This window comes from Tachyglossus aculeatus, chromosome 7 (genome assembly GCF_015852505.1).
Source record: "Tachyglossus aculeatus isolate mTacAcu1 chromosome 7, mTacAcu1.pri, whole genome shotgun sequence".
NCBI lineage: Eukaryota > Metazoa > Chordata > Mammalia > Monotremata > Tachyglossidae > Tachyglossus > Tachyglossus aculeatus.
The window spans coordinates 32,288,027-32,430,116 of record NC_052072.1 but is presented as its reverse complement, the minus strand read 5'-3'; the positions used below and the strand labels follow the sequence as shown (position 1 = coordinate 32,430,116).

The 142,090-nt window shown below is 40.6% G+C and overlaps 3 protein-coding genes across 5 annotated transcripts; all 3 read right to left on the bottom strand.

The window, feature by feature from the left end:
* Window positions 1–15,165: 15,165 nt before the first annotated feature.
* TSHB (thyroid stimulating hormone subunit beta) lies at window positions 15,166–16,325 on the bottom strand. Its single transcript, XM_038748716.1, has 2 exons — window positions 16,164–16,325; window positions 15,166–15,441 (listed from the first exon to the last, which is right to left on the bottom strand). Exons 1-2 carry the CDS (start codon window positions 16,323–16,325, stop codon window positions 15,214–15,216), a joined length of 390 nt encoding a protein of 129 aa, XP_038604644.1. The 3' UTR covers window positions 15,166–15,213.
* Window positions 16,326–43,871: 27,546 nt separating this feature from the next.
* Window positions 43,872–105,679, bottom strand: SYCP1 (synaptonemal complex protein 1). Its single transcript, XM_038748780.1, has 30 exons — window positions 105,590–105,679; window positions 103,592–103,690; window positions 101,283–101,367; window positions 101,123–101,166; window positions 99,361–99,522; window positions 97,965–98,032; window positions 94,515–94,588; window positions 92,780–92,838; window positions 91,189–91,258; window positions 87,696–87,769; window positions 86,800–86,908; window positions 85,784–85,878; window positions 85,456–85,640; window positions 83,847–83,914; window positions 78,342–78,403; window positions 75,688–75,792; window positions 71,562–71,665; window positions 70,527–70,644; window positions 69,150–69,220; window positions 65,180–65,258; window positions 61,835–61,897; window positions 60,583–60,699; window positions 59,440–59,550; window positions 57,194–57,286; window positions 55,057–55,131; window positions 50,985–51,044; window positions 49,500–49,679; window positions 47,462–47,608; window positions 44,700–44,786; window positions 43,872–44,607 (listed from the first exon to the last, which is right to left on the bottom strand). The coding sequence occupies exons 1-30, from the start codon at window positions 105,677–105,679 to the stop codon at window positions 44,464–44,466; spliced, it is 2,898 nt and encodes a 965-aa protein (XP_038604708.1). The 3' UTR covers window positions 43,872–44,463.
* Window positions 105,680–106,641: 962 nt separating this feature from the next.
* On the bottom strand, window positions 106,642–130,741 carry LOC119930382 (bile acid receptor-like). Of its 3 annotated transcripts, none has more exons than XM_038748673.1 (11): window positions 130,491–130,741; window positions 125,421–125,548; window positions 120,216–120,578; window positions 117,739–117,879; window positions 115,424–115,563; window positions 115,224–115,328; window positions 115,006–115,105; window positions 112,494–112,622; window positions 110,776–110,895; window positions 110,490–110,603; window positions 106,642–107,748 (listed from the first exon to the last, which is right to left on the bottom strand). In XM_038748673.1, the coding sequence occupies exons 2-11, from the start codon at window positions 125,509–125,511 to the stop codon at window positions 107,510–107,512; spliced, it is 1,542 nt and encodes a 513-aa protein (XP_038604601.1). In that variant the 5' UTR covers window positions 125,512–125,548; window positions 130,491–130,741; the 3' UTR covers window positions 106,642–107,509. The 3 variants fall into 3 exon arrangements, with proteins under 3 accessions (XP_038604601.1, XP_038604602.1, XP_038604600.1); XM_038748674.1 differs by having other exon boundaries at window positions 130,542–130,741; XM_038748672.1 differs by lacking the exon at window positions 130,491–130,741 and adding an exon at window positions 128,403–128,483.
* Window positions 130,742–142,090: the final 11,349 nt, after the last annotated feature.

Below are 142,090 nucleotides of genomic sequence, written 5' to 3'. Positions count from 1 at the left end.
ATTCATTAAGCACCTGGGTACAGAACACTCTACTAAGTGCTTGAGAGAATACACTGCCTTCACGAAGCTTACAATCTAGCACGAGAGACAGACACTAAAATAGATAGGAGGAACTATTTGCATATAAAGAGATGTGCCAGAGCATTGGGGAGGGGACATCCAGGTCCTTCGGTGGGAAAAGATAAGTTGGAAAAGTTATGGAAGGTAGACAGGCCCTGGGCTGATGCCCCCGCCAGGCTCTGTGCCCTCTGGTGCTCAGGCTCCAGGGTTGGGTTAGGGTCTGGACGCCAGTTCCCTGCTCTCCCGCTCTACCATGTTTGTGTTTGCAACCCACCAGGCTCTGGCTTCCTCCATCCCTTACCCAACCTTTCCTGCTGCCCTGGAGAGGTGGAAGGAAAGGGGGCTCATAGCGGGAAAATCAGTGCTTCTGTGATGCCATAAGTAGACTTAACAGACCAAACTGTGCCAAGATGCTTTCATTTCCTGGGGTAGTGAGAAAGGAGCGATGTTGGCAAGGGACTTGAATGGTTGGTCCCTGGTTCCCGTAGTTGCAGCCATGGCCAATCCCCCATCCAGGGGCCCAAGTAGGAGACCCCAGCCAGGGCTGCCCAAATGCCAGGCAAGGCAGTAGGCAAGCGGCAAGGGCCGGGCGTTGGGGTAGAATGTGTCCAGGCACAGGGTCCAGAAACTGGTGAGGGCAGCTGCCAGGGGAGTCCGACAAGCTTTTCCTTGGGTGGGAGAAGGCAGTTGCAGAGCCCCGAAGCAGCTCCGCTCCACACCAACTTCAAGCTGACCTATCCCAACTGCCAGTTTCCTCTCCAACCCTCACCTGAAAACACCAATAGACCACTCCCTGCCCTGGGCAGGGCCATATCTAGGCTTCCTGCTTTCCCCTCAGCAGGGCCAAGTCCTTCTTCTCAGCTCTTGCTCCCTTCAACCTGGCCCAGCAGCTTGGTTTCGAGTGGCCAGGATCTCCTTCCTGAGCCACGCATCAGCTTCTCAGCACCCACCACTTCCCAGCCCCTCTGCCCTGCTCCTTTACTACCTCACCCACCCAGGATCTTGCAGTACCTCCATTTTTTGGTCTTTTTTTTGAACAAACTTTGTGGCAGAATAGTTTTTATTTAGGGAGGGAGGATCACTGAAAAATGGAATGAATATGGCTGCCACGTATGTGCAACTTCAGAGGGGAAGAAGGGTGATACCACACACGTGCAGCAGCCATCTTTTCCTGGTTTGGTTTGGGGCACAATCTTACTGATGTCGTAAGGCATAGCCATTTTGAATGTGTCAGGAAACACACTGCCACCCATGGAGGCCCTCAAGGCTCAGTTCTGGGCCCCCTTCTCTTCTCCCTCGGGGAGTTAATTTGCTCTTATGTTCTCAACTATGACCTCTGTGCCAATGACTCCCAAATCTACTCCAGCCCCAACCTCTCTCTTCTTCAATTTTGCATTTCCCGTGACTAAAGGATAACTTTACTTAGATGTCCTGCCAATACCTCAAACCGAACATATCCAAAACTGAACTCCTCATCTTCCCACCCAGACCCTCTCCTCTCCCCAGCTCTCCCATCACTGTTGACAATACCATCATCCTATCTGCCTCACAGTCCTACAACCTTGGTGTCATTCCTCTCACTGACCTAGAATTCCCTCCCCTATCATATCAGACACACCACTACTCTCCCCATCTTCGAAGCCTTACTAAAATCATAACTCCACCAATATGCCTTCCTGACTAATCCCTCAACTCTCTAATCAATTAATCAATTGTATTTATTGAGTGCTTCCTGTGTGCAGAACACTCTACTAAGCGCTTGGGAGAGTACAACACAACATATGCATTCCCTGCCCACTACAAACTTCCCCAGTTTATTTGTTTTCCTCTCTGCATTACTTGTAAACTTGAATGATACTTTGATAGTCACTTTTATATTCACCCCCACCTCCAACCCCACATCATCTATGTACCTATCTTTATATTTTATTTTTATATTAATACTTTATACTCTGCCACTTCCCTTATTTGTAACTTCTTTTAATGTCTGTCTCCCCCTCTAAACTGTAAGCTCCTTGTTAGTAGGGATCATATCAACCCATTCCACTATATTGTACCGTTGCAAGTGCTTAGTAAGTGCTCAATAAATAACTGTTGATTTTTGATTATTCTTGACTCATCTTTCTCATTTAACCCAAATATTCAGTCTGTCATTAAATTCTGTCGATTCTATCTTCAGACATCTCTAGAATCCTCCACTTCCTCTCCATCGACACCACCGCCACGATCCGGCCTCAACTACTGCATCAGCCTCCTTGTTGACCTCCCTGTCTCCTTCCAGCCTCTCCCTTCACTCTGCTGCCTGGATGATTTTTCCGATACATCGTTTTGTGCGCATTTGCCCACTCCTCAAAAACCTCCAGTGGTTGCCTACCTATCACCACATCAAGTGGAAACTCCTCCTCTTTAAAGCTTTAAGGCACTCAATCAGTTCTCTTCCTGCTATCTAACCTCCATCCTCTCCCACTATGACCCACTTCCCTCCTTTTACACCAGCCTACTAGTTGTGCATCCATCTTGTCTCTTTCGCCTTCGCCACCTTGCTCCCCCCATCCCTCCTACCTGGAATTCCCCTTAATGACTTCCATACCTTTTCTATATGTTTGTTTTTTTGCTGCTGCTGCTTTTAATGTCCAGGGATATGAGCTATGTGGAGAACAGCATTGTTGTGCTGCTGCTGTATAGTTGTCAACACCTCTATGCATCCGTCAATTTGAGTTTAGACCCAAAGATTTCCCTCCTTTCGAATGTAAGCTCACTGTGGATGGGAAACATGTCCACCAACTCTTTTTTATTGGACTCTCCCAAGAGCTTAGTACAGTACTCTGTACACACAGAGCACTCAATAAATACTACTGATTGCTTTAGAGCAATAGAGACCTATGTAGACTCAATCACTCTTGGTGGAATACTTTTTAAATTAATTTAAATTCCATACATACTGTATTGGAAATACATGTTTGTAGCTAGGTTGAATACTACTGAAAACTCCCAGTGTGATTTCCCAGAACTTCACAGGCACTCACTGTTATTTATGGTACTCATGTTCATGCATCTGTCATTTTCAATAATAACAATAATAGTGGTGTTTTGTAAAGTGCTTAATGTGTCAAGCACTGTTCTAACTGCTAGGATAGATAGAAGATCATCGAGTCAGACACAGTCCCTGTCCCACACTGGGCTCACAGTCTAAGCAGTGTTAGCCATTGTGCTTTTTTAATCCCTTTTTAAAAGTAGTTGTATTGTCTTTGTCAATGTTATGAATCTTGGGAATCCATTAATGCAGTTTACATGATTTTCTGTGGATAATTATTCTTCATTTAGCACTTTCATTTAATATCCTTTCTTTCTGGAACCCCATAAATTTTTCAGAGTTTTTCAATAAAGAGAAAGTAACAGGATGAAATAGCTGAATAATAGAGATGTGTATAAATGCATGTGGTAATTGAAAAAATTGACATGGTGCCTGGTTTACAAGCTGAGGGGGGCAGAGGTGACGGGCACAGGTGGAAAGATTGAAATGATAATAATAGCGATGACAAAGACAACAGTAAAAACCAGGAGAACAAAACGCTTCAAGGAATGGTTCTTAGGCTTCTCATCGCCCAGGTGGGTCACCCCCACACAGCTCGGCAATCACCTGCCACAGCTTTCCTGGCTTTCTAAAAACTCAGACACTTGGGGTGCAGCCGGGCCCGATCAATCAATCAATCGTATTTATTGAGCGCTTCCTGTGTGCAGAGCACTATACTAAGCGCTTGGGAAGTACAAGTTGGCAACATATAGAGACACCCCTCCAAAGGGCTCAGATCTAACGACTGCCAGGGTGGTGGGAAGTGTGGAGGAAGGGGCAGGCAGCACCATCACCAGCTCCGTGCGTTTTTGGCCTTTAGATCAGAAAATAGTATTCCCACACCTTGCTTTTGGGGAGGGATGATGTGCACAGCAAAATCATCTTCCTGGTCATCTCTCAACCAAAACAGCTCCCAGTGTTGGTTCAGGCCCGTGCCCCTGCCCCATCACTCTTATACATCCCTCCCTCTGCCCATCCGCCAAGCTAGCTCTCTTCCTCCCTTCAAGGCCCTACTGAGAGCTCACCTCCTCCAGGAGGCCTTCCCAGACTGAGCCCCTTCCTTCCTCTCCCCCTCGTCCCCCTCTCCATCCCCCCATCTTACCTCCTTCCCTTCCCCACAACACCTGTATATATGTATATATGTTTGTACACATTTATTACTCTATTTTCCTTGTACATATCTATTCTATTTATTTTATTTTGTTAGTATGTTTGGTTTTGTTCTCTATCTCCCCCTTTTAGACTGGGAGCCCACTGTTGGGTAGGGACTGTCTCTATATGTTGCCAAATTGTACTTCCCAAGCGCTTAGTACAGTGCTCTGCACACAGTAAGCACTCAATAAATATGAGTGATTGATTGATTGATTACTAAGGAAGGGGTTGGAATTGCTGGGCTTTCTGCTTCAAAAACGCACTTGGGCAACTGTTTTCCTGCCACCTGCCAAACATTTCTGCGGCCCCCTCACTCGAAACAGGGAAGATTGTGAGGAAATCTGTTGTCCTTGTAGCAAATTTTCCCTTTCGCCCTTAATTCCTTCTCCAGTCCGTGGGAGAGGTGTCCAAATAATGGCTGAGGCCTCGAGCCTGTAACTCTGCCTAAGTCCACGAGTCCACAGGCACCTGCCAGTCTGGACCCTGTTTCCCCTCCCCTGCAAAATGCAAGAAACAAAAAACACTGCACGTTTCCTAGTGGATAGAGCATGGGCTTGGGAGTCAGAAGGACCTGGGTTCTAAATCTGGCTCCTCCACTTGTCTGCTGTGTGACTTTGGGCAAGTCACTTCACTTCTCGGTCCTTCAGTTCCCTCATCTGTAAAATGGGGATTAAGACTGAGTCTTAAGTGGAACATGAACTGCGTCTAACACGATTATCTTGTATAATAATAATAATGATAATTGTGGTATTTGTTAAGTGCATACTAAGTGCCAGGCAGCGCGGCTCAGTGGAAAGAGCCTGGACTTGGGAGTCAGAGGTCATGGGTTCAAATCCCAGCTCCGCCACTTGTCAGTTGTGTGATTTTGGACAAGCCACTTAATCAATCAATCGTATTTATTGAGCGCTTACTGTGTGCAGAGCACTGTACTAAACGCTTGGGAAGTACAAGTTGGCAACATATAGAGACAGTCCCTACCCAACAGTGGGCTTACTTAACTTCTCTGAGCCTCAGTTCCGTGATCTGTAAAATGGCGATTAAGACTCTGAGCCCCACGTGGGACAACCTGATCACCTTGTATCCTCCCCAGCGCTTAGAACAGTGCTTTGCACATAGTAAGCACTTAACAAATTCCATCATCATTATTATTATTACTGTATTAAGTACTGGAGTGGATACAAGCAAATCAGACACAGTCCCTGTCCCACTTGGGGCTCACAATCACAATCCCCATTTTAAAGATGAGGTCACTGAGGCACCAAGAAGTGAAGGGTCTTGCCCAAGGTCATGCAGCGGACAAGTGGCGGAACCGGGATTAGAACCCAGGCCCTTCTGACTCCCAGGCCTGTATACTATCTTGCATTCATCCCAGCACTTAGAACAGTGCCTGGAACATAATAAGTGCATAACAAATACCATTATTATTATTATTGTTTTACTTTTTCACTATAGTAACTGGCTACATGGACTTTGGGCATGACCGCTGACCGCAGCACAAATTCCACTGTCCACAGAATTGTTTTGTATCAGAGTTTCCATCACCAACCCCTCCTTATGTCTGAGATGCTGGCTATTCAGGGGTTTGGGTTTGCCTTTCCTTAGCCGCTGGGCCTTTTATTGGTGGAAACATTGGCCAACGCTGCCTGGGGCGGGCACTGTTTGAAAGGATGTTTACAATGGAAAAATCAATTTTTAAGCCAACTCCTCTCAGTGCAAATGTACATTTTGTACCAACATAATGTTAGCTGGGATTGTCCCCTATGTCACGAGTCATTAGTTCTGCCTCAGCGCCTGCCCTTGGAATCCTGATTGTAGAAGGTCCACCCAATTAGCCCCCACTTCCTTCCTATCAGATTTTTCCAGACACTGAGCCCTGGCGCTTACCTCTGCTGCTCTGAATGTGCTCAACCCTTTTCAGCCATTCCTTAGAACTACAATTAAAGACACTAACAACAAAGCTAAGAAACAGCCCACTTCTGCCTAAGCCATTAAGAACCACATTGAGTCTGCTTTATTTTCTCAAACCAACATCGGTTTTGCTCCTTGCAGATCCACCCACTGCCAGTTGCGAGGAAAATATTCCGACAAACTTCAGACTATGGAAATGTTGGTTTCTTTTACCTAGGACTGATTTTACTGCCTGCTGTTTACTTGGAGGAGTCAGTTTTGTACTGGCATTAGAGAAGGAAGTGCTGCCGAGTCAGGAATTCTTGGAATCACTGTTGCTAAACAGGTTATTAGGCTAGGGAGCTGTGGACATAGATTTCCTCCCAGTCTCCTCAAATAGTTTGGGTTTTCCTCTGTCCAGCAAGAATATGTCTTCATGAGATGCGCATGTCTTGGGAAATGTTCAGAAGCAAGTAGAGTCTTTACCCCAAAAGTTCATATGTTAGACTCTGAATGGTATCAATGCCTGAGCTACAGAAGAGCTATATTAAAGGGACCTGAGACATGAAATAAAACTTGTCAGCAGGGCCATGAATCGCTAGTCTGGCCTCCCAAACTACCCCATAAACTCATTCCACCTCATTAAGGCAGAGTATTTGGGGATTTTCCACCCCTCCTCTCCCCCCTCCCCATCTCTGCCCCTTTTCTCAGGCCAGAATATAGGCAAACTGGCAACGGGGTGAAAAGAAGAGCATGGGGCTACCAGCAACCATAGGGAGCAACTATCAATCGTGAAGACTCTCAGATCAATCAGAAGGCTTATTGGCAGAGGTATAGATCCCAAGGGCACAGGAGGTGGAGTTATTGAGAGCCCATTCTGTGGGCCCTCCCTCCCCACATCCGCCAAGCTAGCTGTCTTCCTCCCTTCAAGGCCCTACTGAGAGCTCACCTCCTCCAGGAGGCCTTCCCAGACTGAGCCCCCTCCTTCCTCTCCCCCTCCTCCCCATCCCCTCCACCTTACCTCCTTCCCTTCCCCACAGCACCTGTATATATGTATATATGTTTGTACGTATTTATTACTCTATTTTACTTGTACATATTTATTCTATTTTATTCTGTTAATATGTTTTGTTCTTTGTCTCCCCCTTCTAGACTGTGAGCCCACTGTTGGGTAGGGACCATCTCTATATGTTGCCAACTTGTACTTCCCAAGTGCTTAGTACACTGCTCTGCACACAGTAAGCGCTCAATAAATATGATTGAATGAATGAATGGGGCAGAGAGGGGAAGAAATTTAAAGATGGATTCTCCGATCATCTACCTCCTCTGCCCCTTGAACAAGTGGATCTGCATCAACGTCATTGCCCTTGGGCACTGCATCCTCTAGAGTGGAAGCACCTGGTGGGCAGCAAACATGTCTACCGACTCTGTTGTACTGTACTCTGCCAAGCATTTAGTCCTGTGCTCTACATGCAGCTCTCAGAAAATACCTTTGATTGATCAGTTGATTGACTGATCTAAGGAAAACCCTGATGGCCGGACAAAGGATGCTGCTAAATTTGAGTCTAGATTTACTTTAGTGCAAACAAATTCCCTGCTTAGTGGGACAGTCAGGCATTACATTTTCTCATTCTGCCAACCACTAGAAAACTGCCAGGATAAGCAGAATTCCTATTTGGGGATTTATGGTCCTAGAAAGGGGAGTTTAGCAGAATAGTGGAGCTGAGCCAATGCAAAAGCAGTAGTGCAGTTCCCATTATCTAATCTTGGCTTTGTCTTTATCCCTCTGGACACTCTTTCTCAGTCTCTTTTGCCAGCTCCTCCTCTGCCTCTCTCCAGATTCAGTTCTGGATCCCCTAATATTTTCCATCTACAACTGCTCCCTTGGGGAACTCATTCACTGAATGAATGGATTCACTCCCATGACTTCAACTACCATCGCTACATGGATGATTCCCCAAACTATCTCTCCAGCTCAGACTTCTCTGCAGTCTCACATTTCCTCCTGCCTTCAGGACATTTCTACGTGGATTGTCCCACTGACACCTCAGATTTAACATGGCCAAAACAGAATGTACATCTTTACTATAGACAACACCACCATCCTCCCTGTCTCAAGTCCAAAACCTTAGCATTATCTTCAATTCATCTCTCTCATTCAATCCTGATATTCAGCGTGTTACCAAATCCCGTCAGTTCTAATTTCATAACATCTCTAAAATCTGCCCTTTCCTCTCCATCCAAACTGCTGCCACACTGATTTAAGCACTATCTTACCCCACCTTGACTACTGCATCAGCCTCCTTGCTCTGATCTCCCTGCCTCCTGTCTTTCACCATTCCAGTCAATGCTTCACTCTGCTGCCCAGATCATTTTTCTGAAGAAACATTCAGTCCTCAACTCCCCACTACTCAAAATCCAACTGATGCTTATCCATCTCCACATCAAATAGAAGCTGTTTACCATCAGCTTTAAGGCACTCGATCAGCTCTTCCCCTCCTATCTCTCTTTGCCTATCTCCAACCAAGACCCACCCTCCACACTTCACTCTTATATTGCCAACCTACTCGCTGTACTTTGACCTCATCTGTCTCACCACTGACTCCTTGCCCCCTATCCTCCCTCTGGTCTGGAACTCATCAATCGTATTTATTGAGCACTTACTGTGTGCAGAGCACTATACTAAGCGCTTGGGAAGTACAAGTTGGCAACATATAGAGACAGTCCCTACCCAACAGTGGGCTCACAGTCTAAAAGGGGGAGACAGAGAACAAAACCAAACATACTAACAAAATAAAATAAATAGAATAGATATGTACAAGTAAAATAAATAGAGTAACAAATATGTACAAACATATATACATATATACAGGTGCTGTGGGGAAGGGAAGGAGGTAAGATGAGGGGGATGGAGAGGGGGACGAGGGGGAGAGGAAGGAAGGGGCTCAGTCTGGGAAGGCTTCCTGGAGTAGGTGAGCTCTCAGTAGGGCCTTGAAGGGAGGAATCACGTCTTAAAGACCACCACTCTCTCCACTTTCAAAGCCCTACTAAAATCACATCTCCTCCAAGGAGGCTTCCCTGATTGAGCCCTTATTTCCCCTATTCTCCCTCCTTTCGGCATTGCCTATGCACTACAGTCTATATCCTTTAAGCACTTGAAAGTCACCCTGTCCCTTCCCTCTTAACACTTAAGTACTTTTCCTTATCTTCTATTTCCCCCATCTGTAATTTATTTTAATGTCTTCCACCCTCTCTAGACTGCAAACTCCTTGTGAGCCAGAATCATGTCTAAGAAATCTGTTGTAGAGAATCAGCATGGCTTAGTTGGCAAAATCATGAGCATGGGAGTCAGAGGTTGTGGGTTCTACTCCCAGATCCTCCACTTATCAGCTGTGGGACTTTGGGCAAGTCAAAACTTCTCTGTGCCTCAGTTACCTCATCTAGAATGGGGATTAAGGCTGTGAGCCCCACATGGGACACCCTGATTACCTTGTATCTACTCCAGTGCTTGGATCAGTGCTTGGCATATAATGAGCACTTAACAAATACCATTATAATTATTATTACTCTCCCAAGTGCTTTGTACAGGCTCTGCACACATTAAATTCTCCATAAATATCACTGAATGATTGGTTGATTGATTGACTCCCTGATGTTCCCAATGCTTTTTCCCATTTTTGCTGACAGTAGACTAGGGCTGCCTGAGGGAGGGAGCGAGGAACGGAGGAAGGAAGGAATAAGTATTGTCAACCCCATTATACACATGGGAAAACTGAGGCAGAAAGAAATGAATGACTTATCTGATGTCACGTAATCACTGGCAGAGCTGGCCACAAGAGCTCATGCCTCTTAACCCTGGTTCCAGGCTGGGGAGAAGCCTGGATAGTGGGGGCTGAAATTTTTGGGTTCCAGGATCCAGCTAATGGCCCCACTATTTCAGGCGGAGGAGAAGCCCTGCCCATTGCCACACTAGGCCAGTGGCTTAATGACTGTTGCTGAGCCTGGCCCTTAGCTAGGTCTCTAGGTCAGGTCACATGTTAGCAAGAAGAAGAGGGTCCCGATCCTCTTCTCTCCCCAGAAAGCGCCATACTGCTGGGAAGGGCCCGACGGAAAGGTATTCCTCTAACTCTTCCCTTTAGCACATCTTCAGTTGTATTTATTGAGTGCTTACTGTGTGTGGAGCATTGTACTACGTGCTTGGGAAGGGACAATAGAGCATTAAACAGACACATTCCCTGCCCACAGTGAGCTTACAGCCTAGACTAACCCTGGGGCTCCAAGAGGGTATGCCAGCCTTTCTGGGGAAGAGTCGATTCTGAGGCTGAGAGGGGCAAGGAGACCCTCTTGTTTTGTTCCTCTAATCCCATCTCCTTTTCCTGGGATGGCCAAGCAGGCTGCAGAAGCTGACTTGGCTTCTGTGCCAGAGTGTCCTGCTGGGAGGAGAAGGAGAGTGAACCCCACCATTGGAGGAGACAAAGATGATCACCCTGCCCCCATCCAGTAGCTTCGGTGGAATTGGCACATGCAACTGTGAAGAACCAAGAAACAAAAGGTGAATTTCAAACACTCTGCGGGCACCACTGCCCAGAAACGGCGTTGAATATTAACAGAAGGTTGAGATTAGAACTTGGACTTGTGCTCCCTCGCACTCCCCCCAAAGTCCTCTCATGGCAGGTGTCAGTCTTTAATGAAACCAGAAACCAAAATCGTCTAGGAGCTTTCATCTATGTCAGGCTGCGGAAGAAAATGCCTAGTATAATTTGGCGCTGAAAGGATTTAGGCTTCCACGTGTAAAATGATCATTGCCTCTTTACTGAGCTTTGGAAACTGACCTTTCAGAATATAACTTTCATAGGTTAGGCTGTCCACCAAATTAATTAATTAGAAAAATATGGTCGAGTATGATTGTGTACTGGATATTGGCAGACTTGGGGAGGGATTATTTTAAAAATACATGTCTGGAGAAGATAAAAAGTAACCAAAGCGATCAGTGGGTGGAGCAGATTCCAGATGAGACTAGACTAAAAATACTAACGCTCTTCAGTCTGGAAAGATGGAGGCTGAGAAGAGACATGATTCAAGATGGCAAAATCATGAAGGGTGTGTGGGCTGAACATGGGATTGTTGCGTACCAGATCCCAAAAGACTAGGACTGTGGGGCACTCATTGAAGTTTGAAGGTCGTTGCTTTCAAAGAAATGAAAGGGAAAGCATTTAATCTCCGTGTGGTAAATATTTGTTCCCACAGGAAACATTGCTGACCAAAATCATCAATAACTTTAAGAAAGGCCTGGAAAATTCCTGGAAAAGAGGTCCATATTGGATTATTAGTGTATCAACATCACTACTGAAATAATTTGTTGAGCACTACTGTGTGCAGAATAATAATAATAATAACGGCATATATTAAGCACTTCCTGTGTGTCAAGCTCTATTCTAAGCACTGGGGTAGATGTAATATAATCAGGTTGGACACAGTTCCTGTCCCACATGGGGCTCACAGTCTTAATCCCCTTTTCACAGATGAGGTAACTGAGGCACAGAGAAGTTAAGTGACTTGCCCAAGGTCACCCAGCAGACAAATGGCAGAGCCAGGATTAGAACCCAGGTGCTTTTGACTCACAGGCCCGTGTTCTAGCCACGAGGTTATGTTGCTTCTCATAACATTGCAGAACACTGTAATGGTTTCTGGGGGAAAATCCAAAAGAAGTGAAATACACCATTCCTGCCCTCATCTTTTTTTTAATCATATTTGTTAAGCGCTTACTATGTGCCAGGAACAGTACCAAGCTTTGGGGTAGATAAAAGATAATTGTGTTGGATACAGTCCCTGTTCCACCTAGGGCTCACAGTCTTAACCCACATTTTACAGATGAGGTAACTGAGGCACAGAGAAGTGAAATCACTTGCCCAAGATCACACAACAGACAAAAGACAGAGCTGGGATTAGAACCCAGGACCTTCTGACACCCAGGTCCTTCTGCCTGCCAGGTCTGTGTTCTATCCATTGAGCCACACTGCTTCTCATGGTATTCATAATTTAATGAGACACTATAGAAATAAATTGATGACTATAACATGAATAAGAGAACTATGTCTCAATAACTGACACAAGTGAATAATTTGAAAAAAAGATGCGATGAGTATAGAGGTAGAGAAGGAGTTGGACAGCCAGGATTAGGGGGGAATAAATTAAGAAATGCCTTCTGGAAGAAGTGAATTTTAAAGAAGCTTTTAAACGAGATGAGGAGTGTGGTTTGGTCAAGTGAGGGGGGAGGAATTTAAGGCACCGGGAAAAGCTGGAGTAAATAGAGGAGAGGGGAGAGCAAGGAACAGTTAAGGGATTTGTTCGAGAGGAGCAAACAGCAAGACTTGGAGTGTAACAGTAGAAAGGAGATAAACAAGGAGCCAACTGAAAGCATTAAAACCAATCATACCATCATCCTCCACATGAAACAGAAGCTCCCGGCCAGCTTCTTGTAGACAACTACAAGGCTCTCCCCCAGCTCTCTCCTTACATATCTGTTTTCCTCACCCAGGCCTCCTCCAGCTCTTGCCTTATATATCTGCATTCTTCAATTAGGGCTCTCTCCATGTTCTCTCCTTACATATCTGTTTTGCTCACCCAGGGCTCTCCCCCAGCTCTTTCCTTTCTCATCTGCTTTCTTCACCCAGGGCTCTCCCCCAGCTGTCTCCTATATATCTATTATCTTGGGCACGGAATATATATATGAACTCTGTTATATTGTACTCTCCCAAATAGTACAGTGCTCTGCACATGCTAAGCACTCAATAAGGTAATTCACTCAGGGCTCTCCCCCAGCTCTTTATATATGTTTTCCTCACCTGCCCCAGTTTGCACTCTTCACTCCTCCTAAAATACTGTGGTGATCTGTTAAACTGGAAATCTATGTTGGTGTTCTTGTGGGTCAGAAAATTCAGAATGGGTATATAAAGTGAGCAGTATATTATACAATAACCTCTAGTTTGCATTTATTTAAGAAAAAATGTTTTTTTTTTCCAATGGTGCCCTTTATTTGACAGCAGCTCAGTAATCTTTCACCATCATTGTTTACACTCTACTATTTGGTTGTTGAGGGCTTGTAAAATTCTACCACCTAACATAATGATTTTTCTGGTCTATCTTTCCCATAATTGGTGCACGGGGAAGGGGATAAATGGAATCAACGTTTTGTCCTACTTGCCGGGCATCAATTGTTTCGGGGAAAATAGGCAAGTAAGTAATTTTAAGGCTGTGGGCATAAATCATGCCGCTTGAACCTTTCATAACATCTAAATGAAAATAGACAGACCGCTGTACTAGATGCTTGGGAAAACTCAACCAAAGTAGAAGATATGGTCCCTGGCCTCAAGGAACTTGCATTCTCAGCATTTACTGAGCCCAATTCTGTGATACTTCCCTCTAGGAGTTTACACTCAAATGAGATAAGGTAGACACATGTAGATAGTATACATAATAATTAGGGTATTTGTTAAGGATTTACTATGTGCCACCCACTGTACTGAGCACTGGGGTGGATGCAAGCAAATCGGGTTGGACATTGTTCCCATCCCACATGGGGCTCCTAGTCTCAATCTCCATTTTACCGCTGAAGTAACTGTGGCCCAAAGAAATGAAGTGACTTGACCAAGGTCATACAGCAGACAAGTGGTGGAGTTGGGATTAGAACCTGTTACCCTCTGAATCCCACGCCCATGCCCTATCCACTACACCATACTGTTTCTCTTGCAGTGTAAGCAAGGCCAAGCCAACTACTTTTATTATACTCCCCCAAGTAGCTAATATAGTAGTCTGCAATGTTTGGTGTTTTTAAAAATACAAATGAATGCATGAAAGAAAAGCAATGAACTTAAGTTTCCTGATGTCCTGGGAGACCTCTGAGAATCACCCGAGTCTATGCCAAAGAACCTCTTGAATTTCGCTTGGATTTTTCAATACTCAATTTAATTATCTCCACCTTGGATTATTGCAACTTCCTATGCAATGGTCTCCCTGTCCGTAGGCCTTCTCCCCTGGACAGTACTAAGTTCTGTGGGTTGAGGCACCTTGTCCTTGCCCACTGAAAAGACATCATTCCTTTCTTCAGAACACAGAAATGCCCCTTAGTGTCATAAGTTTGTTTCCAGCCTCTCTTGCTTCTGTTGAACCAACCGTTTTTATGAGGTATAATAGTAATAATAATGATGGTATTTGTTAAGCACTTACTCTGCGCCAAGCACTGTCCTAAGCGCTGTGATACATACAAGGTTATCAGATTGTCCCATGTGGGGCTCACAGTCTTAATCCCCATTTTACAGATGAGGTAACTGAGGCACAGAGAAGTTAAGTGACTTCCCCAAGTCACACAGCAGATAAGTGGCGGAGTCGGGATTAGAACTCATGACCTCTGACTCCCAACTTCTTTCCACTAAGCCACGCTGCTTCTCACAAGGCACAGGTACGTTGCACAGGTATGTGCAACTCTGGCAAATATCGTGGAAAAACCCCCAAAATTTAGGAATGTTCTGAGTTAATTCCAAGCTAATCAGGTTGTAGACTGTGTCCCACATGAGGCTCTCAGTCTTGATCCCCAATTTACAGATAACGTAACTGAGGCACAGAGAAAGTTAGATGACTTGCCCAGGGTCACACAGCAAAAATGTGGCAGAACCAGGATTAGAACCCAGGCCCTCCAACTCTCAGGCCCATGCTCTTAACACTTGAGCATGCTGCTCCCCTCCTAACACTTAAATTTTGCTTCCTTACCTGCTCTGTGTTGCCTTCCAACAAGCTGTAGGGAAATATTCCTTCCTCGATGCGACCCCTAACTATTTCTAAGGAGAGAATAACATCCCGAATATTTTCATGCATTTTTCTGGTGAAACAATATACAGATGATGCAAACAGATGTTATGAAATCTACTGTAATTTTATTCACTTTATACTCTAGGAATGCAAAATGCAGTGAAGTGACTATTTAAACATGGGTTGTGAATTCCATTTCTATTTCATTCAGCCAGAAAAATCCCCTCAGTGGAGGGCTAATGTAATTTGCTACAATAGTTTGCCTGGTTAGCCTCTTGTACACAGTCACTGTGGTCGGTATTGCATTTGCCGCACTTGCAGCTCAAAGCCATAGGATACGAATAATAAGCGGCTACATCCTGTGGGCAGCCTGGAATCTCCACTGTCTTGTAAATGAGATCATCATATGTACACACACGCTGCGAGAGAGCATACTTGGGAAGAAATATTTTGCCATTGGGGTCCTAAAAAGAAAAAAGAAAGGTTTTAGACAGTGTGTGGATAGGATTTCAAAGAGCTTCGTTTAAATCTCTGATTATAGGTTTTTCAGAATATTTCAGAATACAATGTACCCCGTATGCAAGTGCCACAGAAAGGGAAGATTAAGAAATATTTCTCTAGCCATCCACACTAACATGGCTCAGTGGAAAGAGCACGGGCTTGGGAGTCAGAGGTCATGGGTTCTAATCCCAGCTCCGCCACTTGTCTGCTGTGTGACTTTGGGCAAGTCACTTAACTTCTCTGGGCCTCAGTTACCTCATCTGTAAAATGGGGATTAAGACTGGAGCCCCATGTGGGACAACCTGATTACCTTGTATCCTCCCCCCTGTGCTTAGAGCAGTGCTTGGCACATAGTAAGCGCTTAACAAAAGCCATCATTATTAATAAGTTGGTAGAACACTGAAATCGTCAGCATCTCATGCACCATGTTTAAAATCTCTCTCCAAATATATAAAATGTACATGCATGTAAACCATATGTACAGGAACTTTCAAGGAGCCAACCACTGTTAGATTTAGATGCTTAAATTCTAATTTCTCTTGGGCTTTCCTGCAGAATGGAATGGATTGGTGAACATCTGCTGGTTTCGGAAATGTGGTACATGTGTCTATAAAAATCAGAAAATATTGTTTTCTTATTTTATTTAATGTATAGCCTATAAATAATAAACTTTAAGCTACTGTACCCGTGTTATACAGTATCCAGCGCAGATGGTCGTGTTGACAGCCAGGCAGTATGAACACTCGCTCTTTTCTATATACATAGTATATTCAGTTGGAACACAGAAAGACATTGTCTGCCCAAATGTAAGGCCAAAGAGTAGAGACATCAAGAAGAGAGGAGTCATGCTAAACCCAAAAACAAAATTAAAGAACCCATTACATATGCCCTTCTTCTACATTCAGAGAAACCCACTGGAATGTTACAATGTTGCTAAAACAATTAGTATTGATACTAAACAAGGAACATATTTATTTTACTGTTGAAATCCTGAGAAAAATTCCAGTTTTCAGGAGGAGGGTGAAGTTGGGGAGAAGAAAAACTTGTGCTTTATCAAATTCTAAATGAAGTAGCCCCAAAAGAGGCAACTTCGTTTTCAGGATTGAAAAGATTCTTTAAAGGTAAATAGTAGAAACAATTGTGCTATGGAAGAAGTCTATCTTCAAAAAACAGACACCTATAGGTTGTTTTAGTTTTAGTGCATTATGTAGGTGGTTATATATGCCGGCAACCTGATTTAGCGGGAGAAACTATTCTGTAGAGTAAAACTCATTTCTTAGTCAACATTCATTTTCAGGATCTGGATGATGTTTATGACATATTTATTTTGGTTCTCATGGTAAGAAACAATAATCCACGTTCAGATTTCTAGATGTAAGTTGATCCCTGAAAAGATTAGAATGATTTTTTTTTCTTCCAAATACTGTTTACTTACCAAGCTGCATTTGAATTTTACTTTCCTCCCAAGTTCTGAGTACTGGACAAAAGATGCTATCCTTGGTGAGATACTAGCACTGATGATGGTAATATCTTAATCTATCTTGGAAAGCAGTGTTGGAAATGTCCACTCAATTGCAATTACTTAAACTTTTTCAAGTTATCAAAAATCAAACCCAAAGGTTTTACCCATTACTCTACAGTGGTTTCAGAGCCTGTGATGATAGAATGTGAAACTATGCACTTATACTTCTGTAGTCGTTCTGGTTCTGCTTGGAGCTGGTTAAGGAGAGTGGAGGCTGTACATATTCCTCACAATATGCTGTATCCCTGCCCTCCTACTCACTCATTGTACTCACTGCCCCGGTGGAAAGACGACTTCCCAGCCTCCTGTCTCTCCCCACTCCAATCCATACTTCACTCTGCTTCCTGGATCATTTTACTACAAAAAACATTCAGTCCATGTTTTCCCACTCCTCAAGAACCTCCAGTGGTTGCCCATCCACCTCTGCAAGCAAAAACTCCTCGCCACCAGCTTTAAAGCAATCAATCACCTTACCCCCTCCTACCTCACCTCACTACTCTCTTACTACCACTCAACCCACACACTTCACTCCTCGAATGCCAACCTTCTCAGAGTACCTCAATCTCATCTATCTCGCTGCAGATCTCTCACCCACATCCTGTCCCTAGCCTGGAACACCCTCCTTCCTCAATCAACTGTATTTATTGAACACTTACTATGTGCAGAGCACTGTACTAATTGCTTGAGCACTGATATCCGACAATTCCTCTCCCCACATTTGAAAGCACGTCTTCTCCAAGAGGCCTTCCCTGACTAAGCCCTCTTTTCTTTTTCTTCAACTCCCTTCTACGTTGTCCTTTCTCCCTTCATTCATTCCCCTCCCTACCTCACAGCACTAATGCACATATCTGTAATTTATTTATTTATATTAATGTCTGCCTCCCTCGCTGGACTGTAAGCTCGTTGTGTGCCGGGAATGTGTCTGTTATATTGTACTCTCCCAAGTGCTTGGAGAAGCAGCGTGGCTCAGTGGAAAGAGCACGGACTTTGGAGTCAGAGGTCATGGGTTCAAATCCCAGCTCCACCAATTGTCAGCTGTGTGACCTTGGGCAAGTCACTTTGCTTCTCTGGGCCTCAGTTACCTCATCTGTAAAATGGGGATTAAGACTGTGAGCCCCCCATAGGACAACCTGATCATCTTGTAACCTCCCCCGTGCTTAGAACAGTGCTTTGCACATAGTAAGCACTTAATAAATGCCATAAAAAAGTGCTTAGTACAGTGCTCTGCAGACAGTAAGTTCTCAAGAAATACAGTTGGCTGATTGCCTTTCCAATGGGAGAGTCCAAGTGGGGCTGCACAAGCTACCATCACTGTAATCAGTTCCTTTGAGCAGAATTACATAGACTCCTGGGGCTGGAAGGGACAATTCATCCGTTCCAGGTAGCTCTCGGGGAGGAGTGGAAGAGTACGGACAGAACAGGAGCAGGCTCAGATACCGCTTTTCCCACTGCTCTGAGAAGTCTGATTCCACTTCTCACAGAGCTCTTTAGCCTCCGATTCCACTACTCTGGGCTCCTTTGAATGCAGCAATGCTTTGGTCCCCAAGCAGAGGCAAGGTAAATAGGGGGAAGGGCAAGAGGACTTAGAAATGGTAGCACAGGCAGCTCTAGAAGCAGTGAAAGAATCCTCTGATTAGGGGGACAGAAAGCAACCAAGCTGCAGTTAGGGCTGGGGTTACACACAGAGGGCTTGGCAAACTTCCTCTAGCACAAACTTCCTCTAGCTGGGAAGCGCCAATTCATTCATTCATTCAATCGTATATATTAAGCGCTTACTGTGTGCAGAGCACTGTACTAAGCACTTGGGAAGTACAAGTTTGCAACATATAGAGACAGTCCCTACCCAACAACGGGCTCACAGTCTAGAAGGGGGAAACAGACGACAAAACAAAACATATAAACCAAATAAAATAGAATAAATATGTACAAGTAAAATAAATAAATAGAGTAATAAATATGTACAAACATATATACGTATATACAGGTGCTGTGGGGAGGGGAAGGAGGTAAGGCGGGGGGGGTGGGGAGGGGGAGGCCAATGTCCTGTCTAAGCCCTGCCCCACCTTCCCTCCAGATGGAACTGCCCTAAATCAGTCACATGTTTGCTCTTCCAAATTTCCTTACGATCCCTCAGAGATCATGGTTCCTGTTCTGAGAAACAAGGATGAAGATTTGAGCGGTTGAGAGTGAACGAAGGGGTTGCGTGGTTCAGGCGTGGCAGCTTGGATGCTGTCTCACTGGCCTGCCATTCTGGGAGATGCTGCCTTGCCTCTACAATTTGTCCTTGTCACCACTGTCCTGAAGCCCTAATTTCTCTCTTCTGTCTGAATCTGTCTTTGGCCTCCACCACTTGCAGCCCCAGTCAGCCGATTATTTCAATGTAATATGCAATGTACATATAATCTTTTTAACCATTTTTGCTGGAGTAACACAGCTCTGAAGTCTGACGCTGGCAATGTTAAATTGTAAATAGCGTGGCTTAGTGGATAGAGCATGAGCCTGGGACTCAGAAAGACCTGCGTTCTCATTCCTCCTCTGCCACTTGTCTGCTGTGTGACCTTGGGCAAATCACTTCACTTCTCTGTGCCTCAATTACCTCATCTGTTAAATGGGGATTAGGAGTGTGAGCCCTAGGTGGGACAGGAACTGTGTCCAACCTGATTAACTTGTATCTACTCCAGTGCTTAGAACAGTGCTTGGCACATAGTAAGTACTTAACAAGTACCATAATAATAACAATAATTATTATTATTCAAGCTAGATTCACTGTGGGTAGGAATGTGTCTCTTTGTTGTACTGTACTCTCCCAAGCACTTAGTATAGTGCTTTGCACACAGAAAGCACTCAATAAATATGATTGAATGGATAAGCTGACTTCTTTCACCTCCCCACAACTCCCTCTGCACAGCCTCCCTTCCAACCTTGACTACCTACGGCATGCCAAGAGTCAGACTTTTTTTTGGTGGAGGGACGATGAGACATGTGTAGTTGTAAGAGGACTTAGAGGCTTGAAGGATGAAAAAAATCGCCACCTGCTCTGTTTTTTTTTAAATGGTATTTGTTAAGCAGTTACTATGTGCCAGGCACTGCACTAAACGCTGGGCTTAGTTAATCAGGTTGGACACAGTCCAAGCCCGACATGGGGCTCAAAATCTCAATACTCATTCATTCAATCATATTTATTGAGTGCTTACTCTGTGCAGAGCACTGTACTAAGGCACAGAGAAGTTAAATGGTTTGCCCAGGGTCACACAGCAGACAAATGATGGAGTCAGGATTATAACCCAGGTCCTCCTGAATCCCAGGCCTGTGCTCTATCCATTAGGCCACGCTACTTCTTCTCTGCTTAGTTGCATTTAGCCTAGTGGCAAGAGCACTATTCAAGAATTAGAAGGTGGAAAGTAGACTGTAAACTCCTTGAGGACAGGGATCGTGTCAACCAACTCTTACTCTCCCAAGTTCCTGGTACAGTGCTCTGCACACACTAAGTGCTCAGCTCACAGTAAGTGCTCAATAATTACCACTGATCGATTGATTTACAAATCTTCTACCAATGTAGTTAAAGTTTTTTTTTTCCTTTCTGGGCCTCCACTTTCCCACCAATAAACTAGGGCACCAACTCCTTCTCCTTCCTGGAATCCCAGGAATGTGAAGACTGTAAGCTCCCCCTCCAGACTGTAACCTTGTGAGCATCTACCTCTTCTGTTGTATTGTACTCTCCCAAGTGCTTAGTACAGTGCTCTGCACACAGTTGGAGCTCAATAAATCCCAATGATCGATTGATGGATGGATGAATGAGGAAAATGCTCATGAAACACTTGGAGCTCTTCAGAAGCCCAAAACAAATTCTAGGGGTGATTAACTACACTATTGAATCTACCAACTCTGGCTTTAGACCTTTCTGCTTCCAGTTAACTCAAAATGCTCTTCTTAAACCTCTACTTTTGGTACCAACATGAGAATCTCTTCTTCAGCTTACTTTCCACAAATTTAGCCTTGCCTCCCACTACTCTGCCCCACCTCTACTTTTGCTTTACATCTTGCTTCCTCCATTCTACCTGAACCAACCTCTTTCCTACCTCCTTCGGTTCTTCTTGTCAATGTTTTCTTCCTTGTTCCCTCTATTTAGAACAATGTCTCTTCCCTATTTAATGCTGCCTGGCTCCTTTCTTTCAAATCCCTCTAAAACCCCAAATGGGTAATGCCTGAGGCGATGTCATGAAGTGAACTGGATATAATGAAAGGGAAGCTTTCCTATTACAGAGTCCTCTGTGGGAAGATAGCCGCCGATAAACTGGACACTCAAAAGATGACTGTAAGTGCCCGTTGCCTACTTTGCCCAAGAACCTATTTGCCTGGTGACCTACTGCATTTTTCTCCTCCTTTCAGTGCTTTCTCCAGCCTGTAGTCTGCAACACGTAGCATTGGTATTCAGCATATGTTAAACAGGATTATGGTGGTATGATTGAATCTCATGAAGGTTTTAGGAAATGAATTAAGCTAAAGTAGTATGAGAAACAGCTGGATCATATCACAAATAAAAACTCAGGATTTTCACAAAAAGTACGTTAGGAACTAGAAGGACTCAGGGCAAAAATGCTAGGGCCTACACAAAAGACAGTACACTACGTCCAAAGGCACAGTGACCCCATTGGATAGAAGAACTTTTCAGTGATACGCAACAAAAAGAGAGGAATTTCCAAACTGTCAAAAATGCATAACCCAGATTATTGTTTTTGATGAAAATCTATAAATCAACTAACAAGGAAACACAAAAAATGTATCCATTATCATCATTATTATCATTTGACCAAACAAACTGACCCTCATTTCAAATCGGTTAGAAAATGTCCTTCTCCCTAGATTGGGTACCTCACTGATTTCAGAGAGTATTCATTCAAATTTCAAAAGTCTACAAAAGTAGCAAAACTTTTCACAATCTTACTCTAGACCTGCAGTTTTATAAACTCCAAAACGACCAAGAAAATATGCTAACTTACATTTCGAATTCATTCTACTGTTCAGCACATACCTGGCTTAGCATTGGCAATCTGAAACTGCATTCACCCAGGCTGGATGAATTCTGCTCATTTTATACTCTTGGAGCTAATTCCACTTTGATCTTCCTGTTTATATAATTGCATTTTAATTACAGCCTTCTTATCTGGAAAGTATCTATTGAAAATTCATATTGCACTCCAAAGAAAGTGTATCTGGAACAAACAAGTTCATAACATCATTCCCTGGAAACCATGACGAATACCTTCAGCATCAATTTTCCTTTTGTCTGTTTTAAAACAAAGTGTTGTTTTTCTAAGCACTGGTTATTTATTTTGATGCTACAGAAAAGTAAAGTCAGCTCAGAAACTATTATCAAATGAAGTTACGATTAGAGAGGAGGCTTGATTCGGTGACTTGGGTGCTGAAAATTGGAAGTTACTGCTGTACTTTACTTAATATTTTGTCTAAATGCTTTTTAAAGGCTTTCTAAATTCTGATTAATTCATAAAACAAAGGCAAGCCCTTCGTGGAAATGCCACATGATAAGCAGCTGTGCTGTTAATTAAAGCTTATTGATAAATATGACTTTAATTGTAAGCGTTTGTCTTGGTTGATCTTCAATTCCTGAAGCTCAGAAAACCTTAAAACGCACGCAGATTATTTACTAGTCCAATTTGGGGTGAGCTAGCCATTTTAAGAAAGCACATATTCACACTGTCAAAATACTTCCATCTCCCTTGTATGACTGCTCAGTTCATTAACCCAAGAACCCAGGATGCTACTACTAAGGCCTTGTCTTATCTTATGCCATCGAGTCGTTTCTGACCCAAAGCGACACCATGGACAACCTCTCTCCCAGAACGTCCCGCTCTTGATCTGCAACCGTTCTGGTAGCGTATCCAGAGAGTTTTCTTGTTAAAAATATGGAAGTGGTTTACCATTGCCTCCTTCTGTGCCGTCAACTTATGTCTCTGCCCTCGACTCTCTTCCATGCCGCCGCTGCCCAGCGTGGATGAGTTTTGACTTGTGGCAGTTGCCTTTCACTCGCTAGCCACTGCCCAAGCTAGAAATGGAATGGGCAGGCCTCTGCTTGATTCTCCCTCTGGTAGCTGAAACTGATAGAGTACTGGAAACCCTCCAGGAGTGACCCTGAGAGAGGGCTACTAAGGCCACCAGGACACAAAATAGACTGGAAAGACCAAGTGCCATCAGACAGTATGGAAGTTATCAGAAGTTTTGATACAATTGGGGAGTAGATTGCAGGGAACAGCACTGATAATGTGGGAAAATAAATACAAAACTACCTTTTTTAACAGAGGTCACTCTCTTTGTGCAAGTAACAACCCCTTAGAAAGTAAGCCTGTGATTGTCCCATTTTAAAAATCAAATCACTAGCACCAAGAGAGCCAGATTTTCACAGAGAGAGCCATGGGGCTTGTTCCCTTTGCTCAAACGAGAACAGGGAGGTCCACCTTGCCTTGCAACATATTCTTCTGGAATCTGCGTGACCCTTTGCTTTGACTGTACTCCTAGAATGTACGCACTTTATTGTTTCATTGCGAGGCCTAGCATCTTAAATACTTTAGCTAAATAATTTATATTGTACATTGCCTGCTGCCAACAAGAAATTTTAATAATGTTTCCTCTCATGTTTCTTATACTTTGATTATTATTCTTGTCCATCACTATAATGTAAGATTCCCCGTAGTTAATAAAAGCGGCATGCAGTCTAATTCTGTGCTTACTATCTTCTGGAATTATTTTGAATACTCTCATCTTTATACCTTTTGGATAGAATGGGGTTAGGGAATTAGAAAATTTCCTTCCAACAGTGTGTGAATATCTGGGAAAGATGCTATATTGGAAGAAACAGCCATGGGCATACGAAAGTAGTGTTGGTGACACTGTGACACTTTTAGACTGTGAACCCACTGTTGGGTAGGGACTGTCTCTATATATTGCCAATTTGTACTTCCCAAGCACTTAGTACAGTGCTCTGCACATAGTAAGCGCTCAATAAATACGATTGATTGATTGATTGAGGGGGCATGTTATAAATCCTAAGTTTTTTTTCAGGCAGGGCTCATTAAGAATATGTCCCCTACATTTTAAGAGAACTGGGCTAATCGTCCTGCTGTCCGCACATCGTAGCCCGGCTGGGAAGTCACTGAACTGATTCATCGGGACATTTCCAGGTTTTCTCAGGACTGCTAGATGATTTAGGTGATGATGAGGTTGGTGGTTGTTCTCTCTGTCCCTGCTCCACTTTTCTCCTCTCCTCACCTACCCGTGCAAAAGTAGACTTTAGGAGTCACTAGGGATTTGGATGTGGGAGACAGAATGAAAGTACGCTTCCCACAAAGTATGCAAATTTGTATTATCCTTGATTATTCATCCCTCTTTTAATTCTCATATTTAGTCTGTTGTTAAATTATGTTTAACAACTTTCCCCAAATCTGCCCCTTCCTCTGCATCCAAAAAATCACCCCACTGGTCAGGCTCATGTCAAACAAATCCTAAATTGACTATTGGGGATTGGGGATTAAGACTGTGAGCCCCACGTGGGACAACCTGATCACTTTGTATCCCCCCCAGCGCTTGGAATGGTGCTTCGCACATAGTAAGCGCTTAACAAATGCCATCATTATTATTATTATTATTACTGCCTCAGCCTCCTCATGGTTTCCCTTATTTCAATATTGCCCTTCTCAAATTCATATTTCACTCTTCTGTACACATCTCTCCCCTCTTCAGTCAATCAATCAATCAATCGATGGCAATTATTAAGCAATTACTATGCAGAGAGCACTGAACTAAGTGCTTGGGAGAGTACAGTACAGCAGGGTTAGCAGACATGTTCCCTGCCCACAATCGGAGTTTACAGTCTAAGTTTACACTCTAAGTTTACAGTTTAAGGTCACACAGCAGACAAATGGCCAAGTCAGAATTAGAACCCATGACCTTCTGACCCCCAGGCCTGGGCTCTAGCCACTATACCATGCTGCTTCTCATCTATAATCTACCACCAATTCCTACCCTCATTTCTAAAATCGTATCTCTTTCAGGAGGCCTTTCGTGATTGACTTTCTCCTCCTCAAGCCATATGCTCCTTCTACCACCTCAACTCTCCTATGCCTGTTATGCACTTTTACACCCACAGGACTTCCGTGCCTATTGACTTTACATACCCTACTATTTCCTATTACCCTACTATTCCCTAGCTAAGCCCTCATTTCCTCTTCCACTCCCTTCTGCGTTGCCCTTGCACTTGGATTTGCACAGTTTATTCATTCACCCTTAGTCTCACAGCATTTGTGTGCATACCTAATTCATGTATATTAATGATGGCCTCCCACTCTAGACTGTAAACTCCTTGTGGATTGGGATTGTGTCTACCAACTCTGTTGTACTGTACTCTCCCAAGTGCTTAGTACAGTGCTCTGTACACAGTTAAGTGCTCAATAGATATGAATGATTGATTATTTAAGCACTTACACATCTACATATTCATTTTTCACCCCGTCCCTCCTCCCCTCCTTAACTTCCATCTTCAACCGCTCACTCTCCACTGGTTCCTTCCCCTCTGCCTTCAAACATGCCCACGTCTCCCCCATCCTAAAAAAAACCCTCTCTTGTTTCTAGTTATTGCCCTATCTACCTCCTACCATTTCTTTCCAAACTCCTTGAACGAGTCGTCTATACCCGCTGCCACAAATTCCTCAACACCAACTCTCTCCTCGACCCCCTCCAATCTGGCTTCTGTCTCCTACATTCCACTGAAACTGCCCTCGAAAAGGTCACCAATGACCTCCTGTTTGCCAAATTCAATGGCTCCTACTCTATCCTAATGCTCCTCGACCTCTCAGCTGCCTTTGACACTGTGGACCACCCCCTTCTCCTCAACACACTATCCAACCCTAGCTTCACAGACTCTGTCCTCTCCTGGTTCTCCTCATCACTCCGGCCATTCAGTCTCAGTCTCTTTTGTGGGCTCCTCCTCTCCCTCCCATCCCCTTACTGTAAGGGTCCCTCAAGGTTCAGCTCTTGGTCCCCTTCTGTTCTCTGTCTACATTCACTCCCATGGTGAACTCATTTGCTCCCACGGCTTCAACTATCATCTCTATACTGATGACACCCAAATCCATATCTCTGCCCCTGCTCTCTCTCCATCCCTTCAGGCTCGTGTCTCCTCCTGCCCTCAAGACATCTCCATCTGGATGTCTGCCCACCATCTAAATCTCATTATGTCCAAGACTGAACTCCTTATCTTCCGTCCCAAACCCTGCCCTCTCCCTGACTTTCCCATCACTGTTGACAGCGCTACCATCCTTCCCGTCTCACAAGCCCACAACCTTGGTGTCATCCTTGACTCTGCTGTCTCGTTCACCCCTCACATCCAATCCATCACCTCCCTCCGCACATCCACCAAGCTAGCTCTCTTCCTGCCTTCAAAGCCCTACTGAGAACTCACCTTCTCCAGGAGGCCTTCCCAGACTGAGCCCCCTCCTTTCTCTCCCCCTCCCCATCCCCCGCCCTACCTCCTTCCCCTCCCCACAGCACCTGTAGATATGTTTGTACAGATTTATTACTCTATTTATTTTACTTGTACATTTTTACTATTCCATTTATTTTATTTTATTAATATATTTTGTTTTGCTGTCTGTCTCCCCCTTCTAGACTGTGAGCCCATTGTTGGGTAGGGACCGTCTCTATATGTTGCTAGCTTGTACTTTCCAAGCACTTAGTACAGTGCTCAGCACACAGTAAGCACTCAATAAATATGATTGAATGAATGAATGAAGAATTTTTCTTTTCTCTTCTTTATGCAAATGATTGTGTATCTGTCTCCCCCACTAGGCTTTAAGGTCCTCAAGGGCAGGGATCATATCTTCTAACTCTATGGTACTCTCCCAAGCACTTAGCATAGTTCTCTGCAGATAGAGGCTATTCAATGAATGCTACAGATGGACTGAATATATAGTTAGATCTTCACAGTCCAATTGGATCAATTATCCACATTAACCAAGCAGAAGTAGGCCAGCACTATTTAGCTTTTCAATCCCATGAGGGCAAGTGACTTTTTTCTGTGTTTTGGCATTCAAACCACCCAAACCATCATAAGGCTAAATATCAAGCCCCTGGAAAGTAAGGGATGGTGTAAGATTCTCTGGGATGACATCACACAAGGAGCAAGGAACCCTAACCCCCAAACCCTAAACCTGACAGACAATGACTCTCTCCCTCTTCAAAGTCTTACTGAAGGTACATCTCCTCCAAGAGGCCTTCTCTGACTAAGCCCTCCTTTCCTCTTCTCCCTCTCTCTTCTGTGTTTCACTGACTTGCTCCCTTTATTCATCGCCCGCCCCAAGCCCACAGCACTTATGTACATATCACTAATATATTTATTTAGATCAATGCCTATAAGCTCATTGCGTGCAGGGAATGTGTCTGTTTATTGTTGAATTGTACCCTCCTAAGTGCTTAGTAATGTGCTCTGCACACACTAAGCACTCAATAAATATGACTGACTGACTAAACTCTAAGTGTAACCGCATGAACAGTGAGGATGAGCTTCTCAGCCTGTCTCTCAGGCAGCTTTCAAGACTGTGAGTGTGGCAGAGATTCCATTGACACTGCTTTGGTTAAAATGACGCAGAGATTAAAACACTACTTTGTGGCAAAGAAAGAAAGGCAGCCCCTCACTTTCGACAGCATATTTGCCCACTTTTTCTTGTTAGATGATTATGAAATAGAGACTGCACTCCCATCGGTGAGGATTACCTTTACCAGACAAGACCAATATTTTTGAAGCAATGAGCCGCTAGTCTCATTTGACAATCTACCAGAGAAACTTGATATCATGATGTTTACCTGAAAGGGATAATGTCGCACTTTTTCAGCAGCTTGTTCTGCCTCCCCACCACTGCCCCTTTAGCAAGAATGTCTTAAAGCAGTTCGTTCATTCATTCAGTAATATTTATTGAGCACTTACTGTGTGCAGAGCACTGTACTATGTGCTTGGGGGAGTACAATACAACAATAAACAGACACATTCCCTGCCCACAATGAGCTTATAGTCTAAAGGAGTGTTCTGAATGGAATGAATGAAGCAGCATGAGAAGAAACCTGGACCAACTTGAAGGCACTTCCAAAAAGATTTACAACAAAAAGTAGGAGTGTACATATCCCTATCATTTAGATGATTAGCCAGAAAGATTTCATTGGCACTATTAAGAAGCATGTATATTCTGCTACTTTTTTTAAACTGATGTTTAGTTGCCCTATAATATACATCTGACCTTGGAATATTTGTGAATTTACACTTAAGTAGTCCCTTCAATTACCAGTCTAAAATCTGAACCTATCTGTTAATAGAGATCTGCCATCTACCATGGGAAGCAGCATGGCCTAGTAGAAAGAGCACAGACCTGGAAGTTAGACAACCTGGATTCCACCCTTGTGAACAGGAAATGTGTCTATTCATTGCTGCATTGTACTCTCCCAAGCGCTTAGTACAATGCTCTCCACACAGTAAGTGCTCAATAAACACAACTGAATGAATTAATTAATTAATTCCAGCTCTGCCACTTGTCTCCTTAACAAATACCACAATTATTATTATTATTATTATTATTATTAGTAGTAGTAGTAGTAGTAGTAGTAGTAGTAGTAGTAGTAGTAGTAGTAGTAGTGTTATCTGTGCCTCAGTTACCACATTTGCAAAATAGGTATTGAGACTGCATGCCCCGTATGGGACAGGGACTGTGTCCAACCCAATTTACTTGTATCCACCTCAGCGCTTAGTACAGTGCCTGGGACATAGTAAGTGCTTAACAAATACTATTATTATTTGTTCTTTTAGGGTGCTGGTGGGCCATCAATATGGAGAGTTCTTGGTGGCAGGAAGTGATATACCTGAGTCCCCTTATAATGGAAAGGTTTGTTCTGGCAAAACTTCCATCAAGAAAAACTCTTTCTGGGGTGTTCGCCCTTTCTGACACCGGGCAAATGTGTCAGAAGACAAGTTAAATGGTTAATTCCAGTTAAATTTGGTCCAGAATAGACTTCTTTCACAACTTGGGTAGATGAGATTTGTGTTTTCCTGGGTTTGAATCCCCAACAGTGAAGTAATCACTTGAATCATTTAACAACCATTTGGAAGATTAGTTCTTCATGCAAATTAAGATTTCATGGCCTCTTTCCAAACAAAGGGATTCGAAGAAGAAGTCAAATGGCAGATGCAAGACACCAGTATCAGTCATCTGGAGGCTGATTTATACCTACAACAACTAGGCTGTAGCCTAGAAGCTCATCGTGGGTAGGGAATGTGTCTGCCAACTTTGTTGTATTGTATTCTCCCAAGTGTTTAGTACAGTGCTCTGGACATAATAAGTGCTCAATAAATACCACTGATGATGATGATAATGATGATGATAATAGTCTAGAGTAGCAAATTTTAGAGGACAGCGACTTTTTGCCCTTGAAAATAACTCTCCAGGCTATTGTTCTCCAGAAGTCTTGGCCACCACAACTCCCAACAATCCTGGACCCAACTTCCACTATTCAAACTCCTATCCCTTCTTCTACCTTCCTTCTTCCCAATTTCTGACAAAACAGAAACTGAGAGTAGAAGCCGGGCAGTTGTGAGATATAGATGGGAGATTTAGATTCTGGCCAGGAATACAGTCCAGGGGGATGGTAGGAGGGGCAGAGTCTTATGGCAGGAAAATAGTAACTAGGCCATTGGCCTAGGGTGACAAACTTTTGAATCCAGCACTACAATCTGTCCTGACTCTGACTCTGTCCTCTGCTGGTTCTCCTCTTATCTCTCTGGCAATTCATTCCCAATCTCTTTCACAGACTCCTACTTTGCCTCCCACCCCCTAACTGTGGGGGTCCCTCAAGGTTCAGTTCTGGGTCCCCTTTTTTTTCTCCATCTACACCCACTCCCTTTGAGAACTCTTTCACTCTCCTGGTTTCAACTACCACCTCTATGCAGATGATACCCAAATCTACATTTCCAGCCTTGATCTCTCTCCCTCTCTCCAGTCTTGCATTTCCTTCTGTCTTCAAGACATCTCTACTTGGATGTTCTCCCATCACGTCAAGCTAAACATGTCCAAAACAGAAGTCCTTATCTTCCCAACTAAACCCTTTCCACCCTATGACTTTCCCATCGTTGTAGATGGCACTACCATCCTTTCTGTCTCACAAGATCATAACCTTGGCATTATCCTTGACTCCATTCTGTCATTCACCCCACTTATTCAATCCATCACTAAATCCTGTCACTCCCACCTTCACAACATAGCTAAAATCCACCCTTTCCCCTCCATCCAAACTGCTACCACATTAATACATTCACTCATCCTATTCCACCTGGATTACTGCAACAGCCTCCTTGCTGACCTCCCATCCTCCTGTCTCTCCCTGCTCCAGTCCATATTTCACTCTGCTGCCTGAGTCATTTTTCTACAAAACATTCAGGACATGTCACCCCGCTCCTCAAAAAATCCCGTGGTTGCCAATACACCTCCACATCAAAGAAAAACGCCTCACCATTGGCTTTAAAGCACTCCATCACCTTGCCTCCTCCTACCTCACCTCGCTACTCTCTTTCTACAACTCAGCCTGCACACTTTACTCCTCCAGTGCTACCCTTCTCACTGTGCCTTCATCTTATCTATCTTGCCGCCAATCCCTATCCCATGTCCTGCCTCTGGCCTGGAGTTCCCTCCTTCCTCAAATCTCACAAACAATTACTCTCCCCCTCTTCAAAGCCTTATTAAAGGTGTAGCTCCTCCAAGGGGCTACACTAAGCCTCCCTTTCCTCTTCTCCCACACCTGATTTTCTCCCTTGCTCTTCCCCCCTCCCAGCCCCACAGCACCTATGTATGTTTCTGTAATTTATTTATTTATACTGTTGTCTTCTGTCTCCCCCGCCCTTAGACTGTAAGCTCACTGTGGGTGGGAATGTGTCTATTGTTGTATTGTACTCCCCCAAGAACTTAGTACAGTGCTCTGTATTCATTCATTCATTCAATCATATTTATTGAGTGCTTACTGTGTGCAGAGCACTGTACTAAGCACTTGGAAAGTACAATTCAGGGACAGATAGAGACAATCCCTACCCAACAATGGGCTCACAGTCTAGAATGAATACAGTCGACAAGCATTTCTGGATCACCAGGACTATAGCTAAAGAATTTACATTATTCTACTCATAAGGCACTTAGATTCTACTAGGGAAAACAGAAGCAGCATGGCTTAGTGGATAGAGCATTGGCCTAGGAGTCAGAAGGACCTGGGTTCTAATCCTGACTCTGCCACTTGTCTGCTGTGTGACCTTGGGCAAGGCACTTCACTTCTCTGGGCCACAGTTACCTCATCTGTAAAATGGGGATTAAGAGTGTGAGCCCCATGTGGGACAGGGACTGTGTCCAACATGATTAACTTGTATCTACCCCAGTATTAGAACAGTGCTTTGCACAAAGTAAGTGCTTAACAAGTTCTATAATTACTATTATTATCTTATTAGGATAGTATAATCATATAACCAACATGCAATAATTAGAGGCTCGGGTTAAAAGGAATTTGGGTCAGAGAATTGGACTGTGAGTTAAAAGTAAGGGAGATTGTTGAGAAGTGTCCCAGAGAGGAGGTCATCCTTAACTATGATTTAAAAGAGGGAAGGAAGATGTATGATCCTTGCATTAGGGACCATTTGAGCAAAACTCTTAGAGATTAAGGATTCAGGCCTGCATGCAAGGGACTCAGTGGAGGAAAACCTCATTAGAAAAGAGAATGTAAAGAGGACAGAATTAAGATGGGATCAGAAGATAGTAGTCAGTGAATTGCCCAAAGCAGGTGCTCAATAGATACTGTTGATGATTATTTTGAAGATGGTGAAAATGTTGAAAACAAATCAAAATGCCAGGGAGCAGACGGGAACTAGTGGGGGTAATAGAATCTGCCTTTAACTTGCCTTCTAAATGTGGGGATTTCCCTACCTTTTATCCAAGTTACTGGTTCTGTTCATTAAATCTGGGCTATGTTCAGAGTTATTCTTTCATCAGCATCTCTTTCCATAATTCTAAATAATGCCAGGGTTTTGTCTGTCTCCAGTATATCAATTTCTCTTTCTGACCCCCAGCTGAACTGCCACCTGTTCAGATATTAAAGTTCTCGATGTACTACTGCAATCTCTGGACTCTTAATTGTATTATATTATGGGGAGCGGAGTCATGAATAATTTATTTCTAACCTTTATATTAACCAAAGCAACATGTTCTTTGACATCACACATTTACATCTGCATGAAGTGCAAGTCATTTTGTTACTGCCAAATTAGTAATTTTATAGATGACTGCTACAAAACAAGTGATGGAAGTAATCAAAACATCTGGAGTTTCACTTATAATTAACAAAGTGATCTGAATAAAAGGAATGAATTATTTCTCTCGACCTATTTCTGCAGCCTTATAGTACAATCCAGCAGCTGAAACAAACCACATTTGGTTTTTCAAAACTGCATTGTGTGGGCAAGGATTATGTCAACCAATTCAATTATCTTATACTTTCTCAAGTTCTTAGTACAGTGCTCTGCACACAGTAAGTGTTCAAAAAATACCACTGATTATGATTGGTTGATTGAACAAGAAACAGAAATGACCTTGCTGGAAGCTTCTCAGTTCTGAAAATGGTTTATAGTTTTAAAAGTCCAGAGGCAGCTTTAGGAACTTAGAAGTTCAATAGACAACAGGACTAGACTAAAAAAAATAAAACTGGGGATCTTTATCTTTGAAAAGGATAGCCAAAGTGAAGGAAAAATGCAATCTGAGTGGAAAGAAACCTGATCCCAAAGCAAAAGAAATTGTTTAGGAAACAGATGACAAATGCAGTTTGATATGAAAAAAATGCAGGCTAGTGCAACAGCGTTTCTGACATGAAATGCAAAGGGAAAAAAATCTAAGGAGAATTGTGAAAAATGGAAAAATGTTCATCTAGGTATTTAGTAACAGGTGATTGTGATGGTGGGCTTTATTAGAAAGAGAAATTAAAAATCTATGACTTGGCCAAATACAAAATAAGTAGACATAATTGTTACCATGAAGTTTTGCATGTTCCTAGCCAAATAGTGCTTAAATGGACAATTAATTTAAAATTGTCTAACAAATAAAGGTTCATAAAACATAGTTCCTCCTCTCCTTCTGGGATTTAGTACATTTCCCTTATCATCTTAGGTTCTTATCTACCTATCAATCAATCAATCAATCAATCGTATTTATTGAGCACTTACTGTGTGCAAAGCACTGTACTAAGCGCTTGGGAAGTACAAGTCGGCAACACATAGAGACAGTCCCTACCCAACAGCGGGCTCAGTCAACAGCATATGCCAAAAACCATCATTGATAAACTGAAGATATAAAATACTACTTCACCGTGGTATAACAGGTGATTGACTTTGTCAGTGTTCAAAACTGAAATTTATTTTTTAATTTTATTTTTCAAAGTAATTTAAAAACATCAAGCAGTGACATAATTCTCAATAAAAATCTGTTAATTCACTTTTCTTTTGTGGGAAGTTGCTAATTCTATTAGTACCTCATTAAAACAATCAACCAAAAAATGTCAATTTTGTCATTTTTCAGAAGAAAAATGTGTACTTTTTAAAATGGCATTTGTTAAGGGTTTACTACATGCCAAGAGCTGGAATGGATACAGGATAATAAGGTTGGACACCGTCCATGTCCCACATGGGTCTCAAAGCTTCAATCCCCATTTTAAAGATGAGGTAACTTAGGCAAAGAGAAGTTAAGTGACTTGGCCAAGGTCACACAACAGGTAGGTGGCAGAGCCAGAATTAGAACTCAAGTCCTCTGATTTCCAGGCCTGTGCTATTTGCACTAGGCTATGCTGCTTCTCATATCCCTGGCCTACCATATACTCAAAGGTATAAACAATAATAATAATAATAATAATGGCATTTATTAAGTGCTTACTATGTGCAAAGCACTGTTCTAAGCGCTGAGAAGGTTACAAGGTGATCAGGTTGCCCCACAGGGGGCTCACAGTCTTCATCCCCATTTTACAGATGAGGTAACTGAGGCACAGAGAAGTTAAGTGACTTGCCCAAAGTCACACAGCTGACAATTGGCAGAGCCGGGATTTGAACCCATGACCTCTGACTCCAAAGCCCACGCTCTTTTCCACTGAGTCACGCTGCTTCTCAATAATAACAATAATGTTGGTATTTGTTAGGCGCTTACTATGTGCCAAGCACTGTTCTAAGCGCTGGGGTAGATACAAGGTAATTAGGTTGTCCCATGTGGGGCTTACAGTCTTAATCCCCATTTTACAGATGAGGGAACTGAGGCCCAGAGAAGTCACACAGCTGACAGGTGGCAGAGCCGGGATTCGAACCCATGACCTCTGACTCCAAAGCCCGGGGTCTTTCCACTGAGCCACGCTGCTTCCCTAGCCACTCTAAAGCCCAGAGAAGTTAAGTAAGTTGCCCAGGGTTACCCAGCAGCCAAGTGGGAGAACCGGGATCAGAACCCCGTCCTTCAAGGGGCTCACCGTCTAAGAACAAGTAGGACTTTGAAAGTGGGAAGAATGGTGGTCTATCATATATGAAGTGGGAAGGAATTCCACACAAGAGGGAGGATGTGGGCAAGAGGTCAGTGGTGAGATAGACGAGATCAAGGCACAGTAAGTAGGTTGGTACTGAAGCAGCAAAGTGTGCAGGCTGGCTTATAGTAGGAAATAATTTGCCCCGCAGCACTTACGTACACATCTATAATTTTATTTATTCATATTAATGTTGCTCTTCCCCTCTAGACTGTCAGCTCCTTGTGGCCAGGGAACTTGCTTACCAACTCTGTTGCACTTCACTCTCCCAAGCAGTTAGGACAGTACTCTGCATGCAATAAGCACTCAATAAATACAATTGATTGATTGATTGAAATCAGTGAGGTAAGGTAGGATCTACCTTACCTTACCTCATCTCTACGCTGATGACACCCAAATCTACATCTCTGCCCCTGCTCTCTCTCCCTCCCTTCAGGCTCGTGTCTCCTCCTGCCTTCAAGACATCTCCATCTGGATGTCTGCCTGCCATCTAAAACTCAATATGTCCAAGACTGAACTCCTTATCTTCCCTCCCAAACCCTGCCCTCTCCCTGACTTTCCCATCACTGTTGACGGCACTACCATCCTTCCCGTTTCACAAGCCTGCAACCTTGGTGTCATCCTCGACTCTGCTCTCTCATTCACCCCTCACATCCAATCCGTCACCAAAAACTGCTGGTCTCACCTCCGCAACAGAGCCAAGTTCCGCCTTTTCCTCTCCATCCAAACCACTACCCTGCTGGTTCAATCCCTCATCCTATCCCGACTGGATTACTGCATCAGCCTCCTCTCTGATCTCCCATCCTCCTGTCTCTCCCCACTTCAGTCTATACTTCACAGTGTATACTTCACACTGCTGCCCAGATCATCTTTGTGCAGAAACACTCTGGGCATGTTACTCCGCTCCTCAAAAATCTCCAGTGGCTACCAGTCAACCTACGCATCAGGCAAAAACTTCTCACTCTTGGTTAGCTTCAAAGCTGTCCATCACCTCGCCCCCTCCTATCTCACTTCCCTTCTCTCCTTCTACAGCCCAGCCCACACCCTCTGCTCCTCTGCCGCTAACCTCCTGACTGTGCCTTGTTCTCGCCTGTCCCGCCATCGACCCCCGACCCACATCCTCCCCCTGGCCTGGAATGCCCTCCCTCTGCCCATCCGCCAAGCTAGCTCTTTTCCTCCCTTCAAAGCCCTACTGAGAGCTCACCTCCTCCAGGAGGCCTTCCCTGACTGAGCCCCCTTTTTCCTCTCCCCCTCCCCATCCCCCCCACCCTACCTCTTTCCCCTCCCCACAGCACCTGTATATATGTTTGTACAGATTTATTACTCTATTTATTTTACTTGTACATTTTTACTATTCTATTTATTTTATTTTATTAATATATTTTGTTTTGCTGTCTGTTTCCCCCTTCTAGACTGTGAGCCGGTTGTTGGGTAGGGACCGTCTCTATATGTTGCCAACTTGTACTTCCCAAGTGCTTAGTACAGTGCTCTGCACACAGTAAGCGCTCAATAAATACGATTGAATGAATGTATGATGGAGAGAAATGAGTGCTTTAAAGTTGATGGAAAGGAGTTTGATGGAATTGATGGACAGGGCAATCACTGGAGATTTTTGATAAAAGGGGAGATGTAGACTACACTTTCCTTAGAAAAATCAGTGTAGCATGGACTGGAGAGAGGAAGAGACAAGCGACAGGGAGATCAACAAGAAGCCTGATGCAGTAGTCAAGGCAGGATGGTATAAATGCTTAGAAGAGTGTGGTAGCAGTTTGCAGGGAGAGGGTAGGGCAGATTTTTCCAATGTTGTGAAAGGAGAATTGATAGGATTTGGTGAAAGATTCGAATATGTGGGTTAAATGAGAGAGATGAATGGAGGATAATGTCAAGGTAATGGGTTTGAGAGATGGGGGGGTTGTGCTGTCTACAGTGGTGAGAAAGTCACGGGGAGGACAAGGTTGTTTGGGAAGGTAAGGAGCTCTGTTTTGGACATGCTTTATTGGGCTAAGGGACAGATAAACAAGACAGGTGTATGTGGGAGACTAGACAGGTCACAAGGCTGTGACTGGAGAGAAGAATCTCAGATTTGGTGAGGTTGGATATTGTCTGGTATTGTAGAGTGACTAGAGAATTTATATTGATGCTACTGAAGCCTATTTACTTGTTCTGATGTCTGTCTCCCCCTTCTAGACTATGAGCCCGATGTGGGCAGGGATCGTCTCTCTTTGTTGTTGAATTGTACTTTCCAAGCTCTTAGTACAGTGCTCTGTACACAGTAAGCACTCAATAAATACAATTGAATGAATGAATGAATTAGATGATGTGGTCTTCTAAAAAGATTTAGAAGGCAAATAAACCACAGACTAGTACAGGTTCCAAGGGAGGCAAATTTGTGCTTAGCAAACCCACATTTTTCAAATACCCTTCTACAATTCAGACTTTTTGTTCCCGAACAGCAAGGTCATAGTGAGGTGCTCCGTTGCGTCTCTGCCTTGGGTAATGTGGTGGAAAGTCCTTACGAGGGAAGGCCGGAGCAGGTGATCATGAGCTAAGAAAGAGCAAGGGGACAGGTGAGCCAGGGCTAACTTTGAAAGGGATGTTTGAATATGGTTGATGTTGGGCAGGGACACTTTGGACTCTTGTCCAGGCCAAGAAGGGAAAGAAGGACTAGGATGAAAAGCAGCATGGCCTAGGGGAAAGATCACATGCTTTGGAGTTGGAGGACCCAGTTCTCCCACTGATTTCTGTGGGAACTTGAGCAAGTCCCAAGTACTCTGAGCCTCAGTTTCCTCATCTTTAAAATGGGGGTTCAATCCCACTCCTTCCTACTTAGACTTTGAGCCTCATGTGGGCAGGACTGTGTCCAGCCTGATTACCTCAAACCTACCACGGTGCTTAGTACAGTGCTCAGAACATAATAAGCGCTTAACAAGTGTAGTAACAATAATAATAAGTAATGATACCAATTAATATTATTAGTAGGTTGTTCTGGAGAAGAGGAATGAGGGGTTAGGTGAGATGTGTATATCAAAGACAACAAAAACTCATATATACTTGTTTTCTGGTTTGACTTATTGCTCTCATGATTTGAGCCTGGAGGCAGGTTGTGACCGCTCAAAAGCATTCTTATTGGCACTGCACTGACTGGAAAGCTAGTCAAAAACATCTTGAGACCTACATAAACAGAAAATAAATCACAGCTTTCCTGTGCCTGGCTAGGCAGGAACACTAATGTGGCTTGGACTTTCCACCCTTTCATTTGAATTTGTGAGGTTTTATCGCAATGGAAAAAAAAGTTCTTGCATTTGTGATGCCTAGAATAAGGAAGAACAGCTCTCCATTGAGCTAATGATGAGTTTGCTTGTTATGAAATATTATATTGCCGAGGATTTGAAGAAGCACACTGGTGTCAAGTGACATAACATCTGAACCTGCCAGCTAATACCTCTAATCGCAGTATCTGTGAAATTCAACACTAACTGGGGAATAGACCTAGTTAGAAATGATTGAAACTCCCTGCATTCTCTACTAGGTTCTGAATTAACTGTACCTAGATTTAACCTCCCAGCTTTGGCCAGAGGTCAAATGAATTCCCATGATGCCAAACTGCTGAACGGAGCCCCTAGGAGTTCAAGAGCCCATGCTGGCAAAAAAAAAAAAAAAAAGCAATGATATGGTACAGAACGTTTGACATTTCCAAAACTGTCACATTTATGCGTAAAATGACTGACCATAACTGGATTATGGGTAAAATGACTTTTTGATTTTTTTCTTGAGCTCGTACTGGACAGGGAGTCCCACAGACGAAACCTCCCAACATGTATGGGGGAAGGAATAAAGGTGGAAAAAGGAAGTGTAGAGAGAAAGTGTGAGACATGTATGAAGCAGTCCCACAACGTTTAGTCACACACAAGGGGTATTTATGCTCATATCCTCTCTTGCTTTCCACGACAAAATACAACTTCAAAGCATCTGCATGTTCACACACACACACAAACACACAATTCCCCAGCTTCTCAGCCCAGACTCCTCCATTACTCTTAGCTTGGCATTTTTCCTGGAGGTGCTGGTGGTCAGCATGGGTGGGAGCAATAGTTATTCTGAGTTCCCCTTGTTTGGGGCTGTCTTTGCTTCTTTTCTCTTCACACACACACGCAATCTCACACACACACACACACACACACACACACACACACACACACACACACACACAAAATCACTCACCAGGCCACCAGGCTCTGGCACTGGCATCTCTCTGAAGGAGAAGCGGCATGGCCTAGTGGATAGTACCACTAGACTCTATCCTAGTGGATAGAGCCACTAGCCACTAGCCGTAGGAGAAGCAACGTGGCTCAGTGGAAAGAGCACGGGCTTGGGAGCCAGAGGTCATGGGTTCTAATCCCGGCTCCACCACTTGTCAGCTGTGTGACTTTGGGCAAGTCACTTAACTTCTCTGGGCCCCAGTTACCTTGTCTGTAAAATGGGGGTTTAGGCTGTGAACCCCCACGTGGGACAACCTGATCACCTTGTATCCCCCCGGCGCTTAGAACAGTGCTTTGCATATAGTAAGTGCTTAACAAATGCCATTATTATTATTGTTATTATAGAGCATGGGCTTGAGAGTCTGAAGAACCTGCATTCTAATCCAGACTCTGCCAATTGTCTATTATGTGATCTTGAGCAAGACACTTTACATTTCTGCGCTTCGGTTACCACATCTAGAAAATGGGGATTAAGACTGTAAGTCCCATGAGGGACAGGGACTGTGTCCAACCTCATTAGCTTGTGTTTACCCCAGAGCTTAGTATCATGCCTGGCATATACTAAGCACTTAACTAATACCATTAAAAAAAAAAGATATTAGGACTGGATAATCCCTGGTCCTGCACCATCCTCCAGCTGGTTCTAACTCAAAGGTTAAGTTTTAAGAAAGTGCTAACAATGTTCAACAGGTTATTCACTCAGGTCTCCCCTATACTAAATAAAAAAAACCTTCTCTGAATTCCATTACCTCCTCCAGCTAAAACCCGATCCTTCTACTCCCATTTCTCTCCAAAATTCCTCACATAGATTGTCTATGCCCATCGTCTCCACTTTCTTTCCTCCATATCCCTCCTTAACCTTCCCTTCACTCCACTGAAACCATATCCTTCGAGGTTACCACAGGCTTCCTTCTTACCAAATATAATGGACTCAACTCTATTCTACTTTTCAATCCCTCAGCTGCTTCGGACATCGTGAACCACTTCTCCTCTCCTGGAAACACTATCCAATCTTGGTTTTACCAAAATAGTTCTCTCCTGGTCCTCCTCCTGCTTCCCTGGATTCTCCATCTCAGTCATTCACTGACTTCTCTTTCATCTCTCACCCCTTAACTGTTTGCGTGTGTCCCTCAGGACTCTGTTTCGGGTATCTTGTCTTCTTGTTCTGTTTTGTTATCTGTCTCCCCCTTCTAATCAATCAATCAATCAATCAATCATATTTATCGAGCGCTTACTGTGTGCAGAGCACTGTACTAAGCGCTTGGGAAATACAAGTTGGCTTGGGAAGTACAAGTTGGCTTGGGAAGTACAAGTTGACTGTACTTCTAGACTGTGAGCCCTTTGTTGGGTAGGGATTGTTTCTATCTGTTGCCGAATTGTACTTTCCAAGTGCTTAGTACGGTGCTCTGCACACAGTAAGCTCTCAATAAATACAATTGAATGAATATCCTACTCTTCTCACCCCCCAGGGAGCTCATCCACTCCCATCGCTTCGGGAGAAGCTCTGGAAAATCATTCTGGACATGTCTCCCCACTCCTCGAAAACCTCCATCGATTGCCCATCCATCCCCACAATTAAGCAGAAACTCCTCACCACAGGCTTTAAGGTATTCAATCATCTCTCTCCCTCTTTATTTAATGGTATTTGTTAAGCACTTTCTGTGGGCCAGGCACTGAAATAAACGCTGGAGTAGATCCAAGTTACTCAGGTTGGATACAGTTCATGTCCCTTGTGGGGTTCACAGTCTTCATTCCCATTTTACAGATGAGACAACTGAGAGACAGAGAAACTAAGTGATTTGCCCAAGATCTCATAGCAGACAAGTGGAAGAGCCAGGATTAATAGTAATCATTGTGGTATTTGTTAAGTGCTTACTAAGCGCCAGGCATTGTACTAAGCTCTGGGGTGGATACAAACAAATCAGGTTGGACACAAGTCCCTGTCCCACATAGGGCTTACAGTCTCAATCCCCACTTTACAGATGAGGCCCAGAGAATTGAAGTGACTTCCCCAAGGTCATCATCATCGTCATCATTAATCGTATTTATTGAGCACTTACTGTGTGCAGAGCACTGTACTAAGCGCTTGGGAAGTACAAATTGGCAACATATAGAGACAGTCCCTACCCAACAGTGGGCTCGCAGTCTAAAACAGCAGACAAGTGGTGGAGCCAGGATTAGAAGCCATGACCTTCTGACTCCCAGACCGATAAAACCTAGGTCCTCTGACTCCCAGGACGGTGCTTTATCCACTAGGCCATGGTCTTTCTTTGTGTCCCCCTACCTCTCCGCACTCCTCTCCCACTACAACTCAGCCCACACTATTCCTCCAACACCCACCTACTTATGCCTCGATCTCATTTCTCTCACAGTTGAACCCTTGTTCATGCCCTCCCTCCTACCTGGAACTTTTTCCCAATTCTTATCTTGGAGAGGACCACTCTCCCCATCTTCAAAGTCCTACTAAAATCACATCTCCTCCAAGAAGCCTTCCCTGACTAACTTCTTCTCTCCCACTCTTTTCTCCATCCCTTCTGTATCGCCTAGGCCCTTGTGTCTGTATTCCCTAAGTACCTTGAACTTTGATACCCACCCCAGCCCCACAGCACTTACGTATCTATCCTTATCTTCAAGGCTTTAAGGCAGTCAACCAGCTTTCCCCATCCTATCTTATGTTGCCAATCTTCTACAAACCCAACCCTCGGGCTTTCACTCCTCTTAGCCAACCTTACTCTCTGTACCTCAATTTTGTTTAACCCACCACCAGCCCCTTGCCCAGGTCCTCCCTCTCGTCCGGAACTTTCTCCCGCTTCAAATCTGGAAGACCACCACTCTCCCACCATCAAAGCCCTCCTAAAAATCACATTTCCTCCAACAGCCCTTTCCTGATTAATGCCTCATTTACTCCACCCTCGGCACCACAGCCTCTGCCATAAACATATCCATAATTTATTTTAATGTCTGTCTCCCCCTCTAGACTTTAAGCTCCTTGTGGGCAGGGATTGCATTTACCAACTCTTGTACTTTCTCAAGCACTTAGTACAGTGCACTGCACACCATAAGCACTAAATCAATCAATCAATCAATCGTATTTACTGAGCACTTGCTGTGTGCAAAGCACTGTACTAAGCGCTTGGGAAGTACAAGTTGGCAACATATACAGTCCCTACCCAACAGTGGGCTTACAGTCTAAAACTAAATAAATACCATTGATTGATAATTCTCCCAAGTGCCTAGTACATTACTCTGCATATGGTAAATGCTGAATAAATAGCATTGATTGATTGATTGATCCGTCTACTCTCCTCTTTTCCCTATCTGTAATGTGTTTTAATGACTTTCTCCCCCACTAGATTGTAAACTCTTTGTGGGAAGGGATCTTGTCTCCCAACTCTACTGTACTCTCCCAAGTGCTGAGGTGGTGCTTTCATCATTACCCACCCACCCCCAGTTTTGGGAAAAGAAAGGGTGACCTAGTTAGCTAGACTAGTTAGCCCACCTCACCCTTTGGATTTGGAAAAGTATAGGATCAGAGGAGGAGACATACAAGATGACAGCTCGATCATTTGTTCCCAGCCAGCTGAGGATGGAATCTCACAGGTGCCAGGGGAGCTGGGCATGAATAGGGCCTGAGGTCTCTGCGATGAGACTGGGGGCTGGGACCTCCTTAGAGCAAATCAATCAATCAATCAATCAATCATATTTATTGAGCGCTTACTGTGTGCAAAGCACTGTACTAAGCACTTGGGAAGTACAAGTTGGCAACATATAGAGACAGTCCCTACCCAACGGTGGGCTAACAGTCTAGAATGGGGAGACAGAGAACAAGACCAAACATATTAACAAAATAAAATAAATAGAATAGATATGACAGGAAAGGCAGGGAGAGGACAGGATTTGGGAGGGAAGATAAGGAGATCAGTCTTGGACATGTTGAGGTTTAGATGATGGGCATACATCCAGATGGAGAAGTCCTGAAGGCAGGAGGAGATGCGAGCCTGGAGGGAGGGAGAGAGAACGGGGTGGAGATGTAGCTTTGGGTGTCATCAGCGTATGGAGGGGTGGGGGCCCCCACAGTACAAGCATGGATTGGAGGCTTCATGACACAAGTGGGATCTGGACATGGCCAGCACCAGCTCAGACCAGTCAGTCAGTCAATTATATTTATTGAGTGGTTACTGCGTGCAGAGCACTGTATAAAATGATTGGGGAGTACAATATAACAATAAACAGACACATTCCCTGTCTGCAATGAGTTTACAGTCTAGAGGACCAGAGCCCTTGTTATGAGAAAGGGGCTGAACGTGAGTGACAACCCACTGGACAGATTGTTTATACCTGAACTAGGGCCTTAATCAAAACTCTGGAGTTGTGGCATCATTGCAGCATCTACAGTGGCAGAATACATGCGGTTTTTTGAAACCCTTCAGCAGGCGTTGGGAAGACAAGCGGGCAAGTGGCTCCGGGGCAAGAGCAAAGGAAGCCGTCCATTTCCAGCTCCAGTGCCCTGGTGAGGACCAGAGGGGAGGCAGTGGAGAAGGAGGCACTCATCAATTGGTAATTTGCTTCCTCTTCCTTCCCCTCTTTGTCTCTCAATCACCTGCTGTGTGCTGAGTATTGTACTAAGAGCTTGGAAGAACACACTACAACAGAGCTGGTAGACTAGATGCCTGTCCTCAAGGAGCTTACAGTCTAGGAGGGGAGACAGACATTAAAATAAACTACACATAGGAGAAGGAGCAGAGTTGGGGGTGGATGAGTATCAGAGTGCTTAGGGGATACTGACCCAAGGGCATAAACAAAATAGAAGGGGCAAGTTGTGCAAAACAGAGGGAGAATAGCATCTATTCCTTCTCCTTCCATTCCCTCCCTCTTTTCCTTCTTTCTCCTCCAGTTCTTCCTTCCCCATCCCCACATACCCCATCCCCAAATCTTCCCCACGCTCGAAATGAATAGTTGGTACTCCTTTATGTATGTCTAATTTTTATTCAAACTGGAGGCTGTATTTATTTTTATTTTCAAAGACCAAAAGTAGTGAACAAAGCCAGTAGATAGGGAGAGTTACCACACTGTCTCAAAATTAATACAGACACTACATAGTCTTAAACAAGACATGGTTTAGCAAAAAGTATACTTTCAAAATTACTAATTTAATGACTGACAAGTATAAGTTTATAACTAAGGTAGAACACTAGAAACTAAAGTACAACAAATTTAAAGTAACTTTTTTTCTAAAATAGTGAAATAGTTTTGTTCTTAAGAAAAAACTAATATTTTGTATACAATGAAAGAATGAAAGAGCAAAAGCTGAACTTTGAGTCAGCTCTAATTCAAACCTCTCTAATAATGATTCAATTCATCTGCAAGCAAATGTGTAGAAGGTATAAATACAAAGAAATGTGAAGCTTATTTTTAAATTTCAAAACAATATATGCCTACCTTAAGATACAATCAAACAGCAATCCATTTTCATTTGGATTTATCTATTCTATAAAATCTATAATAAACCTCCAAAACAATACTTCTACAAATCTAACAAAAAACGTTATGGGTCATAATCTCTGAAGATAATTTTAAGTAAATAACTTTTCATTTGCCTTCCTTTTTTTCTTCCTGTCCACTTTAGAAACTGCAGCCCAGCCATCCTCCCTCAGTTTTTTCATCGATCCAAATTTCATTGCAGAACCAGGTGTTTTCAAGGATGAAGAAGCATAAGTCTAAAGACAAAAATAAGATCACATGTAGGGTTTTTATTGGGATTTTTAGTCTTTTTTTCTTACTTCTTCCTTAAATGCAACTTGAAAGTTACCTTTTGGGCAGCCACGTCAGTTAGGCGAGAAGCTTGTGGATAATCGCTGTACAGTTTTTTGAATGAGTCTTCCTCCGAAACCAGAGTCTTCAGTTGAGAAAACAAAACAAAATTTAAAAAATGAAAAAAACAGGATTGGGGTGGGGGGGTACTAGTATCATTATCTATCACAATTCTCTGAAACCAAGATGATTATTTGAAACCAATAATTCAGAATGTAAAAATAATTACATTTGCCCTCATCTCCATGTATTTGTCATCTGTCTCCCCCTGGTGACTGTCAGCTCATTATGGGCAGGGAAGATGTCTGCTAAACCTGATGTCTGCTAAACTCTCCCAAGCACTTAGTACAGTGCTGTGCACATAGTAAGCACTCAATAAATGACTGATTGATAGACTGATTTTCTCTTACTTGTTTCTGTACTTCAATGTCACCGCCGACCCTTTGCCCACATCCTGCCTCTGGCCTGGAACACCCTCCCCTTTCACATCCGACAGACGATCACTCTCCCCACCTTTAAAGCCTTCTTAAAATCCCCAACTAAGCCCTCATTTACTCTTCTCCCACTACCTTCTACATCACCCTTGCACTTGGATTTGTACCTTTAATTCACCCCACTCTCCTCCCCATATCATTTAATGTACGTACTTGTAATTTACTGATTTATATGAATAAATGAATGCTCTTTCTCCCCTGCTAGACTGTAGAGCAAGGACTGTATCTACTCACTCTGTTACACTGTACTCTTCCAAATGCTTAGTACAGTGCTCGGCACAGTAAACGCTTAATAAATACAACTGATTGATTGATAGGAATTTTTTCCTAAGACTATCCCTTCATATAACCTTGATAGTTTCCTCATTACAATATCCTTAATTTGTCTTTCGTGTTTGACATTATTAATTCCAACACAGGCATGCTTTGAAAATGTTCCTTAGATAAGAGTATTTCTCAGCCTAGCCTTTCTTACTGTGAAATAAGAACAATTAACTCAGCATAATCTTGCAAACAGGATATGAGAGGATGGGAGATAAGGAAGGATTGTAACCTGCCTGCTCTTTCTGTTCAGCATAAAAAAGGAGGTAAGGGAGTAAAGACGACACAGGGCTACAAGGTAAAAAAAATCAAGTCATAGCAGAATGCAGTTACAAACGAAGAAATCCAATAAAATAAACCGCAGGTGCAGGTATGAAGAAGGAAGAAACAAGAAGGAACCAAAAAAGATACGTTTTCTGGAATATTTTCCCACGATGAAATTATATAGGCAGCCTTTTAATCAATCAATCAATCAATCATATTTATTGAGTGCTTACTGTGTGCAGAGCACTGTACTAAGCACTTGGGAAGGACAAGTTGGCAACATATAGAGACAGTCCCTACCTAACAGTGGGCTCACAGTCTAGAAGGGGGAGACAGAGAACAAAACCAAACATATTAACAAAATAAAATAAATACAATAGATATGTACAAGTAAAATAAATAAATAAATAGAGTAATAAATATGTACAAACATATATACATATATACAAGTGCTGTGGGGAAGGGAAGGAAGTAAGACAGGGGGATGGAGAGGGGGGCGAGGGGGAGAGGAAGGAGGGGGCTCAGTCTGGGAAGACCTCCTGGAGGAGGTGAGCTCTCAGTAGGGCCTTGAAGGGAGGAAGAGAGCTGGCTTGGCGGATGGGCAGAGGGAGGGCATTCCAGGCCAGGGGGATGACGTGGGCCGGGGGTCGATGGCAGGACAGGCAAGAACGAGGCACGGTGAGGAGATTAGCGGTGAAGGAGCGGAGGGTGTGGGGTGGGCTGGAGAAGGAAAAATACCTCATTTCCCAAGGGGCTTTGAAGAGCAGGCAAACCCTACAATGTCTGTCAGCTAAGAATTAACTCAATGAAGTCCAACTGGGGAGATCAGTCAGCATGGTACCCCCACAAAGAAGTGCTCTGTAGCTCCTTTCCTCTCCCGGCTCAACTCTGGGCTCTAGAGGAGGTGCAGCAGGAGTGCCCCTTGATTTGGCCTACCATTGGGTGACTGACTGTAGAACTGAGTTGATTTTTGCCTCTGCAGGGGCATTTTGTCATCACTCCCTCACTATGGGTGTGTTAAAGTTGCAGAAGAGTCACAGGTGCAAACCTCTGCCACAGGTACCACCAGTCATTTTATGAGGCTGCTGGGATGCATCCATTTCAAGCATGGTAGACAATAGGGAGAGGAGGTTGCTGATGAAGGCAGCCTCCATGCTCTGTACTTAAGTGCCAGGCAAGGGACCTAAAATCCTGAACTAGACCCAAGGCCTTTTTTGATAACTTTATTAAAGTCATCTCTTTTTGTGTACCATTAATAAGGGTATTGAGAGCATGAAAAGTGACACCTACCCATAACCCCAGAACTAAACTTTTAGCCACTGATTTCAACCTCTTATCCCAACATTTTTTATTGCCACCTGTAATAAGAGAAAAAATGAAGTTGTACCTTCCTTCCTTCCTTCCCTGATCCACACACTGGTGGAAATATTTAAGAGTAGCCATCTGGCCACTTTACAAGCAAGTAAGGAGTGAGGACTGAGGAAAAGGAGAAGAAAGTAAGCTATACTGACAATCCACAGATTAGATTATCAATTCTGAAATAACAAGAGTAAGCTTTGTAAGAGCAAGTATTCACATATATATGTTTTCCTTTCTGAACAGTAAGGAAATTGCTACATCTAGATCTATACACGGAAACCAATAATTTAGACAACAAAAATACAATCATCAGAGAGCTTACCAGACGGTCATTATATCCTGAACTATCTGAATGAACGTCAAAATCGAACTGTCTCTTTCTCTTTTTATTTGTTCTGTCTTGGATACTTGGATTCTTGCATTTTTTCTGTATTTTATTTTCTTTCAATGGAGTCTTCACTCCGTAGGTCTACCCATGAAAAATGAAAGAATAAGGTTGAATTCCAACAACTCTGTAACATATATACAATAGAACTGAAACAATTTGGGGGTCCTGACAAATTATTTTTATTGTTGCATTTGTATGAAGTAAAAGTGTGAAATTAGTCACTTTTAAAAGTTCCAGAGTGCTCAAAAAAAAAAAAATAAGACAACTATCTATAGCTTTGCTTACAGATCCTTTTAAGAATAGAGAGGTGGTAAGTCATCAAAAGAGAACATAAAAGTCTTCATTATTCAGAGTTAGCAGGTCAGTCCGTTTGAATCTGATTTTATTTATTCTCAATTATTTATTCTCAATTACAGAAATGTATTTTATAATGTTTAATGTGCCTATGCCTCATTACCACACCACAAACATACACATGGTCCACACCACATATAAACATGTGTGTATATGTATGTGTGTGTGTGTGTGTGTGTGTGTGTGTGTGTATACATGTGCATGTATATATGGAAGGTCATCATTTCCCTGGGCAACCTCAGCAGAGGGTTCTGCTGGTCAGGACATAATCCTCTACCCTGTCCACCCTCTATATGTTGCCAACTTGTACTTCCCAAGCGCTTAGTACAGTGTTCTGCACACAGTAAGCGCTCAATAAATACGATTGATGATGATGATGATGATGATTACCATTGCACTAACCCCCTATAAGGTGGATAGCAGGGGGGGGGGGGGGGGGGAAGGGGGCTTCAATTGCTGCTCCTACTACCAGCCCAAGACCTACCTACCCCTCCTAATACTGTCACTCAATCACTAGATGTCATTTGCCAAGCACCTACTGTTTTCCAATCTCTGGGCTAGGGGCCTGGGAGAATTCAACAGAAGCAATTTGTCATATTCCCTGTACTCAAGGAGCTAACAGCATGATGGGGGTGGGGTAGGGGGAGGAGACAGGCAAAATTTCTACAAAAAAAACCCATGGGTGGGAATTATACACAGGTCCTGAGCCTCAAGGGGCTCACAACTTCAATCAGGGGGTAGAGAGTAGGGGTTTGGCAACAGATGCCTAAGGAAAGATGAAACAATAAAATACAAGATTAACGTAATAGCCAAGGACAATGGTAAATATGGAGAAAGTAGTAGGATACTATGGCTACAGGAGCAGAGTTTCAGACTTCTTATTACTCGGAGTCCAATGAGAGTGGTGGTAAAGGGGACCAATAGGGGCCATCCAGGTTGCTAGAATACAGTCTCAACCAAAGCCTTCCCAGTGTCTTTCTCAGAAACCTCCAAAGGCTTCCCATTTCCCTCCAAATAAAGCTAAAAATCCTGGTCATTGCCTTTTTGGCACTCTTCCAAATGTGTTCTTCCAATTGGCCCTTTTCACCCACTTGTCCTCAGTCTACACTCTGCCCTCCCAAGTAAGCTTTCATCATTACTATCCCTCGGTCTCACCTTTCCAACTCTAAACCCTTGCTCAAACCCTCCCCACTGTCCAGAACTCCTTTAATATGCAAGTGTGCCAACTCCTCCAGGAGGTATTGGCTAATTATTTATATTTTCAGCACTTATGTTCTCCCAGTTTACCATGGCATTTATGTACATATCAATTTATGTAATGTACTGTTTAAGCAACTACTTATCACATATTCATCTTTCCATTCTCTTTCTATTATATGTCTCTTTTTCCTCCTAACAAGTAATTTTGTGTCTGTCTCCCCAGTTAGGTGGTAAGGTCCTTGACTGCAAGGATCCTGTATTTTACTTCTACTGTCCTCTCCCAAGTGCTTACTGCAGGTTTCTGTACCCAGGAGGTGCTCAATTAATGCGTTCGATTGACTGATTGGTCAGTGCAGCCCCGGTTCACTCCCATTACCGAGCGGATGTCATTTTCCGAGTAGAATCTTAAGGAACTAACCTTCATTGATGATGAAGACCGAGCATTGTTATTAGATGTCCGAGAAGGTACAGCTTCCTTTTCTAACTTTCCATAGTTAGCTGATTTGAACTTTGGGGAATTTGGTGGGGAAGCAGCTATCTTATTATCACACGTCAGGCAATTGGTTTCAGTAGCCTCCAAGGAAGATATCTGTATTTTCTAGAACACATAAAAAGTACTATGCTCCAGACCCCACTGAGAAAAATCTAAGAAATCATTTGTTTTCTTAAATAAGGAGAGGCAGAAGAGTCCAGTGGAATTAACATTAACCTCATCCTTAAATGTCACTTATTAAGTATCTTTGGACAAATCACTTTAACTGCTCTACTCATTACTCATAAACTAAATCAGAAAGGACTCTAGACTTGATGAGAAAAATCAGAAAATATGCATGGCCAGCTTCAAGTGGTAAGCAAGAGAGGCAGCAGAGTGGTGACAGTTGAAAATTTGAAAGCATTCAGTTTCCTTCTTCTCCCCCACCCAACCCCGTTCCTGCTGGCAATTAGCACAGCTCAGAAGCAGTGTCTGTGGTAGCATGGACCTCGGAATGGAAAGCAATGGCTCCGGGAGGAAGATGAAAAATTGCCTAAGTTTGGGCGGACTCGGGCGGATGCCATTATATTAGGCTAAACGCTGAGGTAATAAAAGCAGCAATTCCTTGCATCTGGAGCTGCCACTCTAGGGAGGGCACAGCGATTTGTTTTCTTCCTCAGGGTAGCCAAATGTCTGAAACCAGTCCTGAGAGTTTGTATTGAGGTTTGATATGCTAAGGGCATGTATGTGAGAGGCGAAGCAATATGGCCTAGGAGAAGCGGCGTAGTCTAGTGACCGAGCCTGATCCTGGGAGTCAGGACCTTGTGCTCCCACTTGTCTGCTTTAGAACCTTGGGCAAGTTACTTAAGTTCTCTGTGCCTCAGTTACCCCATCTTGTTAAATTGGGATTAAGACTGTGAGTCCCATATGGACTGTGTCTAACCTGATTTCCTTGTATCTACCTCAGCCCTTATAACAGGGCCTGACATATAGTAAGTGCTTTAACAAATACCACAATTATTATTATTATTGTTGTTGTTACTCCCCAGGAGTGTATATATGAAAAGAATTATATGAATATGCAGAGAACAGCTGAGAACATGCCCTATATGTCTGCGTTAAACCAACTTTGTGGTGGGAGACTGTGATTGGGATGAATTCACTGAGACAGGCAGTGTATGGTGGGGGGGCGATGGTTTGTGTTGCAGGGGGTGTTAGAGTAACTCTAAAGTAAGAGGGAAAAAAGACTAAGACAAAATATGTGGTGGAGAACAACAAAACTGTAAATAAGGGACAAAAGGCCTCATGTGTGGCTATTGGAAGCTAGTTGATGGCTTTGGCTTTTGAACTTCTGAATAGTGTATGTCGCTCAAAGGAATAAAAGGATAATTAATTACAAAGATGCCATTATGAAAATTAAGTAAGCTCTACCTTATTCTTTTGTTCATTGGACAAAACTTCATTTTCTTGTAGTTCACTTGTCATCTTTTCCTATAGAAAAATTTTGAACGTGAATTAAGTTTTCTTATTAGCAAATATTTTTACGTAATATTTTGCCTCTTTACATAACTATGAACAATTTCAAATCATCTTCAAAAGCTGGACCTTATTTTCTCCACTATTTCACTCACTTCCTACAAGTCTGATGCTTGGTGGCCAAATATCCCATTGTAGGAGTGGGATAGTTCAGCAAACTTACACTACTCCCAGAGGACATAAGGAATGGTATTAAAGTGAGCTTGAAGTAAGCGGATCCTTAATAAAAACAGCATAAATAAGTAATAAATGGAAATTGAAAGTCTGGGATATTCATGCTTTCCAGTCATCCCACTGGAATATAATAATTGTCACAGATTTCCTCACTATGCAAATGTTTCCAAGAAGTGAGTCTAAGCATCTGCTTGGAGGCAATTTCCAGGGCTTAGAACAGTGCTTGGCACACAGTAAGTGCTTAACAAATACTATTATTATTATTATTATTATTACTTTGGCTTTCGTACACTGTAAGCTCCCTGTGGACAGAGAGTGCATCTCCCAATTCTGCCATATTTTCCCAAGTGCTTAATATAATGTTCTGCACACAGTACATGCTTAATAAATACCACTGATTTAAACTATATCAGTACCTTTATTGAGGACCTGAGCACTTACTGTGTGCACAGCACTGTACTAAGTGCTTGGAAAGTACAATTTGCTCTTGGAGGAGATGTGCCCCCAGTAAGACTTTGCAGGAAGGGAGAGTGATTGTCTGTTGGATTTAAGGAGGGAGGGCATTCCAGGCCAGAGGCAGGATGTGGGCGAGGGGTCGACGGAGAGAGAGATGAGCAGGAGGCACAGTGACAAGGCTAGCATTAGAGTGAAGTGTGCAGGATAAGTTGTAGTAGGAGAGTGGTGAGGTGAGGTAAGAAGGGACAAGCTGATTAAGTGCTTAAAGCCAATGGTGAGGACTTTTTCTTTGATGCGGAAGTGGATGGGCAACCACTTGAGTTTCTTGAAGAGTGGGGAAATGTGTCCTGAGCGTTTTTGTAGAAAACTGATCTGGGCAGCAGGGTGAAGCAGGAGAGTGCAACAGGGAGAAACAGGAGGTTGGGAGATCAGCAAGGGGGCTGATGAAGTAAACCAGGTGGGATAAGATGAGTGATCGCATTAATACAGGTGTGAGCAATGAGTCAGAGGCAGGAGAGTCAGAAAGAAGGGAGAGTTAGTAGTTTGGGAAGAGTGAAGAGTACAAGCTTGGATGTTGCAGGAGAAAGAGGAACTAGGTAAGAGGCATCCAAGAGTTATGTTTTTTGTTTTATTCAAGAAACAATGGGGTGTACTTTGGATTTTTCCCTTGGTGTCACCAGCTCTGTGACTCTTAATTCTCTGCAAATACTTTTTGGTGAAAAGCAATTTTATAGTGGGTCCAAATAAAAAGAGGATGATTAGAAAGAAGAGAGGTAGGAAAGAGACAGAAGATGAGGAAAAATGCCTCCAGGTTTGAGAGAAAAAGATCGAGGAAACAACAGAAAACTAGGATTGCATTGAAAGCAGTGACTGAAAGACAGGCATAGAATGGAGGTATTAAGGGGACAAAAAAATCATAGATGCTAATGTGGGTTTTTTAAAAGTATTCTTGTAAACTTTGAAATTGATAGGTATTAATCTGCAAAACTCATTCAGTGTTTTGAGTATAAAACAGATAATTGATCCCTCTATTAACTGGGATAAAAGCAAGATTTATACCCATTCCCAGAAAATATATTATATCCAGCCAAAATATGCTTGTGATGTATTTTTTAAATGGTATTATCAGAGTATGCTACTTCCTCTTCCTTTACCTGAAAAGTACAATCAAACAAAACTGACATTTTAACACAATAGCCAGTAAAGGACAGCCTTGTTTATATGGTCTAGTGGAAAGAACATGGCCCTGGGTGTCAGAAGACCTGGGTTCTGATCCTGACTACTAGTTGTCTGCTGTGTGACCTTGGGTAAGTCAGTTAACTTCTCTATATCTCAGCTTCCTCATCTGTAAAGTGGGGATTAAATTTAATAAGTATTTGGATCAGCATGATAAACATTTATTCAATAATAGGAGTATGTTTGGATAACACAGGAGAAGTAGTATGGCTTAATGGATAGAGCACAGGCTTGGGAGTCAGAAGGTCATGGGTTCTAATCCCAGCTCCACCACATGTCTGCAGTGTGACCTTGGACAAGTCACTTCACTTCTCTGGGCCTCAGTTACCTGACCCATAAAATGGGGTTTAAGAGCGTGAGCTCCCTGTGGAACTGGGTCCAGCCTAACTTTGTATCTACCCCAGTGTCTAGAACAGTGCTCGGCACATAGTAAGTGCTTAACAAGTACCATAACTATTACTATTATAAACGGTGTTCTGTACTGTTGAAATAAATAGGTTGGCTGCACAGATAAGTAATGAAATGTGAATTTTCCTTGTAGGGTTTTGCAAGAACACAGAAATGTATCTGTTATACTGTTGTATTGTACTCTCCCAAACGCTTAGTACAGTGGGTAACCATTTCTCTCCACATCTCTTCTGTCCATTAGGTTCAAGGCATTCCACCAGCTCTCAACAAACTTACCAGAGCTCTTCCCCTGGAACACCCCACCTCCCCTTCTTCATTCCTCCCAGCCTAACTTTCTTATTTTGCTTCACATCTCAACTCTTCCACTGCCGACTCCTTACTCAAGCCCTTCCTCACCCTTCATATTCACAGACTCTCCATATCTTTAAGCTTTCCTGGAAACCCACCTCTTTCAGGAGAGATTTCCCAATTCACCTTCATTTTGTCATGGGTGTCCACCCAAGGGTCACCATCAGAATTTGTTTACACATCTATCCCTAGTTATACCATCATCATACTAGGACCATACCTGTGTTTGTATATACACATGCATACACTTACAGACTAATGTACGCCAGACTCGGGGGTGGACACACAACAGACACAGATAAATTCACACAGGTTAATATATACTAATGGGTTGGAGAAAGAAAGAAAAATGAGGAAAAGGAATGGGGAGAGAAAACTATGGAATAGTCCATTGTAAAGGACTGGGAAGGAGATTCTGGGAGAGATGGAAAGGGGATGGGGGGAAAAGAGCTAAACTCTCACATCTGGGAGAAGTGTAGGAGTTGGAAGCTGAATTATGAAACAAGGAAGGAAGGTGGAGCTGAGAATCAAAGCAGAGATAAAAGGCAGAAAGTATGGGAGGAAGGGTAAGAATAATAATAATTACAGTACTGTGTGCCAAGCTCTGGGGTAGATTAAAAGTAATCAGGTTGTACACAGTCCTTGTCCCACATGGGGCTCACAGGTGCACACCATTCCTCCCCTACATTCATCCACTTAATTTTCCAGCATCTCAGGACTATGTCAATATTATAGGAGATGGAGTGTGTACTCTGTAGAACACAGCAGTGTCTACACAGTACCCAAGTCCCCCTCTATCTCTTGCTCCTGGAAGGGAATGGACTGGTGAAGATCTGAGGCAAGGGAGGTGTACAGAGGAGAAAAATCAAGAGAAAGAACACGTAGAAGAGGTGATGTAATGAAGGAAAAGCTGCTTAGGATATATGTAAGGGATCAGAGAGGGGAAAACTCAAGATGGGGAGGAGAGGAGATGGTAAAAACACCTATGAACAGACCCAAAGATTGACCGTAAACTCCTATTTTTGGAATTCACTGTCAGAGTACTCGGCAGGTTGGATACCTGTCCTTTACTCTTTCTTTCCTCCTTAACTCCAGCTTTCAACCTGCAAAACTACTTATTTCAGAGTGGCGAGGACATATTTTTGGGAATGGGAATTTAGAAATTTCTAGGAATTGTTCTATAGGCCACGTTGGAACCTTTTCTCTCCTGCCCTCCATACTATTCTTCAATAGAAGACTATGTGGGGGAGAAAAAGAATGAAATATACAGTTTGTGCATAAAAATGTTAATATACACATTAATACCAAATCCTGGATTTGAAATTAACAAGTAATATAACCTTACTTTCTCCATTTTTTCTTCTTTATTCTGAGTCTTCAGGGAGATAAGTTCTTTTTTGAGCTTATCTAACTGAGTTTCCTAAAGGGAAAAAGGCAAATGTTTCTGAGTCTCACTGAAATGAAAGCAAGTGATACAAATTAAATTTTCAGATAAATTTATTTAGATTGTAATTTTATACACCTCTAAATATTAACACCATCAATTTACTACAGTGCAGTTGTTGGGGTGGATCTTGTTCTTTTTAAGAAGTGACTAGGATTAACTACCCCTCCCTCTTTGACCATTTCTATTCCTTCCACCATTCTTGTTCTCCAGTAAATGACCTAATGGGCTCACTTGCTTTTCTAAATACAATATTATACTACACATTTGAACACAGGATGCCTGAAACTGTGATTTCCTGCCAAGGGGTACAAGCACTGAGGCTGAGGTTCACCACTTGAACAATGCAGGGATGCGGAGGTGGGCTTTAAAGGAAGCAGGGCAGCAGGAGACAGTTTAATAATTGACAGTAGTTTAGGGAAAGCAAAAAAGGAGAACAGAGAGTAATAAAGGAAAAGAGAAGAATGAACAAAAATTCAAAGCCACAAAAAAAAGTCAAGACAGATAGAGGGAGAGTCAGAGAGAGAAAGAGAAAGACAGTACTGACAGCTCAATGTCACTGATACAAAATCCCCTGGGTGTTTAAGAGAATGAAAATAGAAGGAAAGACTATGGAAGAAGTGCTGGGCCAAACCTGACACAAACTATAGTAATCAATTTAGTGCTGGGTTTTTTTTTAGGATTTTTAAGGTTATCTGGTCATATGTCCTAAGGCCTTATAGGGAAATAATACTGAACTTGAAAAAAAATTTAAAAAGAAAGGAGATCATCTAATCTGCTCAGATCAAGGTCAGTCACCAACACTCTCAGCAGCTGTTTGCCCCTTCAGATGCAGTCGGGAAAATCTTCTTTGGCAGACCATAGTCAATAAACTCCTTGAGAGCAGGGACTGAGCCTACCAACTCTATTTTATTGCACCCTCCCAAACCCTTAATTCAGTGTTATGTGCACAGTAAATGCTCGATAGCTACCACTGATTGACTAACCACAGGGCAAACAGAAAGAGCCAAAAAACAGTTTGATACAGGTTATCATTGCCTAAGAGACTGAGAAAAGTTGTCAACTGTACCAGGAAGAGAGGAGAGAAGTATTGGTCCATGCATGCATTAAGCAATTTTAACTGACTCTAGCCTGAGCTGTATTTCCAATGTGTGCAGGGTTAAAATAGCTCTTAGGACATACACAGACTGTTATGTGTCTCCCATTTTCAGCATGCAGTGGGTTGGTCTTGCACTTCATGATTTGCAGGTCGTAACTCACTCTGCTGGTCTCCACTGACCCCTTTATAATAAAGCCTAAATACTTTTTCTACCCTCAATAGGTTGCTTTTTCTATCTGAGATCACTTTCACCTCTGTCTTTTCTGATTTGAACTCTATAATAGTAATTTCCTGGTTCTCCCAACTTCCTTACTGCTCTGACAACATCTCTGTCTCCCCAGACTGTGAGCCCATTGTTGGGTAAGGACCGTCTCTATATGTTGCCAAATTGTACTTCCCAAGCACTTAGTACAGTGCTCTGCACACAGTAAGTGCTCAATAAATATGATTGAATGAATGAATGAATCTCTCATGACGATGATGATGGTATTTGTTAAGCGCTTATTTGCAAAGCACTCTTCTAAGCGCTGGGGGGGAAACAAGGTGATCAAGTTGTCCCACGTAGGGCTCACAGTCTTCATCCTCATTTTGCAAATGAGGGAACTGAGGCACAGAGAAGTTGTGACTTGTCCAAAGTCACACAGCTGACAAGTGGCAGAGCTGGGATTAGAACCCATGACCTCTGACTTCCAAGCCCAGGCTCTTTAAACTGAGCCACGCTGCTTCTCATGTGATTCCTCTTGTCATCCTTTCCATTCTCTATGGGTATCTCTCTGAAATATTCTCAATTGGTGTGGACCACAGTTCCTCTGAATGTACTCCAATAATAACATTTTTAATTGCAAAGGAGGGAAGGCATACAACAAGAATAACTTTTATGTTAAACTATTTCTAAAAATGACGAACTCTTTTGAGTATTGCTTATTATACATAGCTCACCAAAGTTTGTTTCACTGATGACAGATCTTTTTCTTTTTTCAAGAACAGTTTTAATTCTTTATCCCTTTCTTCAACAGTCTTATCATATTGACGCTGTATGGAACAAGCAAAGACTTAGAACTACTCTAAATACTTATTGATAAGGATAACATTATAGGAAAACTGCCTCCAGTTTCAGTTTTCACTTATCCATTTTTTATTTCGAAGACCAACTCTAAAAAAATGAATATTTTGACCTTTACTAAACTCCATCAATTTAGACAGAATAGTTCCTTTATGTAGGATTAAAAAAAGTCAGTTTATGAGCTGAATGGACAATTTCACACAAAAGAAACTTTTAAGAACTTGGATAGGGATAACAAAACTAGAGCCCTTCATGGACTTTGATCAGCCTACATGTCATAAGCCTGATGGGCTTGGAGGCAAAATGGAGGGGGAAAGAAAAAAAAAAAACAGATGAGTAATGGCCACTCCCAGACTGAAGTCCCAATTCCAAATCAGCCCCCACCAAAATTCAGATTGACCTTTTGGCCAGACATGGGTGACTCCTTTAAGGTAACCAGGGAATTTAACTAGAACCTTTGAAATGTGGCATATATTGCAGTGCACTCTGAGATACAAAGCCTCGTGCAACTTACATCTCGAGTTGAAATGTGTCATAACTCTGATTTTTGAGGGGACATCGGTTTGGGGGTAAAGTGCAGACAGTTAAAGGAGCCTTTACCCACTCAGATGATCTGTAAATGGGCTGCATCCATCCACACTAAAATAGTCAGGTCCACCTTGGGTTAATTTTCAAAAAATTGGACAGGATTCAGGCCAACCAGATATACCATGATGAGTGAAACCTGGTTATGAAATTTTTATCTGCCTTGAGCTCTAGATTAAGCTCTCTAATGGAACAAGGTTTAAATGAGATCATTTTCCAGGTAGACTTTATAAGGGACAATATCTAGGTACTAAACATTTCGGTCTTTACTGCACAAAATTACCAGAATAGATAAATCTCTGACATATGATAAACAAATAGAGGTGTTTCAAAGGACTTGATTAAAAACTCTGCCAAACCCCATTGTGGACCCTGGCTCAAAATGATTGACATTTCCAACTTTTAAAATTAAGATTTTTATATATATAATCCATCAATCAAATTGATTAAGCACTTACTGTGCACAGAACACTGTACTAAGTGATTGGGAGAGTACAATATAACAGAGTTGGTACACACATTTCCTGCTGTCATCGAATAATTATAGTATTTGTTAAGCACTTATGTGTCCAGTACTGTTAATAATAATGATGGCATTTGTTAAGTGCTTACTATGTGCAAAGCACTTTTCTAAGTGCTGCGGGGTGGGGGGAGGGATACAAGAAGATCAGGTTGTGCCACGTGGGGCTCACAGTCTTAAACCCCATGTACTGGATTAGATACAATATAAGCACATTGGACCCAGTCCCTGTCCTTCATGGGGTTCACTGTCAAAGAAGGAGGGAGGACAGATATTGAATCCCCATTTTACAGGTGAGGCAACTGAGGCACAGAGAAGTGACTTGCCTAAGGTAATAAAGCAGGCAAGTGGCAAAGGCAGGATTAGAACCCAGGTCCTCTAACTCCCAAGCGCATGTTCTTTCCACTAGGTCATGCTGAATAATAAGAATAATAATAATATTCAGCGCTTACTATATGCCAGGCACAGAACTAAGTGCTGGGTGGGACTACAAGCAAATTGGGTTGGACACAGTCCCTGTCCCACACTGGGCTCAGACTTAATCCCCATTTTACAGATGAAGTCATTGAGGCACAGAGAAGTGAAGTGACTTGTCCAAAGTCACACAGCAGACAAGTGGCAGAGTTTGAATTAGAGCCCATGACCTTGTGACTCCTGGGCCCATGCCCTATCCACTAGGCCACGATGCTTCTCACTGCTTCTACCCTCTACCACCTGGGATGGAACTATTTTTACAGCCTTCTTCATTAAGGAGGGAGAGTGAGATTTTTCTTGCAAGTCACTTTACAGATGATTCTTTCTACAATAAAAAAAAAAGTTGCCTCAATAACTGGGGGGGAATGATTATGTCAAAAAATCCAAGAAGATTCCTATTCAACCAGAAATGCTTTGTCAGGATGGAAAGCAGCGAGAGTTTTCTGCTGCCACTATGTTTGCCTGTATTGAGATGCTTTGATGTCCTCATTTTTCATTATTATAAGCGTAGAAGCCATGTATGCTAAAAAAAAATTCACTTACCTTATGCTTTTCCATAAGTGCTACGACATCAGATATCTTATACTGGTTTCGTAAATCAGTTTCTTTCTGTGCTTTTGCTCCGTCATCAGCGATTGCCTTCACTTTTTGGAACTTGAATCATAAAGTAATTTTTAGTATTTGTAAGCATCAATCAATTTGAGAGATTAAGAGCACTGTACTAAGTGCTCTTAGTATATTAGTATTTTATAGTATATTAATGTAGTATATTAGTGAATTGAAAAAGTACAATACAGCAGAGTTGGTAATCACCAATGTAGACTGCAAGTTGCTTGTAGGCAGGGATTGTGTCTACCAACTCGGTTATATTGCCCTCTCCTAAGTTATTAGCACTAAACTAAGTGCTCTACACACAGTCAGTGCTCAATAAATATGATCGCCTGATACAGAAAGCTTACAGTCTACCAGGCAAATTACATTTGAATAAAGCCCTATCATTATATACTCTGTTTCATGTTCATACTCCTCTCACTGGTAACTCACTTCCCCTCTTAAAGCGGGGAAGTGACAGAACCACCCAGATACCTCTCCATTCATGCATCCTACCATATCTTTCAGTAGAGAGTGGTACTACTGCCAAGGTACCCCGCCTTTAATCAATCAATTAACCATATTTATTGAATGACTTCTGGATTCAGAGTACTGTACAAAGCATTTGGGAGAATACAGGATCTCCCTCCCAACTCCCCTAGTGAAGTATAGACTGGAGAAGGGAGAGACAGAGAAACCAGTATGGTGTTTGTGGGAGGTTCCTACCCCAAAATCCCACCTGCCAAAGCAGGAGGAAGGAAAGAGGGAATTTTAAAAGCAGAGATGTGACCCAGGGTTATTAGAAAATGGACTTGCTATATGGGCTTTATTTCTAGAGAGCTGCACTCAGTGGAAACAATTTGTCAGTTCATATTAGGTCTATACCCAAAGTACACAAAGTAGTCACTGCTTAGTATCTCTCTAGGAAATACTCTGTAGAAATATAGGCACTTTTCTTTCTATGCCTACTTGTCCATACAACTTTCTGGAACCAGAACTATTACACAGTCAATAAAAACTTTACCCTGAAGAACACCAGGTAGAAAAGTGCAACATATAAATGCAAAAATTTTCAAGCATGCTTAAAATTCCTACCTCTCCCAAGAGCTTTTCTTCTTTTGCTGCTTTTTCATCTATTTGTTTTTGGAAGCAATTAATTTCTTCTTCATGCTGCTTCTTAACATTCTCAAGCTCTACACGTAATTCACTTAGCTTTAAACCAATCAAAAGCATTTCAGTTACATAATTTTGGCAAGTGATTCACATTTTTCACTTTGGGGAAGCTTATGTAAAAGAAATTATTGGAAAATATGGCAGTGTTTAACACCCCTCTGTCTCCCTCTATTCTCATGCCCTCCCCTCCCAGTCTCTTTGTGCCAACCCTCCAAAAGAACTGCTAAATTTCCAATGCTGAGATTTGCTTCATTATACCACACAGTGGAAACTTCTACTTTATCTGGGAAATGAAACACAATGAATCTGTTAGCCTTGCTAGTCATACAGTCGAAATCTCCCCCTTTTTGGGAAATGAACCACAATAAATGTGTTTAGTCTTGCTAGTCATGAGCCACTAAACAAAAAAATTCAAAAATGTCTTACCTACATTTTCTTCTCCAATAAAAAGCTATTTAAATAGCAGAAACATTCCAAAAGTATAAACATGCCAATAAAGAGTCCCGAGGGACTGCTGTGGGCCATGTTCTGGGACTGTAATGGCCATGTGGCATTACTAAACAATACCAAATGTGCTGCATTTGACTACATTGATATACACAGAGATACATCAATCTAATATAGTGTCCCTAATTCACTTGATTAAAAATGTAATTTCAGACACGTAAGAAAGTGTTAATACAGTAAAGGTAAAATTAAATCAATACCTTTGTGACACTAATTTATCCTAAGAAATAATATTCTTTGAAAATGACAGCTATGGTATGGTATAGATGGAAAGGTTATGTCCAATATAGAAGTTTCAGTACAATGAAATCAATGGTTTTTCACATTATAGAAAATAACATCAACAGTACCTAACGATGCATTCTACATATTTCACATTTCATTTCCCCCAAATCTAAAGAAATAAATATATTCCATTCATAAATATTGAACTGTTCGTGATCTGCTGAGCATTTCTTTTTTCAAGGCATTATTCTGTTAAATCACCGAAAACCAGAACATTAATCTTAATTCAATTTTTTTAAGGCTAGGATGATGCTACACCTTAGGTGCTGAATGTCACTGGCCTTACATGAAAATGTAATTAAAAGATTATAAGAACAACTGAAAACATTATTAGTTTAATAACCTCAGGCAAAATAGCATACCTTTTAAAAAAAATTCATACCTCATGCTGTAGTTCATCAATAGATTTGTTTTTAGTTTCAACTTGTTTCTCTAAATGGCTCAACTAAAGAAAAATCCAAGTGATAAGTGTTTGAAAAGTTATTTTTTTTTATTTTAATTGCTGAGTTCAGTTTAATTGCTCTTTTTAAACATTATATTTTGGAGGAGCCTGCTATGGCATGAACCCTAGGCTAGTTAAGGAATTAAAAGGTGGAGATAGGGTGATAACTGGATGGTGCCACGGGGTCAAAGTAGAGGTTTTTTTAGGATCATCATCATCAATCGTATTTATTGAGCGCTTACTGTGTGCAGAGCACTGTACTAAGCGCTTGGGAAGTTCAAGTTGGCAACATATAGAGACAGTCCCTACCCAACAGTGGGCTCACAGTCTAAAATAGGCGACAGATGGGTATGCTTGAAAGCAGGGGAGGAGGAGCCACTGAAGAGTGATTGTTTGAACACAACAGTTAGGGAGGGAGCAAGGGAGGGGACAAGTGTTTTAATAAGGAGCAAAGGGATGGAGTTGGGGGCGTAAAAATGGAGGGAATCAATTTTAAGAGGCGGCAGGAGATACTGATGGGAAGGTCCAAGAGGGGTCAGGAGGAGGAAGAGACTGGCGAGGAGCAGGGGAGATTTTAATATACACAAATATATTTTATATTTATACGTGTGTGTGTGTGTGTGTGTGTGTGTGTTTATGTAGCTATATATATACATTTATATCTACAAAGACTATACCCAGAGTTGGGTCTATTTTGGCTTTCACATCTGGGCTGGAGTATGTTAATGTATGCTCAGTTTAGATACCAAAGCATTTTGAAGTCTGTAGTATGTTGCCAAGAGAGAAGGGGAAAGCACTCAAGCTTGAGATAGGGTCCAATAAAATTAATTGTCCAGGCTCTAATAAAATTAATATGTTCAGTCCAAGTGGCACCAGAATCGCCTCTTGGCACAGAACTGGACAAAGAGGCTTATGGAAAAATACAGAAAGAGCCTTAGGCTGAGAGGAAACAGCAGTTCACTGATCCGAGAATACAAAACGTTGATCCCAGAGACATGATATAGGGCATGAACACTAAGAAAGTTGTTAAACTCCGAAGTTATAAGATCTTTTTGTATATGTGGAGACCAAATGAAGCTACACTAGGACAGAGGAAAAACCTAAATATAACTTATGAAATTGAATTATCTCTTCTATGATCGAGTTGTCTTTTTAAAATGTAAAATAATAATAATGATGGTATTTGTTAAGCACTTACTATGTGCCAAGCACTGTTCTAAGCACTGGAGTAGATACAAGTTAATCAGGTGGTCCCATGTGGGGCTCACAGTCTTAATCCCCATTTTACAGATGAGGTAACTGAGGCACAGAGAAGCGAAGTGACTTGCCCAAAGTCACACAGCTGACAAGTGGCAGAGGCGGGATTAGAACCCACGACCTCTGATTCCCAAGCCCGAGCTCTTTCAACCAAGCCACACTGCTTCTCAGTAACTGGTAGTTAACAAAATATGGAACTATTTGACACATTAAGAACTGAAAACAAAAAAAGTAAACTGCCTATTATATAAATTAAAAGGTATCAGAAAGATGAATTTATATTAAACATTAATTGCTACTTAGAAGATCTAAGCATCTTTTAGGACTGTGTCCAGGATTTTGAAACACTGTCCTTCCTAACTCACAGGTCCAATAACATAGACATTCAATGGGTTAAACAGATGTTCTTGACAAGGTAACCTCATGTCACAGTTAACTTTCAAGTAAAGGAATGTTAAGAATTTATCTTGTCAAAATCACAATAAAATGTTGTCATACCTTGTTTTCCAACATCTTCAACTGTTTGTCTTTTTTATTCATTTCATTTTCAATAATTCTAGCCTAAAAATATTTGAATATTTAATCTTATTAAAATGACAATATATTTTAGATATTAATTGAATATTCTGACTTACTATGCCAGATTCAACCACAAAAAATCTTAGCCCAATCTATAGTTTATATTTTTCTATATATCTTGTTAGAAAGGGTTCTTCTTTAAGTCAGCTATAATATTGTACTAGTTTTAAAAATAATAACATGGTGTGAAATTAGATACTAATTTGTAAACACTAAGGCTGTCACAATAGAGGCAGCAGGAAAACTACTTTGGGGAAATGGACGGGACCACATTAAATTCTCCAATGTGATCTTGAATTGCTAAAAAAAAATTCACACCCCAAATTTTGATTGTGTTAACTAGGACCTGGAAATTACTGCTTTCTTCCTTCTGTTACCGCCAAAGAAAACAAGTATAGATTAAAAGTAGGATGCTATTGATCTACAACACTTAAATTGAGTAAGCGCCAGAAGACTACATAGGAACAGTGGCATAATCAAGAAAAAAAGGGAAAGACTGAGACTTCCCATCCAACTAGATTTCTTTCGGGAAGATTCAGTGAACGAGACATCCGGATGAAAAGTTAAAAACAGTCCACAAAAAGACATACACGCACGCACACACACACACACATACAGAGTACTGTAATACAAATATTTACAATTCATACTTTTCTGTAACTAAATCTGGATACCCTTATTTTTAGTCCAAATTAGAGAGGTGTTTACTTGTTGAATATTTACTACTTATCACTCCTTTGGGTTCCGATGGTTTCAGAGTGAATACCATAATGTAATTTACTAAAGTGGAAAATAACAATGGAGAATTGGAAAAATTCACAATTGAAGAAAGCCAATTTTAGCAGTTGCCACTTTTCAATATTGCACTTCAGAAGCACTTTTGACTATCTTCACAAACAAAGCTAAGTGGCTAAGTACTTATAATAATAATAACGATAGCATTTATTAAGCGCTTACTATGTGCAAAGCACTGTTCTAAGCGCTGGGGATCTTACAAGGTGATCAGGTTGTCCCACGGGGGGCTCACAGTTTTAATCCCCATTTTACAGATGAGGGAACTGAGGCCCAGAGAAGTGAAGTGACTTTCCCAAAGTCACACAGCTGACAGTTGGTGGAGCTGGGATTTGAACCCATGACCTCTGACTCCAAAGCCTGTGCTCTTTCCACTGAGCCACGCTGCTTCTCTGAATGAATTAAGGATTTTACAACAATCAATGATATTTATTGAGCACATACTGTTTGCAAAGCACTGTACCAAGTGATTGAGAAGTGCTTCAATAAATTGCAAGAAAAAAAATAAAATCCACCACTCCCTGAATTATCCAGACTGACTGTCATAGTTCCCCATTTAAGAAAAGTGTGCTCCTGTCACTTTGACTGTGGGATAGTTTTTACAAGAAATGATCAGTTTTTATGTGGTATAAAAATTCAATATTGAGTATAACATACATTTTCTTCCCTCTTTTCCAAGACACTAATTTCTTCATCTTTCTTTTTCAGTTCTTCCTTCAAAGATTCCAATTCATTCCTAAAATGGTAGAGTGAGGTTGTCATAAAAATAATATTACCTCCAACCCACTTAAAATTAATCAGCAAGAAAACAAATTGATCTCTCCTCAGGAAAATTATTTTCTCTTGCATGTTATCTTCTTCTTCACTATTAGTGATTATTTCTTGATGCAACAATATTATCATCAATAATTTGCTGAGGTGCTCAAAATATATTGATTCATCCACTGTACTGGGCACTTGGGAACATACAGTAACAGTGTGCCAGTGTCCCTGCCCTCAGGGTGTTTGCAAACTAATAAGGGAGACAAGTGAACAGAAATAACCAAATATACCATAGGTAAAAAGTAGGAACATAACTACAAATAATAAGAAATAAAGGCATGAGTAAATAAATAGATCATACATAAGTGGATATGGTCTGTTTTACTGTACTTAGTTCAGTGTTCTGCACACAGTAAGGGCTCAATAAATTCCATTGATTGAGTGCTAAAGTGGCTATTGGGTTGGCATAAGAGGTAGGAAAAAGGATTTAACATGGAACGCTTCTTCAAGGGGCTGATTTTTAGGAGGTTTTATGAGATTGGGGTGCAGTGTAATTTGACAGATTTGAGAAGGGAGGGAGTTCAATTTGGGGAACAGTGTGAGAATGGATGAGAGACAAGAGTTGTGGGCAGGGTTAAAAGATGTATTTGAGAGGGGCCAGGAGTGCAAACGATGTAGCAGTGGGGGAAGAGAACTGAAGAATAAGAGACAGCTGAGGGAGAGCACTTAAGCCAGTAGTTGCAAGTTTTAGTTTTATGTGAGAAGAAATGAGGAGCCAGTTACTTGAGGAGTGTGAATTCTGAATTCCATTTTGAAGACTGAAGAGGAGAAAAGCTTGAGATGGGGAAATCAGTGTGGAATCGATTACAGTAATTCAACCCAGAAGTTAGCAAGACTTCAACCAGGAAAGTCACAGTCACGGTGGAGAGGAAGGGGCAATTCCATTAAATATAATAAAGAGGAACTAACTGAGCTAAGACACAGGTTAAACATAGGAGGGAAGTATGTGATAACTGTCCTTCTTCAAGTCTTGAACCCTATGTTGCCTTCCCTTTTGCTATTATTATTATGGTATTTGTTAAGAGCTTATTATGTGCCAAGCACTGTTCTCAGCGCTAGGGTAGATGCAAGGTAATCAGGTTGTCCCATGTGGGGCTCACAGTTTCAATCCCCATTTTACAGATGGGGTAATTGAACCACAAAGACGTTAAGTGGCTTGCCCAAGGTCACACAGCAAACAAATGGCAGAGCCGGGATTAGAGCCCATGTCCTCTGACTCCCAAGCCTGTGCTCATTCCACTAAGCTGCAAAATGTCTGAGAAGAAGACATAAGAACACAAGAAATACCTTTGCAAGGTTAGGCAGGGTGCCATCTTTTTATTTTTGAGTGCAGGGGACAAAGAATCAAGAGGATGGAGCCCTAAGAGCAGAATATCATAGGAAATAGGGCTTTATGGAGGACAGGATGAGAAGGAATGGAAAAAGGAAGAAAAAGAAGGGGAGGGAAGAAAGAAGGAAAATAAAGGGGGGGAAAAGTGGGAGCAGGAATTGGAGACAGAAAGAAGACAGAGAGGGAAGGGAATGGAATGAGAAATGGGAATAAGGTAAAGCAGAGAGAGGGGAGGCAGTGGAGAAGGGAAAGGCTCTTTTCTTGCCACACTGTCTCTTCTCCCACCCGCACCATAAGAGTTGAGCCCCACGAGGACAAGTCATCCACCTGTCTCACCCACAACCTTACTCCACCTAAGCAGGCTAGGGGATCAAGCAGGAATGAAGTGGGGATTGAGGCAGAAGGAGCAGAAAGTCTCCCACTACTTTTTTTATAGTATTAAACGCTTACTACTTGTAAACACTATTCTAAGCACTGGGTTAGGTATGAGTTAATTAGGTTGGACACAGTCCCTACCTGGCATGATGATGATGGTATCTGTTAAGCACTTACTATGTATCAAGCACTACTCTAAGTGCTGGGGTAGATACAAGCAAATCAGATTGGACATAGTTCCTGTCCCAGGTGGAGCTCACAGTCTTATTCCCCACTTTACATATAAATTAACTGACGCACAGATAAGTGAGTTGACTTGCCCAAGGTCACACAGCAGACAAGTGGCTGAGCCGGGATTACAACCCAGGTCCTTCTGACGCCAGGGCCCGTGCTCTATCCACTTGACCATGCTGCATGGGAGAACTTTTCAGCTGCTATCACCAGCATCAGCATGCAAGTAGCAATGGAAAGGGAGGTGTTGCTGTTCGGGTGGCGACAGATGAAGGAAAATGGCATGGAGGCCACGGGGGAACACTGCATCTGTGACGAGGCTGCCCGGGGACAGACAAGTAGAACAAGAGTGGATGGCTCGCGCTCACAGGACCCTGGGAACAAGAGGGCCTGGCTAAGACACACTAAGGAGGAGAAAGGTGGAAAAGGCACGGCTTTCTCACTCTGCCAGCAGGGGAATAAGCCACCTTCAAGTTCTACTCTGGCTCCAAAGAGCTGAGCAGAGTAGCTCTGACCATCTGCTCCGCTGTAGCCAATACCAAGGAGTGAAGCGGGCCATGGAGTTGGCAGCTCTAAGGCCAGGCCAAAAGACTAGTCAGTTTAGTATTATGTATTATTTAGTATTTAGTATTATGTTTACAAGAACTGTAGTGGCTTGCCCTCCTAGACATCCATCCTAACCTTCAAGGAAATATCATCTAACATCCCATCTTTTTCCCTCTACATCCATCCCTGATTCTCCTCTAATAACCGATTTCTGACTGCTCTTCCATAAGTGTAACCAAATACCTTTTGAACTCCCTGATACTTTCTGCATACACAATTTCGTGTGGAAATTGGGGTCAAATGCCTTCCGCTATTATTGTATGAATAATTGCTTTCTTTTTGTTTGTTTTGAACTTTTATGCTTTAAGTCCTTCAGCCCTGGAAGGACTTAATAGCAGCAGCAGCATGTCACCCACCACTACCCTTTTAGCCAACACCCAGACCCAACCATGCAAGAGATACTGCCCCACCCCTACGCCACCAGTACTCCCCATTAGCTCCTGCTCCAGTCCAGGGAGGACTTAGAACAGGGAGAGCCACATGAGCCATCCACAGCTACCCTTACAGCTGATCTCTGCGGCCTCATCCCCATGCCATGCGGACTCCTATTAGCCCCTGCTCCAGCCTAGGAAGGATTCAAACGGTGGCAGGCCTTCTCAACTTTTAAAACATTGAGACAGTCACCGTCGTGACTGCAGTTACGACTTCTGTGACTGAGAAGAGCCTGAAATTTTGCTGGGGTTTTTTTGTGTTTATTGTCACCCTTTTGGTGACACCATACTTTGGTGTGATTTTCCTTAGGTATCTGTTAACAATCCTCTCCCCCCCCTTACTCATAAACTGTGAATGCATCCGCTTTTCATCCATGTATTTCTTTCCCAGTGCTTAGCATGTACTTTGCACATATTAAGGCACTTAATACTACTATTCAAAGGTGTCTCATCCTGGAGTGGTAGGGATATGTCATTGGGGTGACCTGTGGGGTTAGGGAAGGCATGCTGGAAAAAGCCCTAAACAAAGAGTTAGAGCCTTTGCTGGCCTGGGCTCCCTGGGTCATCTGGACGGCAATGAATTGGTCTAACAGCCTGAGATTCCTCTGTCTGTTACCTGAATATCAGTTATTAAAAACAAATTTGGGCATTATATATTTTCAACATCAACTTTTTAACTCCTTGGCAACACTAATGTTTAACTATTTGACATCAAAGTGTTCCCCATGTAAGATGAATCCAAAATGAACCACATAGCTAATTTAAAACAACCCTTTAAAGACAGACAATATAATCCTCTAAATCCAACTGGTTTACTTTTCATTTTCCTTACCTTAGTTGTTGCTTTGATTCTTCAAGATTCTCTATTTGCTTCATCACCTTTTCTTCTTGAATTTTGTTGTTCTACATAAAAACATAATGGACATTACTATAAAATTATTGGTTTCCTCATCAGTAAAATTTCATTTAAAACACAGAATTTGAAACTAGCCATTGTATCCAGGCCAACTTCATTCTAATGTTAGGGGACTGACTAGTAGCGTAAACATGCATTGGTATGGAAATCAGGGTTCTATCGGGGAAGAGGGGCAGACTATGCACAATGTTGATGACCAAAGTCTCGCTATCTATGAGGCAATAAGCTTACCACTGAAATGGCCACCGTGGCAGCACCCTTTGGATCAAACGAAATAGACTGTAGATATATTTGTTCCAGGGAAATAAGCACTTTACAAGTGCTTAGTACAGTGCCCTGCACACAGTAAGCACTCAATAAATACGATTGAATCAATAAACAGTTCCTGGACGGGTGGACTTGGATCCTTAAAACTGGATATATATAATCTTGGATCATCCCCTCCCCCAGTGCCACTCTGGACCAATCAATCAATCAATCATTCCACTAACTGATTGTATCTACTGCATGCTTACTGTGTGCAGAGCACTGTTCTAAGCACTTGGAGGAGTACAGTATAACAGAGTTGGTAGACACGTCCCCTCCCCAAACAACCTTACAGTCTAGAGGGGGAGACAGACATTAATATAAATAAATAAATTACAGCTATGTACATAAGTTTGCTCTAGGGCTTAGAAGGGGTGAATAAAGCTACAAATGGAGAGGATGGGAAATAAATGAGTCCAAAGCAAAGGTTTGGGGAAAAGATGTGTGGTTCTGGGAATATGTAAGCTGTAGCAGAGTGCTCATACCCCAGATGCAATTGGATCTAATTATGATTTCCCTAACGGATACAGAAAGGGGAAAGGGAGAGGATTTTTTCCTCACTCCGTTTTGAGAGGCATATTGTTAGTATATACTAAAGGGGGAATCAAATCTATTAAAATGATCATTTTCTTTATAAGATTCATCAGAATGCTGCTTTTATGAGATTGATTAACTAATTTTTGGATTACCCCTGTCTTAAAATCTGTCCTTCCTGCAATCTAATTTTGGGACATATCATAGCTCATTACTACTTATACCAGAGATTAGGGAGAACCAAATAAAGAAGTTTGAGTAAAATCTTGTTCTTTGTTAATAACTCTAATAATACACTTCAGTGGAGGGAAAGTTGAAGTTAAGGAATACAGTGAGGATTTAAAATCAGGATTTATCTAGGCTCTTCCTATTCCCATTATTACAAAAAAGTACCTCTACACATTTCCCTTCAAACAGATGTATCAACAAAAATTGGGTTGTTTTGCAACTTGCCTTAACATCTTCTTGCAATTTCTTGAGTTCAAGGATTGTATCACTTTTTTCTTGTGCCATTTGTTCTCTTTCTAATGAAAGCAGGTTGCACTTCATCGTTAGCTCATTATTTTTTAGCCTGTTAAAATAATACATCAAACATCTAAATAGTGGGAGGAATTAATTCAGTTTTGAATATCAAAAACCATCGAGTAACTTAGCAAATAATACACAGAACATAAAGTGAGTTGAAAAGACTTAGACTGAGGGAATTGTTTATTTTAGGTCCTAGGCATGTAATGCCCCTGGCACTACAAGGGTCTTGATCTAAAGCTGTATGGTTGCTACAAATCCCTATAGATTTCCAAGTAGGAAAATGGGTTTAAGAAATCACCTCTAAGGAAAAAGCAAACTCTTTTGGCATTCATTGTACAAGATCCTATTGGGTCTAAATGATTTTCTAATTATAAATTGTAGATCTTAGAAACTACTGGGGTACTATTAAAATGATGATAGGGTCTCTGAGATAGACGGATGAACTTTGGTTCTGAGATTTCAAAAGTGAATTATTGCATGAAGGGAATGATGATAGTGATGGTGAGTTGCACAGTGCCATTCTCACTCTTATTCCTGTTATTCACGGGAAGGAACAGCACATTGTGAGGTGGGCATTATTTTTTTTTAACCCTTTAAAGTAGAGCCTCATGCATCAAAGTGACAATGTACTAAACTATTGACCTGGAAAAGAAACCCTCCATTTTTAACATAACTATACTATACTTTCCTGAGTTCAAAGTGAGATGGGGGACTAGGCTTTTAGGGGGCAAAGCCAATGGTCCATGCAAGAAAAGGAGGAAAATGCAGAAGTGGAAAAAAAGGTGGAGAGCCTAAACTAGACTTTTAAAAATCTGAGATACCTCAATTCTTTGAGGCAGGGCTCATCACCTGATAACCATTCAGAGCTGTGAACTCAGAAAGTTAGCCAATCTAATTATTTAAGAGCAGTAATCTGGACCAATGCAGAGAGCAGTTAATACATCTAGAAGAAATGCATACTTCTCTTTTTCAAGTTCTGCTGTCAGTTCCGTAACTTGTTTTAAGAACTTCTGTTCATTTGCAACCAAAAGGTTTATCTCTTTTTCAAATTCACGTATTTCTCTCTGAAAAACAGTGCCAGATTTAAAAATTCACAGTTATAAATAAAAATAGCACTAGATAAGGAAATATAATCAATGCTTACTTTGTACAGAGCATTTTGCTAGGCATTTGTGGAATACGGTGCAAAACACAAAACCTGCCTTAAATAAATTTATGCGGCAAGACTAGTTATAAATAAACAAATACACCCTATTTAAGAGTAAGAATAGGCATAATGACAGAAAAGAAAAAAGAAACAGATCACAAGAGATGTCTGATGGGATGATATGACTGGAAGGTTTGGGGGATTCATCAAGAAAAAGTCAGATTATTACTAATTGATTTACTCTTGTATTTTTTTGAAACCAATCCTGCAGTTCCATTGGTTTTACAAATACAGGTAAATTACAATCTAGCTTAAAATGCATATTCCTGCTCAATTTCATTTATATATCCCTTTTTCAGGAGAGGACTTAGCTCATTTAAAATACAAAAAAAAATTGCATTATCCAAATAACAAACATAAACAAATCAATCCTATCTTGCAGAACCTCACATTACGGAAAGCTCACACTGTAGTACTTATTCCATGTCCAACCCCCTGTACATGTTCAAACCCATTTCTCTCAGCACAGTGTCACACTCTAGCAGAACAGATGCGCCGTGTTGGGAAAATGCTTCCTGATTCTGATGTCACATTATTTCCAAAACACATCGAGAAAACATTTTCTGGGAGAATCAAGTGCATATACATTTACAAACACAGTCATTTCTGCTTTTTTAAAAAATTAAATGATTTGGATCTATCCAAATTGATTTAAATATTATATACTGGAAGAATTAGGAAACATTCTTCCCACAGTCTGAGTCTTTTCTGATAACACAATCCTCAAAATGGCACAGGCGTGTTTAGGAAGAAATCACTGCAGGCATGACATGAAGCTGCTGTGCTTCACAGCTGCTGCCTAATCTCGCTGCACTATTTCACATATTCTAAATATGGTCCCTAATTTAAAGCACTCTACTTAGCATTAATTTGAATTAGCACTCTAAATATTAATACATTTGTATTTTTCTCCCTCTCAATTTTAATGCTTGCATTACTGTTTACCAGAAAGTATCGTGCAAATTAGCACAACGGTACCCTGACCACTCTGGCGAGTTAGTATCCATCTGAAAGTTCTCCCTTATGTCTAGTGCATTAGTACTCTTTGTTTTTCATTCAAAGATAGATTCTTATCAAAAATGATAATTATTCAAAGCAGGCATTAATTTTGTTTCTAGTGCTGAAAATAAACATGAGGAAAAATTGCTTCTGGCGGTAAAGGTGGATTGATTAAACATAATAAGATGGGCTTCAATTTCCACAAAATACCTTGAAAGTTATTTCTCAACTCCTTCAAGCTAAATTAAACCTAAGTAAAAGCTCCGTTGCAGTTTTGCTTATAAGAATTTCTATACTGAATTTCCATATTTCACTAAAGTAATTAAACCTGTTTTATTTAGTCAATTGTGAATACAATAAGCCCTTCACGGTATTCAGTATTCTCTAAAGATACATCCAATGGACAAAATTTATTTACCTTCAATTGAATATATGGAAAAACAAACTCAGAGCTGTTGTTTTCTTTAGAACCAATTAAAAGCATTAAACAAGGTTCCCTCTACAATAGTTAGAAACTGCACTGCAATCTAAGGATTATATAATTTAACAAAACTAAATTAAAAGCATGTGGCCCAATACAACCAGATTATGTCTCTTAGAAATATGCTTGTGTCATGAAAGAGTGTACCATTGGGTGTGATTTCCCATACACTTACACATTACAGATTAAGATCCATTGCCGAACCTCTGGAAAAGTTTTCGAAATTCTTTGAGGTGGTAGGTATTTAATGATCATCATCACTAAACCGGTGTTTATTCTTTATTAAAATCAAAGCATAACATTAATACTGAATAAAGGGGCAGCTGTAATGATAATGATAGTGGTTAGTAAGCACTTACTAGAGGCCAAAGTACTGTGGGTAGATAAAGAATAATCAGATCACCCAGTCCCTGTCCCACACGAAACTCACAGTCTAAGAGGTTGAGAGAAAAGGGATCTTATCCGCATTTTAGAGATGAGGAAACAGAGGCCAAAAGAGGTAAAGTGACTTGCTCAAGAACCCGTATTAAGCCAGTGAGAGAGCTGGGATTACAAGCCTGGTCCCTTAACTCTCAATTCCATATTCTTTACCCTAGACCATTCTGCTCCTAGTAAGATCCTGTGTTTTTGCTGGAGGCTGCAGTAGTAGAAGCTAGTTCTGCTGACCCTGGTAGTGGTCTCGTAACTTCAGAGAACAATTTGTCCAACTTAAATTGAACAGGCTTTATTTCATCTTCAAATACCTGACAGCTGGCTAAATCCTTCTGATCATCTCTGGACATCTTTTAACTCCTCTCTCCATTTGGATCTTATCTTTCAAATATGAATTAATAATAAATGAGTTCATTTTCTTGAAATTTAATGCAAGGCTTTCAAATGGCAAGATTTTGGCCAGTGGTAGAGAAACCATAACTTCTACATCTGGTTCAGCATCTTTCAGTGATGCACTGGAGAGCAGGATGATCCTACCTCAGCCCAGCCTTTAGCACCAGCTTGCTCACTGTGCCTCAGTCTTGTCTATCTTGCAGCCGATCCCTTTCCCACATCTCACCTCTGGCCTGGAACTCCCACCCCCTCCGTAGAAGCCAGACCACCACTCTCCCCACCTTCAAAGCCTTATTAAGGTCTCATCTCCTCCAAGAGAACTTCTCCAATTTAGCCCTCTTTTCTTCTATGCCCTCTCTCATCTGGGTCGCCTATTTACTACCTCTCACATCTGCGTCACCTATGCAATTAGATCCATACCTTTTGGGCATTTAGTATTCACTCTTCCCTGAATCCCACAGTGCTTATGTACATATCCTCTAGACTGTATGCTCACTGTGTGCAGGGAACGTGTCTTCCAACACTGCTGTACTGTACTTTCCCAAGCACTTACCACAGTGTCCTGCACTCAGTAAGTGCTCAATAAATTCCACAGATTGATTGATTGATTGTTAAAATGTCATGAGGTTCATATTCAACTATGATTCCTCCAAATGAGATGCAATTAAATTGTCAACATCTGCATCGACCATTTCTAAATTAAGTTTTCTCTGCAGTGTGTCAATTTCTTTGCTTAATCGTTCAGGAGTCATGCCTCGAAAGTCTGACAAGATATGAAGCAGCGTGGCTAGAGGAAAGAACATGGGCCTGGAGTCAGAGGACCTGGGTTCTAATCCCAGTTCTGCCACTTGCCTGCTATGTGACTTTGGGCAAGTCACTTATCCTCTGTGCCTCAGTTTCCTCATCTGTAAAATCGGGATTAACTCCTACTCCCTCTTACTTAGACTGTGAGCTCCATATAGGACAGAAATTGTGTCTAGCCCAATTATCTTATATCTATCCCAACATATAGTACAACGCTTGGCATGTAGTAAGCGCTTAAAGTAATAATAATCATATCATTATTATTACAGGCAGAACTTCCTCCACGACTCATTTACTGTTCATTGTCTAATCTCAACCCAAGATGGGGAAAATGTGGATAGGAATTTACCTGCATTTAACTGAATTTTGGCCAGAACATTGAGGCTGACAGAATACAAGCTCCTAGTGAGAATGAAATGTGTCTACCAACTCTTTTACAGTGCACTCTTCCAAGATCTCAGTATAGTGCTCTGCACACAGTAAATTGTCAATGAACACAACTGATTGATTACATGTTTGGGGTAAGGATCCAACAATACTCATAGTAGCCCCAAGGTGGTTGATTTGTAGAAAGATGGTAATTCGGGAATGATTGTAGTATCAAATATTTCAAGGCTACAAGAACATATTAAGCACTTAGTACAGTACTCTGCACAAAGCAGACACATAATAAATAGTATTGATTGATATGTATCAGCATTATACACCCTACAATCTAATATTGAACGTAAAGTTTAACAACGGAATTCAGAAGAAGGTTTCTCACAAACCTCTCTGATTTGGAGAACATTACTCAATTCTTTGTTTGTCTCTTGAAAGTTTGCAGCAATCGCCTCAAAATGACTCTTTTCTTCTAAAAGCTTTTGGGTAAACTCCTATTTGAAAAGAGGGATAAATCTCAAAATCAGAAGACATTCTAAGAACATTCACAAGCTTTGAGCTTTTACTAATGATATCTGTGGAGTTTTCTTTTTCCTGAACGTAAATGAATAATACAATCATTTCTCAAATGTAATGAGAATAAATAAATTGAGGCAAATGAATCAATTACATATGATTATCCTGAGAGTAGGATGGCCATATATCTGCAGAGTGGTATATTAAGTTTAGAAACATATGGATACCTTTTTATTATGAATATATCATTTTTTTCTGTATTTTACTAAGCATTTTTAATTGTTACTATTATATTTGGAATTTAATATTTTTATACTTAGAACCCCCATACCAGAAGAGCAAGTTAAAAAGAATGATAATACTAACAATTACTGTGATCATTATTGTTTCTATACTTCTTCTAGCAAAGCAGCATGGCTCAGTGGAAAGAGCACGGGCTTGGGAGTCAGCAGTCATGGGTTCGAATCCCAGCTCAGCCACTTGTCAGCTGTGTGACCTTGGGCAAGCCACTTAATTTCTCTATGCCTCAGTTACCTCATCTGTAAAATGGGGATTAAGACTGTGAACCCCACGTGGGACAACCTGATCACCTTGCATCCCCCCCAGCGCTTAGAACAGTGCTTTGCATCATCAATCGTATTTATTGAGCGCTTACTGTGTGCAGAGCACTGTACTAAGCGCTTAAGTGCTTAACAAATACCATTATTGTTATTATTATTATAAGCCAAGCACTGTACTAAGCACTAGGGTAGATATAGGTTAATCAAGTCAGACATGGTCCCTGTCCCATCTGGAGCTCACAGTCTAATTAGGACGGACAGCAGGTACTGAATCCCCATTTTAAATGAGGAAATTGAGACACAAAAGATAAAATGACTTGGCCAAGGTCACACAACAGGCACGCGGTGGAGCCAGGATTAGAACTCAGGTCCTCTGACTCCCAGGCCTGAGCTCTTTTCACACTGCTTCCCAAGAAGAATGATGCAATTAATCTGAAAACTACATCATTACTAATTGATGGTTGAGAATCCCATGAGTAAGTAGCACTAAAGTTCCTTAGACCTGCTGTGACTCAGTAATAACTGAACAAACTGATTTAATTTTCACTGATTTAATATTTATGCTTCTCAGAAATTTCATTTTTAAAAGATATGTAGTGCATTAGACATTATTAATTATTCTGCTACAGTATGATTTAGTGACAGAGGAAATCAAAAGCTTTTACTATTTAATAAGCCAAATTTTGCCAGTACCTGAATAAATCTACAGTTTTACATTAGTTTCTTTAAAATCTTCATTAACTCTTTCAGTTAATCATTCAAAAAGCTACTGCTTCAAATGATTTACTTAACCACTTGAACTTCCTGTTTTAATGATGCTATTATATTCTATTATTGTTCAGCTTCTGCATTAGATTGTGCATTCCCTGAAGACAGGATTCATATCCTGTTATATTACATACTCAAATACTGTAAATGATGATGGTGATTATTTCTATGCAACTACATGTTGCTAAAATATGGATAACTAAAGGGAAAGGCAAAGCATGGTACTATTAATGCCATCTTGGAAAGAGTCCTGTACTATTAATGATGTCTTTGAAAGAACCTGGTTACTATTAACATTATCAATCAGTCAATGATATTTATTGAGTGCTTACTGCATGCAGAGCACTGTTCCAAGAGCTTGGGAGAGTTTATAGTCTCTTTAACAGAGCCTTATAATTTTCTTGAAATATCTTCACAAAAGCAAACACCAGGAGTATAAATGTATCAAAGTAGTGTTTGGCAAGATACGTTGCCTTTCTGACACTGGATTTCCAAAGCAAGTCTTATTTTCTCTTTTGAATACAAGGCATTCTCATGAGGAGAGCAGATAAAGTATTTAAATGATGTTTTCAAAGTCAAGGCAGAAACATTTAAAGATAAATTCCAACTAGTAGAAAACTGTGCCCAAAATTACTAGCTCAATGGGAAGAATTTTATAAAAAGAATTCAGTATTTTTTCCACAAAAGATTTAAAAAAAGCAGATTCAACAGAAACAGCAGGCCAGAAACTAAAAAAAGCATTTACAATCCTATAAAGTCATTCGTTATCACAATTATTCATCATGGTTGCCTGCATTATTCTTTAGTGGACAGAAAATATTCATTCAGCCTTCAAAGCTGCCTAAGTTTCACCAGGATGTAGCTCAGGCCCTTGAAAAGCCTGAATTGAAATAACTTAAAAATATATTAGCTAGGATAAAGTCCTCTGGTTAATTACCTACATGAAAATAGGTTCACAGAAACATAATTTTCTACTTCAAAAGGAATTTAGAAAACAAATTGCAGGACTCATATTTTTAACTTAAAAAAGACTACCTACAGTGGACCAAAGCTTTCAATTACACTTTAGTTGAAAACCACCAAACTATGAATTAAATTTCAATCAGTCAATCACATTTCTTGAGTGCTTACTATGTTCAGAGCACTGTACTAAGCAGTTAATGTTCTACTGAATTAGTAAGAGGTATGCCTACACTTACCAATGTTTTTCTCAATGTTTCCAACTGCATTTCTTTGTCATTTTTTTGTTTAGACATCTCTCCTGAAATATATTACAAGAATCACATAACAGAAAATATGCTTACTGTTAACTTTTAAAGGGAGCTCTGTAATCAAATGTACTCTGCAGACCTGAAGCAATTTGAGAAATGGACATTAGCAAGATTTTAGATATAATTTTAGATATCAAATTATATTCAAATTGCTTTGGTTCTGAAATCATGAAAAATGTCATTTATTATATGTAGATGATTGCCTCTTTTCAATGGGTTCATAAAAAAACTCAAAAATTGCACTGCGACTTTAACATCGGTCAAGTACACCAACCAAAGCATTTACTCTCTGAAAAGTTGCACACCTGGCCATAACAATCAATCAGTGGTATTTGACTGCTTACTGTGTAATCCTGCCTGGATCTTCCTCCCAGTTTGCTTTCAACAGCTGTCCACATTTTCAAACCCTTCTGAAATCATATCTCCTCCAGAAGGCCTTCACTGGTTAATTTCTAGTCTTCCTTGCTTATATTCTCCCTATGGCCTCTCAGCACTTCTGTGTGAAGCACTTAAATACTAACAATCTTTGGTATCATTTTCGTACATATCTATCAATGGTATTTATTGAGCACTAACTATTTACAGAGTGCTGTATTAAGCACTTCTGAGAGTACAATATCTTACATACCCTATTACTTGAGCACTAGCCTATGTACATATTCCCCTTTCCTTCATCCTACCTTCAATTTATTTTAATTTATTAATTTATTTCCCCCGCTTGATTGTAAGCTCCTAGAGAACAGAGATTATGTCTACTAATTCTATGGAAATTTCCTAAAGGCTAAGTACAGTGCTCTATACATAGTACGTGCTCAATAAATACTATTAACTGATTAGATAAATGAAAAATACAAAAGTAAGCAATTATATAGACAACAAATATTCAATCAATGGAATTTATTGAGCATTTACAGCACACAGAGCACTGTACTAAGCATCTAGCAGAGAGTTGGTAGACCTGATCCCTGCCCAGAAGAAGCTTACTGAGACTAGAGTGGGAGACAGACAATAAAATAAATTACAGATAGGGGCAATGGCAGCGTATAAGGATTGGTACATTGCTGCAGGGAACGAGGTGGAAATCAAGTGCTTAAGGGTTACAGAACCAAGTGGACAGGCGATGCAGAATAATGGGTGAATAGGGGAATGGACACATGAGTGCTAAGGTGCTGATGGGATGGCAACAGCATAGCAAGTGCTTAATAAATGCCATAAAAGAAAAAAAACAGCAGCAAATGAAAGATCAGCAAAGGAATGCTCCTGGGAAGAAGTGACTTTTTAGGAGGGCTGTGGTGAGGGGTGTGCTTCGGCAGATTTGAGGAATAAGGAAGTTCAATTCAATTCCAAGTTATTCTAAAGTCTTGCAGATGACAAGGTTAAGTCCCCATTAGTAAACTACATAAAACGTTCAAGTCAAAAGATGCAATGGAAGGGGGACTAAAGTGTAAAATCCAAGCACTTATCCTTTCCCGTCTTGATTACTGTATCAGCCTCCTTGCTGACCTCCCAGCCTCCTGCCTCTCCCCACTACAGTCCACACTTCACTCTGTTGCCTAAATCATTTTTCGACAAAAACGTTTAGTCCGTGTTTCTCCACACCTCCAGTGGTTGCCCATCCGCCTTCACGTCTAACAGAAACTCCTTACCATTGGCTTGAAAGCACTCAATCACCTCGCCCCCTCCTTCCTCACTTTGCTACTCTCCTACTGCAACCCAGCCCACACACCTCACTCCTCTAATGCCAACCTACTCACTGTCTATCTCGCCACTCACCTCTCACCCATGTCCTGACTCTGACCTGGGACACCTCCCTTTTCATATCAGACGGACAATTATTCTCCCCCATCTTCAAAGTCTTATTGACGGCACATCTCCTCTACGAGGCCTTCCCGGACTAAGCCCTCATTTCCTCTTTTCCCACTACCTTCTGCAACACCCTGGCTCGCTCCTTTGATTCAGCCCCCCTCCCAGCCCTACAGCACTTATATACAAAACTGTAATTTATTTATATTAATGTTGGTCTCCCTCTCTAGACTGAAAGCTCACTATGGGCAGGGAATGTATCTGTTATATTATTTGTACTCTCCCAAGTGCTTAGCACAGTGTCCTGCACACAGTAAGTGCTCAATAAATATGACATCGATTATATTGAATGATAAAACGAGATTCTGAGCAAGAAACTCAAACACTGCTCAAGACAAAGGTGATGAATTGGTCTCTGCTGGTTTCTGACACCATGATTACGTAGCACCATCTAGAGGCACTGGAAGGTTTGATTACATAGAGCAGGTGAACTCCACTCAAAATATATTCAACAGCTTCTAAATCTACCGAATCAATCAATCAATCGTATTTACTGAGCGCTTACTGTGTGCAGAGCCAAGTTGGCCACATAAAGAGACAGTCCCTACCCAACAAAATTGTTTACAGCTAGGGATTGCACCCTTCCCTGCAGCCCTCCCTCCCAGAAATGTTCGGAGCTTTCCACTATTCCCAGACTGTCTTTAGTCATTTTTTTTTTCTTTAGGGATCATTTCTTTTTCAAAGTATAGTTTTTAGAACATCATTCATTCATGGAGAAGCAGCGTGGCTCAATGGAAAGAGCACGGGCTTTGGAGTCAGAGGTCATGGGTTCGAATCCCAGATCTGACAGTTGTCAGCTGTGTGACTTTGGGCAAGTCACTTAACTTCTCTGTGCCTCAGTGACCTCATCTGTTAAATGGGGATTAAGACTGTGAGCCCCCCGAGGGACAACCTGATCACAAAGTAACCTCCCCAGCGCTTAGAACAGTGCTTTGCACATAGTAAGCGCTTAATAAATGCCATCATTATTATTATTATTTGCATTTATTGAGCGCTTACTGTGTGCAGAGCAGATAAAGGGTCTATTCATGGCTTAAAAATAGAAAAGCCACCCTATCCCAGCCTACACTAAGATTATCATTTTCTGCTTTAGGCTTCTTTTTTTTTCCTTCTGGACAATGGTATTTGCTGAGGGAAAACATTTGGGAGAGTACAGTAGGAGGAAGACACACACTCCCTACCCTCAAGCAGTTTACAGTCTAATAGGAGAGGCAGACAAAAATGATTTACAAAAAGCAGGAGCTGGAGGAAGAACAAGAATGTAATAGGAAGAAGTACAACTACATCAGTTGGAAATGGCTAAGGATTGAATAAGCAATTAAAAATATAAATTAATACACAAATACAAATATTCATACATACTTAAGTGCTGAGGACAGACTAAGCTAATGGTGGCTGATGCCAACTTTGTTATATTGTACTCTCCCAAGCATTTAGTACAGTGCTCTGCACACAGTAATCACTCAATAAATAAGATTGATTGTTGGGTTAACATCACTAATGTATTATGAATTAGAGAAGGATTCTTGGAGGAGGTCAGATTTTAGGGGGGGCTTTGAAGATGGGGAGAGCTGTGATGTCTAGTACATATGTAGGAGTAGGGAGCTCCAGGTAGGGGATAGGAGTCAGAGGTGGGAGAATCAAGTGTGAGACACATTTGGAAAGTAAACTGGGGAATAGCAGGTGAAGAGAGCCTCTAGACTGTAAGCTTCTTATGGGCAGGGAATATGTCTTCTAACTGCTGTACTGTACTTTCTCAAGAGCTTAGTACAGTGCTCTGCACTCAGCAAGTCCTCAATCAGTCAATCAATGATTGCAAAATGGAGAAAGCTGGAAGAAAGCCTAGAAGTCAATGGTAGGGAGTTTCTTCTTAATATTGAGTGATGGATACCTATTTGGGGTTTTTTCAGAGTGGAGAGATTTGTGCCAAGTAATTCTTCAAGAAGTGTAAAGCACACGTGTGCAGTATAGTCTGAAAGAGGGAGATGTTGGAAGCGTAAAGACCAGCTAGAAGACAGATAGATACTCTATGGTACATAAAACAAAAGTTTGGATCAGCATGATAGCTGTTGGGTGGAGAAGAAGGGATAGATTTGGGAAATGTTGTAGAGGAAAAAATGGCAAAATTTAAAGGCAGGGTGACTATGAGAGCTAAAAGGCAGAAGCGAGTCAAAAATGACACCAATGTTGGAGCTTCGAGGATGGTGTCATCAGTTATAATAATGCTTGTGGTATTATTAAGATTACTGAGCGCCATGCACTGTACTAAGTGCTGGGGTAGATACAAGATAATCAGGTTGGACATAGTCCCTGTCCCATGTGGGGCTCACAGGCTAAGTAGGCAGGAGAACAGGTACTGAATCCCCATTTTTACAGCTCAGAAAACTGAGGCACGGAGCAGTGACTTGCCGAAGATCACACAGCAGATATGTGAGAAAAAGTCCTCTGACCTTTCCCCATGCTCTTTCCATTCCACGGAGTTATGGAGAGCATGAAAAAAGTGGGCAATGTAGTCTTGGGCTCTCCTTTAAAAAGAGAGGACCCAGGGCATGAGGGAAATACCTGGAAATCATGTTTCCTCTTACTGTACCACCTCTTTTCCACTGCTATGAAGAATATCATGCATTAAATGATCTTTCTGGGGCTAGTCTAGCAGATACTTGATACCTTTCTAGCTTTAGCTGTTACTATGTTTTTAAGAACACTCATTACTTTTTGAGACATGAATTTTTTTGACATTTATTGTCTCCTTCCAATAGCTCAAGGGCAGAGATTGTATATTTCTTAATTTTTACTGTGTTTTCCCAAGTTCCTAGTACATCATTGCACATCAAAATAAGTTGAACAAATAATTGATGATACTTGTAATGATGATGACGATGATGATGCAGAAGTAGGATCCACATTATTCACAATAGTAGTAGAAAAAGTACACTCAAATAGAGGTAACACAGATCTCAGGAACAGTAAGGGAAAGCAGATAGTTTAAGAACACTCATTACTTTTTGAGACATGAATTTTTCCAACATTTATTGTCTCCTTCCAATAGTTCAAGGGCAGAGATTGGATACTTCTTAATTTTTACTGTGTTTTCCCAAGTTCCTAGCACATCATTGCTCATCAAAATATGTTGAACACATAATTGATGATAGTTGCAATGATGATGACGATGATGATGCAGAAGTAGGATCCACATTATTCACAATAGTAGTAGAAAACGCACACTCAAAGGTAACACAGATCTCAGGGGCAGTTAGGGAAAGCAGATAGACATAGAGGATAAAACATCACTTAAAACCAAATGTGTATGATGCAATCATCAACATTTCTAAAAATCAAGTGTTGACAGACTCAGTCATCACTAATCACCTCACTAGGGTCAGTGTTGGTGATTCTCCTGTAGAAGAATGAACTTTAACAACTGAACATTAAATGGCTGACTGATTTGTCAGCAATTAACATTTATGCATTTACTTTTCAATAAATTGTTATATGGCAAGAGACAAAACAAAGAGAAACGAAGCACACAAAGATATGGCCCTTGAAACAATATGAGGTAGGGAATCTTACCTAATTCAGCTGATTTCTTCTGCAGCTCCAGGGTAAGCACTTGGAATTCATCTTCAATATTTTTTGATCTTTAAAAATATCAATTCAAAATGTAAAATGTTCTCATTTAGAATTCAGTTACAAATGGCAAATAAATTAAAGCCAATAATTCAGGTATCCAGAGCAGTCTGATGAAAAGTTTTTCAAAAGGTGAGTAATAGTCCCACCTGCTCATTGAATTCCTCCTATCTACTCATTTTGTGCCCAATTTCAACAGCATAGCACTTTTGAAAATGGGCAAATTTGCAACATTGCATATTAAAGATTGAATAAACAAATATACCTGCATTTTCAACAGTAAAGTTGCATCATACAGTAGATGTTGATCAAATAAACTGTTCACTCATTTATTTTCTTGCGAATGTTGTAGATAAATTTCTCTGACACAACTCCGAAACAACATATACCCATAGATTTTTGTATCCCTGGAAGTTTGGCAGATATCTTGGTCTAGAACCATAAACAACTTCTCTCTGTTGTTCTAATAGAAGCTGCCTGCTTTTCTATAAACTGGTTTATGTATCTCTGATCTCCTCTGGTAGCAATTTGTGATGCTGAAACTTTCCCTCTCCAATCCCTGAGTAAAAATTGAATATTCATTCAGTCGTATTTATTGAGCACTTACTGTGTGCAGAGCACTGTACTAAGTGCTTGGGAAGTACAAGTTGGCAACATATAGAGATGGTCACTACACAACAGTGGGCTCACAGTCTAGAAGGGGATGTAACAAATCCTTTAACAGCGGTATATAGTAGAAAGAGTGTGGATCTGGGAGACAGAACACCCGAATTCTAGATCATACTCAACTGGACCCCTAGGATCCACAGCCTAATAATGACTGGGGCTGCTCCGATTCTATCAACCCACAACAAGGCAAATTAGCCCTGTTCCCCATAGAGCGGAGGGTGGGTAGAAGCTTTCCTTCACAGTTATAAAGTTGAAAACATTGTGGTAGTTTCTTACTAATTAGAAAGAAATGATGAGTTGCTAAAAGTCGGATAGTATTGTTTAACCTACATATCTTACTACTTTTAAGCTGTGGATTTGAACCAATTTTTTTCATTGATTACTTTATGTTCTCAGTACTAAATGTGTATGACCTCACACAGATTGTGAGTTCTTTGTGGACAGTCATAATTTGTTTTCCTATAATTATAGTGTTTTACTTACTGAAGGTTCTTAAGAAATATAAATAGTAATAAATGATAATTCCTGCTCTGCCACTAATCTGATGGACTACCTTTGACTTGCCATTGGATGTCACAACCTCTGTGTACCTCAATATCATCAAATGCCTTAATTGGGGCAACATCATCATCAATCGTATTTATTGAGCGCTTACTATGTGCAGAGCACTGTATTAAGCGCTTGGGAAGTACAAATTGGCAACAATTTGCCAATTGGCAACAGCAACAGCTACTGTCTCTACCTCAAAGGGCTACTTCCAAAATTTATCTAAAAATAAAATAGATAATTGTGGAAGTCCCTGGAAAACTAAAAATGCAATAAAAATTCAAAGTATCATTAGTTCTGAATATATAGTAGGTGCAGGTTAATTTAATATCACTACCTTAGCTGTTCTGTTGAAAGCAGATCTTTCAAACTACAAATAGTACACTCGAGTTCAGCAACAATTAATGAGTGTGTAGCTTTAGCTTGCTTAATTTCTTCTATTTGTGCTGCTTTTTCTCCAGTGAACTCAATTAAAGTTTTCACTGCAGTCTGTAATTCTTCATCTAAAGCCTTTTTAGCACCCTAAAAAGAAAAAAGTTCAGAATTAAAACAGTTGTTCTATACAAGTTTCCTATAAAAAGCTATAGCTTTCTGATCTATGGCAGAAGTAATTGTTTGGCATTTTACATATTAATCTGAATTTTAAATGACTGAATAAAGCATACCTCACTTTCTTGCAAAGAAAGTTTAACATCTCCCAGTTCTGACAGCAAATGCTGTTGTTTGAGTTTTGATTCTTTTAAATCTTCAATTTGCTGTTCTAAATAAATAATTGTTGCATATTAGATAAAGCCTGATTTTAATATGGAAAATATACCATGGAAACAAAAGAATGCAGAAAGCATGAAAGGAATTTAGGCAATTCCAAAGTTATTACTATAATTAATAATAATGATACAATAGTGGATGAAAATGTAGCCAAATATAAAATTGAAAATGTTTTTAAAATAGATTTGTTTATTTCAAGGACAGGGCACATTTAAGCCATATCCCCATGTCTTTTTTCCTGAATTTTCCTGATAACTGTCTCAATCCTCTATTTTTCTTTGGCTGTGAAGTCCTGGAAATATGCCTGGAATATAATCTACATCACATCATTTTTAGGTGCTGTTCAATCTTTTTCTCTTTTATATCCCTTAAACTCATAACTAGGTCACACTAGAAGGGTCGCTAATATACACTATACTCATGTTGTACATGAGTCCAATTCTGCACTTCGTGCAAAGTAGAGGAGAATATCTTTCTGCCTCCTGCATGGATTTTCAAAGGTAGTTCACTATTCTTGAAGAAGCCCTAAGTCACCATCACAATCTCCCACTGGCCAAGAAAAATCCTTGCTGAAAGCTGAAATTCAACAAGTTGATAGAGTCAGAGAGCACTACAACAAAACAACCACCGCCCTTTTCTCCCCACCTCCCTACTTGAGTTGTCTCTGCAGCTTTCTAATAGCCTGCTTTGCCCTGGAGAAAGAAATCAGGCTCAATATACATATATCCTTAGCAGTCTTTTAGTATTTCTAGTTTGAACAAGAATATTCAAAAATAAGAAAACTGTAAAAAGAACACCCACTAAAGAGTATTTAATAGTCAGTGGACCCAGATATCTCAAGATAAAAATTTTAAGCTTGTAAAACAGTTTAAATGAGGTATACAGTGCTGTATTTCAATATCGAAAATCATACTTGCTATTTCCTCTAACTGGTTAATCTTTTCACTGGATTTCTGTAGCTGAGCCTGTAAATCTTTAGTTTTCTCTTCTTTTTCATCATTTTGACTCAATAACAGAGACACCTAATAAAAAAGTCAGTTTACAAATGATAAAGTGAGCTGATTCTCTCATATTTTGAAGAGTGGGCTGATGAAGTTCAGATCCATGAGGGCTGTGTGAAACTAAAGCATCAACTGCAACTCAGAAGTTTTAACATTTTTGTAAGCCCCATGAACGTTTGAACTATGGGACAAATTCTCACATCTATAATTATAAGCCATAGCAGTGAAATAAACATAATTATCAGCCTTTAAATATGGCCATCATGTTTCTGAAACACTGGAGTCAAGTTCTTTGAAAAGCATCTAAGAAAGCAAGATAAAGAAAGATTAGCATTTTCATGTTTATATTTGAATTTTAAAATAAAATGCCATGCCCATTGCCCCCAACTACCTCAAATCTTTAACACTCGCCTGAAACCCACAGATCCCACATCTCTCCCCTCTCTCATCCATGATAACCTTGCCAACTACTACTTTGAAGGCAAAATTGAAACCACCAGTCATGACTGCCTCAAAATTTTACCCTCAACTCCCCAGCTCCCTCCTAATCCCTCATCCAGTCTCTCAACCTTCTTGGCCATGTTTCAAGAAAAGAGCTCCTGCTTTCTTTCAAGATCTTATACCTCCAACTCCTGGTGACCATCTTCAACAGCCCACTGTCCATGGATGCCGTCCCCTCTGACTTTTATGTAATACGTTCCCCAGTTCATTACAAAACCCTCTCTGGAATTCAATGCACCACCAAGCTATCACTTATCTCCCTATTTATTTGATGTTGTTCTGAAAAAAGAGAAAAAAAACAACCAACCTGCTTTTCCATGTCATTGACTTCTTTTTGATAGTCTTTTTCAAGTTGTTTAAAATGCTCATAATTTTCCTTCACTTTAAAAAACAAACATTATATATGTAAATATACAAAAATTATTTAACAAGATAGATTTTTAAATATTTGCTCAGCTTTTCAATAATATATTTCAATAATGAGTTATTGATGATGATGATGATTGATTATGGCCTCGTTGTGGGTACAGAACATGTCTGCTAATTCTGTTACACTCTCCCAAGTGCTTAGTACAGTGCTCTGCACATAACAAGCACTCAATAAACACACTGACTAGCCCTTGATGCCTTGCCACTTATTAAATCAAATCAATCGTATTTATTGAGTGCTTACTGTGTGCAGAGCACTGTGCTAATCATTTGGGAGAGTACAGTACAACGGAATTGGTAGGTATGTTCCCAGACACAAATATCCATTCAACCAAGATAGTTGTCTTGTCACATATAAAGCTCTTTTTCAATAGGCTAATATGGCTATTACAATCCTTCTTTAATTTGACATAATTTTCATAGCATCACATACATTTCATAAAAATTATTATTTGCTAACAGACCTCTAGCAGGATAGCATTACTATGCGAATAACAGAAACAGAAAAATGTCGTTTGAAATACTGTAGGACCCACTTGTAATGAGCTCAGTTCTGCCGTAACATGCATTTTGAATACACTACTGGAAATTACAGAATGATTTTCCCACATGAGCCTGTTTGAGCTTGGCATCCATGCTAATTGAAAAAAATGCTTCTGTGCACGCAGTCATCTTCGGAAAGGGTAAGTAACACAGGATGAGTTTTCTTGAACGAGGGATTTCGCAAAAACATAACCCTTACATTATGGGAGAACTGGGTGTAATTAGTTCTTGGTTCCAGAGTTTCCAGGGACATATTCTATTTCTATACAGATATGATGTCCTGCATGCAGGGCCATTCTTAGGTTATGGCAAATAGGAGCAATTGCCCTTGCATTTTTGTGGGCATTATGTTTTAACCAATCATCCCTGACTTCGGGAACCCCACTTTGCCAGAGCAATAGCCATCAATACACCCCTCCCTGCAAGACAGCCAGAACACTTGCACAATCTCTCATTTCTTTCTCCTCCTCCCCCTAGCACTTCCCCCTTCCTCAATTATCACTCCTTCATGAGAGATTGAGATGCTGTCTTCCTTTTCCAATTTCCTCCTATCCACGTATTCTTCATGGCCTATCCTGGGTTTACAGCACTGTTCCAATACCCAAGTTACAGATGGTCTGCCTGCATGCCTGCCAAGTGCTTACTATAGTGCTCTGCACACAGTAAGTGCTCAATAAATATGATTCAATGAATGAATGTTAAGCTATAATAAATGAATGTGCTGGTACTCATTAGTATATAATAACAATAACAACAATAAGAATAATAATAATAATAGTGGTATTTGTTAATCACTCACTATGTGCCGGGCACTGTTCTAAGACCTAGGGTAGATATAAGGTTATCAGATTGTCCCACATGGGGCTCACAGTCTTAATCCCCATTTTACGGATGAGGTAACTGAGGCATAGAGAAGTTAAATGACTTGCCCAAAGTCACCCAGATGACAAGTGGCAGAGCCGGGATTAGAACCCACGACCTCTGGCTCCCAAGCCCGGGCTCTTTCCATTAAGTCATGCTGCTTCTCATAGTATATGTCAATAAATAGAAGGGAGAAATAGCGGGGGGTTCCATGCCTAAATGGAGGACTTCAAATTGCTCTTCATCTGGGAGTCTGCATACTTGGAAGCATAAGTATGGGTTACAAATGGTAGTGGAGAGTGGAGGATGAGTCAGAGAGAGAGAAAAGGAAGGAGGGAGAGACAAAGGGAGGGATGGCGAAAAGGGAGAGAGAGAAATGGAAAGAGAGGATACATTAAAATCTCTCCCTCTCTTTCTTGAGTTCCCTTCCCTTTTCCCTCCCTCAACCTTTTTCTCTCTCCATAGCCAAACCAAGGGCTACCTTTCACTCCTCCACAGACCCTGTGGAGAGATGGAGAGAGGATCGGGTAAATCAGGAAGATCAAGGTCATGGGAAAGCTGCCTGCCTAGACCCAGATTCCCTCCTCCTAACTCCAAATCACATCCCACATGGAATCACAGAGGGGGCAAGATAGATTTCCTTTCCTTCCAGTCCCCTTTTCTCCCACTTGGGCCCCTATCAGCTTTCATCTTTTCCCTAGCTTCTTGCTCTCCCTAAGCCACTTTCCAATAATAACTAAGTTCTCTGCACCAGGCATTCTGCTCCTTGCCTGCGACCAGATCAGGCAGATACAGACCCTGGCATCCATGAAGGAGGAAAGCAAAGAACCAACCCAGGGTTCATCAGAGAACAGGATAAACAGTATCAGCAGACCTTTGGCCAAAACAGACATGGGTTTGGGAGGCTCAAGGAATAGGAGCCAGAATTTCCAATTATGACCACCCCAAAGCTGGGACACAAACCCCAACTCGCACAGAGTCCAGAATAGGGGTGAGACCAATCAATTAATGGTATTTACTGTGTCCAGAGCACTGTACTAGCGCTTGGGAAATACACTACAATAAAGTTGGTAGACGTGATCCCAGCCCATGAAGAGCTTACAGTCTCCAGGGGGGATAGACATTAAAATAAACTATAGATATGGGAAATAGTAGAATATAAGGATACGTATATGAGTGTCTTGGGGCTAGGGTGAGTATCAGAGTGCTTAAGCAGTTCACGGTTAGGTGCATATGGCATTATCTTGTTCCCTGGTCAGTATCCATTTTCCCTTGTGTCAACAAGGCTACAGTCCTGACTGGCAAATTTTGTGGGGCAAATTCTGTGGCCATCTGCTCTACCCTGCCGTGCTGCGGTCTGCAGAGAGCACCATGCCACTGTCCACTACTTTTGAAGCACCCTCTGTTTTTGAGCACAGGGTGAGGTGGGGAGATAAAAGTTGTAGCAGTGGATTGCCAAAGACTCTAGTTTCCTGCCAAAACTCACCAGCTCTGTCTCACTGGCTAAGGAATGCAGTCCCTGACCCCTATCAAAGCTCTGCCACCTCAGAATTTTCTAATGATTGCACCAAACACTTACGAGTTTTCATCCATTTCCAGCCTTTCACCTTAAAGGAGCCAGGGATTTTTCTCCCTTCCCTCTTCTACCCATACACTTATTCAGCTCTGAATCAAGCCTAGCCTGAACACTTCCGCTTTCAGTTACTTTATGGCCAGGATTCATTGATTGCCATATGATGATATTGTTTCCATATTTTATTAATCTTGGCAAAAGAAACCAAATTTTTAAAAGTAACCTCTTTAATTAGATTTTTGTTATGAATGGAGACTATAAACTTGAATTCCATGTTTTTTAAAGTCTCAAGCAGTATTAAGTCTTCTATCACTTGTATACTTTAAGTCTCTTGTGATACTAGAAGGTCCTCATAATCATATCTTTTGATAATTAAAAGGTCACTGTAACTCACCCTTAAATTGCATTTCCAATCTGGAATTTTCAGCTTGCGTGCGGAGATCCTCAAAAGCTACTATCATCCTCTGAAATATAAAATTTAGTTCCATAAATTATTTCACCATTTTAACTATCTCCAGGGACAATTCCAGGCTTTAAATTCCATTCTAAAATCTGCAGTACCCCACCCCAAAAATTCTCCCTCCCTAAATCCCAATGACCTAGTTTACTGTTATCTGTTTCAATCTCCCCAATGGCAGAGCAGGGATTAAAAGTCGGGTCCTCTGATTCCCATCCCCATGTTCTTTCCACTAGGCCCCAGAGCTCCTAAATCAATCCTAAATTATTCTTTCCTTTTTTTACGGTACTTATTAAGCACTTTTTATGTGTCAGGCACTATACTAAGTACTTTTTTCCCTTCCTAGGATGCTAGCTGAGGTTGAACCTGATGAAATTAGATAAATAATGCTGGATCAGTAGTTAAATACCCAGTCTACAAGGAGATTACAAAGAGCCCTGCTTAACCGGCTTAACAATTTTTCTCAGAGAAAAATTATCCTCCTATCAAAAATAGATCAATTATTTAAATAAATGGTCCCAGGGAAAAAGAGCTGTTACATCAAGTTTTATCTTATTTCGGACTACCATGTATTCAATAGAAGAAAGGCATTTAATAATGCTCACCTCCTCCAAGAGGTCTTCCCAGACTGAGCCCTCTTTTTCCTCTCCTCCTCCCCATCCTCCCCACCCTACCTCCTTCCCCTCCCCATAGCACTTGTATATATATTTGTACAAATTTATTACTCTATTTTACCTGTACATATTTACTATTCTATTTATTTTGTTAATGACATGCATATAGCTTTAATTCTATTTGTTCTGATGACTTTGACACCAGTCTACATGTTTTGTTTTGTTGTCTGTCTCCCCCTTCTTGAATGTGAGCCCATTGCTGGGTAGGGACCGTCTCTATATGTTGCCAACTTGTACTTCCCAAGTGCTTAGTACAATGCTCCGCACACAGTAAGCTCTCAATAAATACGATTGAATGAATGAATGAATAAATAAATAATAAAACTGTCCCCGTGTTCTTCAACCACCAGCACCCTAACACAATCAGTGAAAAATACAGTTCTCAGGGGAATCTTGGAAGAACATTTAATTCAACCCCTGCTTCCAGACAGATGGAAAAAATAGGAAGTGACACAGTGTTTGGAAAATGTAGCACTAAATATTGAAGATACAATCATTAATGATGATGAATATCAACTCCTGAAAAACCACAGGTTCTTTGATAAAATTATTCACCTTCAGTTCACTAAATAGCCCCCTAGGGATTAAAAACTTCCTATGCAATTAAACTACTCCCAGGAAATACATTATCACCTAGGGAAGATGAGATTTAATACAGTCCCAAAATATATAGGATTTAAAATCAGTAACACTAAAAATATAAGCCTTTAAAAATTTACTGGTGATATCAAACACATACTGAAAAAAAGAAGTTATGTTTTATGCTTTTTGTATCAGACAATCTGGGTGCCCTGCAACAGAATCATGGGATCTCAAAAATGGAAAATTGTTTACGTTTTTTTGCCACCACTTACCTCAACATTACTGTGGATATCCGTGTATTGTTGTTTGGTTTCTTCCCTTTCCAGTTCATCTATTATCAGTATAAAAAGTACCAAATTTTACTTTTAAATCATGAATAGGAATGCAGACAGTCTATTACGAAACCTCAGGAGGTCAGACCAGTGTTCCTCTGAGGAATAATATATCATGCTTGTTTTGTTATATACAGAAAGAATTCCCCATCTGCACAAAATAAACAAACTATTTGACTAGAAGCAAACAGAACACTATGACCAGTGTGGGCTTTTCTTAATCTACTCTACTACAGCTACGCAAATAATAAGTGGAAACCAATGCCCTAGGACTCAGTTTCCTGAAAGTAGATAAGGCTTTTGATTCAGTGGAAGAGAAGAGCCCATTAATAATTAGATGGAGAATTAAAGTACTTATTTCATCCTCACACCAATATTCTTGCTCCAAATGGTGACAAATCTGTAACTTAAGGATAAAGTCTCTAATGCAGCTTTCAATTTCAAACCTTTTACCATCTCCTCACATGACTCTCTATCTCTGATTGATTACATACAATTTCCCTGATTAGAATTCTCTCTACTTTTACATTTTTAATGTTTCAATCAATCATATTTATTAAGTGTTTATCGTATGAGGAATAACAGAGTTGGTAGACACGTTCCCTGCCCACAGTGAGCTCACAGTCTAGAGCAGGAGACAGGCATTAATATAAAAATTAATAAATTATGGATATGAACATAAGTGCTGTGGAGCTGAGGGACGGATGAATAAAGGGTGCAAATCCAAGTACAATGCTTCTAAAAGCATTGCTTCGAATGCTTCAATGCTTCCAATTACCCAATTAAAACTACAAAGCTCTTACTAATCACTCCAATACCTACTGGTGTGTATGAGCCCCTCTGACAATTCTTCATAAATCATTTTGTTCCTAGGACTCTTGTGTATATTTTACATGCTTTGCTTCATTCAGTTGCCTTCTTTTGACTATTTGTATATTAGGATATTTGTGCTCGTCTGGTCTCCCCGATTAAATTTTAAGTCCCTCAAGGTTAGGGGCTTTGCCCTGTTCTTTCTCTGTAACGTCCCAGCTCTTATATCATAAAATTCTGAACACAGAGGGTCCTGGTAGACTTATTAATCAGCTTACTCTTGAGAATCTAGAGCATCACTAATTTAGGGTTGGAAACAAGGCTCTGAAAGTGTTTGCCTCGCATTCCCAAAGAATCATGGAGTGTCTATTGTGAACAAACATTGCACTAAGTACTGAGGATGCTCTGGTGTACCTTAATCCAAATTTGAAATTTGTAATAAGTAGTTTTTAAGTAATATAATTTGTTGAATGAAAATGATCTTTCATTCTCAATTTAATTTCCTAGGTGTCCCAGATGGACTAACTTTAAGTCAGTCAATCAGTGGTATTGACCAAATGCTTACTGTGACCAGAGGATTGGTCTATGTGCCTGGAAGAGTACACTACAATAGAGTCTGAATAGTTTTAATTTTATGGGACCTTCTAAAAATACACCATATGAAAAGTAAGCATACTTATTTGAAAAATCTCCAGATCAAATAGTTTAACTAAAGACATAGGGGATTTTTGTACAAGACAAGAGAATGAATCATGAGCTCCTAGGTCAAATCAAAATGTGTTTCACAAAGTTAAAAATGAGTTACTTCATGAAGTGGAAACAGTGCAGATTTTAAAATGTTAAATAAAGCAAGAATAATATTTACATTTCTTAGTCTTCTCGGTAGATCTAGAACAAGTTTCTTTGAGTAGATTACACAAGTGTCTTATGGCATTATTTCTGAAAGAGAGCAAATGTCACCAATAAATATAATGTGAACTTGTCACAATAGCAAATTCACTGTAGCAAATCTATCTTTAGGCATTATTATCTGGCTAATAATATTTGGTTGCGATAAACTCGATAGGTGCTGGATATTTTATGCACAACTTGAGAGTTATTTGCAGTGTCGAGAAAGGAATTAATAATGCTGGCAGTGGAAGTCAGTTCCTTCCTTATACCCAGGGAGTTACTGGACTCTATTCTAGAAATCATCCACTCACATTTTAGTTAAAAACCCAGATTTGCATGTAAGGGCATGAGCAGGAGAAAATTTCCCTTTTATAAATCTTTTTGTGATTTCCTAGCCTTTATTTATGGAATTTGTTAAGCACGTACTATGTGTCAAGCACTGTTCTAAGCATTGGGGTAGACACAAGATAATCAGGTTGGACACAGTCCATGTTCCCTCATTGGGCTCAGAATCTGAATCAGAGGGAGGAGAATTTAATCCCCATTTTACAGATGAGGTAACTGAAGCACAAAGAATATTTAAGTGACTTGCCCAAGGTCACGCAGAAGACCAGGATTAGAGTCCAGGTCCTCTGACTCCCAGGCTCTTTCCACTAGATCACGCTGCTTAAAGGGTGAAAGAAGTTCTAGTCCTTCAATCTTCATGGCATAAAGTAAGAAATCTTTGTTTGACTATGCATTACACGGTTAAATTCTGAATAACAGATGTTTTTACTAAATTGGATGCAATAAAGAGATTGATAAGTGAAAGCAGAGGCTAGGAAAATCAAAAACTCATTCTGCATTAAATTCTCTTTAACCTACCTAAGAAAACTTGAGGCATTCTTGAGAATTTGATGTAAAATGAGCCAGAAAGCATTTTCTAGCCTGGTGAGGGTTAGGTATGATCACAGTTACCCTCACCAGTTTACTTTCTTTCTAAAGTAATGAATGTGAGCAAAGAAAAGAAATTACTTGATCAAACTTACCAGTAGGCAAGGCTAGACAACTAAGTGTAGTTTTGAAATCTACTTTTGTTGCCCCCAATCATGCAAATCTGAATTTATATTACTTATATATTATTATATAATATAATTTTATTATATATATATTATATATTACATACCAACTTATATTAGGGAGGAAGGTGCTAAACAGATAGGATCAAGGTTCCAGGAATCTAGTATATCCAGTTCTTCTATAACGGGTATTTTTACTACATGTTTTGGATATAATGCTATTAGGTACTCCTTAAAGGTAGCTGTCAACTGGACAGACTCACAGACCAATTTAAAGGTACAAAAAACGATGTGATTGCATGAAAAGAAAAGCTATAGCTTGTAAACTTCTTGGGCACAGGCATCATGACTACCAGTTCTATTGTATTGTACCCTCGCAAGCACTTAGTACAGTGTTCTGCACACAGTAAAAACTCAATAAATACCATATACATGCAAACAACGCCATCTATATAATTTCTACCTAATATTTTTCTTAGCCACCATCCAAAATTAATTAAAAACACTAGGGTAAAAGTTTTGTTGTCTGACATGCCAGGAAAGGGAAGGTGCCTGTTAGTTATCTATTTCACCTAGTTAAGTATCATAGTGCTTTCCTGCAGCTAGTTAGGGTAAAACTGCTCTGGAAGTCCCAAAAAGGCCTTTCAGAAGCAGGCAGGATGGTGAACTCTAGGCAGGCTTACACTGAGGAACTAGAACAAAACTGCTGATTAAATACAAAAGTAGCCTTACTACTGAAGCTGCTGTCAGAGAAGAGGATGATTTTCGAGGACTCAGGGGAATGCTGAGTTTGAAACATGAGTTTGAAACATGAGGAACAGATATCAGGGGGGAGAGAGATCTGATAGTTTGGACCTTAATAATGTTTGTTAATCAGTTTAGCAGACAATTTATACAAATATTGTAAACTTGTCTCTATGAGTAGTAATAGTAGCATTTATTGAGCACTTAATAGGGTGAGAAGCACTCTACTAAGCATTTGGGAAGTACTAAACAAGCAAATGACACATTTCCAGTCCAGTGGAAAGTTATACTGTAATCACTCAATAGTATTTATTGGGTACTGTGTGCATTTACTGGGGAGAGTACAATACAACTGAGTTGGTAAACACATCTTTTACCTTAAGTTTATAATCTGGGGTAAAGTCAGACATTAAAATACATTAATGGGAAACAGAAGGGATATAAGAATATATACATAAATCTGTGGGGTAGAAGGTTAGCCCTAGGGTGGCACAAAGAGACGAGGTTGGGAGTAGTGTGCGAAGAGAACAAATAATGTGACAAGGAGTGAGTTTGTCAACCGTGAGAAGTTTGCACAAGTAAAGGGAAATATTCAAAGCATCATTTTATTAAGTTGGAAGGTGCTGAAATATAAAACTGCTGAAGTATCAAATTCTCCTCATATTTACTGGATCCTGAGTCAGATATAATTAGCACCTTAAGGATAGGCAAAATTTCTGAAATTTTTGTAGCTACAAGGTTTGCCCCATACAAATTTGTCCAGCGAAGAGTGAAGTCTTCTAACTCTCAGTCCAGTGATATTACACAAAATTGTACTACCAATTAATCAATCATATTTATTGAGCATTTACTGTGTGCAGGGCACTGTACTAACCACTTGAGTGAGTACAACCTAATAGTATAACTGATATATTCCCTGCCCACAACGAGCTTAAAGTCTAGAGGGGGAGACAAACATTAATATAAATATAGAAATAAGTAATAAAAATATAAATAAATTATATGTATATAAGTGCTGGGCGGCAGCAGGCTGGGCAAGATAGGTGATTAAGTGCTTTAAAGCTGATGGTAAGGAGTCTTTGTTTGATGCTCAGGTGGATGGATAACCACTAGAGGTTCTGAAGGAGTGGGGGAAAATGGCCTGAACATTTTTGTAGAAAAAATGATCTGGGCAGAGTGAATTATGGACTGGAGTAGGGAGAGGCAGGAGGCATGGAGGTCAGCAAGGAGACTGATACAGTAATCAAGGTGGGATAGGGTAAGTGCTTGGATTAACTTTGTAGAAGATTGGATCGAGTGGAAAGGATGGATTTTAGCAACGTTGTGAAGGTTAAATCGACAGGATTTATTGATATGTGGGTTGAAAAAGAGAGGAGTCAAGGATAACACCAAGGGTACAGACTTGTGAGACAGGAAGGATGGTGGTGCTGTCTAAAGTGATGGGAAAGTCAGGGGGAAGACAGAGTTTGGGTGGGAAGATAAAGAGTTCTGTTTTGGACATGTTTTGGATACCAAAATTGTTATTAAGAGAAAGACCTAAACTGAAGATTTCCAGCACTGTATTTTCCAAATATAAAGCATATTGACAATGATTAACATATCACGTTAGCAATACTACTCACTCTTTAAGTAGCTCTTTATTTTCTTGAATTCCATCTTCTAATTTCAAACTTACTTTTTCATTTTCAAACTATTTAACAAAGAGATACCAATGCATTAGTTCACATTTGTTATTCAAAATATCCTTTAAAAATCAATAAAAAATCATCAAAAAACTTACATTTTAAGTGCCTACCAATAATTACATGGAAATTTAATAATAAATTTAATTCTCAATAAGAAACTCTATTTTCCAGTTGCCTAGATCCATGAACCTGATCCAAAAGCAAAGTTTCTCTTGACCCTTAGTCAGTTCCTATGAATCAGCATCACAGAGCATGGAACCAAACAAAAACAAATCCCATTTTAATCTTTAATTCACTCATTCTTATCTTTTATTTTGGAGGATCACAGGTAGAATGAACAACTGCAGGATATCTGAACAACTGCTGTATGGAGAGCTGAAATTGAAAATTGAAAGCAAAGAGGACTGAGGAAAAATATTTTAAGGACCCAGTAAAGCAAAGCCTCATACGATGCTGCATCTAGCTCAAATCTGAGTCAGCTGCTGAGCCTAGAAAATCATGGAATAATTCTGTTAAGAAGTGACTAATTTCAAGCAAAAACTTTGTAAGGAATGAAAAACAAGGAGGAAAATGAGAAAACAATACCAGGATCCGCAAACATTGAACATACCAGGGGATAGCCTTATATAATGTGCCCAGTGTGGCTGGATCTGTGGATTTCATATTAGCCATTTAAGCCACACGTGCACCCATACAGAAGTAGCATATTCCAGTTGCAAAAGCAAGGACCTGAGATTAGAGGACCTGGGTTCTAATCCCAACTCTGTAATTTGCCTTGTCTGACCTTGGCCAAGGCACTTAACTTCTCTGTGCCTCAGTTTTCTCATCTGTAAAAAGAGGTACTGAATCCCTACTCTCCCTCCTTCTTAAATGGTGACCCCCGTGAGGGGCAAGAATTGAGGCCAACCAGATTATGTTTTCTCCATCCTAGTGCTGAGTACAGTCTTGAAACATAGTAAGTGCATAAAAAATACCATTATTATTATTTTTATTAGGGAATTTCACAGTCAGCACGTCTTGTTCAACTATGAAGGATAACTATATGTTTTGGTGTCGATATATTTAAATACAAAAGTTTCACTTCCAAGTGTTATTTAAATATATCACTTCCTGCCCCATAAAAACGTTTACTCTTAAATTAGAGTGTAAACTCCTTGTGGACAGGAAACATGTCACTACTTTGTTTTGTACGTACATCCAGCAGGCACTCAAGGTATGCTATTTTTAATACAATATGAAATGAGTTTCATTGTAGTAAGGTGAGATTAAACTTTTATGCTAAAATGCTTTTAAAAACTTATTAAAATTCTTTAAAATTATAATTTTATGATACCTGTAACTCCTGGATAGCTTTCCGCTGTGCTCCAATAATATTTCTGTTTTCTACCAAAGTTTTATCCTTCTGCTTCAAATCGGATTCTACATTTACTTTCCATTTCTTGATCTTTCCCAGCTCCTTGTACAGGTTTGAGTAAAGATTGCTCATCTGAGAATTCTATTGAAATAAATATTCAATACTTTAAAACATCAGAATGACAATATTTCTTACAAATATCAAATTACAAGTTCAGATAACATGTCATCATAGGAAAAAAAATTAAAAGATGGTAACACATAGAAACCTTGTATGGCTAACTGGTGGATTAAAAGAAGTCCTAAAGGAAAGAAGTCTTTCAAAAAATAAAAAGCTTACTAAAATGATAACAGGAAATTCAGCAAAGTTCATAAGTTAAATGCAAATAGAAAATTAAACAGGAGAAAAAATGAGTAAGGGAACACCTTAAAAGGATGTCAATGCTAATGATAAAAGGTCCTTCAAACATGTGAAAAGCAGGAACCCTGCTACAGAGTCAGTAGAGTTTCTAGACAATCTTGGTATAAAAGGTACAGTAATAAATGTAAAGAAGGTAGCTGAGACAGCATTTTTAAAGTTCCCACAACAAACAATCTCCAAGATATAAGATCAAATTAGAGTAAACACATGGGATGTTTTAGACAAATTGATAAACTAGATGAACAACAGGATGATATAACAACCTACTCAAAATTCTGAAGGAACTCAGAGAAGCAGTGGGACTCCTGACTAATGTGTATAACCAGTTGTTACAAATGACCCTCATAAATGGAAAATTGACAAATTGCTACTGTAACTTCCCTCGAGAAACAGTCCAGAGGTGATCCTGGGAAACTAGTACAATCTATAATTAATCTTAGAAACAATAAGTGCTTAGACAACACAATCAATGGGGGAAGATCATCTGTTTTTATAAAGGAGAAAGTATATTCTGCTGGGGTTCTTTCAAGATCTTAAGCAAATGGATAGAAGGAAATTAGTAGGTATCTGAGATGCCAACTTCAGGAGGGTTAATAGAGGTGCTGGTGCCAAAACTAGGTCTCTGGGGCAAAGTTATTAACTTCATCTGCACAGATTTTGTGCCAATATTGGCAGCCTAAAACTAGTCAGCCCCTGGGAGGTAGGCAGTAGGGTAGGCTCTAAGCTTGACAAGTATTTATTTATTTATACTAATGTCTGTCTCCCCATCTAGACTGTAAACTCGCTATGGACAGCAAATGTGTCGGCTAATTCCGTGGTATTACACCTTCCCAAGGACTTGGTACAGTGCTGTACACACAGTAAGTGCTCAATAAATATCACTGATTGATTGATTAGTGCATTATCAAACCAAAAAAAATATAAAATCCCATGCTTATATTTTAAGTATGAGTTATTTAATCTAATCAGTCAATAGTATTTATTGAGTGTTGACTCCGTTCAGAGCACTTTACTAAGCACTTGGGAAAATTCAACAGAAAAATGATCCTTGCCCTCAAGGAGTTTACTATCTAGTGGAGAAGCATAACATAAACATTTTATAAGTAATGGAAATATAAATATGATAAAATACTGTGCTAATCAATCAATTAATTAATTAATGGTATTTTTCGAGTGTTTTCTGTGTTCAGAGCACCATACTAAGCACTTGGTCGAATGCAATCCAAGAGAGTTTGCAGATACATTCCTTGCCCATAAGGACTGCTAAAATGGACAAATTTGGACAAATTTTAATATACATATGGAGATAGGCTTAACTGACCTCTTCGCTCATGGATAAACACTTAACATTTTGCGAAACAGCACCTGCAAAATAAAATACCATTAGTATTAATTTTAAGTTAAATATTTATGTATATGAAATATTTATCTAAACAAAAAGCTATATAAATGAAATCATTTTAGTTGGTTCTGCTTCTCACCTGAATTCATGGTTTCAGCATGGTTTGACATTATAACCATTTCAAAATGTGAATCCAAATAGTCCTCAATATATTCATCAAACTCCTAAAAAGAGAGTTCATAAAAAAAACTTATTGTGCAGTAGTGATACCAATACAGTAGAATAATAATAATAATAATGGCATTTATTAAGCGCTGACTATATGCAAAGCACTGTTCTAAGCGCTGGGGAGGTTACAAGGTGATCAGGTTGTCCCACGGAGGGCTGTAAAATCCCCATTTTACAGATGGGGTAACTGAGGCACAGAGAAGTTAAATGACTTGCCCAAAGTCACATAGCTATAGTTGTGCTCTTGGAAAACACCATGTCTTGGAAAATCCTCAACAATTATTGTGTCAGTGTGAAATAGGAAGATAAGCTCTTTTTTATGGTATTTGTTAAAGTGCTTACTATGGCACTGTACTAAGCACTGGAGTAGATACAAGCTAATCAGGTTAGATAGTTCATGTTCCCTCATGGGGCTCACAGTCTTAATCCCCATTTTACAGATGAGGAAACTGGGGCACAGAGAAGTTAAGTGATTTGCCCAAGATCGCACAGCAGATAAGTGGTGGGGCCGAAATTAAAACCCAGGCCCTTCTGACTCTCAGGCCCCTGCTCTATCCACTAGGCCACACTGCTTCTCTTTTCCACAGTTTCTATTAAAAATGTTGGTATTTAGGGACAGGTCAAATTTTAAATGGGCACTCTATGAAGCTATGTCTATGCCTACTTATCTTTGGAACAGGGCACGGAGCCCAAACCTCCTCTGTGGTGGAAAGCACCTTGGCATTGTTTACACAAATCCGAGGAGTTAAGTCCTGAAAGACGTTGGTGCCACCTGGGAAAAATTTCAGCACTTCACTAGTGAAGCACCGTGCCTCAGTGGAAAGAGCCGGGGCTTTGGAGTCAGAGGTCATGGGTTCGAATCCCGGCTCCGCCACGTGTCTGCTGTGTGACCTTGGCCAAGTCACTTCTCTAAGCTTCAGTTACCTCATCTGTAAAATGGGGATTAAGACTGTGAGCCCACCATGGGACAACTTGATCACCTTGTATCCCCCCCCAGCGCTTAGAACAGTGCTCTGCACATAGTAAGCGCTTAACAATGCCATTATCGTTATTATTATTAGGGTCGATGGACTGTCCTTCCATTAGCCGTTGGGAGTGTTGTTGCTGCCGAAACACGCCTCCTGGATTCACACCCATCTTGCCACTTTCTCGCCTATTGAATAAAAATTATCCACCCCAACAGCCTATTTTCCAAAGGAAATGTTGAGACAGGCGTCAATGGCAAATTCACACCCATCTTGCCACTTTCTCACCTATTTTGAATAAAAATTATCCACCCCAACGGCCTAATCTATTTTCCAAAGGAAATGTTGTGACAGACGTCAATGGCAGATTCACACCGATCTTGCCACTTTCTCACCTATTTTGAATAAAAATTATCCACCCCAACAGCCTATTTTCCAAAGGAAATGTTGAGACAGGCGTCAATGGCAGATTCACACCCATCTTGCCACTTTCTCACCTATTTTGAATAAAAATTATCCACCCCAACAGCCTATTTTCCAAAGGAAATGTTGAGACAGGCGTCAATGGCAGATTCACACCCATCTTGCCACTTTCTCACCTATTTTGAATAAAAATTATCCACCCCAACAGCCTATTTTCCAAAGGAAATATTGAGACAGGCGTCAATGGCAGATTCACACCGATCTCGCCACTTTCTTACCTATTTTGAATAAAAATTATCCACCCCAACAGCCCATTTTCTAAAGGAAATGTTGAGACAGGTGTCAATGGCAGAGTCACACCGATCTTGCCACTTTCTCACCTATTTTGAATAAAAATTATCCACCCCAACAGCCTATTTTCCAAAGGAAATGTTGAGACAGGCGTCAATGGCAGATTCACACCGGTCTTGCCACTTTCTCACCTATTTTGAATAAAAATTATCCACCCCCACAGCTTAATCTATTTTCCAAAGGAAATGTTGAGAGAGGCGTCAATGGCAGCCCAACACCAGAGAAGGGCAAGGTTGGCAGGTTGGGCCCAAGGGATGATGATGATGACAGGCGTCAATGGCAGCCCAACACCAGGGAAGGGCAAGGTTGGCAGGTTGGGCCCAAGGTCCCTCAGACCAAAGCCTGATGATGCCTTCCAGGCTGACTGATTTGGGGGTTGGAAAGGGCCCACCACCCGTGCCATCAGTCGCTCGGCTTCCTCCCACACCTCCCTCCCTTCGTCGTCTTCCCCTCATAAAGTCGGGCGCCATCGTTGTCGTACCACTTGAGGGCTTTCGAGGCATCCCTGGTTGGCACCCGCCTTCGACGCTCCGTCGACCTTGGCCGAGGAGCCGTTGGCCGCGTGCCCCCGCCGGGCCGCCTCGAGGAGAGGCGGGAAAAGGCGCGCATGCGCAGACCGGCCAAGCGCGCGCGCGCGCGCTCCCTCCCTCCCTCCCTCATGAGGCGGCGCGAGCCTGAGGGAAAAAAAGATGGAGGGCGGAGGGAGGGATTGTTGAGGAGAGTCTCCAGTCCTCTCTTCCCTTCCCTTCTGGGCCTTCCTCTCCCCCTAGTCCCCCTCATCTTACCTCCTTCCCTTCCCCACAGCACCTGTATATATGTCTGTACATATTTATTACTCTATTTATTTTACTTGTACCTATCTATTCTATTTATTTTATTTTGGTAGTATGTTTGGCTTTGTTCTCTGTCTCCCCCTTTTAGACTGTGAGCCCACTGTTGGGTAGAGACTGCATCCCCCCCATCTTACCTCCTTCCCTTCCCCACAGCACCTGTATATATGTCTGTACATATTTATTACTCTATTTATTTTACTTGTACCTATCTATTCTATTTATTTTATTTTGGTAGTATGTTTGGTTTTGTTCTCTGTCTCCCCCATTTAGACTGTGAGCCCACTGTTGGGTAGGGACTGCATCCCCCCCATCTTACCTCCTTCCCTTCCCCACAGCACCTGTATATATGTCTGTACATATTTATTACTCTATTTTACTTGTACCTATCTATTCTATTCATTTTATTTTGGTAGTATGTTTGGCTTTGTTCTCTGTCTCCCCCTTTTAGACTGTGAGCCCACTGTTGGGTAGGGACTGCATCCCCCCCATCTTACCTCCTTCCCTTCCCCACAGCACCTGTATATATGTCTGTACATATTTATTACTCTATTTATTTATTTTACTTGTACATATCTATTCTATTTATTTTATTTTGGTAGTATGTTTGGTTTTGTTCTCTGTCTCCCCCATTTAGACTGTGAGCCCACTGTTGGGTAGGGACTGCATCCCCCCCCCCCCCATCTTACCTCCTTCCCTTCCCCACAGCACCTGTATATATGTCTGTACATATTTATTACTCTATTTATTTTACTTGTACCTATCTATTCTATTTATTTTATTTTGTTAGTATGTTTGGTTTTGTTCTCTTTCTCCCCCTTTTAGACTGTGAGCCCACTGTTGGGTAGGGACTGCATCCCCCCCATCTTACCTCCTTCCCTTCCCCACAGCACCTGTATATATGTCTGTACATATTTATTACTCTATTTATTTTACTTGTACCTATCTATTCTATTTATTTTATTTTGGTAGTATGTTTGGTTTTGTTCTCTGTCTCCCCCATTTAGACTGTGAGCCCACTGTTGGGTAGGGACTGCATCCCCCCCCATCTTACCTCCTTCCCTTCCCCACAGCACCTGTATATATGTCTGTACATATTTATTACTCTATTTATTTATTTTACTTGTACATATCTATTCATTTTATTTTGGTAGTATGTTTGGTTTTGTTCTCTGTCTCCCCCTTTTAGACTGTGAGCCCACTGTTGGGTAGGGACTCCATCCCCCCATCTTACCTCCTTCCCTTCCCCACAGCACCTGTATATATGCAAATATGTTTGTACATATTTATTACTCTATTTATTTTACTTGTATATATCTATTCTATTTATTTTATTTTGTTAGTATGTTTGGTTTTGTTCTCTGTCTCCCCCTTTTAGACTGTGAGCCCACTGTTGGGTAGGGACTGTCTCTATATGTTGCCAACTTGTACTTCCCAAGCGCTTAGTACAGTGCTCTGCACACAGTAAGCGCCCAATAAATACGATTGATTGATTGATTGATCGATTCAGGGAAAAGGTTACCACTAAAAAAATTAGGTTCCGAAGTTCAGATCAGAACTGGGTGTGGTGATTCCCATTAATCCTTTTTTTTCCCCACCCCCTACGATTCTCTCCCAGAGCCTCAGGTGAAACCAATGAACAGCCTCACCTGGCCTGAAAACCCCCTCGCGTTCCCTCCTCCTCCTCCTCTTCTAGCATTTCTCGCTTTTAATTCTGCCCTTTTATTCTTCTTCTTCATCTGGTTTATGCCCTTAAACCAGAGATTTATTTTTTTTTATTTAGTAGAAGAGAGTTTGGGGCACCAGGTGTTAGGTAGGTCTGGACTGTGAGCCCACTGTTGGGTAGGGAGTGTCTCTATATGTTGCCAACTTGTACTTCCCAAGCGCTTAGTACAGTGCTCTAAACACAGTAAGCGCTCAATAAATACGATTGATTGACTATATGAGGGAAAGCAGAGGAGCTGAAGTAAAAGCTGGGCTGTTGGGAGGGAGCTCTCTCAAGGAGGTTTCGCAGCTCGAATTCGATGAATACATCGTTATAGTACCTTATGCTAACTTGCCAAATCCCAATAAGACAGAAAACATTAAAAAAAACCCATGAAAAATGTGAGCAAGATGTCGGCTGGTGACAATTGTGACATTTAATTTACATTTCAAGTGATATGGATAGAAATGAATGTGTTCCAAATAGTTTGACATCAATAACAAACGTCACTTTGTACTATATTTTGGCTCCTTGAGCTGTTCTTGTTAGACTCCGAATGCTCATCTTCACTATGACCAGAATGAAAGTGACCTTTTATTGCCGATTTTTGATTTTTACTACTTGGTATCTCAAAGCAAAATTTACTGTAGACATTTTCTCATTCTCCCATCAGGGTTCTCAATTCTTTTATAGAGTTTAGTCTTTGTACCTCGTTTTTCTACATGTAATTCTTTTTATTGGTGATATGAAAATGTACTGAAATAACTTACAGTTTTACAGCATTTTGCTTTTCGAATTCAAAGAATACTTTTTGTGATGAATTCTGGCCGTTTTTTTCCATTACAAACTTTTAAAATTGGGTAGGCTGCATTAAATTATTTCAGGGTATTAGTATGCATAATAGTTCAGTACAAAAATAACCATAGGATAAGAAACATGATTAAAAATCAGCTGATACATTTCATACCTATATCTGAATAATAACATACCCTGAAAATGTACTATTATAAAAATAGTGTTGGATAGGCATTCCTTCAATTCAATTTCTTTCTTTTTAGAATAAAGAAGAGGAGAAAAACATAGGAAAAAAACAGACACTGGACTTATTTAGTAGACAGAGAGAAGACGATCATTTCCCCAAAAGTGTTTTGCTTCTCCTTACGTCATTCACAGAGTTAGAAAATGCAAATTAGAAAAGATACAGACTATGGTTTCATCCTATTTTTATCAAATTAACCTAATGCCTTTTCCTAAAACTATTGCCCCAACCACCTTTGATTTCACTACAGTTGTTCCACCATCTATTATTTTTATTTGTCCTCCTTTTCGCTGGAAATGGTCTATTCTGTACATAGTTCAAAAATTGGTTAATGACACCTCTGACTACAATTTGCCGTGGGCAGGGAACGTGTCTACCAACTCTGTTGTGTTGTACTTTCTCAAGTACTCAGTGCAGCGCTGTGCACATAATAAAAGCTCAATAAATTCCATTGAAGATGATAAAATGAGCCCAGTGAAGCAGCTCCCCACAAATGAATGTCTGCTTCATTGAGCAGCAGCAGTTTCCAAGGGGAGGAAACAATTAACAGTAGTCAGTATTAGAGTTGAACGCCTGTAGATCACTCTTTGCGGTGTCCTTGTAGTGGCAGTAGTGTCCCACAAATTGTAGCTTGAGTACAGTTAGTGTTGAATGTGCATTTTTATATTAAGGATGTCATTGTCTTCACATATCAATTGCATTCATGTTCAATCAGAGTAATCCTTCTATCTTAGAACATTTAAAAAACTACATGAACAATTTGGGTTTCCGTAAGTTTAAGACAAGCCACATGATTCTGAAATTCCAATACGCGTGATTAACTATTCAGTGCAAATCCCAAATCTCACAGAGTAAACTTGTCAGTTTGGGGTCTTTTGTTTTCCAGGTGATCAGCACTTCTGAGTGGTTATGATTTAGTGTTCTCAGTTCTGTAAGTCTCCCTATGAGGCGAGCAAAATGCTGTGGATCTTCTGGATGATAAATTTTTGAATATTTATACAAAATTCCTAAAAGGGGTTCTTGCAGCTTTTCCACATGTTGCTTATTTTTTAGGAGTGGACGATCTGAAACATAAAAGACACTATATTAATCCTAATGTTTCCTAATAAAAACACTAAGGGTAAGAATGCATAAAAACTATAGTAACTCTAGTTACTAGAGTTTTTATAATCTACAGGGGCATGTAGACATTAAAATTGATTATCAATAGGGGAAATAGTAGAGTGACAAAGTGCATAGGAGGTACACAGCCACTTTTTTTGTAAAGTGCATAGTCCACACAGAGGGGAGGGTGAATAAGGGAAATACAGGGTTTAGGAGGGTTAGAAGCAGCATGGCCTGAAAAACTATAGTAATGATGATCTGATTAAGCGCTTAGTACAGTGCTCTGCACACAGTAAGCACTCAATAAATACGATTGATTGATTGATCTGCTCCTCAGTGTTTTTAAAAATAACTAGTTTGGCAGAGAAATTCCCTCCCAGTCCCATAGCACTTATGTACAGGTGATAATGTCTACTTTAATCTAGATCACTATCAGTGATTGTGTCTACCTTAAAGAGCCTTTTTATACCATAAAACCACCCAGCTGCCCAGATACTCAGGGTTAGCAAGCAACAGGAGGGAATAAAGGGAGAGGGGAAGGAGAGAGGAATTTAACTAGTTGAGAGAATAAAACAGGGGTTCTATGCAACCAACTGATAAGAGGAATTTTGAGTGACCTAAAAAGAATGGGATCCGAAGATGTAGGCTAGGAAGCCAATAATTACTGAGAAAAAAAGCTGTGAATTTAAAGGAAAAAAGTCAGAAGGGCAAACAGGCACTAACTGATTCTGTACCTCAGTCTCTTTTATATCCTGTATATATGTATATATGTTTGGACATATTTATTACTCTATCTATTTATTTATTTATTTTACTTGTACATATCTATTCTATTTATTTTATTCTGTTAGCATGTTTGGTTTTGTTCTCCATCTCCCCCTTTTAGACTGTGAGCCCACTATAGGGCTCTGGACATATCACTCCCCTCCTCAAAAACCTCCAATGGCTACCGATCAATCTGCGCATCAGGCAGAAACTCCTCACCCTGGGCTTCAAGGCTGTCCATCACCTCGCCCCCTCCTACCTCACCTCCCTTCTCTCCTTCTACTGCCCAGCCCGCACCCTCCGCTCCTCCACCACTAATCTCCTCACTGTACCTCGCTCTCGCCTGTCCCGCCATCGACCCCCGGCCCACGTCATCCCCCGGGCCTGGAATGCCCTCCCTCTGCCCATCCGCCAAGCTAGCTCTCTTCCTCCCTTCAAGGCCCTGCTGAGAGCTCACCTCCTCCAGGAGGCCTTCCCAGATTGAGCCCCTTCTTTCCTCTCCCCCTCGTCCCCCTCTCCATCCCCCCGCCTTACCGCCTTCCCCTCCCCACAGCACCTGTATATATGTATATATGGTTGTACATATTTATTACTCTGTTTATTTATTTATTTATTTATTTTACTTGTACATTTCTATCCTACTTATTTTATTTTGTTGGTATGTTTGGTTCTGTTCTCTGTCTCCCCCCTTTTAGACTGTGAGCCCACTATCGGGTAGGGACTGTCTCTATGTGATGCCAATTTGTACTTCCCAAGCGCTTAGTACAGTGCTCTGCACATAGTAAGCGCTCAATAAATACGATTGATTGATTGATTGATATAGGGTAGGGACCGTCTCTAGATGTTGCCAATGTGTACTTTCCAAGCGCTTAGTACAGTGCTCTGCACACAGTAAGTGCTCAATAAATACGATTGATGATGATGATGATGATCTCACCACCAACCCCTTGCCCATGTTCTCTCTCGGGCCCAGAAGTCCCTCCCAGTTCATATCTGACAATCCACCACTCTCTTTACCTTTAAAAGGCTCCTAAAATCACAATGCCAAGGGGCCCTCCCTGACTAATAATAATGATAATAATAATAATACTGGCATTTATACTAAGCACTGGGGTAGATACAAGAAAATCAGGCCCCACATGGGCCTCACATTGTAAGTAGGGGGGAGGCCAAATACTGAATCCCATTTTACAGATGAGGGAACTGAGGCCCAGAGAAGCTAAGTGACTTGCCCAAGGTGACACAACAGGCAAATGGCAGAGGTGGAATTAAAACCCAAGCCCCCTTTCTTTCCACTAGGTCACGCTGCTTCTAACCCTCCTAAACCCTGTATTTCCCTTATCCACCCTCCCCTCTGTGTGGACTATGCACTTTAAAAAAAAAGTGGCTGTGTACCTCCTATGCACTTTTTCACTCTATTATTTCCCCTATTGATAATCAATTTTAATGTCTACATGCCCCTGTAGATTATAAGCTCTTTTTAGGCAAGGATTGCTTCTACCACCTCTGTTTGTATTATGGTTTCCCGTATGTAATATAGAGCTCTGCATGCAATAAGTAAATACTGTTAATTGATTGATTGAGGATTAAGAGAAAACCCAAGATGTTGAGATCCTTTCAAATTTATATACATTTCATTAAGCTTTAGCACAATAACTTCTGTATATCTTAGTTTTGTTTAGTTTTGTTTATCTTAGTAGAAGTTGGACTCTCCTCATTGTGAGAAGTGTCTATAGAATAAATAACATTTCTGTCATAACCCTGAATATGACAATTCAAAGTATGTTCTGAAAACCTTACTGCATCTAGAGAGGAAAACAAAAAATATTGTGTTTAATTTTTTACTATTCATCAAGTAGGTACTACATATGTTTCAAAATGTTGCTAATCAGCAACTTAAAAATATATTTAGTACGGTTTCCACTGGTGACTTTACCTGAAAAAAACACAGTAGTTGCTGAGAGCAGGGCGTATTCAGTCTCAGTTATATTGAGTTCACCCATACTTCTGTAGAAGTAAAACAGTGCAGTGATAAATTCTTCAGTGATACCTAAAAAAGTGCCATAACATATTCCAATCAGAATTTGATATAGACTAAAACATGTTGCAATTATCATTTCCTTTATCTCAAATTATGTAAGAAAAGAAAATAGAGCCAAACTAAAAATTATTGCATACCATGAAGTGACCATTTTATTGTTATTACTATTTGTAGGATTTACCTGATGTAGTAGTAGAAGTTGGACTCTCCTCATTGTGAGAAGTGTCTATAGAATAAATAACATTTCTGTCATAACCCTGAATATGACAGTTCAAAGTATGTTCTGAAAACCTTACTGCATCTAGAGAGGAAAACAAAAAATATTGTGTTTAATTGTTTACTATTCATCAAGTAGGTACTACATATAAAATTATATCCAGATGAAATCATCTGGAAAGATTTATAGACAAGCAAAAGTTTAACTGGGAAAGTTCACCACAGTATTGAGATTTAGATGCTTGATGATCCTAGAAAATTTTTTTTCTTTTTTTGACTTTTAGGACTTCCCCATCATTAATTTGACACATTAGACTAGTTTGATTTTTTTTTACGTGTGCTAGTGAATTCTCAATAACAACTTTAATTTTCCCCATAGTCTAAAGTAAATTTGGTACTTTGAGGCACATTAAATCTTTCATGCCACTAGGAGACTATTTCACCACAGCCTTTCAAAGGGCACTAGGAAAATAGGACTCAAAATTTGGATTCTTGTTTTGAACTAAACCTTAACCCTTCTAAACCCCATCTCCTTATGCCTTCTCTGATTAATTACCAACACTCCAACTCATCATCTCACCAGCCATCTCTAGCACTTACATAGTTATTTACTGCTATGTTACCTTCCTCAACTGTACATTCAATTAATGCAAAAAGAGTTTAGTCTATATCTCTTTGAAAATATTTTTATATCTTTTTCCCCCTCAATTAGAGTGGAAGCACCTTGTGAACAGGAAATGTAATTCTTCTTTCTGTTGTGCTTTCCCATAGGCTGAGAATCTTATGTGGGACAGGGACTGTGTCCAACCTAATTATCTTGCATTTACACCAGCAGTTAATACAGTGCATGCCATGTATTAAGCACGTAACAAATACTATTATTAGTATTCCCATATGCTTAGTACAATGCATTGCACCCACAGGACACTCAATAAATACCTTACTAGAGAAGCAGCATGGCCTGGTGGATAGAGTGTGGGCCTTGGAGTCAGAAGGACCTGGGTTCTAATCCCAGCTCCATCACTTGTCTGCTGTGTGACTTTGAGTGAGTCACTTCACTTCTCTGTGCCTCAGTTCCCTTGTCAATAAAATGGGGATTAAGACTGTGAGCCCCATGAGGGACAGGGACTGTGTCCAACCTGATTAGCTTGTCTTGACGCCAGTGCTTAGAACAGTGCCTGGCACACAGTAAGCTCTTAACAAAATACCACAGTTATTATTATTACTACTAGTACTGAAGAATGTACAGAGAAGGTTAACCAAGATGATTAGTGGAAAGAAAAAGTTTTCATATGAGAATAGGTAGAAAAGAATTGAGATTCTTCAGTCTGGAAAGACAAAGGCTGAGAGGGAACATAAGAACATGGAATTGCTGTTTACTAAATCCTACAACCAAACAAAGGGGCATCCATGGCGTAGGTCTGTGGCAAACAAAATAAAATAATTTAGGTCATAAAGCATCCAAAATTCATTATTTTAATCAATTGTCCAGGCTGAAAATAGCAGATTTGAGAGAATTGGATAAACTGATAGATGAGTGGTCTGTAATTACTTATCCAAGGTGAAGTTAAGGATGTAGAAGGAAAAGTTAGGTGTGTTACATGATGAAACTTTGAACATTAGAGTGGACTTCAAAGAGAGCAACCATCCAAAAGCTCTGTTGCCACTGCACAAATTTCTTACTTTCATGGGCTGATGAAGGACAGTCATGAAATCTCTGATTATAGATCTGGGCAGACCTCAGGAACATTGCTTCAACTGTTGAACCTTTCAGCAGTGCAATCTGGTCATCATTAGCCAAACTTTCAAATCCTGTAGAAAAAAAAAAGCATCTGAAATTATTTTCCAGGATACCCTCAAAAAGACAATCATGTTATAGCATCCAAGTTGCTCCTCACAAGCATCGCTTTCTCAAATAGCATGTCCAACCCTAAAGCAAAATGCTTGGTTCATTTTAATTTTTAACATATTTTAGTAATCTAATCAATCAGATTTGATGTGATAAAAGCAAATTCACAGATGATGTAGGTGCAATCTATTAAATTAGTAATAGCCATATCTGGGGTGTAGCCTGTTAACTAAATATATGTTAAACGCTTTTGTGCCAAAGTTGAAATAACCTGATTTTCAGACCTTTGTGTAATTCTTTTGATTTACTTTCCAGGCCCCTGGGCTAACTCCTTTATCCAGCCATTCCTGTCTAACCCACCCCTTCTTTAAAGTCCAAAAAAAATGATGTGACTCAGCCCCCCAAATCCAGCATGTGCAGAAGGACAAACTGTTTCAAGCTGCAAAGCAGAACTCAAAATACTCTACAATACACTAGAAATATTCTTCTAAATAGAAGTTTTATCTACAATTCTAAGGAAGCAGGGATCCCCAAAGGACTCTGAATGAGCCTTCTCCCTTAACTTCTGAGCTCCCTGAAGCATCCAACCGTACCAACCAGTTACCAACCATAGTTCTACCCATAAGTGGAAGGGAGGTTGTGGGGATATTCATTTCGATGGCATTGAAATTAGGGTCTTATCCCGCTCCATAGTTCAACCTGATTCTCTCCTTTCAGCATGGTGGGCTGCAGGCAAAATCCTCAGCCATGGACAGAAAGGAAAACATCTTTCCTCTTTTAGTGATTCGCTTTCGAGACTATGGGATATAAGCAGCAGTATACCTTCTCACTACCTCCACTCCTCGAGAGAGAAAAATTCATGCTTCTTAAATAAGAGACAAATATGGGTTCCCTCCCAGAAAAGTTTTCTTAGTACACAGAGTCAAGGTAAAGAAATATGGAAATTATTTTCAGGACATCTGGCAACCATAATTCCAAAATTCTCTCTTTATATTTGAGGGAAAAAAATACATGTCTTCAAGCCAGTTGCTTCTGTGCTCAGTAGGAAGTTGCTGAAGAGAGGGAAGGAAGGTATGCTGACTGGCCCTTCATAATTATTAAAATCATTGGTAATGTGAAGAAAAATAGAGCATTACATGGGGCAGGCTTGGGGTGAGCACCAAGACAAATCCATTTAATAATAATAATTATGGCAGTTGTTAAGTGCTTAGTATGTGCCAGGCACTGTACTAAGCACTGGGGTGGATACAAGCAAATAGAGTTGGACCCAGTCCCTGTCCTACATGGGACTCACAGTCTCAATCCTCATTTTACAGATGAAGGAACTGATACCCAGAGAAGAGAAGTGACTTGCCCAAGGTCACACAACAGACAAGTGGCGGAGTCAGGATAAGAACTCATGACCTTCTGACTCCCAACCCGTGCTCTATCCACTTGCCATACTACTTCCATTTCAATTCAGACAGGTTTAAACAATCCCTTTAACTTCCTGAGTCTCTCTCCATCCATTTCAAGGGATGTTCCTCATCCCTTATGTTCCCCTGGGCCCAGGTGGGCAACATCATCATCATCATCATATCATCATTGGCATTATTGGCATTTATTGAGCATTTACTATGTGCAGAGCACTGTACTAAGAGCTTGGAAGAGTATAATACAACAGTTGGCAGACATGGTCCCTGCCCACAGTGAGCTTACAGTCTAAATAATGATAATAATAATGGTCCCTGCCCACAGTGAGCTTACAGTCTAAAGAAGAGCTTACATGGAATAAGGACTCTCAGACGTGAGTCTGGACCCACTTCTGTTTTGTTTCATGCTCGCTTCCAAACTGGTAAGGTGCACAGACGTCAGGAACCAGAGCCAGTACCAACCTGGAGGAGACACGGACTAGAACTGGGATCATTTGGATCAATCAGGTTAGACCTCAAATTTCCAATTTGGGCAGAATAAACTGGCTCCAATCTTGCCACATCTTCGCTGTGTAACCAATTTCTCCTCCCCAATAACCCAAACTAAGGTTTACTGAGGGGAAGAAATCCGACTGATACATATTTATTCATCTAAAAGAGGACTAGCTAGATTGTAAACAACTCCATTGGAAAGCAAGATCCTATAGGGCTGGAATTATGTCTTTTACTTCTTTTGAACTTTCTCAGGCATTTAGTACAGTGGTTTGTATTCACTAGGTGCTCAGTAAATACCAGAAATTAATTGATTTTGCTCAAAATGTTTTCTCTCTTCTCAAAAAATCATGGCACAATAAAGGGAAGGACTGATTTTTTTTAAATTCATCAAATAATTATTTCCATTTATTTTACAAAACTTCCAAAGGAATTTTGTTACCTGGAAGCCTCTTTGTAAAATCTACCAACACCTGAACGTGAAGTACTGCTGTCTCTGAGAGATGCAGAAAGCTTTCCTCAGGATTTGCAGATTCCTGCAACTAATAGAGAAGACAATTTATTAAAATACTTTCATCAAATTGTATTTGCAAAGTAGAAATAATTGAATATTTATGATACTAATTATCTGAATTTAAATAGCTGGGTATGAACTCATACAAATTTTTTTGCTTCTTCGAGAGGAATTGTGTATTTTTGGTGGGCTGCCACAATGTGATCAATGAGCTGATGCTCCCCTGGAGTTAGTTCCACTCTCTCCTGGATCTTTAAAAAAATACAAGAAAATATAATGTTTATTGCTTTAGACAGAAATAATTCGTAAAGAAAATAATCTGTAGATGGGAAAAAATGTTTACTACCTTTCCAGATCTAGTTGTAGATGATACATGTTTGTTGTCTGCTCCCTCATCTTCTACTTTGATGTTACAAAAGAAACTGCCTTTCTGTTTCAAATTCTTTCGTAGTCGCTTTGATTTACATTGGACTTCTGTTAACAAGCCTGCAACATTTCAAAATCCATATTAAATGCTCTTGAGATTTCAAGTAGTATGACTAGTTACAAAATGGTTGTGTTGTGCATGAGCAACTTAACATGTCACTTCTCTGGCTGATCATTATGTGAAATAAAATCTGTTTCTGCTTAATTAATTAAAACAAACCAGCTAGAAAGATTGAATTACACCTTCCTCAGTCTTCCAATCATGTTTTCTCCTTGTCCATTTCCATATCTCTGTATGTGCCCTATCTCAGTCACAATCATTTGTTGTCTCTTCTGTTGTTCATCCCTTCTCTTCTCTAATAATAATAATAATAATGGTGTTTGTTAAGCGCTTACTATGTGCCAAGCACTCTTCTAAGGTCTAAGGTAGATACAAGGTAATCAGGTTATCCCACATGGGGCTCACCCTCTTAATCCCTATTTTACAGATGAGGTAACTGAGTCACAAAGAAGTTAAGTGGCTTGCCCAAGGTCACACAGCATTATTCCTTAATCTTTCCCTTGCCCCACCATAACTCTTAGACTGCCAAAGTACTGCTTGCTTCATACCCAATTGAGGAGTAAACTCGTCTTTGTGGTTGAAGGAATTTTAAACTGACTTTCAAGATCCAAATTATAGACTAATTCTAAACCTGCTCATCCCTGAAATAATAACTTTTCTCAGGTCAGAGGTATTTCCCATTTCATCTAATAAGGGTGGCAACATCCTCCGTCAATCGATTTTAAAGTTAGACTGAATGTGCACAGTATTCAAACAATCTTATCAACATGCTTTTATCCTTGGCTCTTGACCACATGATCATGAAAGGTTCTCGTGGAAAGTGAAAATGAGCAAAGTCTCTTTTCTCTCTATGTAGTCAGAATACATTGAGCACCCTTTGTTGACTGAACATGTTAGTTGCCGGTTGTATTCACCCAGGAGTCTGAAGAATCACAAATTACCTTTAAGAATAAGAACATAGATCTATTACTTTAAAACACCACTTATTCAGGATAGACTGTTGGAACGTGGCAGAGGCATCAGAAAACAAAGGAGAGAATCCCCAATACAGAAATAAACTAAGGTGACCAAATTTTGGTCACCCAAGGCAGGGTAGGGAAGGAACCTTCAGGGGACCAGACTGAAAATAGGGGTGGGACAGAGAGGAGGAGAACAGGGGTGCAGGTTAGAGAAAAGAGAGAAACAGATTTTGAAGGATGGGGGGGAGAGAAAGGAGGGGAGAAAGAGAGTGAGAAAGAGAGAGAGAGAGAAAAAAAGGAGAGACAATAATAAAATGGGAGTGAGAAAAAAGGATTTCTGGCATACCAGAAACACCTCATTTCAGTTAATTCGTAGCTTATTCCAGTCAGTTGCAGCTCAATGGGCTATGGTGTAGCTTAATAAACCAGTTCCGCTATAGTGGCAGTTGTTGCCACTGCTGCCAGAGGAAGCGGCATGGCTAGTGGAAACAGCACAGGCTCAGGAGTCAGGACTTCTGGCTCTGCCACTTGTCTGCTATGTCCCCTTGGGGGAGTCACTTTACTTCTCTGTGCCTCAGTTACCTCATCTGTAAAATGAGGATTAAGACAGTGAACCCTATGTAGGACAGGGACTGTGTCGAACCTGATTACCTTGTATCTACCCCAGCACTTAGAATAGGACTTGGCACGTAATAAGCTCTTAACAAAATACCATGATAATAACAATCATAATTGTTGTTATTATTATTATTACACTGCTGCTACCAAAGAGGAAAGTGGGCAGCTTCTCCTTCATTCCTTTTCCTCATCCTTGCTGTTGCCACTCCTGCCACAGTGGAGGGCTCTCTCCTACCACGCCAACTAAAAGAAAGTGGACCCCATTAGAGACCACAGGGTGGGACCCACAAAAAGCGTGATTGTACTACATACCCAGAGGGGTCTGTCTATTCATGTTAGTTTAATCTAAAGTAGACGTGATGAGCTATGCATTGCTCCCATTCAGAAAAAAATAGGTTAAAAAAATACTCTGAAGCCTCCCCCACATATTGGGATAGATCCTCCAGATTTAGCAGTTTCACAACCAGGGACCTTCCACATGTGTAGTTATGGAATGTATAATTTAGAAATTGAAATTCCATTCTCAAGAGGAGAAGGAAACAGCCATAGAAAATTGTTCCAAGAAAAATGACAGATAACAAAACAGCGGTCACTTACATTCGGCCAGCATTCCCACTGCCTTACACTTTTTCAAGCGGCACTCTTGACATTTTCTACGCATATACATGTCCATTTCACAGTGCCCCCCATTCTTGCATCTATAGACTGCATTTTTGGTGATGCTTCGGCGAAAAAATCCTAAGAACAAAAATATTTTGAGAAATCTAATTTTTTGAAATTCTAGCTAGTTCCTGGCCAAGTTCACATGAAGTAAAACCGATGTTTATGTCCAGTGAAATTCTTAAACCCACAAATATTTCCAGCCTCCCTTTCAATCACAAAGAGAATTGCATCAGTTCTTTTTATTGCAATATTTCTGGATTGTCTGAAATCTATTTGTTTCAGCCGGTGCAGGTTTATAGATTTTTATTTTTGGCCATGAAATTGTGTGTGTACATATACATTGCCTAATTAGCACAAAAATCAATCTGACAGACAGCTGTTTCTCTAGATTCCCCTAGAATTCTATAATACTTCCTTCAACCTGTTGCCAACCTGCTTAGCCTCACTGGTTTATCATAAGATTTCCAGGGTGGCTGTAGAATGGGTCTCAGAGCTGGAGCCTGGAAATATCCAAAATAATATATCCATTAAGTAGATATTCTGATTTTATTTTTCTAAAATAGGACTAGTGGTGAGGAATTCCATTAATGTAACTCCTGTCTACCCAGTACTCTGACCCCCAAGTGTTAGATTTACACCATGCAGATGTGAATCAGAAACAAGGATTTTAAATGAAAAAGTCCTCTAATAAAAGAAAACTTGCTGCATAGACTCTGTCTAGTGCAGTTAACAATCAACTTGATTAAATATATTTATTTTCTATAGTAATGTCTAATTTTTCACATCACAAAGTGAAATGGTAATTTGTCAATAATCAATTAAATTTATTCATTGTATCCAGCCAAACTGAAAAAAATTCAATATGGGACCTGAATTACTTGCTATACTTCACATTAGAGGCTCAGTGGAAAGAGCACGGGCTTTGGAGTCAGAGGTCATGGGTTCGAATCCTGACTCCGCCACATGTCTGCTGTATGACCTTGGGCAAGTCACTTTACTTCTCTGTGCCTCAGTTACCTCATCTGTAAAATGGGGATTAAGACTGTGAGCCCCACATGGGACAACTTGATCACCTTGTATCCCCCTCCAGCACTTAGAACAGTGCTCTGCACATAGTAAGAGCTTAACAAATGCCATTATTATTATTATTATTAATTTAAAAATGCATATTTCAACACAATTTCCACTTTACTTGAGCTGGGAAGATTTAGCCTTAGTGCCGTCTTTTGAAAATCTAGATAATCATCTGGATAATTACCTCAGATTTTCAACAATCTAGCTAAAAAAAATGAATCTATGTTCAACTGTTTTCATTAAACATCATCTGAGCAATTGTTAGCATTTTAAAACTGGTCTCAGTTAAAATTTACTATTAAAGAACCATTTAGAGGTCTCCATTCTAGAAACTAAATATCAGAGGATATAAATAATTTCCATTTCACCCTCAGACTCACTTAACAACTGCCCCAACATGAACAAGGAAGCACTAGTTCTCAAATATTAAACAGAAAATTTCCATTTTGAGAGGAATATAAAAGTGGTTATCACTTTTACATTATACAGTAAGCTCATGATTCCATCAACTGTCTTACTGCGAAATCAAGTAACAGGGTAGAGATAGCACCTATAACCCAAAAGAATATGAGGTGCTCAGGTTATCTGTTTGGATCTCTGGAGTTCCCAAGACATGATGTTAAGCACTTAGTACAGTGCTAAGCGCTTAGTACAGTGCTCTGCACATAGTAAGCGCTCAATAAATACGATTGATGATGATGTCTGCTCCATGGTACCAGAGAAGCTCTAAAGACTCATGCTTATGACAGGGATCCCCCCTCTGCCAACCTGCCTTTGCTGCCTCTGAGAGTGGATACCCCTTGATCTCCCATGCTTTTCCTCCGGTGTTCCCAGAAGGACTGCAGATATGGAAGCAAACTAGGACTAGCACCATAGGGATTTTCAGGTTGTCACAGTGTTTTTCCCAGGGCCCCAGCCACCAGCTAAAGCAGGTGGTGGGAGAGACTTGATCGCCAATTGGAGTTCCTATTTCACCACTTCTAGTTTTCTTCCAGCTCTATTTTCCCAAAGAGCAGAGACTGAGGAAGCCAGGGACCTGTGAGAACTTAGCCAATGATCCAGGTCCCCCACTTCACTTGATGCCTCTGGAGCTTAAATAAAGTAGCACGGGCTGGGGAAACATCAGCTTGATTAGCGGGTTCACAGGGTACTTTCCCCTAATTCAGGGAGAGTCTCTATTATCTAAAAAATTATAATATAGAAGCTTACTGTTTTTGATTGGTGCTGCACATTAGGTCATTGTCCATAATAATGACTGTCAGTAGGTTTAGTAATGCTAAACTACAAAGGTAAAATGTTATTTTCAAGAAGCAGGCATAACATTTCAGGTCTCTTACCTTTGCAACCTTCACAGGTAAGTGCATTATAATGGTATCCGGAGGCTTTATCACCACAAACGACACAGAGTTCTTCCTGACCCTTAATGCGCATTGAAGAATGAGTTAATCTGGGCCTTTTTAGCCCAGGATATCCATCCTCACCTTCATGGGCCACCATGCAAGTGGGCTTATTTAATTCACAGGCACTGAGTACATATTGCCCGTCACCGTACTGTGTATCTAGGCTATATGTATTGTAGTGACTTTGTGAAGATGAGGGTTGTAGTCCTGGAGGAAATTGAACAGTTGAATACTGGCAATAAGATGCTGCTTGAAAATCAGAGTCCTGTAGCTGATAATTAATGTGTTCAGGCATTACATCTGAATGTAAAAAGAAAAAAAAATTCAGACAAATCAAATGAAAATTAATCCATGAAATTTTCACATTGTAAGTTTTTTCTTATCCTTAGTTACTACAGAAATATATAAAATAAACATTAAACATCCTAAAACATTTTATAAAATATTTAAAGACTACATATAACAGATATGAAGTTATTCAACTACATTTAATTTTTTTGTAAGTAGAAAGAAATTCAGAAACTCCAGACATTTTTTTCTATCATGTATACATACGAAGGCTTTTAATTAACAGACCCTCAGGAGGCAAAGCTATTTTATTCCATTTCAAATGTAGCATAAGGCCCCCAAAATAAAACATTAGTTTAGGGGGATTGATTCTTTCACGTTATAATGCTTCAGACTGTTCCTGGTATTAATAAACATAAACATTTTCAGGAATGTAAGGGACAACTTTCAATTTTGAGCTTGGAGGTAAATTTAGAGCAGTTACTTCTAGGGGGCAAGAATTCTGGGATATGGTTTTCAGGAGGGAGCAGTGAGAGGGGAGATAGAGTAGCACCCAGGTTCAAAGACATGGCAAAAGAGAACAGAGATGACAGGACTGAGGCACAGCTTGGACCGTAGAAAGGCAAAGATGGAGGCAGGGCAGAGACTTTATAAAACTAGAGATGAGACAGAGGCAGTGACAAAAACAAGACAGAGACACAAAGATGAAGACTTTAACAAACCAGAAATTTCCCATAACTGAAGCAAGCTTCAGTTCTTTCCTGGTTGCCAGGAATCTTGTACTTTCCTAGCTGCAAATGGGGTGTGCTCTAGCCATAGTCTGGCAAGGACTCTGGAAGCCACAGTCTTGGTGACTCCACTCTCAAATATTCTTTTCCCTCCCCCCGACCAGCTAGCCCCCTTTTAGGTCCATGGGGTGGGTGAACTAGCTTCTGCTGCCCCCCGAGTCCAAAAATTTGTGAGGATGAATTTAAGGCTTTCTCGTGACAGTCCCAATTCCAGAAATCTGTCCAATTCTTCACACACAATCAGGGCCATCTAGTCTTTCTAGTCTAGTCTACTCTAGACTCCCCCAAAACAGTCCTGCTTTTGCAATTTCAATGGGTGGCTCGCCCCTCCTGATGAACAAAACTCCTGATGGCTGCCTCATTACAGTGAACAATGAACAATCAGAAAGACTGTCTAATGGCCAACCACTTCCCCTTCATCCTCAGAAGCAAGCTTGCTGTGAGGGGGTCGGACCTCATAGCGTGTGGGGAAGCAAAGGAAAACATTAACTGAGCCTCAATCCATTGTTCCTGGGGGAAGGGGGAGGAAGGAAAAGAAGAAAGTAGGACTCCTGCTCTATAATAATGAATTAATAAATGGTATCTTCTGAGGGTTTGCCCTGTGCAGATCATTTGGCAGACTACAATACAATAAAGTTGGTAGATTCATTCCCTGCCCAAGAGGAGCTTACAGGCTAGAATGAAAATGAATTACAAATATGTGGATAAGTCCTGTGAGGCTGAGCGTGGAGAGACTGACTACCAAGTCCTTAAAGGATATAGATCCAAATGCATAGTGACACAAAGGGGAAATCAGTGTCCCAGTCGGGGAGGCCTCTTGGAGGAAAGTTCTTCCAAAATCAACTTACTGTACCTCCATTTCATCTATCTCGCTGCCAACCCTTGCCCACATCCTCTTTCTGGGCTGGTACTCCCTCCCCCTGCATACATGACAGACCACCACACTCCCGACCTTCAAAGCCTGATTTTAATAAGGCCTACCCCAATTAAGTCCTCTTTTCCCCTACTCACTCTCCCTTCTGCATCACCTATGCACTTGGAATCCCTATAAGCGCTTGCTACTGACCCCACTCCCAGCCCCAAGCACTTATGTATATATCAGTAATTAAATTATTTATATTAATGCGTTTCCCCCTTTAGACTGTAAGCTCCTGTAGGCCAGAAACATGTCTGCCAACTCTGCTGTATTGTATTCACTCTCCCAAGTGCTTAGTAGGGTGTTCTGCACACAGTAAGGGCTTAATAAATACCACACTGATTGACTGATTGATTGATTGACTACAGGAAGTTCCAGGCCAGAGAGAAGATGTGGGCAAGGGGGTGGTGGTGAGATAGATTAGCCTCAAGGTACAGATTGAGTAGGTTGGCAATGGAGGAGCAAAATGTGAGGGCAGGGTTGTACGAATTCAGCAAGGTAAGGTCAGAGGGGAAGAGCTGATTGAGTGCTTTAAAGTCAATGGTAAGGAGTTTCTGGTTGATGCAGAGGTGGAAGTTCTTGAGGAGTGGGCAGACATGGATTGAACTTTTTTTTAGAAAATGAGCTATAGACTGGAAAGGGGAGAGACAGGCAGCAGGGAGGTCAGCGAGGAGGCTGATAGAATAAGTGCTTACTCAATGGAGACCTGCATTAGGTCACTTGTGCCCTGTACCTCTCTATCAATCATATCTAGAGATGCTCCTAGCTATAATATATATCTCTCACCTGCAGTTTCGCATTTCCTCCCGCCATCAAGACACCTGTGCCTGGATGGCCCACGGACACCTCAAACTATAAATACCCAAAACTGAACTCCTTATCTTCCCACCCAAAGCCTGTTCTCCCCGTATCTTTCCCATCACTGTAGGCAATTCTACTATCCCCACTATCTCACAAGTCTGTAACTTTTGGCATTGTCCGTGACTCATCTCATTCAACCCACATATTCAGTCTGTCACCAAATCCTGTCGGTTCTACCTTCACAACATTGCTAAAATCTGCCCTTTCTTCTCCATCCAAATTGGTGCTACACCGATCCAGGCACTTTCGTATCCTACCTTGGCTAATGCATCTGTGCTGACCTCCCTGCCTCCTGTCTCTCTCCACTCCAGTCCATACTTCACTCTGCTGCACAGATAATTTTTCTAAAAAACACTTTCAGTCCATGTCTTCCCACTCCTTAAGAACCTCCATGGTTGCCCATCCATCTCCACACCAAACTGAAACTCCATATCATTGCTCAGTGAGCTCTTCCCCTCCTACCTTTCCTCACTGATCTCCTACTACAGCCCAGACTGCACATTTCTCTCCTCCAACACCAGCTTACTCACCGTGCCCCAGTATTGTCTCTCTCACTGCCGATCCCTTTCCCACATCCTCCCTCTAGCCTGGAACTCCCTTCCCCTCCGGATCCATCAGACGACCACTTCCCCCACTTTCAAAGCCTTTTTAGGGTCACATCTCCTCCAAGGGGCCTTCCCAGATAGAGCCCTCCTTTCCCCAGCTCCTTCTCCCTTCTGCATTGTCTAGGCACTTGGATTCATGACCTTTGAGCATTTGATATTCACCCCACCACCAGCCACCCAGCACTTATGTACGTATCTGTAAATTATATTTTAAAATTATTTATTTATATTAATGTCTGTCTCCCCCTCCATGCTGTGAGCTCGTTGTGGGCAGGAAATGTCTACAATCTATGTTGTAATGTACCCCCCAACCACTTTCATTCATTCATCCAACTGTATTTATTGAGTGCTTTCTGTGTGCAAAGCACCAGTGTGGCTCAGTGGAAAAAGCCCGGGCTTTGGAGTCAGGGGTCATGGGTTCAAATCCCGGCTCTGCCAATTGCCAGCTGTGTGACTTTGGGCAAGTCACTTAACTTCTCTGTGCCTCAGTTCCCTCATCTGTAAAATGGGGATTAAGACTGTGAGCCTCCCGTGGGACAATCCTTGTAACCTCCCTAGTGCTTAGAACAGTGCTTTACACATAGTAAGCACTTAATAAATGCCATCATTATTATTATGAGGTCCTACTGCCTCACAGCAAGCTTGCTTCTGAGGAGGAAGGGGAAGTGATTGGCCATCAGACAATCTTTCTGATTGTTCACTATTCACCGTTCACCATAATGAGGCAGCCATCAGGAGTTTTGTTCATCAGGAGGGGCGAGCCACCCAATGAAATTGCAAAAGCAGGACTGTTTTGGGGGAGTCTAGAGTAGACTAGACTAGATTAGAAAGACTAGATGGCCCTGATTGTGTGTGAAGAATTGGAGAGATTTCTGGAATTGGGAATGTCACGAGAAAGCCTTAAATTCATCCTCACAAATTTTTGGACTCGGGGGGCAGCAGGAGCTAGCCCATCCACCCCATGGACCTAAAAGGGGGCTAGCTGGTATCATTATTATACTAAGCACATGGGAGAGTACGACAAAGCAGACACATTCCCTGCCCACAGTGAGCTCAGAGTCTAGCAGGGAAGACAGATATTAATATATATAAATAAATTACAGATATATACCTATGCGCTGTGGGGATCGGAGGGAGGATCATCATCATCATCATCAATCGTATTTATTGAGCGCTTACTATGTGCAGAGCACTGTACTAAGCACTTGGGAAATACAAATTGGCAACATATAGGGAGGATGAATGAAGGGAGAAAGTCAGGGTGAAGCAGAAGGGAGAGGGAGGTGAGGAGATGAGGGTTTAGTCAGGGAAGGCTTCTTGGAGGAGATGTGCCTTCAATAAGGCTTTGAAGTGGGGGAGAGCAATTATCTGTCTGATGAGAGGAGGGAGGGCGTTACAGGCCAGAGGTAGGATGTGGATGAGAGGTCAGCAGCCAGATAGATGTGATAAACAAGGTATAGCGAGAAGGTTAGCATTACAGGAACAAAGTGTGCAGGCTGGCTTGTAGTGGGAGAATAGCAAGGCGAGCTCTGCACACAGTAAGTACTCAGTAAATACCATTGATGTGGAGGAAGAGGAGGAGGATTTGCTGAATTTATATTTTTCCTAAATAAACCTCCCCACCTTCAACATAATTCATAACAGATATGGTTTTCTTGATTTTTCAAAATTTGGTCTTACATACCATAATACTGTATGGGTTCAGAAAGACAGTACCCATCAGATACCGTCACATAAGTATTTGCCATACTCTGTCCCAACTTCCACTGTTTCATTCACTGCAAAGAACGATGGACTTTCTAAGGAAAGAACCTGGAGGAAAGAAATGGTTGAAAACATTATTTAAAATCCATTAGAAAAGAATACTGCTACCAAGATTCAAGGAAATAATTTAGCTGAAGAGAAAATAGTATCTACTTCGTAAAAGTGATAGGTATCTGCACTTGTGTCAAAATAAAGTGGTGAGAGCATCTATAAAAATCAAGTGAATTGTCAATATAATTTACCAAGCTCTCACTGTTTCATTTTCGGGTTTTACGTATTCTATTTTGATGTGGTTGCCTTTATTTTCAGGAAAAAAAAATACATTTCAAAGTCAGAATTAGACTAACTCTCATTGATCTAAATGTGAGAAAACAACAGACAGGAAAAATAACGGTTACATAGCACTTTTTTGCCTTCCGAGGGGTACGTAAAATGGTTATTCGTTATGTAGAAGCATATGAAGTAACATAAATGATTTCTAATAAGATCCTAAAAAATGTGGAATATAAAAAGAGAAAGTGATTGAAAATGAATATCATCCCTAATCCAAAACATTTGTTATCAGTTCATGTGGAAGTAACAGGGACTCTATCAGACTGGATCATCCTGCCTCTCCCCTGCTGCTGAATACATGGTAAGCACTTCACAAAGACTACAGTTTTGATTGTTAGATTGAAAAAATGCACTTCTGAATGACACACACTTGTGTCAAGGTTTCTGCAGCAGACTGAAAACAGAATCAGAGGTAGTGGGATCTTGACTTCTAGGTATCATCATCATCATCATCATCAATCGTATTTATTGAGCGCTTACTATGTGCAGAGCACTGTACTAAGCGCTTGGGAAGTACAAATTGGCAACATCTAGAGACAGTCCCTACCCAACAGTGGGCTCACAGTCTAAAAGGGGGAGACAGAGAACAAAACCAAACATACTCACAAAATAAAATAAATAGAATAGATATGTACATGTAAAATAAATAAATGGAGTAATAAATATGTACAAGCATATATACATATATACAGGTGCTGTGGGGAAGGGAAGGAGGTAAGATGGGGGGATGGAGAGGGGGACGAGGGGGAGAGGAAGGAAGGGGCTCAGTAGAGTATCATTATCAAAACTTGTCAGTGTTAGGTAGACCTAATGATATGTTATCCTGGGGCAGATTTGAGCCCAAAGTATTTCTAATATTTCTAATGAAAAATGATCTTCATAAACTCCTCACTCTCGGCTTCAAAGCTCTCCATCACCTCACCCCTTCCTATGTCACCTCCCTTCTCTCCTTCTCCAGCCCAGCCCGCACCCTCCGCTCCTCTGCCACTTTCCTCCTCATTGGGCCTCGTTCTCGCCTGTCCCACCATCGACCCCTGGCCCACGTCCTCCCTCTGGCCTGGAATGTCCTCCCTCCACACATCCGCCAAACTAGCTCCCTTCCTCCCTTTAAAGGCCTTCTGAGAGCTCACCTCCACCAGGAGGCCTTCCCAGAATGAGCCCCCCTTTCTTCTCCTCCTCCTCCTCCCCTCCTCATCGCCCCCCTCCCTTCTTCTACCCTACACCCTTCCCCTCCCCACAGCACTTGTGTATATTTGTACATATTTATTACTCTATTTATTTTATTAATGATGTGTATATAGCTACAATTCTATTTATTCTAATGGTATTGAAACCTGTCTATTTGTTTTGTGTTGTTGTCTGTCTTCCCTTTCTAGACTGTGAGCCCATTTTTGGGTAGAGGCTGTCTCTATATGTTGCTGATTTGTACTTCCCAAGCACTTGTACAGTGCTCTACACACTGTAAGCACTCAATAAATACGATTGAATGAATGAATGAAAAATAAGTTTGCACTGTGCAGACCCAGCCATCAGAACAAGTTACTACTAATAATAATAATAATTATGGTATTCATTAAGCACTTACTTTGTGCCGGACACTGTACTAAGCACTGGGGTAGATACAAGCAAATTGGTTTGGACACAGTCCCTGTCCCACATGGGGCTCACAGTCTCAATTGCCATTTTACAGATGAGATAACTGAGGCACAGAGAAGTGAAGTGACTTGCCCAAGGTCACACAGAAGATGACCTTCTGACTTCTAGGACCGTACTGTAGTCACTACGCCATGCTGCTTCTCAGCCCAATGGCGGTCAAGGTTTCCTCCTCCCTGGAGATTTTAAAGAGGATAGATGTCTTTTTACTTAGGTGCACCTTACTGTAAGGACAAGGATAAATGACTTTTGAGATTTTTTTCTAGCCCATTATTATGTACTTTCCCATTAAGGAAAGTACTATTACGTTTCTAGAAAAGTCTTATTATCACTTTGTTTCTAAAGAAAGCTCATTAAGGATGGTACCGTGGCTTTGGTACTGAAAAGAAAAACTTCATTAACCCTCAGGAAAAATTAACAGAAAGTTTTATCATTATTTCCGATCTTCCCATACGATCTGCTCTGCTTTGAGGCTTCAGTGTTTCTTTTTTAAATCATGTCAACCGATGAGCAAATGATTCTCATGGATTTCTAAGTACATGCTAGGTTATTATTTATACTACAGTGCTTTTGACAAATACATATCTGTTGTCTCTCTTCTAAGCTCAGCCAGAAATAAGTGCCTCCCCATATTTTTTGTCACAAATTTTTTAAAAAATTATTTTTATTACATAAAGAAACCAACAATTGTAGCGAGGCCCTTAATAAGAGGTAGATGTTTCTCTACTCAGCTCACCTAGAGCCTGGAAGGACTTCTAGTGACAGAAGAAGCAGTTTGCCACACACTTTATTCAATCAGAAATGAATGGCAATTGGGGTTGTGACTGCAGAGAGTAAGAGACTCTATATGTATGTATGTATTTATGTGTGTATGTATGTATATATGTATGTGACATTTGGCAACCAGTCTGTTCACCTGTGATTTAGCTTCCATCTGATGAATCGCTCTTGGACTCCATCATTTGGATGGAGATTCAAATACTTCAAAAAGAATTTTTTCAATGGTGCCATACTATAAAAACAAAAATTTATGAGTCTTTATTTTCTGATTGGCTTTTGTATCTTCTTTCGTATCTGTATAATTATGTTCTGCACAATATTCTGGGTGGTAATGTTTATCTTTTCATTGTATATCTTACTACTAGTGCATTATTTCCTACTGAACACACTTTTAGCTCGCTACTTTTTGTTTTCTGGCCAGAGCTAAATGTACTAAGGAGGGCTTCTTTGGTGGGTGTTTGTGTGTATAAGTATAGTATATGAAATGCAACTATCAGGTTAAAAAGGCTGAAAATACTTTGGATTTTTTTTTGTAAAGGGAAGTTTGAAATTAAAAACTTTCCCTCTCTCCTTGTAAAGGAAGGTGAACAGTTACAATGAACCTGGAATGTTGTCATTTTGTTATCTCTGCCGGTAAATATTAGTTTAAAACAAAAGTGACTTAAGGGAGGTGCTCTTATCAGTGGAATCAATTTGGCATGGACAAAGTCTACATTTTTTCTTTAGTAAATATGTTTCTTAACCAAACTAAGAGAAATATATATATATATATGTAAATATATATACACTTTGATGTTAATATACTTTTGATCGTAGTACATTAATTGAGAGCCATTTAAAAATGTATCAAAGTTGCATTTTCTATGCACGCACCATATGTTCAGTAGGTCCAGTGAACATTCACTCATTTAAAAACAGTTCCAGGTAAATAGCATTTACTAGGAAAAATCATTATTTATTCAAGAGAGCTTAATTAATATATTAAATTGTGTGTCATACTGCCGATTAAAACATTATAAAATAGCTGAAGCTTTTTACCAACGTTTTGTAAATGATTGCTTAAAATTATGATTACATCAAGCATTACATAACATGACTTTTGAGCTTCTTTATAAACATGACATTCTACTTAGAATAAGAATAGTTTAGATGCACTAAAAATATTTTTCAAAGCATTTTTTCTAGTCAAGACTTCATACTACAGATAGTAACACTATATGAAAAACTGAACATTCTCACTGTTTTTGACATGTTCTGATGATATTTTTATGCTAAATCTCATTTTCTGGTTTCTAAGACCTCTAGAAAAGGAAGAAACTGATTTTCCTAAAATTTCCCAAAGACTATAAATCATCTGTCTTCAGAATCTTAACCGTCCCAATTTTAGAGTGGGTGGTTTTATTTGTTTTCCTAAAAGGTGACATAACTCATAAATTTTTTAATTAAACCTTTACACAATGTAGAATGTCTTATCCTGGAATAGCCCAAGTCCTTATTAACATTTTTCAAAATTGAGTAAGACATTAATTTGTGTATTTTTTAAAGCTTGATAAAGAATGGGTAAATTGATCTATGTGAAGATAAAAAATGAATATGATACACTATGTAAAAGATACATAGAAAGTCACATCAGCACACATTTCCTTCCAATTACATTCTATTAGTGTTATTTTTCTTAAATATATCCCAGTAACTTTTAGAACATGTTTATCTATAAAGTATCTTGTAGTATCTTTTAGACTGTGAGCCCACCTTTTAGACTGTGAGCCCACTGTTGGGTAGGGACTGTCTCTATACGTTGCCGACTTGTACTTCCCAAGCGCTTAGTACAGTGCTCTGCACAAAGTAAGTGCTCAATAAATACGATCGATTGATTGTAGTTAAGCTGGGTCATTTTAAACATTTCCCAAACATGCTAACACAACAAATATCCATTAAATAAAGCCCAAACAGAGGACGGAAGTAATTCAGAATTCAACAAAATCCAAATCATAGTCGCATATGCTCCTGTTTAACCAAATTCCTTACCTTAAGAAGAAAAATACATTTTTCTAAATACAGTGGCATACATCCTATGCTTGTTCACCTGCACATAAGTTCAGAATGAAATGGTGACAGTAAAAATAACAAGCCTAAAAATTGGTTATTTTCATAATACTTTTATACGAAATACAGAACTGGCATTGTAAATGAACAGACGACTGTACAGTTGATGTATGCTTACATTTAAATGATCAAATCCACCGTTCTTTAAGCAGACAAATAAAATACTCACAGAAGGAAGATATAACTAGAGCTTGCCCTTTTTCACAGAGAGGGAATACAGTATGGGAGGATTCAGCAATTACTTCAACATTCTGATTTCCAGCTGAAGCAAACGGGGCCTTTTCCCTATTTATCAGGGATTTTTGCATACACTTAGCCTCCAGACACTCTGCAGAGCAGTGCTTTCGCTCTATCTGAGAGACAAACTTCCCACACAGCCCTCCCTAGGGTCAAAACAAGGGCAGCTGCAAGCCTACATAAATCAAATAATAACTGGATCATCAGGGATAGAGGCCTTTGGGACCTTCACGTCACACTTTCCCAGAGTTCTCTATTGTTTACTTAATAAATATTTTGTTTTCCTGATTGAGTGCCACATTCTCTCGTTTTGGTAGCAAAACGTGGCTACCTCTTCACGTGTTAGTTAACCCAGATAGCTAAAATGACTGGCTGGTGGAATGTTGTGATGGGATTTTGACACCTAGTCATAGGAAGATGAATTTGTATTTACCTTTAACTCCATATATGTATATCTATAGAGGGAGCAACCATTTTAACTGTATAAAGTGAGTGTCATGATTAGCACGCCTACGTTTCCCTGGTTCTGTTTATAAGGTGTTTACTGCCTTGTTTCCTGGGAAGAAAAAACTGGAAAATAGAGCTTCAGCTGGCATGGTGGAAAACTTTTTCCTGAAATAAAGCCCTATAATAATAATAATAATAATAATAATAATAATAGTAATGGCATTTATTAAGCGCTTACTACATGCAAAGCACTGTTCTAAGCACTGGATATGCTCACATTTAGGAAAGTGAAATTCCTGCTGCACGTAGATTCCATTGGAACCAAAATCTGAATATATTTTTTATACAAGCAAAAAAGTGATAATTTCTGGGTACATAATTACCCATGCATCCGGGAGGATTCTGTTACCATTGGGCCATATAGCAATCATTTATACATACTTAGAGGTATAAAAATGTTTTATTGATCTTGCAGAAGTCCAAGAGATATGATCAGAAGTTGCAGTTCCTTGAACCTGAGGCTACACTATCTTTTCAAATAAAGTCCTGTGAAACTAAGGAAAATAGGTTCTACCTGGTATATTTTGCTCTTAGGTGGTTTGGAATCTGACAGTAGAATGACCTTGGGCTTTTAGCATAGCAATGTGACCAGATCCCTAAGAAACATTCAACTGGTAGTTGGGATTTTTTTCCCCTGTTTGAGTGTTTATAACATGTTTTGGGTTTCTACTAGTTAAAGGAAATCATATTTAGTCCAGCTGGCTCTTCTCTACATAATTGACCCTTCCTGCTCGATCTGGTATTGGACTGTTTACTCCACTTTAGTAATTAACCACTATCAGCCTCATTAATGAAACATAAACCACCTCTTCTAATCATTTATAAAACACTTGTCAAACAAAATTTAAACAAAGAACAGGATCTCAGAAAGTTACAGCCTTTTAAAAGCTACTGAAACTGATTACCAAGACATTTTGGTTTCTTTGTTGTTGTTTTCCATTTTAAAAATTAGGAAACATGGAAACAGAGTATTTCTCTTGGCATCAATCCACTAGAACCTATCAGAGATCTCTTATGCAAGGGTAATTATATTTGTATGGTAATGTTGATCCCACTGATGCAGAAAGCTGATTTTTCAACTACATACTTATGTCTCTAGATTATAAAAACCAGACCCCACGTACTCAGTCCGCCTTAAGAGGCATGTATTGTTAATTCTACTGAATTTGCTAAATGAGGGATAAAGACCATGGGAAATTATTTTGGTTACATTTTTGTGAATTGGCCTAAACAAAATTGTCAAAGTGAATTAATTTGTGAATCAAGATATGCCTAGTTTTAGATGATGTTGACGCAGCAAATAATAGCATAAAAATGTAAATGATCAACCGAAAAACTGATTGACTCAAATATGGGAGATTTGATGATTACACATAGATGGCTTTGCCTAGGGCAATGTTCTCATACATGTTCCCTACTCGCATAAATTTCTAACAATACTATTCCTATTCAGGGATTCGAGGAATGTACTTGTAATGAGGGGAGGCTAAAGGAAAAAAGAGGAAAAGGGGCAGGAAACCAAAACAAACACAAGGCATATAAGAAATAAAAATAAGGATTTATGACATTTATGACCTGGACAAAATAATTGGGAATATACCCATCAGATTTTCAGATGACTCTAAAATTGAGTAGGGTTCCTAAGGTGGTCAGACACCCCCACCTTATATGGGATTGTCTCTAATTTGGGGGTTCCGTTTCTTTACTTTAAAAGCCCCATTTTACAGATGAGGTAACTGAGGCACAGAGAAATTAAGTGACTTACTTGTCAAAGGTCACACAGCAGACAAGTGGGAGAGTCAACAATAGAACCCAGGTCTGTCTGTCCCAGGCCTGTGCTCTATGCGCTAGACCACGCTGCTTTCCATGGCTTCTCTTTTTAGCTACACTTCCCGCCATGATTAGGACAGCTACCTATGGCATGCAAGAGTTGGAAAATAATCCTACTAAAACTGTACCTTAGTCAAACCTTCCTTAGAGTACAGTGTCTTGTTTGGGAATTTGGGAACAGTGTCTTGGTTGGGAATTTGCATTTTGAAAAAGCTGTGGAGAAATTGTAGAGAAACCAGAAAAGACAAAAGTAACTGAAGATCCTGTGAGGAAAGATGAAAAGAATACACTGTTTAACCTAGAGAAGAGAAGATTAAAGGGTGATAACTATCTTCAAACAAATAAGGGTTTTTAGGAAGAGAATAATGATCTGTTGTCCTTCATATTCACAGAAGACCAGACAAGGGGAAATGAACTTAAACTGCAATGGAGAGAGACTTTTGACTGTAGGAATGATAAAATACTAAAACAGACTACCCGAGGAAATTGTGGACTGTCTACCCCTGGAGATCCTCAAAAATCTCCAGTGGCCACCAATCAATCTGCGCATCAGGCAGAAACTCCTCACCCTGGGCTTCAAGGCTGTCCATCACCTCGCCCCCTCTTACCTCACCTCCCTTCTCTCCTTCTCCAGCCCAGCCCGCACCCTCCGCTCCTCCACTGCTAATCTCCTCACCGAGCCTCGTTCTCGCCTGTCCCGCCATCGACTCCCGGCCCACGTCATCCCCGGGGCCTGGAATGCCCTCCCTCTGCCCTTCCGCCAAGCTAGCTCTCTTCCTCCCTTCAAGGCCCTACTGAGAGCTCACCTCCTCCAGGAGGCCTTCCCAGACTGAGCCCCTTCCTTCCTCTCCCCCTCGTCCCCCTCTCCATCCCCCCATCTTACCTCCTTCCCTTCCCCACAGCACCTGTATATATGTATATATGTTTGTACACATTTATTACTCTATTTATTTATTTATTTATTTTACTTGTACATATCTATTCTATTTATTTTATTTTGTTAGTATGTTTGGTTTTGTTCTCTGTCTCCCCCTTTTAGACTGTGAGCCCACTGTTGGGTAGGGACTGTCTCTATATGTTGCCAATTTGTACTTCCCAAGCGCTTAGTACAGTGCTCTGCACATAGTAAGCGCTCAATAAATACGATTGATGATGATCACTACAGTACCAATTTTAGTCAGATAGGCAGAACCAAGCTTGTCTCTTTCCCTTCTTCTCTGAATGTGTGTTCTCCTGAACTGTGGGCATGGTCAGGGAAGGTAGAAGTGGTAGAAGAGAGGTTAGGTTAAGGAAGCTGGAGAGGGCTAGTGTTCACAAGTCTGTCAAAGTGGGTCCTTACTACAAGCACGGAGGGAATTCTGTCAAAGTTGGGCCCTTCTCAAATAACCATTTGCCCTTTGGATCATGCCATACAAAACAATTCATCTATCCTGGCTGGTTTAGTCAGTTATTACTGGTGAATATTTCCATGCCGCTCTGTAAGCTCCTTGTGTACAAGAAACAAGGACTGTGCTTCAGATGTATTTCCAAAGCGTTTGGTACAGTGCAATGCACTGAGTAGATGCTCAATAACTACCATTACTAGTACTTTCATGAAAGCAACAGCTGAAGCAGATTACTTCTACAGGTCTTGTCCAGCTCAGTTCATTCATTCATTCAATCGTATTTATTGAGCGCTTACTGTGTGCAGAGTACTGTACTAAGCGCTTGGGAAGTACAAGTTGGCAACATATAGAGACGGTCCCTACCCATTGAATGCTGATTCAAAGAGAAGCAGCATGGCCTAAGGCAAAGATCATGGGCCTGGGAACCAGAGGACCTGGGTTCTAATTTTGGCTCTGCCAACTGCTTGTTGTGTGACCTTGGGCAAGTCACTTAACTTCTCTGGGCCTCAGTTTTCTCAACTGTAAAATGGGGAATAGTTACCTCTTCTTCATTCATTCATTCAATTGCATTTATTGAGCGCTTACTGTGTGCAGAGCACTGTCCTAAGCGCTTGAGAAGTACAAGTTGGCAACATATAGAGATGGTCCCTACCCAACAATGGGCTCGCAGTCTTTCTCCCACTTGGACTGTGAGCCCCATGTGGGACAGGGGCTGCATCCCAGCTGATTAACTTGTAACCGCACCAGAGCTTAGAACAGTGTTTGACACCTGGTAAGTGCTTAAAAAATACCATTAAATGAAACGATTCATTTACACATCACTGATCATCCAGGGATCTCAAAGTTCATTAAAAGCTACACGCTCTACGCCCTGAACTTTACTTCCAGTTGGTAGAAAATGCTTTATCCCCGTTTTGCAGATAGGTTAACTCGGGCATTTAGAATTTGTTACTTGCCTTCATTTAGAAGTTGTTAATTGCCTTCGATCACTAAAAAGTCAATATGAATTGCAAGTAAAGCCAAGTAAGCTTTTCTCTCTTCATTACCCACTAATAAAAGTAAAATACAAAGTCTTCACTATGCCCTTCATTGTGTATCTAGACTTATTCCTACACAGAAGTGCAGAGAAAGGCACATCACCCTTGTTTTCATTTAGATAGATTTTATAAATGGTAATATTCAGCACTGATTTAGGAAAGAAAGGACAGAGAGAGTGGCAGGCTCTTGTTTAGCAAGTGTCCATTCTTCCCTGAAATTCAGTGCCTCAGCTCTTAGAATGGTGTCTGGCACAAAGTAAGTTCTTAACGAATACCATAAAAAATCATCCCATTTGACAGAAGTTAAAACACCTTTTTTGTTTTATCAAAGACCAAAGAAAAGTCTTCTTAAAAAAATCAACCTACCAGTTAATCAGTGGTATTTATTGAGAGATTACTGTAATAATAATAATAATGGCATTTGTTAAGCACTTACTATGTGCCAAGCACTGTTCTAAGCACTGGTAGGATACAAGGTAATCAGGTTGTCCCACGTGGGGCTCACAGTCTTAACCCCCATTTTCCAGATGAGGAAACTAAGGCACAGAGAAGCGAAGTGACTTGCCCAAAGTCTCACAGCTGACAAGTGGCAGAGCCGGGATTAGAACCCATGACCTCTGACTCCCAAGCCTGTGCTCTTTCCACTGAGCCGTGCGCTGCTTCTCACTGAGCCATGCTGCTTCTATGCTGCTACTATGTGCAGAGCACTATACTAAGCACCTGGGAGAGTACGATAGGGTTGGTAGACATGATCCCCGCCCATAAGGAGTTTATGGTGTAGAGGGAGAGACAGACATTAAAATAAATTTCAACGAACTGAGTGACAAAATTTCTCATCTGAATTCTTAAATATTTGCTGAAGTCAAGAAATGGGAAAAAAGTACCTAAAGTGCTTCAATATAGAATTTTGATCAAACAGGACACACTGTAATCTTGTTTCATCAGCCCTCCATCCTCCAGAGAGGTACATTCTTAAAGAAATTGTATGCCTCCTCCTGACAGAACTTTCTGGGAGAGAGGGTCAAGATAATGTAAGCCGCATTTTCTACAGGATGTCTGACAACCCTAAACCATTTCGTATTTGAAGATCAATACCACCTGTTACAATACGTACTTTCTTACTCTCCAGTATCCTCCTTACTTACAAAAAAAAAATCATGTAAAAGTGGCTCAGTGGAAAGAGCCCGGGCTTTGGAGTCAGAGGTCATGGGTTCGAATCCCAGCTCCCCCACATGTCTGCTGTGTGACCTTGGGCAAGTCACTTAACTTCTCGGAGCCTCAGTTACCTCATCTGTAAAATGGGAATGATGACTGTGAGCCCCATGCGGGGCAACCTGATCACCTTGTATCCCCCCCAGCGCTTAGAACAGTGCTTTGCACATAGTAAGCGCTTAACAAATGCCATTATTATTATTATTATTATGTAATCAACCTTGAAAAGTACTAGATTACAACTCCAAAGAATTCAGATGTAAAAGGAAAAGAAGCAGTGTGGCCTAGTGGATCGAGCATGGGGCTGGAAGTCAGAAGGAGCAGGGTTCTAATTCCGCTATTACGCTTGGCTGCTGTGTGACCTTGGGCAAGTCATTTAACTTATCTGTGTCTCAGCAACCTCATCTGTAAAACGGGGATTAAGACTGTGAGCTCCATATGGGACACGGAATGTGTCCAACCTTAGTAACCTGTATCTACCGCGATGCTAATTCCAGTGCCTGGCACGTAGTAAGTGCTTGACAAATACCATTAAAAAGAAAAAGTGTCATTTTTATATCAATCAATAAAGGCCTCATTCTGCAGGAAGAACTCCAGGTATGCCCACAATCATCATCAATCGTATTTATTGAGCCCACAATGTAATCATACTGGGGATTCGACCAGTATTATTTGATGCTTTTTACTTTATCTCCCTAGACATACTCTCTAAAACTAGTAATAATAATAAATGTGGTATTTGTTAAGTGCTTACTATGTGCCAAGCACCCTATTAAGCGCTGGAGTAGATATGAGGTAATCGGATAGGACACAGTCTCCGTCCCACACATGGCTCACAGTCTTAATCCCCATTTTACAGATTTTTAACTGAGGCACAGAGAAGTTAAGTGACTTGCCCACACAGCAGACAACTTTCAGAGCTGGGATTAGAACCCAGGTCATTCTGACTCTCAGGCCTGTGCTTTATCCACTAAGCCACTCTGCTTCCCGTGACTTCCATGTTCGGGCTCAGTGCGATGGAAAATCCCTGTCTCTTCCCCAACCTGAACTGAGATAAAGAATTCAACAATGAGTGGATTTTGGAGGAAGTTTTGCCCACAGTTTTTCGTCACATTTTCACAGCATTGATAAGACCCACCCACCCCCACCCCCGCCATACCCAGATAGCAGACAAACTGTTGAACTAGAGAAACAATTTAATTTAGAAATATATGCTGTAAATATTGATAAATTAATTGCATCTCATTCATAGAAATTATTGTCCAACCAGGACCACATCAAAGTTCTGCAATCCAATGCAATCAGCAGAATCTTCTGTAGCCTCCTGCAAAGATTCATAATCACATTACAACTTCTCATTAAATAGTTTAAATAAATAAAATATTAACCTATTGTTTAATCTTCATCATCATCACCCATGGTATTTATTGCTCCAGTGCTTAGAACAGTGCTTTGCACATAGTAAGCACTTAATAAATGCCATTATTATTATTATTATTACCGTGTGAGGAGCACTGTACTAAGCACTTGGGAAAGTGCACACAAAAGAGTTGGTAGACCTGTTCCCTGCCCGCAGCAAGCTTACGGTCTGGACGGGGAGACAGGCATTAATATAAACAAATAATTTATAATATATAATCTTTAAAGTAGGCTCTGAATTACTTGAAAAGTGATTAAACAATAGCTTAATATTATTTTCCAGAAGTTCTGGAATAAATCCTCATTTACAACAATAGAAGGTCACGGGAAAAAGTACTCCCTATTACAGTCATGTGTACAACCACATTTTTTTTTATAGTGTTGCTAAGCGCTTACTAAGCCCTGGGGTAGATACAAGAAAGGTGGGACACAGTCCATGCCCCAAATCAGGCTCACATTCTTGATCCCCGTTTTACAGATGAAGTAACTGCGGCCCAGAGAAGTTGCATGACTTGCCCAAAGTCACACAGCACACAAGTGGAAAAGGCAGAATTAGAAGCGGTCCTTCTGACTCTCAGGCCTGTGCTCTTTTCACTGAGAAACACGCTGTAATTCCCACTGTAAGGTATGTGGGGGTGGGGGATGGTACCAGCTATTATTTGAAACAGGTGGAACCTTATTTCGGGTGATGACTCAAGAACTGGAATCTACAGTACCAACATAAAACACCAGTTGTCAGTTCAGAAAACTCCTACTGAGATCTGTATTGTGTTATTATAATCACAAATTATTGTTTAATGACATCCTACGTGATGAAAAGGTCACGCAGAAGACTTTCTTCTCCCAAGAGGCCTGCGTTTTACGGATGTTACATCACGTAGGTGGAGCGGTCTTTAAATGTCATCCTAACTCTGAAGAAACCTTTAAATCGAAGCAACATGTGAAAGAGCTTTGATGATTTTTTTAAAATTATGAAGGGGCAGCTAGGAAGAAACCCTCTTCCCCCTCTCCATCCCCCCGTCTTACCTCCTTCCCTTCCCCACAGCACCTGTATGTATGTATATATGGTTGTACATATTTATTACTCTATTTATTTATTTATTTATTTATTTTACTTGTACATATCTATCCTATTTATTTTATTTTGTTAGTATATTTGGTTTTGTTCTCTGTCTCCCCCTTTTAGACTGTGAGCCCACTGTTGGGTAGGGACTGTCTCTATATGTTGCCAATTTGTACTTCCCAAGCGCTTAGTACAGTGCTCTGCACATAGTAAGCACTCAATAAATACAATTGATGATGATGATGATATATCTGAAGTCATGTGAAATCCTGCTAATTTTATTTCGGGCTTACAGAGATCTGGCAAATTCATATAACTCCTAAGGGTAGTGATGACCAAAATATTATTGACATGAAGTAAGTTATTTACTGTCTAATATTAGGGAAGCAACGTGGCCTAGTGGAAAAGGCGTAGGCCTGGAGTCAGAGGACCTGAGTTCTAATCTCAGCTCCACCGCTTGCCTGCTCTGTGACCTTGAGAGAGTCACCTAACTTCTCTGGTCCTCAGTTCCCTCATCTGTAAAATGGGGATTCAATACCCATTCTTCTACTCACACTGTGAGCCTTATGGGGGACAGGAATTGTGCCCGACCTCATTAACTTATATCTACACCAGCATTTAGAATAGTGCTTGACAATAAGTGCTTAGCAAATACAATAATAATAATATTTAATTATTTAGCTCTTAAAATTGAATAACATTTAGTTCAACTGCATGAAAGAACACACATCCTTCAGATCTCTTCTCCTAGAAATGGTGTATCTGAAAACCCAATATTGATATTCTGGAATACCACCACTGGTATGTTTCCAAGGAATTAAGTGTGAGCTAGAGGGAATAAAGTGTGAGCCCACTGTTGGGTAGGGACCGTCTCTATATGTTGCCAACTTGTACTTCCCAAGCGCTTAGTACAGTGCTCTGCACAAAGTAAGCGCTCAATAAATACGATTGATTGATTGTGAGCTATAGAGATCAAGACTTTGCCATTGCAATGTTTTCCTTTTCTTTTTGTCCGGCTTCTGTCTTATGGAAGTTTATTTTAGTAGTAAAAATAATTATAGCTCTGTTCATAGCATAAACTAAATTATGTCACGAACGTAGTCTCTACACTTATCAAAAGTGGATATTTCAAATTAAAATAAAAAATGAGCTTACATTTCGCAACCGCTTTATATAAATAATCATGTAGTTTCTGAATTATTCACACAGTGTAAGTCTTGGTGTTTTATTTGTTTATCTGTACTCCAGTCTAATTAAGAAGAGGTCATTTAAGTATTTTAAATATACTTTACCAATCTTGGTGTAAAACGCACGAAAATATAATTCGTGGTATTTATCTATTTCATTTCTATTCACCATAAATACATTCCATGGCTTAGTGAGAAACAGCATGATGTAGTGGATAGAGCATGGGCCTATGAGTCAGAAGGTCATGGGTTCTAATCCCAAATCCACCACGTGTCTGCTGTGTGACCTTGAGCAAGTCACTTCACTTCTCTGTGCATCAGTTACCTCAGCTATAGAATGGGGATTGAGACTGTGAGCTCCATGTCTCACAACCTGATTTGCTTGTACCCACCCCAGTGCTTAGAACAGTGCCTGGCATATAGTAAGCACTTAACAAATACCATTATTATTATTACGTTTCAAAATTTAATTTGGAAAAAACATTACATATAGTCCCAGAATATTTAAAAATTAAAGCACTGATTCAAGATGTTTGCATGTTTATAGTTAGGTTAAGGAGTATTTCAAGATTTCTCTTATCCTGCCTCTAGCTAAGACTGAACTCCAGAAGTCATTTAGACAATTTTCTTATGATCTGTAGGGTAACTGCCCCTTTTGCACATTTCCAGAAGAATGAGGGGAGTCAATCAATCAATCAATCAGTAGTTATTGAGTGCTTACTGTGTGCAGAGCACAGTACTAAGCTCTTGAAAGAAAACAATGCAACAGAATTGGTCGACACGTTTCCTGTCCACTATAAGCTTACAGGTTTGCTCCAATCCCCACTTTTGAGTGATTTTATACAGGATTTCCCAAAATCCAATGTTGGACTCCCTTCCAAATGGCTCTATGTCCTCTTCAAAAAATGAGTCTGATCTCCTGGATGGAGGCAGTCTTACCCTGTTTATTGTTGTGTTGTACTTTCTCAAGCGCTTACTACAGTGCTCTGCACATAGTAAGCACTCAATAAATATGATTGAATGAATGAATGTCTGATAATATAAACTTGTATCGATTTCATCATTTCATATTGAGTTGTTAATTTTAAACTCGTAAGAGTGTAGACTCCATAAAGACAGGGAGTTGTATACTACCACTGTACAGTGCTCTGCATACAGTAGGTACTCAATAAGTACTCAATTAATCGATTGATAATCTGATAATGGCTATCTTGTTGGTGGATTCCAAGATATGGAAATAGATTTCCAGGAACGTGTTCTAATTCTTGGCATCTCTCCTTTCCCTCCAACCATTGTCAATTTCAGTAAGTGATTTTTTTTCAGTAAGGGTTGATCCCTTAATTGCAATGCACGTGGATGTATATATGTATATATGTTTGTATATATTTATTACTCTATTTATTTATTTATTTATTTATCTTACTTGTACATATCTATTCTATTTATGTTATTTTGTTAGTATGTTTGGTTTTGTTCTCTGTCTCCCCCTTCTAGACTGTGAGCCCACTGTTGGGTAGGGACTGTCTCTATATGTTGCCGACTTGTACTTCCCAAGCGCTTAGTACAGTGCTCGGCACACAGTAAGTGCTCAATAAATATGATTGATTGATTGATTATTGGAATTTTCATCTGGGATACTGACAGTCTTCCCACTGCTGATCAACTCAAACTCCATTTAAAAGAAAACAAAAATCATTCATATCTTCTAAGTAATTCTAATTCTAAGAATGACTAGCCTTTTTCAAATTGATATAACAGTTCTAGTCTTTTGGTTCAATTTGAGAGAATCAGGTCATCCTTAATTAGTCTGCTTTTCTCAAATCTTGCAACATGAACCTGCA

Coding starts and splice junctions, on each gene's coding strand:
- TSHB (XM_038748716.1), bottom strand. CDS start 16,325: ATGACTCCTCTCTTCTTGATGTCTCTACTCTTTGGCCTTACATTTGGG. Junction 15,442..16,163: donor CTGGATACTGTATAACACGG/GTACAGTAGCTT, acceptor TTTTCTTTTTAG/GACCCCAATGGCAAAATATT.
- SYCP1 (XM_038748780.1), bottom strand. CDS start 105,679: ATGAAGAAGAAGAATAAAAGGGCAGAATTAAAAGCGAGAAATGCTAGA. Junction 61,898..65,179: donor TGGAAAAGAGGGAAGAAAAT/GTATGTTATACT, acceptor ATTTTTCTTTAG/TTGAGCCATTTAGAGAAACA. Junction 44,608..44,699: donor CTGACGTGGCTGCCCAAAAG/GTAACTTTCAAG, acceptor TTTTGTCTTTAG/ACTTATGCTTCTTCATCCTT.
- LOC119930382 (XM_038748673.1), bottom strand. CDS start 125,511: ATGAAACAGTGGAAGTTGGGACAGAGTATGGCAAATACTTATGTGACG. Junction 110,896..112,493: donor TCCTTCATCAGCCCATGAAA/GTAAGAAATTTG, acceptor TTTCCTCTCTAG/ATGCAGTAAGGTTTTCAGAA. Junction 107,749..110,489: donor AACTACTGTGTTTTTTTCAG/GTAAAGTCACCA, acceptor TTTATGTTTCAG/ATCGTCCACTCCTAAAAAAT.